The sequence below is a fragment of the Gouania willdenowi genome, chromosome 15 (assembly GCF_900634775.1).
Source record: "Gouania willdenowi chromosome 15, fGouWil2.1, whole genome shotgun sequence".
Lineage (NCBI taxonomy): Eukaryota > Metazoa > Chordata > Actinopteri > Blenniiformes > Gobiesocidae > Gouania > Gouania willdenowi.
Window position 1 is genome coordinate 24,691,649 of NC_041058.1, and position 144,179 is coordinate 24,835,827.

The 144,179-nt window shown below is 37.2% G+C and overlaps 2 protein-coding genes and 1 pseudogene across 12 annotated transcripts; 2 read left to right on the plus strand and 1 right to left on the minus strand.

Annotated features, from left to right (window-relative positions):
- Positions 1 to 5,300: 5,300 nt before the first annotated feature.
- pik3ap1 (phosphoinositide-3-kinase adaptor protein 1) lies at positions 5,301 to 49,039 on the minus strand. Of its 10 annotated transcripts, none has more exons than XM_028468368.1 (19): positions 48,806 to 49,039; positions 48,608 to 48,700; positions 22,726 to 22,875; positions 20,894 to 21,319; positions 18,097 to 18,302; positions 17,851 to 17,992; positions 17,624 to 17,766; positions 17,386 to 17,518; positions 16,331 to 16,527; positions 16,065 to 16,239; positions 15,924 to 15,986; positions 15,600 to 15,845; positions 15,454 to 15,510; positions 12,065 to 12,258; positions 11,904 to 11,976; positions 11,606 to 11,773; positions 8,816 to 8,880; positions 8,328 to 8,419; positions 5,301 to 5,912 (listed from the first exon to the last, which is right to left on the minus strand). In XM_028468368.1, the coding sequence occupies exons 3-19, from the start codon at positions 22,754 to 22,756 to the stop codon at positions 5,798 to 5,800; spliced, it is 2,526 nt and encodes an 841-aa protein (XP_028324169.1). In that variant the 5' UTR covers positions 22,757 to 22,875; positions 48,608 to 48,700; positions 48,806 to 49,039; the 3' UTR covers positions 5,301 to 5,797. The 10 variants fall into 10 exon arrangements, with proteins under 10 accessions (XP_028324169.1, XP_028324170.1, XP_028324168.1 ...); XM_028468369.1 differs by lacking the exons at positions 48,608 to 48,700; positions 48,806 to 49,039 and adding exons at positions 43,117 to 43,175; positions 45,427 to 45,696 and having other exon boundaries at positions 17,851 to 17,944; positions 22,726 to 23,070; XM_028468367.1 differs by lacking the exons at positions 48,608 to 48,700; positions 48,806 to 49,039 and adding exons at positions 43,117 to 43,175; positions 45,427 to 45,687.
- LOC114477346 (uncharacterized) lies at positions 14,931 to 15,048 on the plus strand (annotated as a pseudogene).
- A 13,055-nt stretch (positions 49,040 to 62,094) lies between the features above and the next one.
- fam204a (family with sequence similarity 204 member A) lies at positions 62,095 to 86,429 on the plus strand. Of its 2 annotated transcripts, none has more exons than XM_028469535.1 (7): positions 62,095 to 62,404; positions 64,928 to 65,009; positions 65,169 to 65,199; positions 66,029 to 66,134; positions 68,147 to 68,236; positions 84,296 to 84,405; positions 84,578 to 86,429. In XM_028469535.1, the coding sequence occupies exons 1-7, from the start codon at positions 62,192 to 62,194 to the stop codon at positions 84,627 to 84,629; spliced, it is 684 nt and encodes a 227-aa protein (XP_028325336.1). In that variant the 5' UTR covers positions 62,095 to 62,191; the 3' UTR covers positions 84,630 to 86,429. The 2 variants fall into 2 exon arrangements, with proteins under 2 accessions (XP_028325336.1, XP_028325337.1); XM_028469536.1 differs by having other exon boundaries at positions 66,032 to 66,134.
- The last annotated feature ends 57,750 nt before the right edge of the window (positions 86,430 to 144,179 follow it).

Below are 144,179 nucleotides of genomic sequence, written 5' to 3' on the forward strand. Positions count from 1 at the left end.
ACCTGCTGTCAATCTTCTGGTGATTGACATGTCAGAACAGTAAATAATGACAGTACCCATGGAGAAATACTGATAACCCGAGGTGTAATAAAGAATACTGAAATATACAAGTAGAAGTACGGGTTACTTGATTGAGATTGTACTCAAGTACAAGTATAAGTAAGTCACACATTAAAATACTCAAGTACAAGTATAAGTAAGTCACACATTAAAATACTCAAGTACAAGTATAAGTAAGTCACACATTAAAATACTCAAGTACAAGTAAGTCACACATTAAAATACTCAAGTACAAGTAAGTCACAAATTAAAATACTCAAGTACAAGCAAGTCACACATTAAAATACTCAAGTACAAGTACAAGTAAGTCACACATTAAAATACTCAAGTACAAGTAAGTCGCACATTAAAATACTCAAGTACAAGTACAAGTAAGTCGCACATTAAAATACTCAAGTACAAGTAACAAGTTCTGCTGAACTACGGCCAGGCCCGCGGAACGCCTCCGCGCCGAATAGCACTTACCACGTTCCCGAGAATTCAACGAAATGACTCGGTTCCACCGAGTAAAACAAATGAAATTGTGTGACGTAAAATCGTAATCTACGTAGAATTGCCTTTGAAACGATATATCACACAACTATGTTCCGATAAATTTCGAAAAGAGTCTCCGAGAGGCTCTTGACATCTGCTCATGGAATATCCATGTCAAATTACAGCCCGATTCAACGAGCATTAAAGCAGATCTAAGTAACTTTTTCACCCTAATAACACCTTCTCATAGTCCCTGTGAGGGTAATACAAGTGTGTTTATGGGGTGAATGGGGGGTCTTTCATCTACCACTGCTGTCTCTGGCCAGAAAACCGCACTTGCAACTTTCCCTTCCTCCGACCCGGTGGCAAGACGTACTGCTTTACGTCAGCCCAATACAAGCTAATGCTAGATTATGACCAGCTCCATGGCTGCACATGGTTCTCTATAAATTCACTTTTCTCAAACTTATATCATGGTGGAGCCAGCAAAAAAAAGGCAGAGAAGACCTTTGTCCGAGGAACGAAGCAACTCCATGCAGTGACAGCTTAGCCGAAACACACACACTGTCGTCGTAGTGTGTGTGTGATTACACAATAGGCACGCACACACACTCGCAACCAACCGCTCCATCAGGCAGCACACACACAAATATCCATCCATCCATTCATTTTCAGAGCTGCTTTGTCAGCACACAAACAAACACATCACACACTCCCTTCCGTATTACTCCCACTCATTCATTTATTTTACTTGTCTCTCTTCCTCATACTGTTCACATGGTCACATGGGACTATATGTTTGAAAGCACCCTTAGTGCCACTGTTGTATTAGGATTTTTCAGTGATTGGTTGCTACCATCTTGGGAGAGCAAAGGTGCTGGGTTTTTACGACAGCGACATAACCAAAAGGGACCTTTAGGGGGAGCACTAACCTCAAGTTACTTAGTTCTGCTTTAATGGAGGCGTAGTCATTTGAAAAATAAGTGAGTGGCGTTTTGAGTCCGGTAGCCTGGACTAAAAAGTAGCTCAATACAGTTTTTCTCAGTCGCTTTGGTACATTTCTCGAATCATCCTTGACATTTGCAAAACAGTAAGTGCATTTCTCAAAACAATTTGTACAAATAGCAAAACACCATGGATTACTTGCAAACGTTATCCTCTTGCTCAAAATCCTAAATTCATCACTCAGGGCTACCGTAGTCAGACGCCTCGTGGAGTGATATGTACTTGTACTGTGCTTCAACATACTGAACTGAAAAAGTGAGTGTAATGTTCTATATTTTGTGTTAAACATGAACAATGTTGAGAGTTATTGTTAATGAGTTGAATAAAGTTTGACTTATCAAACTATTTTGTTTTGCTTAATGCGTCTTAATAATAATAATAATAATAATAATAATAATAATAATAATAATAATAATAATAATAAACCGGTGCCCCTTATAGTCCGGTGCGCCTTATGTATGAAAATAGACCCAGTCAGACCCATTCATTGATAGTGCGCCTTATAGTCCGAAAAATATGGTACTTTTGTCTTTATTTGTTTTCTTTGTCTGTTCTTGTCTTTTTGTGGCATCCAGTATAATGAGCAAAATATAAATTTTATTGTACAGGGAAACATGTTTAGTGTATGTGGGACTTTGATTGCAAGAGACTGGACAAAATTCACATTCACGCTTTCATTGTACTGTAATTTGTTGACAGACCACGTCATTGTGATACAGAAAGGCCTTTAAAAGACAGCACTGCATAGTACAAAGAAGATAATAAAAGAAACAAAAGTAGAAATGTAAACATAGGACATTCTCCTTGAGTCTCTTCCAACTCCTCCCCCACACAGCCTCACTCCTCTTCCTCTTCTGTCTGGCTGTTGACCACGTCCATTGTCAGAAAGTATAACACTGTGATGTGCTCCTCCAATATTTATATACTTGCCAATTGATTGATTCGTTATAGATAGTCAAGATTCACCTGGGAGTAATTTACCAAGTCAGGACAGATTTAGAAAAAAAAGTCATGGAAATGTATAGAAATATTCTTGACATATTATGACAACATGTTCAACCAATTTGCATGTAAAGACTGATGCTATGAACTAATGCCTAAATGTTGTGGGGGGTGAGACTATTCAACAGAGACCCATTCCAATACATTTTGATCAACATGACATAAAAGCAATTGAAACAGCAGATGATTGTACATAATCATTTGCATGGATGTACCAAAGCATTTGGAACTTGTTCAAAGAAATGAGAAACTGTTGCTTTTTTGACACAATGATGTGAACACTGAACAGATAGATTTGACAATTCCAATTCTGATCTGAAAAATGCATCAAAGCGACTGAGAAAAACTGTAAAATAGTATTCAACGTAAAAGTTACTAGTTACTTTCACCCCACACATTCATTTTTGGTAATAAATCTTGCCACGGTTCCCTTGCATACAGTAAATATCTCATGTATAAACCTAAACAGGAAGAGACCAAATCTTGCACAATTGGAACCTAATTTATTTTCCACAAAGGCATCTGTTTAAAATAAAAGGTTCATCAAAATGTACAATTTGAAAAAAAAACAACAAAAAAAAAAAAAAATATAGATATATGTAGGAACACCAATGAAGTATAGCTACATTTATGAACTCTGTGGGTAACAAGATAATAGGTAGAAACCCCAACCTGAACCCTGCAGAAAGGTGTGTTGATCAGAAATGGCGCGACTAAAAACATATGAATTATGTTCACAGTTCCTGACTTGAAATCAGTACAGTACTGTGGTTTAAGGTACCATTTATTTTAAATAATGTAACGAATTACTTCTATTAAAACATACTAAACACTTTCACCTCTGCTAATCAGCCTAATTCAACCTAAGCACAAAATAAAAACACGTGTCTTGAGAGCGATGTTGATGCAGAGGAATATGAAGGAGGAGGACAAGCAGGAACTAAAAATCACAATAAAGTGTCAAATATTAAATATAAAACCCTAAGCAATTCTCTAGAGGGAAGGTAGTCAAGAGATGCGCAACACCTGGAGACACAAAGGAAGCTAATCACTGCTCTCAACAAATACATGATGTGTTGACACAGATATCCTACAACCACAGAAGAAGAAACTACCTCAGATACCAACAGAATCAGAATCAGAATCATCTTTATTCGCCAAGTGTATGTTGTACACACGAGGAATTTGACTCGGTCAACTAAAGATGATTCTGATATATATATATAAAAAGACAAAATAAACATCACACTAACCGGGATATTTAATGGTTCTTGCTCCTCCCATGTCTGATTTAACCTCTTTATACATGTTTACCACGCCATGGTTTATGATTTCACTCTGTGTGGTGTTATGGAGGTGGTGTTATATAAACTGTGATTCAAAATCCTATCTTATTTAAATTGCAACCCTTGTCGATTAGCTCTTGTCCTGGGGCTCCTGATCTCCACCACACCTGAACCTAATTTAGGGTGTGTAGCTCTGCACTAAGATAGAAAATGACCCACTCATCACAATGTAATGTATGTTAAAGCATGGAAACAAGCTTCAACTAACATTTATAAACATCTATACCGATTGCAGACTTTATTATCAGCCGTTTTGTTGTCGACAATGATTTAGAGAAATTACAAAACATACAGACTTTGATTTCTTTAAATGCATCATTCCCTTCTTTTCTATATATTCATCAAATCAGAATCAGTTCGTCAATTTGAAAACAGCCAAGTGTGTTGTGTTATTCAATTTGTATAAGGGCTGATAATAATTTTTATGTTTATTATTGAGCAGCGTTATTATTGCAACAAGTTCAACACACCATCAGTAGGGTAAAACTAACCTGTCTCTAATCCCAGCTCACGTTCCCTATTAGTGGGTGAACAACCCAACGCTTGGTGAATTCTGCTTCACAATGATAGGAAGAGCTGACACTGATGTCCACCCCATATGTCATTATGTGCAACCAGTACAAGACGAAACCTCATCTGTAGTGGTAGCATTTCAGAGCATGGAGGATGCCGCAAGACGTTTAATGTTGACCTAACCATTAGGAATGAGTGTATCGTGGTGTATCATGTTTTTTCTGCAGTCTGTGCCTTCTCCTCGTCCTCCGCTCTCTTTTCTGTTTCAGGTGTCTTGATGCTGGAGCTGGCGGTTCCTGATCACTGGTTTGCGGCTCAACTAGTCTGGGACACTCGGATGTTCTATCTCTATATTCTATTCTGATTGCCCTTCTGTTCACTAACCCCAACCAGTGGAAGCGGATGGCTGCCACTTCTGAACCTGGTTCCACTGGAGATTTCTTCCTATTAAAAAGAGGGAGTTTTTTCTTCCCACTGTCGCTAAATGCTTGTTGATGTGGATCTAGTTGGGTTCTTTCTTTCTCACTATGGAGTCTATTCTTTATTGTTAAGCGCTTTGAGATGACTTTGTTGTAAGTTGCGCTAAATAAATAAAGTTGAATTGAACTGACAGCTACAGTGACCATCAATACATTCAAATGTGGAACAGTTACATTATGGTACTTACACGTTATTTATCCACCTATGCTCTGTTTCAGCCCTTGCTCTGATCATTCTGTGGTCCACAGAGAGAAGAAGACAGCAGTAGTATGAAGTTATTCTGTTTGTACAGTACATGGGGTTGTTACCTCAAAGCCCAAATTGTTCCAACAGGTTGAGTAAATAATTCAGAAATACAAAATACGAAAAGGAGATGAGATGACTATACTGCATGTCAGGAAGTAAACCAACAACTCACTATGGCATCTAAAATATTTATTCAAGAGATGACATAATGTAAGAGAAACACATAAAGTTAGGAGGAATGAGAATAATTACAGTGCAATGGATGAATGAGGTCAAATCAGTGAACCTTTACCATCCCAAAAAATAAATCTTTGTTTAAAATGAACACTATTACCTATATTTGTCCTGATAAACACAGCAACAAACCTAACCTATTAAAAAGTCACACTTTCACACACTCAAACAGAGCCAAGCACACAAACCTCGTAATGGTATATACAAATGTATTTACATTGAAATGTTTAATTGTAATGCTTAAACCGACAAAATATAAACATTAAGAAATTAAAAAGTTTATTTTTGGACTTAAAAGTTTGAAAAAAAACCCCCCAAACATGTATATATTATTGATTTAAAAAATGAAACACTAATTATAAAATAAATGATGTCATGTGACTGACACATTTTAGGTAAATATACAATTCGAGTTTTGACACTTTTGACACTGCGCATCACCGCATGCGTCGAGGAACAGGAGGAGCGACGTCTGTTGGCCTATGAGACGGGATTTGAGGAAGCGCTCGTGTTGAGTAGGATGTGTAACGCTCAAACATGTTCTCCACCACCCTGTGGAAAAATAAACCAAGACATAAGGTTATCAATGCAGCATCAGTTTAGATACAGTATGTTATTGTTGGTCAATATTTATAAATACGAACAATATTATTAGGGAAAAACACAATCCTAACAAACCCAATACAATGCCTCAAAAACTGAAGATGCATGACATGCACATGACATGAACACACAAAATAAAGGTATTATTAAACAATATGTCATGGTTTTAGGTTTCCTACTTTGCATTGCAGTTTTTCTGGTCTAAGACAGTAATCTTAAAATCAAAGACCATGTCTCCCCTTCCTTTTTCTTTTCTTTGGCTGCGTCCGGATGGTCCCTCCTATCTCCTTTCCTATCTCCTTTCCTATCCACTGTTCCTTCACCCCCGGATGTGTTTAAGTGGTGGCCATGATAAAGAGCTTAAATGTTCTCTTTAAACTCAGGAAAAGAGGCTCAATGCTTCCTTTATAACCTCCTTTAGCCTAGGAAACACTGATGCATCCTTTACCAAAGGAGACGAGATAATGCTGACCCACAATTCCTTGCAGTGACAACATTTAAAGGGACACACCTGAGCGCTCACGGAAACTCACGGCCAAAGTAATAATATGCCTTGAACAGCTTTAAATAAATAATCTAAAACTCATATTTTATTATATGTAAGACATATGATCAGATTATAACTGACATAAAACAGACACTCTGTGGTTCAAGAAAAACAAATCAGAGACATTTTTAGCCACTTTATGTTTTATTCAACATAATTCATATTTCTGAGTGAAAGGTGAATGTGAGCAGCCATTCTCAATGTGACGTTCTTTTAGTTTCATTGTTGTTCCTCGTAGCCTGGTAGCCTCTTTTCCTTTGATTTACATTCAAACCTTGTGATTTTTGAGATTATATCAGTGGAAAGTTTTATAAATGTGCTTTTAGTCCATTTTTAGTTTTTTCACCACGACAGACGTCACTAACTTTCGCGGCCGTCAGATTATTACGTCACCGAGTTGAAGTGCGTCTTGTCAAAACAAACGGGATGGCCTTTTCCTAACTCCTCACCTAACACCTTTCCTTAACCCTGTGACGTCATCCACAGGGTTATGGAAAAGTGGATAGGAAAGGAGATAGGAGGGACTATTTGGACGCACCCTCGGTCTCACTCTCTAACTCTTGATGCTTTGTATGCTGGTCTGTCTGTTCAGTTTCAGTTTATTTAAAAAGGATCTCAATAACACTCAGTGTGTCCTTGTCGTTGTAGTTGTTCTGCTCATCTTGGTCAGTTGCTGCATGAATGTTTAACAGTCAGTGCTGGTTCAGCCTCTGTTCAATAATTGTAATAAATCTTCTGCTGTTCCAGTTAATACAATAATACTAACTTCACTTATTGAACATTTAAAAACTGAGTGTATTTTAAGACCTTATTTGTTTATATGATGATAATTTTGTTCAAATACAAAATTGCTCATTCAAATTATCCATAAACAGCAAATCACATCATCATTTCATGATGTAAGAATTGCCTTCATTTCTGAACAAACTACAGCTTTACACAATGTAGTATCTAAAAAGATCAATACCCTATGTGTATATTAGTCAACCTGCTGAGTGAGTTCATAAGGAAGTGACATTTCCGTTTGATAGCGTCACTCTTGAACTTCTCATCTCTGTGTGGAAGTGCTGTACAATGTTTTTGTCATGTTTGTTGGCTTACAACAAGTAGCAGAGCATCCTAATTCAGATAAATGTTTGGTGTTCTTATTCAATGCTAGTTTTTAGGTACAACGTTTCAAAGCTTCACTGATTACACGGAAAGTAACATTACATTGAAAGTCGTGGGTCTTATCACAAAAACACAAGTTTTTAGTCTTTAAACAAAATGTTCATTGTTTTGTGAAATCAATTCTTCAGAATCATCATCAATCCAAATTTAAAGCAATAATTATTGGACTTTTTTCCCCCCTCACTGACATGTTTTTCCTCCTTCTTACACTCAGTTACTATGCTAACAAATTAACATCAGTCTCATGTTCCCTATTAGTGGGAGAACAATCCAACTCTTGGTGAACTCTGCTTCACAATGGCAACGGTTACATCACATGGAAATAGTAATTCCGAAGTGAGGTTTTCAAGGAAAACACTTTTAAATTGCCTTTATTTAATTCTGCTTTAGGTTTGGGGGTTGGGAATGCTTCTGATTGGATAGAGGGGGCAAATGTGACGTATTTACGTCTTCCAGAAGAAAACAAACTTCAAGTCCTACTTCTTTTCCTTTTCGGCTACAACATAGAAGACCACATAATAAGTACTATTTACATATTTCTATATACTTTTATTTTGATGACAGTGTCCTCGAAAAACACAATCCAAAAACCATCTTTAACCTCAATGTAATTACAGGCAACTCATTTTTGCATTTGTTAGGCTGACCTTTCTGGAAGCCGTGGAAGAATTCTGGGTGGGAGGTTGACGGGTGCAGCAGCAGGTTGTCGTGGTGGAGGTAAAGGCTTTATTGGCATTTCCTGCAAAAAACACAAAACCAAGGATATAAATTCTAAAATTAGACATTACAAATTCTACTAGATAAGTCATTGCACAATGTTACACCTAAATGTAATTAAAGCACATGTAATCCTAACTTTCCTCTTCAAGTGGAAAAAGACTAATAAGATCATTCAACGATGCCAACATGAGTGTTGAAGCAAATACAGGATAGAAGTAAAGTGACTAACATTTAACGAAATACTGCTGTGGTTTGCTGTCTAGGTTTTGTAATCCTTCTCTGATGCTCCACATGTAAAAGGATCTGCTACAAGCTTTAAGTGATTTTAATTTGAAAATTAAGAGAGTAAAACCCCAATGAAGTGTTCTCGGGTTTTATAGAGAAAAAAGTAATTTCCTGGTTATTTTTAGCTCACCTCAAAGTCTGGTTCTGTCCCGCTGCTGGCATTGCTGTGGGTGCTCAGCCTGTTGCTCTCAAGACCTGATTATAAAAGAACAGCAGGTTCATTAGAGGTAATATCAATTCATTATTCTCATCTTCAAAACATATAAATTCCTTTTTCACTTACTGTTTTATTATCATTTTATTTTATCATTGAAAAAAAATGTCCAAGCCGCTTGCTCCTTTTCAGGGGTCTGCTGGTGCTTAATCTCCAGGGTGTCAGTCCATTGCAGGGCATTCATATCAAATAATATTATAAATGGGTCAGACTTAGTTTAAGACTAAGTTTCTTCTGTCAGCACCTTTCTTAACTTTACCTTGTTGGGTGTGTTATATGTACATGTTTACAGATACTTTGTGATGATAAATAAATATCCTTGTGAGGATCACATCGACTCATTTATTGTATTTGACAAGGTTTTTTCAGTGTTAAAGTGTAACTAAACCCCAAACCCACTGTTTTCAACTAAATACATACAATGTATTTGGGTATTAAGCATGAATTTATTTGCATTTCCTCCTCCCATATTTTTGTTCCCCCTGGGAGATCTGCCTACTATGCATATTCATCAGAGAGAAACACACTAAATGGATCGAGGGCGCATTGCGACGTGCAGCAGCAACAGCGTACTCCTGATTCCCTAAGGTTTGTGCGGCTTAATAGCATGTGGAGTGACGTTTGCACACGTTTTAATACCCCTAAACCTTTACTGAATCTGCCTCATGCATATCCCCGCCTGTCTCTGCGTGTGCGGGAACGTGCATGTACTTATCAGACAGTTTCTGAGTAATATATCGTCTGTGGGGCTGTGTGTGTGTTAATGCTTGTGAGCTGTGTATTTTATATAGTAGTTGAGCAGGCAGCGGTCTGTTACTGCCAGTGGGCGTGCACTGTAGCTGTTCCCACTCAACGTTCTTGAAGCAAAAATACGGCACTTAGGTGTGCTTCCATCTTGTAAATTTGATATCATTTGGAGTCTGCGCAGTACGGTCCGGTGGGTGGAGCCCTGGTAACATGCCCCACCCATTTAGCGTACTGCCCTGATGACTTACGCAGCCCAACTCAAAAAAGACAAAAAAACTGAATGAAAACGTTAAATGGTGTCTCGGCTTTCCTTCATGACATAACTGCTATTCACAAAGAGAGCTACGCAAGATCCGCGGCTGTAAATCATCATTGTCATATATCATATATGACGTCAAATCCCGTTTTTCAACCTCAAATAACTTATTTTAAAAAAAGGTCACAGAAAAATTCGCACTTGAACGCAATGTAGGGTCATAATAACTAATGATCACAGCAGAGTTTAGGTTGGAAAAAAATTATGTAATGAGTATTTTAACTTTACAGTTTGACCCACATCCTATCCGTTTTCATTGAGGAGGCGGGGTTTGTGACCTATACTGCAGCCAATCAGCAGGGGGAGCTCTAACAAAAAAAAAGCCTCACTCCACCGGGGAGCTTGTCCCCTGCATTCTTTTTACAGTCTATGGTTACTGCCAGCACTGACCCGGCTGTCCGAGTGGGCGTGTCTTACTACGTCAGGAGTATGCCATTAATCAAGGCATTTTTTGAATTTCCCCCCTACTGGCAGGTCAGCAGAAAGCATTCTATTTTAATTCAAAAGTCATAAAAATAACATAAAAATGTGCAATCACATATTTTAGAGCAGTGATAATAAAATTCTTTGAGTGAAAAATATCTTTAGATTTTTCAGCAAGGCAATTCTGCTCCACCTCTTCCCCTCCTGTCATGGTGTCACGCCCCCTAGTTTGTGAACCTCTGCAATACTTAAACCACCATCATGTTCATATTTGAATGGGCAGTGGGCCGCTTTGTACAGGTAAATTTGGACTGGTAGAGAGTACTTATATGTCTGTCAATGACCATAAGTATATAACATAAATATATGAACGTTCAATGGATTATATTGTCTTTTCCTATGGACACTGCAAAGTTGAGAAAACAAAAAACAAAAACTTAGAGACTTGTGTTTATTTTGGCATATATCAGTTCAGATCAAGGTTGGGGTCAATTATAATTAGAATGATGATGGTAATTTAAATAATCTATTGTTATTGTAATCATAATTGGCATGGAAATTCTATAAAAACTGTCAATTACAATTAAATTAAATGCAAACCTAGGGAACCATTTTAAAGTTCTATGACATACACATTTGTAATTATTAAAATATGTTTCAGATCAAGTTTTCCCACAACCTGTCATTTCTCTTGAGGATCATTTTATCATTTTTGAGGGAAAAAAGGCTCTGACACCCACACCAAAAATATTAAAATCCATATTCTAATTAATTAGGAAGCCTAACAAGGTAACCAAGAGATGAGAAAGAAATTAGATGATAGAAAATATCTTTTTTTTTGCGTATTTTACAGCTGATTTAAGACATGGGTCAAACTAACCCTTTATCATAAGAGATGCTAACAGAAAGCTAACACAAGAGGAAGGTTACGTTTTATGAGGTTATTTATTTCATGTTAGGTAATTGTGATTAACTTTAGTAATTGAGAACATAATTGTAATTGACTTTAAGGGGGAAATGATAATTGTAATTTTAATTGGAACTGGAAAAAATGACGGCCACTATAATTGTAATTTGGTTGTAATTTAACATGGATAATTGAAGACGTAATTGTAATTGAAAAATGTATTCGACCCCAACCCTGGTTCAGATAGTACATATAACAAATAGGCTCCATTTGAGAATGAATGAATGAATGAATGAATGAATGAATGACTCACTGGATGTGCTGGAGGTGCTGCCACTCTTCCAGCTGCCTCTCTGAAAAGGCGGAGCTTTAGGACAGGGCTGAGTCACCGTTCTGGGCATCGGCTCATACACTGCACAGTTTACAGACCCACTGAAGCCCCAGCTTGAGTTGCTCTGCAGTGGAGCGCTTATCTCAAAATCTAAGCGACGGAAAACCACAGACAAAAATAAGAAACCTATTTCTCACCTGATACGTTCAAGGACTTTTTGTGTTTCCACTGAATAATGATTTTTATCAATATTTGAATGATAAATAGCCTTTTTTTTTACCTATTTCATTTCTGCTTTTGTCTTTAGCTTTGTGACCCCTGGTGATGTCACCACGTAGTCTCTCCAGATTTTCCTTTTGTTTTTAACAAAAGAAAAGAAAGAATTGTTGGCTAACTGATTAGCACTCAGTTTTCCCAAGACAAATTAGTGTATATAATTACCTGATGGTACCGTACAGATTCTGCCCTCTGCTTATCATTTAGTTGCCAAGCCTTAAACTCCAGCACAGCCTCGTTCACAGTGATTTCTCCCACTTTTACTCTCTCCTGCAGGGACACAAGCTGCCTCTGCCCAGGGGTCTTCATCCCTGCATAGGGGTCGTAGGTAGATGTGGGGGGCTCTTCCACAGGACGAGCTGAAAAGACAGAGGCAAGCATCAAATGGGCATCAGGCAATGCACACACAAATCTATTTTTAAACCATTTTTTGTGTGAAATTCAAGTAATTGCAAACCAGAACACAGAGATAAATACTAAATTAAAATGTAACAATAGAGAACAATTTAACATACTTGCTACTATCAAAAAAAAAAATAAGCAAGTGCTGAGAATAATAGTTCAAAATTTAGGCTTGAAGTCAAACCTGGAAGAATTCAATACATTTGAAATATAATTACCGCAGATGCAAGCTCTGTATATTTAATCTGTATGGGTAAAGACACAATTACACATATTAAATTAATACGTCAGATAATAAAAATATGAGAGCTTTTGATAAATGTATCTATTAATGATAAAGTAGGGCCAGTTGTGAGGAAAAAAAAATCTTTTATCAAAATGCTGGGATTATGCTGGTTTGGTCAACTTGGTCCCTGAACTAAAATGAGTTTGACCCTACTGCACTAATCTTTAAAGGTCCACCATTATGCTATTTTTTACCTCCAAGAACAACATATTATTTGAGGTTTATTTTCCCAAACTCACCAGTTTTCCAGAGTTTTAGCCCTCTGAAAAGTCACTTACATGACACTCCTAAAGACAGGCTGTTTTTTGACCTTCATGCATATGCATGAGTAGGCATGTCTGTAGACGCCCAGTGACTGAGGTTACCCCTGGACTCTACTCAGGGACGAGGGACCCTGCCCGGCCAAAGGGGCACCAGAGATGCCCCTGGTCCCATCGATGGGACTCTGAGCAACGAGCACCAACTTCCCAGGTCTCCAGCGGCCGCAATTCGGACTCGAAAACTGAGCACATATTGAGACTCGAGAATAAAACCTGTCACTGATACCACTAAATTAAATACTCAGGTGAGCTTTGAATTTTACACTCTTATAGTAAAGTAAAAGTTGATTGAGAAAGCAAAATGATACAGAAAGAACCAAGTCAATAACAACAAGAGCACTCAGAGGGTTGGATTCACCAAGATCTGAAATAAAGGGTGGTAAACCAGTTCCTTTGGTGATGCAGCTTCCTCACTTGTTTTGAGGAATTCATGAAGATTGCACGTGATTAGTGCACGTACAGACAGATGGACTTCTCTGTCTGCTGCACAAACATTTAATAATGTAGAAAACTAAATAAACAAAAAAAAATGTAAAAAAGAAAACAAAAACAACAACTTTCAAACCTAATTATATATATATATTTCCCCCTAATTGAATGTGGCTACTCCGTCAGGTCCTGTAACTTTGCTCTGATCAGTCCATGAAAAATAGGCAGATTTGGACAGAAACCGTCCTATTGATCTACCATTGATCCGAGTTAATGCAGCAACACAGTCTGTCAATCAGTCTGCACCATTTGAAAATTATCTACTGACCATCATCCAACAGGTCTGACCTCCTGAGTACCTCTGTGCCACCACACTCTCATATGTGAACATTGTGACATCACTGCGTAAAATATGCATCTGATCAGCTGATTCTGGCCTGATACTCATACCATCAACTCAACACCAGAGTTTGACGGTCAAAAACATCACTGAAGCGGTGCGTCCCTAGTGCATGCAGCATCCTCTCTCCACTGCAGCGTCACCAGACTCCACACACGCACCGCCGCAGGTGTGAAGCTTTTTCTCTCCCTCACACACACTTTACTCACGGTTGATTTTCTCATTCAGTGGCTGTTAACATTGACTATTGTTTTATTTCAATTATTTTCTTATACTAGAAAGGTTCACTGGAGCCTTTTTTTCCATCTCCGCTGTGTTTTGTGTAAACATTTACTGCAGCGGATCTTTACGTGTGTGTTTGCACCTGCTTGTCAGTCGTACTATTTTCCTGTGCTAAAACAATCACGGCAAACAGTTCCAGATTTGATGAATTGCATTGGGCCCACTGCATTAATTCATTTGCATGTCCTCCTCCCATTTTTTTGCTCCCCTTGTGAGCTCCAACTACTATACATATTCACCAGAGGGAAACGCTCTACATGGATTGAGGGTGCATTGAGACGTGCAGCAGCCGTGCACTCCTGATTCCCTGGAGCTTGTACGGCTTATTAGCATGTGGATTGATGTTTGCACACGTGTTAATACCCCTAAAGTTTAAACCTTCAGTGAATCCGCCCCAGAGAGTGCAAACCTGCGGCAAGTTGTGAGGTACTGTATCTACAGCTCACCAAATGTCATTTAAATCCATACAGAACTTTTTGAGATATCTTGCTAACAAACCTCCACACATTAACAGATAGATGGACAGCTGGGCAGACAGACAGACACCAGTAAAACATTACTTCCTTGGCTGTGGTAAAAAAAAAAAAATGTAAATCCAGTGACAAAAGAAAATATTTTTTGCAGGGTTTAAGTTGGCAAGTTGGCCATGTTGTTTCAGAGGGAATGGGAATGAGGAAGTAGAACAGCTGATGGGAAAAGTATTTAAGGGGTAGAGAAGGATCAGAGCCTTCTACAGTCCAAACATTTGGCAGCTTTGAAGATGGAGATTGACTACAGCAGTAGTGTATAAAGACCACTGGCGACTAACAATTACCACTGTGGAGGCAATGAGCAGCAGAATATGAGAGTGAACTACAAGGAGCCATAAGGTCCACCAGCAAAATTTCACCGACAACATTTGGAGGAGGAACATCTTGTGGCCACACCAGCCTGTCCTTGCCCGATCCCGTTAGATCTCGGAAGCTAAGCAGGTCTGGGCCTGGTTAGTAGTTGGATGGGAGACCACTGAGAATTCCAGGTGCCACAGTGGGGTGGCAGTCACCCCAGTGGTATCTGTCATTGTGTCCTTGGGCAAGGCACTTCACCTACATTGCCTAGTATGAATGTAGTGTGTGAGTGAGTGTTGGTGGTGGTCGGAGGGGCCGATGGCGCACTATGGCAGCCTCGCTTCCGTCAGTCTGCCCCAGGGCAGCTGTGGCTACAATAGTAGTTTACCACCACTAAGTGTGGAGTGAAAGAATAATACCTTAATTCTGTAAAGCGACTTTGAGTGTCTATGATAAAGCGCTATATAAAATTGATACATTATTATTATTATTATCTTTTCTCCTCAAACTATCAAGATATTGGTTCCACAGCCCATGGAGTCCTATAGCTGCGTTTTTAGTCCCACTATAGGGAATAACAGCAAACATTAAAACAAGCAGAAATTTACCTGGCCGATAGTTCAAGTCTAGATCTTTAGATTGGGGAGCCCCTTTATCTGAAAATACTGTCAAAAATATCAAATTATTATCTGCGTCACTAAACACATTTAAAGACAAAAAAAAAAAAAAAAAAAAGATACTTGCTGCTTAATACCTAGAGAAATGTATGTCATAGGCTTTTCAGGCTCCTGCTTGTGTTGAGGTCGGGGGTAGGGTGCAGGTGGGCGTCTAATGATGGCTGGATTATAGCTGTCTAAGTACACAGTGTCATAGGGATCTTCTTGGTCAAAGTTGTAAGGGTCGTCGTCTTCCACAGTCTTATCAACGCTTGCCTGATCTTCTTCTTCCTGGTTCTCACTTTTATCGTCTTCATTGTTAACCTCGGTGACGTGTGCTTTTCCTGCAGGACGTGATGTTTTAACAAATATCAACAGCTAGGGTTTGTGACTTTGTGTGGGTTATTATTTAAAAGGTTCACCTTGGAAGAACATCCGCAGCAAAGCTTCCTTAGGATTCTCGGCTCCTGCAGTCATCTCCTCATCTGAAATGAAACGCTATCAAAATGAACACATGATGTTTTACGAATCCTTTAAATGAGTAGAGTTGATGTAAACTTTACATAAGTCTTGTGCACAATCAGGGTTGATTCCTATCATAGACTCGTATATGCTCTCTGAACAAGCAGAGCATGTATTCATGATGTCTTCAGAAGTCTTTGTCATCGGCTCGTACACATCACTATCGTCCGTGTTGATTTCGTCCTCTAAGTGAGTCTTTAGCATGGCTGCTGTCTCCTAATCAAACACAGTGAAAACACTTGTTTTTTGATATTGACAAAACCCAACCGACAAAAGTGGTTTTCATCACATTTAAGATTTCTCTTACAATGTATTTGTCCATGAACTGTCTGAGGTGAGGGAAGCCGCTCTTTTCTGCCAGTTTGTTTGGGTATTCTCCATGTTTGTTCATCACGCTGTACGCCTGCAGAGCTCCAGGACAGTGAAGCAGCGTGCTGGTCAGCTTATTCAGTCCGAACTTAGCAGCAAAGTGGAGCAAAGTGGGAAGTTCCTCAGTTCGCTGGTCTGAGGGAAACCAGTAACACAAGAGACTTTAGATCCGGAGTGTCAAAGCTTTAGTTCAGGGGCTATATTCGGCCCAGTTTAGTCTCAAGCGGGCTGGACACGAAAAAATACTTACATTTTTTAAAAGCTCTTTTTTTTTACACTTCAACTGCATATGATTGCAGTTACAGATATAGTCATTTTCCCTATGACCAATACATACACACTGTCAAAATCTAGTGCCATGGTCTAGATTTGAGCTCACCATAGCATCTGATATAACTATTTTATTATTTTTTTTATAGTTATATCAAACCCTATATAGTTCATTTCTGCTGTTTGTGTTTTAATGCTTTAATTTCAAGCAGATTCTCTTTGATCTCTCAGCAGTCATTTAAATGTATTATTTTAAAAATAGGGCACAGTAATTGTTTTATTATTGCTTGGATTATTCCAGTTCAGTCCAAATTGACAAAACTGCTTTGGATGATTGAATTTAACTTCATGTTGCATAACTATTATAATCAATTTATTCATTCAAATTTACTCATTTAGATACTCGCTTATGGCTGTTAACTTCGCAAAAAGACACCATCTTGTATTTGATGTCTCATATTCCAGTATTTTTCAATCTTGTTTGAGCCAAGGTACATCTTTTCAAATCCTGATTCACACCATCAACCGAAAATGTTAAAAAATGAAACTTTGTAGCCTATATTAACAATATATAGTCATTCAAAAAGTGCAAATAACAATCTGCAGTCATTCTTCGTAGTTTTAGTAGGAATCAAATGAACAACACAGCAGCAAAATGGCATATTTGCAGACAATAACTGACTAATTTGGTTGAAAAATTCCACACGTGGGGTGTGTACTCACATGCCGACATATTGTCCTCTTCTATCTGTCCGATTCCAAAAAGCTGCAGACCAGTGCTGGGCATCTTGCTTTTAAATGAGGTAGTGAGCATGTTGTCCAGGGTTTCTGTTGCATTTGATGTCAAGTTGAAGGCCTTTTTGTAAAAAAAAAAGTACAGTAACAGAAGCTGGTGACACTAAGAAAACTAAACAAAACACATCAGATAGTGTCACACACACAGTTTAACCTGAAGTCCCACCTGGCAGAGAAAGTTCACAGGATCTGTGGCGTTTTCTAGCCACCGACTGACTTCACCCATCATGGTGTAAAATGTAACAGGCTTCAAGCCGATGTGTGATTGTCCAGTGTGCAAAGTGAGTGATGCTAATCCAGGTGGCATGTCTATAGAAAAAAAATAATAAAAAGTTACCGTAATTGAAATGACAGTAGTAGTAGTTTCCAGTAGAGATTTTAAAGGGTACTTACCAGGTGCTGTCACACTCAGAGTGTATTCATTCTCTATGGAGGCCACTGCCCTTTTTGAAGCTTTTTCAGAGGAAAACTCCACCTCTGCTGTGAACTGATCATTGACTTTGTGAGTAAGAATTATAAAAAGTTTTTCTTGTGCCTTTAAAAACATAAAAAAAAAAAAAAAAATAAAAATGTACATTTACTCACACCAAAAACAGCAGCACAGTGAATAAATATTTATTTATAAATCTTTCTTCTCACCAAACACGCAGTTCTGCTTGGTTGAACAGTGAGACAGGTGAGCTGTGCAGATGAAACTTTTCCCTGTATCGCAGGCTCTTCATTCTTTACGTCTTCGTTTGCCTGTTCTCTCACTGTGTCTTTGTCTTGATTCTCAGTAGAAGATGGTGCTGTGATTTGCATCACTGGAGCATCTTTTCTCTCATGGTCAGCCTCTAATTGTCCGTCTTCAAATAATAAAACAGTTCTGTTAAGTAACAAACTAATTCTTTAAGGTATCTGTATAATGTATCAACCCTGAGGAGAACATGATTGTACCAGGAACAATTTCTGATCAGAGATAGACAATTACAATGATCCGAGAACCCAGAAATACACATATATTTGTTCTGCCGCAAAATGTTCTGCTTTCTTTGTACCATATTTCTTTCTTTCTTTTTTTTTTTTTTTGCAAATATTGGTTCCCACAGGACGAACATCACATCACAAATACACGCACACAAACATTTACTTATTTCGTCATTTTAGAGCCTCCATTAGCACCAAGTCTACCCATCATGGCCGATTTTAATACACTGCTCTAAAATAATAATACTTATATCAACCTATAATTCTAATACTGATGAATGTGTTTTTTGATATAATGGAGCTTAATCATTTATGAACCTACTGTACATAATCTTATCCCATTGCTGTGCTTGCTGCTACTGGCAGAATCCAACACAATATTAGTGTCACATTAAAAAAAGGACTGGGCTTTAGAATGAGGAAAACATTTACGTTTTCTCCCCTGAATAAACTTTCAATAAAAAAATAAAAATTTTAAAAATTTACTAAATAATAGTACACCAAATGTAATACACTCCATTTGCTCAACCCTAAATTACAAGTTGTGCAAAGTTGATTTCTTTTCCCCCCTGTATCCCGGATTATTCTGCACTCAGTGCACCTGGCTCTTAACTCACTCAGTGCCATTGACGAGATAACTCGTCATTTGCGTTTTTTCACGGGGATTACTAGAAAACACCCTGGCGGAGGTCCCTCATCAATATCTAAGATGTGGGGTGTTGTAGTGACCAACTGTGTCCTAAAGATGGCAGCAGTATACCTTTAGAAGAGAGATTAGCCACTGATGCTACCCAGCAAAGCAGGAGGAAGCAGGAAAAAGGGAGATCATGGCGCTACAGAGTGATATTGTGACGTATCCAGCATCTCACAGCTCCACATACTAACACAGAACATGTGTGGACCTAAGTGGATTATTGATAATGTTGTGATCGTGAGATAAAGCCATCAACTAACTGGGCCAAATAGGTCATCCCTGCGTGTCGGGAGGAGGGGGGTGTGGAGGTACAAAATACCCCCAGCCTGTGAGCCAGATAGCAAAATAATAGGTGACATGTAGTAGGTAGCAGCGCACCTTTGGATAAGAGATCATCCATGCTCAGCAGAGTTCAGAGGGAGAGAGGAATGGAGTTTACGAGAGAGAAAATGGCGCTACGTACAGGGTTGACGATCCCAGCAGCGCACACTCCGACCAGAGCAAGTGTGGAACTCATGGATAGTGTGGCGATGGTGAGATAAAACAATAAAAAAAACGGGGCAAGCAGTGACACTGCATGTCGGGGAGGAAGAGGAAGTTGCGTGTGTGCAGACTGACGGGAGAAAAAATTGGAGGAACGCCAAACGACAGTAAGAAATACATTCAACTCTGACCCAGATAGTAAAATAATAATAATTTTGCCATCAAAAGCCCGGTCTGTGTTTTTTTTTAATGTTTATATAAGGAAACAATGTTCAGATGTTAGAGTTGTCACTAAAGCAAAAAAATAGCTTTAAAGTCACTGACGGGTTTTTTTTTTTACAAAAGTGCTGTTTTCTCAGCTTTTTGCTCTGAAACTGAAGATTTGTGTAAAACTTGCTCTATTCAATGGCTGATTACAAAAGAACAAAACGAGCCAGAAACAAATGTTTTTTTTTATGAAAGTAGAGGCTTCAATCTTTCAGAATCTGGTGTCAGATTTCAGATAGTTATAGTAGAAAATATTCTGTGGGTCTTTAAAATCAGTCAAAATGCTCAAAAAACGGCTGGCACTGAAAATCTGAAAATGGCTGGCACTGAATGAGTTAAAGGGAGGAAAACTTAAAGAGTAACTAAACCCCCTGGTTTTGGCTGACCTGCCACTAGGAATAAATACCTAAAAATGTCCTGATTATGGGCTGGACTTCTGGAGCAGTTAAGACACGCCCAGTCTATCCTATAACGTCTCCAAAGAACAATCTATGCTATGCTAACAAGCAACTCATTACTCACTATATTTCTCAATTCACAGATTGCAGAGTCCAAAGGTGATAGTTTTTATAGGAGGGGCGGGGCTAACAGTGCTTGTTTGTGATGCAAGATGGTCCAATGAGATCGCAGAATCACCTTCTCAGCCAATAGCAAAATTAAATTATAATAGCCAGGTTTCAACCCACAACAAAAAATGCAAAATTTAAATAGTTTGACTAAAATGTTGAGTTGGACCAGGATTAATCGACAGCACTACTTAATACCCAAATAATAATAATAATAATAATAATAATAATAATAATAATAATAATAATAATAATTAAAAAAATAAATACATTTGTTTTCAGCAGAAAAAAAGTGGTTTTGGGGTTGAGTTACACTTTAACCAGGCAAGATATACACTTTTGCCAGGTTTTATCATAATTTCATAAATAATAATAATAATGAAAAAACCATCCATAAACTATCACAATACAGCCCTTCAAAGTAATATTTTACCAGGTAAAAAAAAGAATATTTTCATACTGTCAGCGAATGCTTTTCCAATTGTAGAGACGTAAATAGAAGGCTCGTCATCAGCAGAGAGTTTTCTCCATTTGGGCCAGTCTGTTAAACCACTCGCCATCACGTCATCCTCGGACACACCGCACAACAGCGCCACCACTCTGTGTGGAGGACACAGGAGTCTCTGGAGGGCTTCCTGCAGCTCCTGGCAACACAGGATATCCAGGAGCACTCCTGTGAGGAGCAGCACGATGCATTTACAGCTGCGGAGAGACTCAAAGTTGTATCCATGGAGTTGATCAGCCGTACTGACGGCGTACAGCAAAATGGAGCTTTTGCTAAATTTGGAAGACAGTTTAAGGATCTGGTGCAGATATGTTGCCCATTCTGAAGCCTCTGCAGTGTGAAGGATCGCCAGCTCACATGTTGAGTCAGCTAGTGGATTCGCTGGAACACAGAACATGTTACACAGTTGTTTAGTAATGTGCAACATGATCAGTCACCTCGGTTTGGTTTTCAGTTCTCCTTAGCGAAGCGTTAATGTGAGCCACATGTAACATTAGTTCCTTTTAAAATGGCTCATCTAGCATCATCATGTGAGATGATTCACATCAGTCTGTCCAGGGTTGGGGTCAATTATAATTGTATTTGTGTAATTGATAACACTTTTGCTGTTTTAATCATAATCAAATTGTGATTGAGTTCAGGTAATTGACTTTGTAAATGTCATGGAAATTCAGAAATAAAAAAACAAGTAAATTAAAAAAAACTAAAACTGGGGAATCATTTTACAGTTATGTAGTTAATCATTTTAAACTTATGTTTCATATCAACCATTACCATTTAAAGAAAAATTGAAATCATGGGGTATACAGAGACAAAAAAGCCTCAGACGCCCACACCAAAAATATAAAAAAGCAAAATGTTCATGGATAAGGAAACCTAACAACGTAACCAAGACATTAAAATATTTTAATGTGTATTTCACAGCTAATTTAAGACATGGGTCAAACCTGACTCATTATCATAAGAAATGCTAACAGAAAGCTAACACAAGGGGAAGGATACGTTTCATGGGCTTATCTATCAAAGGCTCAGTAATTGCGATTAATTGTAATTGTGACTTTAGTAATTAAAAATGTTATTGTAATTGACTTACAGTGGGAGAATGATAATTGTATTTTAAATTGGAATTGGAATGCTGGTCACCGTAATCATAATTGAGCCTGGATATTTGAAAACGTAATTGTAATGAAAACGTGTAATTGACTCCAACCATGTCCTGTCATGTCAGTGGATGCACTAGGTGTTGGATTCAGTACAGGAGCAGGTAGTGTTTGTCATGGAAAGGAGCCACAACATAGCAGCTGTCCAGCAGAGGTATGTCAAGGTGACAGCAGCTGGGAGAATGAACAATGTCCGATGTGTTGGAAATGTCAGCTCAGAGCCAACAAGGGGTGAGTGCAAACATGGCACTGTGTCCACACTGGCCAGAGTGATTCTGTTTGACTCATTACAGTGTTTAATCAGGTCAAGTTCATCTCTCTACATGGTGACTGGGAAAGAAACCTAACAGGAGTGTTCTCTTCATTACGGTCCCCACTAATGACAGACTGTGTGTTTAATAAAAGACTGATGAACAGACTCAGTCAAGTTAAGATGTACGGGAAATCCAACACAAACTGACACATATTTAACTGAAACCTGCTTCCTCTTTTAAAGCACTGAAAACATTTCATAAAAAAACATGCAATTAGTTTTAAGCCACAAACTGTTAAAGGAGCAAAATTGAAAGTTTTTACACTTGCTTTACTTTAAACACTTGAATCTAACCCAACAACGTAAAATATTACCTGTTGCAGTGGTAGAGGTGGATTCTGCCATGGTTGTGAGGCCTCTCGTCTGCTACTGAATCAACACGTAAAAAAAAGCATCACTTGTCCCAAAAAAAGGTCCTTTTGGCTTCTTACGTTTACTGTTTTAAGTCCATCCTACTCGTTCCTCTGAAAGCACACAAGCTTTAACCAGCAAAGGTCTCTCGACTCAGCTGTATATTAATAGCAACATTCAGTTTCCTGATTTTAGTGACTCTGCACCACTTCCTGAAACAGTTAAAGAAGTGAATAAAAAATGCACCGCAGGGGGGGGTCAGAAAGTTTAGCATGTCTGCTGGTTTTCTCACCCCGTTCTGAGAAGAGCTATAGGAGCAGAAATGTGAGACATGGTTAAGGAATGGAATGTTCATGTTAGATTTGAACAGCAATTGATAAAGAGTAGCACAAAATACTAAGCCTACATTATCACTACAACACTGCATACAGACTATTCTCCAAAATATAACATGCACGCACGCACACGAACACAAGAACACACGCACACCTTTTGTGTTCTTCAATTTTTTTGTGCTTTAAAAACATTATGTACAACATGCAGTTATTAGGATATAAAAAATGAATTCAGGCCTTTGAAAAAGCTTTTTGAATGTTGTTTTATTCAAATGAAAAGTTGTTTATTCAAGTGTACTACACGTATACTTATTTTATACTAAAACTGAGGCAGTTAACTTGAGTGTACTTTTTATTTACTATATTTTAAATACTTAAGAAAAGTATAGTGAAGTATACTGAGCTTATACTGAAAAGTATAAAGAATAGTCTAAACTAAGTACATTAATACTTAAACTTACACTTATACTTTAACACTAAAGCTTATACTTGTACTACAATTATACTTATTTTGTACTAAAACTGTGGCAGTATACTTGAAAGTGTACTTTTGTAAACTTAAAATGACCTCATAAAATATACTTAAAGTATACATTTATAAACCTAAAAATGTTCCGATTAGTCCGAAGAAGTATTCAATTAGTATACTTTCAAGAACGCTACAAGTACATGGTCCATAGTATACTTGCTATACTTATATTCAAGCTTACTTAATAAAATGAACTTCAAGTATACTACTTTTTGCTAAGGGTTAGTTATATGTACTATTGTATCAAGTACTACTAGTAGGATATAAAGACCAACAGGATGAAAGCCAGTTAGTTAGGTAAACCTTCATATAAACAGGCAAACATGTAAGAACAAGTTCCTTATGTCTCCTTATGCATTCTCATTGACGTTATCATATACTTGATATCCTTCTTGATAAAATACAAATGTTTCACTTCACTTAGAACCCAATTTAACAAAATTGATGGAGAATTGTTCTCATACATATTCAACAATTAAAGAAACATATGCACTAGCATTATTAGAAAGGCCAAGTCAAATTACTATCTCTTAGTACCCTCAACCACTTATAATGCCATTGGTTTTTGGAAAACCATAGCATCCCTTAAGAATCCATGACAATCACACCTCCCTCCGCAAATCATACAAGGAACTGGTCACAATTCTGATAAATCATTCATGGTTGAAGCCTTCAATAACCACTTCCTCTCCTCTGGTTTTCTATTTACGGTAGTAAACTGTCTAATAATTTAGACATTAATATCCACCCATCTGACTGTACACCAATGAATGTACTCAATTTACAAATCTCTTCTGAACCACAATTTTCAATAACTAATGCAGAGATTATCTCTGGCTAAGTCTAGAACTTCCAGAAACACTGGTGTAGGCAATTTTCTCAAATTCATTGCTCATGTAATCAGTCATCTTGGACCATTTCAGCTGCTTGGAAATGCACATTTGTAATTCCCTTCATAATTCTGGCAATACTACCAACATTAATAATTACCGCCCAATATCCAAAATTCCTTTTTTTTTTTTTTAGCAAAAGTCCTGGAATCTTCCAACTTTCAATTATAGATTTTCATGGACTCATCCAACATGCTACATCCATCATAAATAACATTGTAATAAATAATAAAAAAATGTGTGCTGCCCTTTTCATTGACCTCTCGAAAGCATACAATACAGCTGACTATAAAATGTTACTCCATAAATTACAGCTATTAGGTTTTGACAATATTTTACTCAACTGGTTTCATCCATACCTTACCAACAGAACACAGTCCATTGTTGCTGATGGGAACCAATCAAGTCCATTTACTACCAGAAATGGGGTGCCGCAGGGGTCTATCCTTGGAAAACTGCTATTTAACAGGTATCAACAATATAGTTCTTCCTAACTAATATTTCAAAGTTCATTTCTTTGCTGATTACTGTATATTAAAAGCTCCCACCCCAGACTCATCTTCAGACTGCTTTCAATTCCCTACAAGTATCTCTTCACAAATGCTGAAAAAGCTACACTCCTACCAACTACTTCTGACTACCCTGCCATAGGGACCTGAAATGGCACCAAAATCACCTGCAATGATTCATACAAATACCATAACGTTTGGCTCGATTATACTACATTCAAAACTCATATTCAACAGCTAACTCAGAATCTAAAAATCAAACTTGGATATCTATACAGAATCAAATGCTGTCTGTCTTCCTCTAACTGCAAAATCATTGAACAATCAACCTTTATGCCTGTTCTTAATTAGTGTGATACACTGTACTGTCATTGCTTTACGTTTTATCACTAAAGACGATTTCCTCAGACATCACTGCACACTGTGTCATAATGTCGGTTGGTCTTCCTTGCAATCCATTTTATGTTGTTCATCTTTAAAGCTCTGCTTATGACACTTCCAAATGACCTCACATCTCTTCTTTCACTAAAATTGAATAATTACAGAACACGTTCCAGTAACTATAGACATCCCATTTACACGCACAAATATTGGTAGAATTGTCTTCACCTATTACACTCCCTTCACATGGAATCCTAAAGTTTGAATCCCTCATTCATCGTAGAGAAATATTTAGGGTCTGGGTTTTATTCCAATTGTGGAAACTGCTCTGTTCTTTAATATTCTGATTGTTGTCTGTTATGTTCCATGTTTGCCGACTGTACATTTATTATTTCCAGGTATTTCTTGCAAAAGAGATTGTATCTCAATGAGACTGGTGGTGAAATGAAGATTAAATAAATCAAAACTACATTAGAGACAGTAATGACGTCTGCAGGAGTAGAAAATGTGTTGAGTGGCCGTTTATTGAGGTTCAGGATAGAAATTTGAACTATTGATACAATATTAAAGTTAAACTTAGACCAAAGCGCCTCTTCCTGATTTACCAAGTTATAAACTTATTGGTGGCACTAGGCCATATCAGCCACTAGAGGGCAGAATTTACCCACACAAGGCAGCCAAAGGTGAAGAAGACACAGAGGTGTCAACCTCACACTGGTCCAGGGCCACATTTAGACCAGTATAATTTCAAGAATTCTGTATCCAAGCATTAGGAAGAATCAAAAGCTGTTTTAACACTATTGTGCATTTATTTTTAATAATAAAAAATTATGATTATGATTGATTTCTGATTAATATTAAGTAATAAAAAAAAAAAACACTTACAAAAAACAGATAATCTGCAAACCAACCAATCACAAACATTTGCAGCTAAACTCGGAAATTTTACCCAACAATGAATGTGTTTCAATGTAATTTAATTACACAAATCCTCACGACTCAGAACAGGAATTAATGGTTGAGATGATGAATATTTCATTCATTCATCTCATGTCCATCTTTTAAAAGTTGTCAATGTTCCTCTTTTTGCTTTAACCATCTTCGTTAGGTGAAAACATTACAAAAAAAGGTGTGAATAAAGTTTCTTACATGACAAAACTAGTAAATAGAAAATTCTCAAAAAAAAAGTGTAAATAAACCAGTTAAGCTTCCTTTTTTAGTTTGGTATTAGTTTTGATTTACATTTTCCCAGTAAGGTTTGGACGGGTTCTAAAATTATAAATTATAAATGCTAATGAACAAAGAACAAAACTATAATCAATAAAGGTGTTACTGAAGCTGGATGAAAAAGGTCAGTGAGGAGAAACTAAACAAACCTCCACAAAGCTGCACTAATTAAGGCAAGGCAGCCGCTCTCCCTTTATTTTGACTTACAGTTGTGTACTGAAACTCAAATCACAGTCTTAAAGTCATAATGGCACAGCTTTGGAAGTTGAATTGAAGCCAAAAATTTTCTTTTCTTTCTTTCTTTTCTCGACTAAACCCAGCTCGTTTTGTTTCTGTGAGGCTGACCTTGTAATGGCTGCTGCAAAAGTTCACCCTCTGACTTCTGAAGCTGCCTGTGAAGAGCAGGGTGATCCATGACCTGTCTTTAAGCACAATTTCCTGTAGAAAAAGAGTCTCCTAATTTCTTCTAAATCTGCTATTAGCTACCATAAGCATGACCGGCCCGTTACCTTTTGTTTGGGCTCCCTTGAAACCACTGTCTATTAGGTGGCTCAAAGCAAATCCCCGCAGTCTGAGTTTAATAACGGAATATATGTGCTCCTAAATTTTAACCTTGTTATCCAATATCCTGTCCTTTTGAGAGCTTGCTGTGTTTTCAGCCCACAGCTCCTCAGCTGGAGAGTGTGCCTCAGATCCCAACAAGAGTCCTGGCATCCTGCTTCATGTAGCACAAAAGTTCAGAGTCAAGCCAACAGCTCTCTGATATTCTCCAAAACGGTACGTCACAGCAACCACAACATATTGCTACTAGCAAACTCATTCACGTTTTCCTTAGTTCATCTGTCAAGTAATTCACTAACTAATTTGAATTGAGTTACAGAATTGGCAGCTGTAGATGCAATAATTATTGAGATCTCAGCTCTAAATAATCCATTGGTTTCCTACCTTTTTTGGATCGTGACCCCATTTCGATATCAAGAATTTCTGGCAACCGTAAAGATTTATTTTTTTTCTAGAATTAGTTTTTGTTAATTTTTGTGATTCTGTATTACAAATACATAGTAGCCAGGCATTTTATTATTATTATTATTATTATTATTATTATTATTATTATTATTATTAAGGCAGTGGCTATCCATACGGTAAGAATGTGCAATATATCGTTGTTCACGATATATCGTCAAAACATTCTCACCGGTAACAATATGTCATCCCACGATAGAACCGATTAATGCCCATGTTGGAAATTAGTTAGGGCCACGAGCCATTTGTCCCTCAATTTAGCCTAGAATGCCCATAAAAACCTTGTTCCAGGGGCCAAAATTGGCCACAAGTTTGTTGTCAACAACTTATTATTCTCTGGAGCACTGCTCACTTCAGCTCTGCAGTGGCGCCTCCACGGTGTGCACCACTGCCGGTCCTGCCCCCAGTCCTCACACACAGACGGCAGTGCTCGTCACGGTCAGTGTTTTGACAGTAACTAGTACTGTAACGCAATATATTTCTCAAGAAATAACGCTGTTACCGTTACAATATGGTGCGTTTGTCCGTTACTTTGCTAGCTGCAGTGTACTTCCTGTTTACAGTGGCGCTACATATTTTTGCGGGATGCCGTGCCAAACACGGTAAAAAAGTAGAAGAAGAAGCATTGTCAGCGTGTCTCTGTTTACATCACGTGCGCCAATCATGGCGAGTCAATGCGAGAGCAGGACGAGCTTCTCAGAGTGGAAATACTCGCATTATTTTTGTCCCCAAAAGATGCATCAGTGAAGCTAAGCTAACGCTGCGACTGGATTTTAACGGACTGTAACTGTTATCCAGAGACAGGTCAGCTCATTAGCCTGATATATTTAGCATTGTGTAGCTGATAAAAATGCTGTGAATTAGTTTTTCCACATTTATTTTCATAAGCATTTTCAACAGCAGAATGTGCACCTGGAATATGCACAACTTACTTTACATTACTGTGCTAAGGCTGACAAATTACTGTTTTAATTTTGGAAGAGCTGTTTTGTGCTTTATATGCACATCATTTATGGTTGTTTTATAGCAGTTGATCAACAGTGGATTATTATGTTATTACAGCACTGATATGAAGCTGTATGGACACAAATGACCCAAAAAAATAATACATTCTTTAATTCTAAGTAACTCAAAAGTTACTTTTTCCAGTAACACATTACTTTTTGGTGTAAGTAATCAAAATAGTAACTGAGTTACTTTGTTAATGAAGTAACTAGTAACGGTAACTAGTTACATTTTTTCAGTAACTAGCACAACACTGGTCACGGCTACCTGAAGCTGCCGTGCTGCGATACATCATGGACCGTTACTTGGTTAAAACCAGACAACCATCCAACAAAGGGAACCAATCAAAGTTACACAAACACGGGGACAGAGATGAACCTGTAGCAACGATTATGAACTGGAAACTCAATGAAAGCTAACTATGCTAAGCTAACACACCGACACACAGACTGGGCTAAGAGCTAAAGCTAACCACTCCATATAAGAAATAGACCAAATAAAAAGAACACGTATTACTGTCATAAAGCCACAGAGAGCCATCGATTTGTTTATGGTCATATTTAACACTTGTATGAAAGGATAAAAACTAACATGTCACACGTTGTGTGAAATAAATGTTAGCATAACTACTAATGTCACTATTCACTGTTTTTTAATTATATATCACGTGTTCACAGACAAAGCTGGTCTCATTAGACTAATGTAAGTATTGAGATTATTACACCAGAATATAGTGAATGATTAAATCATCAGCTTGATCTGGTTTAATTATAGGAAATCAGAGAGTTATTTATCAATCATAACTTTTGTAACTCATTATCATATAAATGAAACAAGATTCAGCAGCAACAAAAACACTAATGGATTTATTTTTGCTTTTCATTGCATACAGTAACACTAATAGAGTGACCCACATGCACTAATATATTCCATGAAATATCAGATCATGAGCTCTTTGAGTCAGCATCTATTGTAGCGTTTTTAATGTCTACTGTTGATGTATTCAGATGTATATTTGTTTGTAAGGAACCTGTTCGCAGTTTAAGTTGGGAATTGTTTTATTTATTTATAGTTTTTTATTTATTGTAATGTTTACCGTTATCGTGATAATAACCAGAAATTATCAGGATAATTTTTTTAGTCTATATCGCCCATCCCTACCATACGGTAGACATATCAATATACCGACATATACCTAACCCTAACCCTAAGACGCTACGTACGTGTACTTCGTTAAATGTACCAATAGCACCGGGGGTTGTCCGTACGGCAACCGTACAAATAGACACTTTTTTATTATTAACTAGATTTATATTTTTCAGTAGGATACAGTTGTTTAAGATTGTATGTTAATAATCATTAAAACATTTCAAAAATTTCTTTTTAATCAATAATTTCTATTTTCATCAATTACTAGACATTACAGGCGACCCTATTTAAACTCCAAGTGACCTCACATGAGGTCCTCCTGACCCTCAGGTTGAAAAGAACTGACATAATCCATCCAATGCTGAGTCAATTTCCAATATGAATAACAATAACAATGGAATTTTTAATTCTTGAAAATAATCAAAAGTCCCATTTTGAGACCTCAGCATCAAATTTAAAAGCATTGTTTTTTTTGGGTTTTGTTTCAGAAATCACACATGATACATTTCTCTAATCATTCACACAATATGTTTTTTTTTCTTTTCTCTCTATTTTTGTTACATACTGTGGTTATATCCTAGATCTCAAACCAGCAGCTAAATAACAAAATAAAGAGAGACCAGAGGGCTGAAACAGACACACTGTACATCTAATATCAGCGACATGACGATCACGTTACCTTCTCGTTTACTGTACTTTCCCAACCTGAGAAAGCCCAACCGTATATCTGCACTTCCTTCAAGCCAGATCAGGAGAAAGTTTGGAAGTAAAGAGAACTAGAAACAATGCACAGTCCGAGCAGACGAAGTGCAATCTTGAAATGAAAAACTAAAATGGAGGAAAGAGTCTCCTTCAGCTGAAATGTTATTTGGACGATAGCCTGCATAAGAAAGGAACTGTGTTTGGTTTCTCATTGAGAGTCACTGGCAGGGCTCATTGTGATAAGAAAATAAGTCTAATGTTACCTGACCTGGTATAAAGTGGACCAATTACCACTCCATTGCACTTCATTACAGGACTGTAATAGTGCCAGGGGTCAGTGCTTGAGATGGAGTGGTGGAGGAAAATTGAGTCGTCATTGATAATATGATAAAAACTGACAGTGAAAGGCCTCGTCCAACAAATTATTGAAATTTACAGTTGATAGGGAAACACTATAACCTCATTTGGTAAGCAGCTGGCAAGCACTTGAGCAAAGCAGGTATTCGAACACAATGAGAGGCTTATGGAGAGAGAGAAATCCAAAACTATCACTGAACAGTTTTAGGCTCCTTCTCATGGGCTTCTGGCATGGAGCGAGCATGGATTGAGTTTTTAGAAATATCTAAACACACTACTGTTTTCTTTTTTTTTTTTAGCCATTTCTCTCCTTAAAGTTCTTGGAAAGTTGAACATTTCAAGGTCTTAATACAGCTTCTGTTTCTAAGAACTTATATATTGTTCTCCCCTTTGACTTCCATTTAACATCCTTTTGTCACAAGATAATTAGATTTTTTCATTTTAGTATAAAACTTATTCAAGGTTGAACTTTAGGATGTACAGACGTTAGTACTAGAAACAAAATAGCTTTTTAAATTGAATATTCTAATGTTTAATACGGATTTATAAAAGGTTGGATGGATGTACAGTGTAGGTGAGGAGAAAGTCAGATGAGTAAAGTTAGTGTGAAGTTGAAAGGTAGAGGTGGATGTTTAGGGGAGAGTTGGATATAATGGTCCAAAGCGTCAGAAGTGTGAGAATGGTGACTTCAACAGATTGAGTTAAAAGTGGAGTGTGTAAACGTTTTTTCCATCCTATGAGAGTAGCCTATAGACCACTTAACGTCACTAGTGACGTGGCTGGAGGAAAAAACAGGAAACACCGATATATATATATAGATATATATATATAAACACTAGATGAAGCAAGCGAGATTCACCAGCGTAGCTCAACGGTGGCCATCTTACCTCAGACAACTGACGTTCTGACATTCTGACGCGCTCTACGGTAACTGTTGGAAGGTGAGTGATCAGCTTAAACAAAAATGCCCTTACTTGATGAAATATTGACGGATTAACAAACGGTTTGCCTTAACCTTATTATACGTAGGTACATGTTGAAATTGCCGCTTGCCCTTTGAAAACTGGTTGAAAATTTAGCAAGTTAGGGTGTCTGAGGTAAAATGGCCGTCACGTTTCTACGTCCCTCCCCATTGCCTAACAGTGCGGTAAGTCATCTAGTGTTTATATATATATGGTGGTTCGTCTTCAGGCTAAGCCCCGTCCAACAAAATATGTCACAATGTTTACAAACAATCAAAGGGTCTATATGTGATGTATTCTACAAAACAAAAATCAGACCTCTGGTCGCTAGAATCTTGTAATATGCCATTCGGTTCGGATGTGAAGAACCAATCAGATGTCTTTATGTCTTGCCCTGCCCCTCTCCTCTTGTTTTTATATCAGATGTGCATTCAAGCTTGTGGGGGAGGAGGGGGTGGAGCTTCAAGGAGGCCTGGCAAGCTTGAATCATGCTTGCTTTTCAAAATTGCGGACTGCAACTTTGTTGTGGCTTTGAGGACAGGATTGTAAAGATAAATGATGCAAAATAGATAATATATATTTAAAGAAAAAAGAAAAAAAATGGCGACTTAACAGGTAAAGAAAAATTCTGAATAAAATCCAATCCAGAAGGCTTTGCAACATACCCTAATGTAAAGAAAACTGCATATTTCAAGTTTCTAAATTGTTCTGTAAAAAAGGATACACTGACCAAATCAAATATTGTGTAAGATATACACACATGGAATCATCATAATTGTTTTTGGTTTGTGGAGAGCAGAACCTGAATGCCTGGTAAAGAGAACATGAAAACTCTGCTTTGAACAGGCAGTACGTGGGATTAAAGCCTGGAGGCTGTTATAAAACTAGGAAAATGAATTCTCAGTGTTTCTCCACAGTGGGACAAAGAAGCTCAGAGGTAAACAGAATCAAATACTTCTCTCTGTGAACCTAAGTGCTTTGGAATAGTTATGGAAAACGGTTGTTTGCCTACCTTAAATTCCTACCATTTGCAGTCTGTTGAATAAATAAATCAAATAAACCAGCATCTGACATACATTTCCAATCCATCAAGGTAATCAGATTGTGTTTACTTGAATGGGAACTATTCTAAAATGTTATTTAAAAACTAAAATGGAGTTTAGGTGGGGAATAACTAGGCAGAGGGGATGATGAGCAAACAGCAGGATAAGATTCCAATTACTATTAAACAAGCATTGCATTGGCTGGTAAAAGAGGAAAATAGCTGTGACATTTCCCACAGCCTGGAGCTCCCAGCTGGCAGGCTCCGCCGTGGCAGAACCCCACCAAATCAATTCAAGGGCTTTCAGAGGAAAAGCAGGTAAAAGCTTTGAGACAAATGCTATTTACAGGTCGGATTTCAATTATATGATCTGTGAACACTTTTCTGTGTGGTTTAAGAGTAGATGCGTGGGGTACAGGTAACTGTTTAGATCACTGAATATTGTTTATATTAAAATAAAGCGAGTAAAGTTGAACAAACAGGATGTTCTTGCTCACTGTGATTGTCCTGAAGAGTCCCAACATTAACAGTTCAACCAGGCCACAAAGTCATTACCTTGCACTGAAGGAGATATCATTTGTGAACCGTTTAGAAGACCAGTTACATTTATCTCACATATCTAAATGGGCAATACATTGAATGCATGCTTCATTGATCAAAACTGTTGTGGGATAACTTATCGAGCTGCCATCTTTAACTACTATTTAAAGATCATTTCGCTTTCATCTACAGTCTGCGCTCAGCTGAAATCACTTCAACACGATAAGACACTCAATTTGGATGTCACTTTTTACTACAGTAATCATGCTGGCCACTAGATAAGTGTGACTTTATTTATTCATTTTGGGGCCCCTTGCGTGTCTAGTTGAAGATAATAGTTTTCCATTTTCCAGAGAAAGTTTACCGGCGACCCTCATTGTGGAGTAAATGTGACAGGTTTCTGCTTCATTAGGATTCATCTCGCTGACAGAGATGGATTCGTAAGATGAATCAATAATAGCAAAAGCGATACGCAGGACTCCCTTCATCTAACATGGCGGGACTTAAATGTCTGTCCTACAACGAGAGATCTGCAGATCAACGGCCGGCAGCGAGGGAATCAAGATGATGTTTATTACTGAAAGTAAAGTTATTCATGAGTTTCTACTGAGTATCAGACAATGAAGCTTTTAAAATCAATTTAAAGTTTTTTTTTTCTTAAAACATTTTAAACTATGATAGCAACACTTACTAGCAATTCCTTCCTTTACAAAACAATTTGTTTAAAAAATCATTTCACTATTCTATAAATTGACCTTAAAACATTGTTGTTGTTTTTATAGTCATTGTAGAGATTATAAAATGTGTTAAAACCAAACTTGATTTTATATACAGTACTTAACAGCTGCAGCGCTGCAATGACATTCAGACCTTGTTTTTTAACAGTGTTTAAAACAATTAGAATATAACAATAACGTCAACTGTTTTTTGTACGTGTGCCCTAATTGTTTTGGATAGATTTTAATCACTTAAACTGTTTTATAATTATATTTCACACAACATCAATACAATCCAGACTCAAAACCCATCTCTTCCAATCTGCCCATTCTCTGTAATTTCTCATTTCCAGTTTCACCTACATTGCTTTTCTTTTCTTTTCTTCTTTGTATTTTACTGTTTTTAATGTATTGCACTGTTTTTATTATTGTGTTTTTAGTATCCTTGGGTGGTCTGAAAGGTGCTATTTAAAAAATAATAATAATTATTATTATTATTATCATTAAATTAAGGTGGGAATAGTTATTACAGCTAGCAGGAGTAACCCTGAAAGGCAAAGTTTAGTTCTAAAGCCAATGATATCACAGCAACTCTGAAGTTAAAAAGCATAAAGAAAATTAATTTACAAGTTACATGACCACAGATGGCAGAGGCCATGTATGATGAATAGGACCAAAAAGTACCAACATATGTTTAATAAATGTAGATTAAGAGTTGAGTGAGGAGCACAGGTCATGGCACGCTGGCATAATTTCCAGTTCCACTTTCCCATATTTTCTTATAGGCTTTCCAAAGTATCACCAAACCAACTCCTCTGGGAGGAGGTTTTCTCACCTGAGGGCTTTGTGAAGTGGTACATAAGGAGGAGTACTGGCACACGGCACTAAAAAGTTGGAATTTTACAACTCAAGTCCATACTTTAAAAAAAGATATTGCATGACAGCATGTTATTACCCGAGAACACAGCCAGTTTGTACTTCCATTTCTAGGCACAAGAGGTCAGATTTTAATCATAAATGCAGTAAAACCAAACCAGTCTGACAGTTATTGTTAGCTAGACATGCATTCACCATTCATCCTTATCGCAAAGGACTCTGGCTGAAAGATGTCTGCTGAAATAAGTTTGCCTAAAACATCATTATGAATCCAATTATTACTGTCATTAAATGAGATGAAAGGAGCGACAACATTGTGTGCCTTGAAATTCTTGGAAATGACTAAAAGCAGGTGTGGGACCAGGTGCTAATGGAATTTGTCAGGAATGGTGAAATAGATGTATTGATGAAGGTAGTGCTCTGGGCTTCTCTGTACACCCCAGATATGCTCCTTTACTGCCTCACATCAGTTCTTTAATTTAAAAAATAAAATAAAAAGTTATTGTGTTGCTCACCCACAGTAAACACCACTTATTAAAATGAACATATAAAGCTCACTGTAGCTACAATTAAACAGCTTTACAGTTGAAAAGTAACTATTTGTGAAACATTTTACAGTGTGTTGAAACCAATAAAACAGTGTCAGTTCAGTCAATGAGGCAAAATGTTACTTAAACAAAGACATCTGGTTAACCTTTGTTAGCTAGCATTAGCCAACTCTACTACTGTATCTCATACCCAGGCTTCCTCTTTTAGCAGTTTTTCAAAAAATAATTATTATCAAAGGAATATGAAACAAGGGAATTCAAATAATAATAAAATAATTTGACAAAAAAATAAAAAATAACAGTAACTGGACTTACTAGGTTAGCATGCTAGCTAGAAGATTCTTTTCTCCCCACTGTAGCACTGCTTTTTTCTTAAGAATTTTGTATTTTGAGAGGCGCTTCGAGATGACAATTGCTGTATTTTGCGCTACTTAAATAAAGTTGAATTGCATTTTTTTTAAGCACTTTGCGATGACGTTGTTGTAATTTGCGCTATATGAATAAAGTCGAAATGACTTAAATTGTAAAAAACAAAGGGTTTTAGTTCTCATCTGAGAAACAGAGCAGTATGCATACCCATAGGTGAGCATTAATAACATGTTTTCCATTAAAACTAATCTGTTCTAATTTTATTGTCAGAAAAAAAATCCTCCAGCTGACACTTTGCTTCATCTTCTCCTCCATCATTGATAGCATTGACACTGAGAGGATTACGAGGTAAATCAATAAACACTGCGGCTTTATGAACAAGCAAGAATTAAGACAACTGATACCTTCCGTCAAAGTTGGACCTATATCCCCTTTATCCACAGTGAGATCTCTGAGAGCTAATATAGCACCATGTTTAACGTCAAGAAGAAAGAAGAAAGATTGTGTTGGTCAGGCAGAGATAGCTGAGCGTTGGCTTCATGTTAAAGCAGGAGAGAAAATGAAATGACACAGATATCACTGATATGTAACACAAAAGAACTCACCTCAATGCCCCCGTCTTTTTTTCTTTAAACTTTCTATCTGAACAGTTGGTGAGCATTAATGCCCACACTACGCCAAAAGTGATAGATATTTCTTTTTTTATGCAACTTGAGCAAGTTCTTATTTTCCATTTCCAATTGGAAAGTAGATCTCTAACTTTCAGCAAATGGCATAGGACAAGCAGCCAACCAGACAGGCAAGCGTTCCACTCCTCAATGCTTAACAAGCATAGTAATACATCAGTCAAAAGCAATAATTTTACCATTAATGAAATTCCAATTTGCCTTCAGTGCATTTCACGTTGACATTTTCCACATTGCAACAGTGCTTTGATAAAGTTTTTAAAATGCAAAAACGCATCTAAGAGGCTAAAGACCAGCCCGGGTGGCAGAGGCCGGGCAGAGGACTTGAGTCTTAATTTTATCGCCACTTGCCCGGGGCATCGAAGCCTGGCAATGTTCATTGGCTCCCATTTTCTTATCATCGTATGATAATGGATTTTACTGCATTTAGCTGATAATACAACTCGGAGCTCACCTTAAAAGAAGTTGCTGGAAGGTTTCATTTCTGCCCAAATGAAATTTTCATTTGACAAACAAGTATAATTAGGCTGCACTTCTTGTTCAGTGTCAGTCTGTTTTCTGATTGAACTTAGACCAATTTGCTTCCACTAAATGAGTTTGAATAATTTCCATTCTGAATGTCTTGGGGACAGTAGCTTTAGGAGTGCTAAGTGGCAGAATGCTTTTTGAAGTTACTGATTATTTGATGACACCCCTGTCTACCTATACATTTTTTCCTCTTACTTCAAAGTTAACGAAGGGGGAAAAGCACTGTAAACTTCCGACCTCCCAGTACAATGAGAGAATTTGAAAGTGTTTTTGGTCAGGTCTGGGAGGCAAAGTAAAAATGACTATAATAAGTGTGTAATGCAGTTCGTTAGCTTCAATGCCCTTTGCTTCTTCACTTGCTTTCTTTCATGTGACTACTCATTGCCCTCTACGAACAGATTTTCTTTTTGTTGAAAATGTGTACCTGCTTATTAAAATGGCGATATTGGCTTCATTATACTCGCTAATTATAATAATACAAACTAGATATTCAATTTTTTCCTTAATAATAATTATGTTACACTGACTTTTTTCATACCTCACTGTGGGCTTGTTTTAATCCCAGTGGCCAACTATAAACCTATGATTTTGAAAATATACAAACACAAGGGCACCAATGTGGACACACTTTTCCTTTTAATAACCAATTCAGTTATGTTACAACCAAACAAACCACTAATGTAATGCTGAGTGGAATAAATAAAGCAAGAAAGGATGAAAGAAAGCGGGGATCATCAAAGAAGCTGAGATCAGGATTGGTGAGAGAGGATGGGGATATGCTAAGATATTCAAATAAGAACTATTTATTGAATATGAGCGCTCGGCAGCATAGTGAACGTTACCATTGTATCATTTTGCGCTGTAAATATAATATAACTATGCAAGACCTGTATTCGCAAGGTGAATACGTATTTGGCAATTGAAAATTGGCAAAAATGACAACCTGTATCTGGATTTGTTGACAAGTTATATAATGCAGGAAAAACAGAAGACTGACCTTGACCTTAAATATGACGTTAAGCGAAGGTTACACAATCAAAAGGAAATGTAGTTCAATGGTACAAGTATGAGCACTGTGTTTCAATTTGTGGCCAAGTTTAGCGAAAAAGTATTCTTTTGGTTTTTTCTTGTGACAACATGAAGTTTGGCCCCTTACCATCTTTTTACTGGTAGGTCACACATTGAAAGGAAATGTTGTTCAATGGTACCAGTCTGAGCACTGTATTTCAAAATTTGTGGCCAAGTTATAGGTACATTTTTTATTTTTAGTTTTTTTTGACGTCATAAACTTGACCCCAACTGATCTTTTTACTGGTAGGTCGTACAAGCTTTGGTCTAATGAAATAAATACTCCACTTGAGAGGGCCTTTTCATAAATGTAAGAGTCAAACTTGTACGATAAATATTCATAGAGATATGGAAAATTTTGGTTTTTGACACTTGATGGGACCTGGACCTTGACATTGACCTTGACATTGTTGACAAAAAAGGTCAACAAATCATCCTTGACCATGCTTCTATGAGATGACATACGTGTCATTAGTGGTGCAATTAATAGCCTAGGAGGAGTTCTTGGACAAAGGAGTTGCGGAAGAAAAATATTAAAAACTCCTACGATTACAATGTATTTGGCAATTTTCAATTGCCAAATTCAAATACAATAACTATCACATCATCAGTGAGAAAAATGTTGACATCAAGGCTTTTATAAGACGTTCAAAAACTCTTATACACATTCAAATGTTCTTAATACATTTGTGTTCAAAGGTGGACTGCATTGATTCCAACATTTATGTCTTAAAATAAACTGTTTTTCATTTCAATTTCATTTGTCACTTGTTTTGTTTTTATTTCTTTCACTTTTTCCCATTATTATGACACCCCTGCAAATAAGAATCAACCCCCAACCTTCCAGGCTACCACAGACTACGGCACTACAAAGGAAATCACAACACAGTGCACTGGTTGCACTCATTTCACACTGTGGCCATAAAAGAAGTGGAATAAATGCAGTGGTTAATAAACTATAGCAGAATCAATTGAACGCCCAATGGACAATTTTATAAATATAAATAAAATGAAAGTCAAAGTTGCTCGACAATCGATAACCAAGTGGAAAACACCAAATTTACAATCCAAATAATAAATGCCTGTATTATTTTCCTCTCTGTGTATTGATGCAAAACAATCAAAACTGGAATATTGTTTCCTAATTCTTTCTTTTTCTTTTTTGGTCTCTTGATAAATAAAATGACTTTTTTGTCATCTTATGATTTAAAATAAAGGACATTATTAATTCCAAATATACTTTTTTCAATTTGATTTTTAATTAAAAAAATATGATCAATAGGTAACTAAATATTTATATTGTTATCTGGTCACCATGTCATCACACAAAGTAATTCTGAGTTTAACAAAAAGCAATGGATTTAGTAAACTGACTGGCTGAATGATTTAAATCTACAGACTTTCAAAAATACTTGCAGTATACCTCAGAATACAAAATTGTTGCCTACATGGTGAAAGATTAAGCTCAAATCTGTCTAAAGTAACTGCACCAAAATGTGCTGACTTAACCCTCTGCCACAATGATTACTAAAAGCTTCACAGCATTGGAATGAAGACAGGCAGGTTTCCACAGCTTTTCTCTGCATAGACTTAAAAAGGTGAGTGCTTTGAACGAGAATTTTAAAGAATGATTTGGGCTAATCTTGATGTGTTTTAGCAACCGTGTACACACCCTGCTGCTCATTTCGAAGTGCTTTCCCTGCCCACATTTTCCTGAATCAGGCACAAAGTGTACAGAAGTATACATACGTGTAATGTGAGACAAACAAACTGCCAGAATAAATTATAAACAGGAACCAAAAATACTGGTGGTAAGCCACATGTAGTAATACTTAAGAATATTGCTTTTTGTACACTTAAATATGGTTTAAAAGATGGTAAATAAAATGCACTGCCCTAATACGGAATAGAGAGCCATACATATACATATATATTTATCTACAAGGCACTGATTTAAAGTTTCACAATGAATACTTTGTGATATTTCAGTCAATCGATCAAAACAATGCCTCTAAATACCAAACTTCCCTTTCCCTACAGCAGAAACTCACACTCACTACCCACTCGCTGATAATAGTTTACACAGAGAGTTTTTGAAGCAGTTAGCTGATTAGTTTTCCCCCTCTATAAGGATTCAAAGATCAAATCTCTTTTAACCCAGCCACGAACAGTGATGGGGCCAGAATCAGATTTTTGGTATCTAAAGCTTACAGTTTGCATCCCTATTAAAAAAAGAAAAGGAGCTGAGCCTTGGCGGCTAGTGGACATCTGAATTAAATCCAGTTGTAGCAAAAAAACCCCAAAATAAAATATGTTAATTTGTAAATTAAATTAGAGCATAGTTTTTAATAAGCTGTTAAAAGAGACCAATGTTAATTTTAACTGTACATTTTTAATACATTTTAGTAATAGTCTTTTGCCTTAGTTTTAGTAAAAATGTAGTGATCAGGACTATTATGGTTGGTCCTAGTTTTAGTCAACTAAATGACAAAGATTTTATTCAATTTAATTTGTTACACATATATTCGACTAAAACATACAGCATGAGTTACTGCATTTTTTTAAAGATTCAATTATCATTGATCAACCTGTTATGGGATGGTATTAATGTTTGACAGATTTGATGTGATCAAAGCACAAAACCACATGAGTTCTGATTGGATTTTGTCCCATGTGGTGAAATAATCAACAAAAAACAAAAAAAATCAATATATTTTCATACATTTTTTCATCAACAGTTTTTTTTTTTTTCCAAAATTAGTCATAGTCTAGTTATTGTCAGTTGACAAAAACTATTTAGCCAACAAAATGAACACTTGAATTGGTAGAAACAATGAATATAATCTAGTGGAGCTGCTTAGGTAGTGATTTTCCAATAATGGCAAAGCTTTTGCTGCTGGGAGTTTACTCAGCTTCTACTACTATCATGCTTCCGCCTCTATTCAGATCCATGGCTAAATCCCTGGTGAGTGACAGGTGCCAGCTACAGGCCTGTTATGAGAGAGCGTTTGTTGATATAACCATGTTTTCCTCTCTTTGAGTGACCGATCTGCAAAGGTACACATAAAGGCCTCCTTCAGCAATGTACACAGAACACTTCCAAAGGAGTACATTTAAATGAACCAGCACCCCCTCCACCTGCAACTTTAAACAGTATGCAGGGAGGGAGACAGCGAGCAGGGGGAGGCTGGGAGGCTCAAACAAATGCTGGAGAGTGGCGAGTTTGCATTTGCCCATACCAACAAGCTCCTATCTCATTAACAAACCGCTGAAATAAAAGAGTGCTTTTTTGGCTCACAGCTATAAAAAAATTATCATAGTGATGATGTTCCTCAGCCGTCAACAGAGCTGTGATAACGTTGTTTGATGATGACTTTCCCATGAATGTTAAGCAGCCGCCGCGGCAGAGGAAAGGAGCTTATCAGTGCCTAATGCCCATCTCTAATTCCTGCCCTTCTTGAACTAGCCATTTTCTCACAGCGTTAACTGTCAAATTTACATCCCGTCTTAATGCCACTAAAGAGTACGGGGGATGAAGAGTAAATGACAGCAGTGTAATGAGGAAGGCAAGGCATTCCTTCTCCCACTTTCTCTCTCCCCCTCACTCCTCTAAAGAGATTTTCACACTATATGGGATTTTATTTTATTTTACACCTTCTGCTCCACGGTGCCAGACAGAGAACTTACCTGTGAAATTATTAAAATGTGTATATGAGCCTAATTTCTGTAAATGCTGTACATAAAATTATGCAAACTTTAAATAGCAAGTCTGAATATACTACGGCCGGGCCCGTGGAGCGTCTCCGTGCCAAATAGCAAGTACCACGTTTCCGCGCAAATTCAGTCAAATGATTCGGTTCCACCGAGTAAAACAAATCAAATTCTGCAATGTAAAATCATAATCTACATTGAATTGCCTTGGAAACGATATATAAAATGGAAAATGGGGTGGGCCTCTGGGCCTCTCGGGCACTGAATGGAATTGTGCGGGGCATAATCGTAATCTACATTGAATTACCTTTGAAACGATATATTACACGATTATGTTCCCATAAATTTGGAAATTAGCGGAAATAGGGGGTGGGCCTCCGAGCTCCGAGAGTCTCATCGTATTCATTCATAGTTTTCATACCAAACTGCATTCTGATCTAACAAAAACTAATGAAGGAGTAGTCATTTGAAAAATGGGTCCCCCATGGGCCCCCTGGCGCCTCCGTGACACATACAGGGTAATGTGCCCCATTTATATATTGGTATGTGCCAATGATTTGGTACCACCAAAGGTCATAATATTTGACTCTAAAATAAATGAGAAATCAACTTTCTTTTTATTCCCCCCTGGGCCCCAAATCAAAAATCGGACTCCGAGCATCAATGCGTACAGATCCATAGATTATAGCTACTAAATTTCAGCCTGATATGTTCACGAATGACAGAGCAGTAGCGATTTTAACTAATTTTAACAAGAAGAAGAAGAAGAAGAAGAAGAAGAAGAAGGTAGCCCAGTTTGCATCGTACTGAGATTATATACGCGCATATATGCATGATTAAGACAAATCTTGCATTTAAAAACAAGAATACCATCCCATATCAGGTTAATAAATGGTAATAGAATCTTTACAAAAAATGCATTCACTATTGTTCATGATATATATATATATATATATATATATATATATATATATATATATATATATATATATATATTCAGTTGATTAAACCTAGACTATAACTGAGATATTCCTGATGACTACATCTTGACAAAAACTTGTTCAAAGTAGCATTTTCATCAAAGACTAAGACTAAATCAAATTGAACACTGAATGTTACCCAAAGCATCACACTGGTTGGCCTTCTTCCCATAATGCATCCTGTGTACTATTAATTCTCTGCGTATGTGATGCACAATCACCTGGAACATTCTTTGTCAGCTCCACGTGTGTCAGTCTTGAATTCATTTCCCTCCTGAGCCTTTAAAAATACAAACAGATCTTAAATAGATGTTTTAGCGATGTTCTGATGCAAGCTGCTCTCTTTCACAATAAAGCCATGGACATACCGCGTGCCTATTTAACTGACTCCAACACATCAACATCAAATTACTGATTGAATTATCCAAGCCCATAAGCCTGCCATGATAAAGAGATAATCACTGTTATTCACCTCACCTGTCAGTTAATCCATTCCCATAAAATATTATTACATTTGTTACAGTGTGTCAATAAGGATATTGTGATAATTAATATTTAGTTAATGTGATTCATAAAGGCAATCGCATGAAAATGTGTAATTTCTCAAGAACATACAGTGTCGCTTGAACTAAGTAATCTTTGTATAACATGACTGTATATTTCCTGATAGGTTGCCATTAGAAGACAGATTTCTTTCTATTTCTTTAACGTGTTATTAGGTACTCTGCAGAACACAATGGACACATTTAAGTAATTTATGCCAATGAACAGTGCATCTAAATTGCACATAAAAAGGTCAACCAAAAGTGCAGGAGACTGTAACTTCAACGCTAATCCAACCTATTTGCCACAGATTACAGCAGTAGTTCTCCAACTTTTTTATCAAACACTAAGTTAAACTGCATAAAAAAATAATGTAAAGTGCAGTAGTCAAAAATACAGGAAATAATGAAACATTGTTTGCAATCTGTGTCAAAAAGCATAAGAAACCAAAAAAGGAAATTAATTCGGCTATTAAAAGTTTGTTTATTGTTCCGCTCCATGTGAACTACATGCCAATGTAAATCATTATTTTTGCACTTTAGTTTCAGGTTACATTTTGTTTCTGGTCCATATCTAATGCGGTCTAATAATCTAATGCACTTTTCATTTCTTTGTGCGTAAGCATTTTATTTAGTGTTCATAATCTTTATTGTTAATGAAGGAACGCATTTTAGAAGACTGGCATGAAATTGAAATAGTACTCCTGTTTGTCATGCCCCACCTGTCATACCTCCATTCCCAGGGGAAGCGCCACACACTTTGAGAAGCACTGGATTACAGAGTTGACAGGAGCTAGTTTTTATAGGAGGGGCGGGGCCAAAAGGGCTGGTTCGAGACACCAATAGAAAAATGTGATTGTAATAGCCAAGTTTCAACCCATAGAGGGCAGTTACTTTTCATTCAGTCAGTTTTTACAACAAAATAGGCCAAATTAAAATACTGTACCTAAACTGAGTTGGACCGGGATCAATGGGGCTAAATGACTCTATCCCCAATAACAACGATACTGTAGGTCCAAATGTATGGGCACCCCTATTTTTTTTTTTTTAAACAATCGAGATGAATCCGATCCAGATAACATTTACTGTGGTAATTGAGGAACTAACCTGACAATATTTGAGTAAAATTTCATAAAAATCAGCCATTTACACCCAAGATATGAATTTTTAAATGATGAGATAGAGATTTTTCAAGTTAAAAAAAAAAAAAATCGAGATCATTGTATTGATCCGAATTCAAGGTCTTTCTTTGGTTAAAATTTTGTCAAAAATCCATTCAGTACTTTTGATGTAAACCTGCTACCAGACAAAAATACAAATAAATAAACACCCGTGAAAACATTACCTTGGCAGAGGTAATTTTAAATGTAATATCCAAGCAAGTGTATGCTCCCCTTCCCAATGCTTCCTGAATGCAAATAAGATAATAAATAAGTTTGCGTTTTGGCTAAGTAATGAATAGGGACACACACCACACGGGTCTATCTTTTATAGTGTATTATTAATTAATTTTTCAGGCTACATTGCTCAGATTTAAAGGCCAAAACTCTTTAAAACCATACCATCGCTGGATAAATTGGATAAAATGTGGTTTTCTGGCAGCACATGTAATTTGTTCCTAGATTATACTGTAACAGTCGGCAGCGAGGAATTCCATGTTTAATATTCAGACCTGATTCTCACAGGAAAATTGGAATAAAGGAAAACAGACGAAAGGTTGTACCTATCTCTGGTCCTGTAATCAACCATGCAAGTGAACCTATGAATATGTAGTCCATTTCATCTGAGGGGTCGGACTCTGGTAGGGCAGGCCAGCCGAGATTAAATCTCAGCTCATCTGATTGGACCATGTAAAGATTCAAACTGAGCTAATTTCATGCCAATCTGGTTGCCTCTAGTGAAACTATCCAAAAAGGCAAGAGGCTGTAATGATTTGCAAAAGAGCAGACAACAGATAAATGCTGGAATAGAGTTGAAGGACTTTCTTACCTTTGAGGAGAAATATTTCAATTTAAATGTATCACTTTATCAAGGAAAGCTCCTCCAGCTTTGCAGTGCAGATATTATACCAATTAGATCCCAAATGTAGTGAGCTATCCAAGAGGGAACAAATAGCCGACACACTCCTGCTTGACATTCCTCTTTGTTTTTATGTATCCAGTTACAACCAGTTAGATCTGCTGCAGATTTATGACACCATAAACCGGAAACATCACCAGGATAAAAAAACCCTCCTTCAGTTTCCAATTGTAATTTTAATGTATTTTCCTTTCTTTGTTTTGCATATCATTGAACAAAACAAACTACATCGGTACACTTCATTGTGTGTAGCAGTGAAACTCTTGTTAACTGTAATAACAGTAACACAGAATATGAGTATTCTTGTCAGTGGTGCAAAGGTTGAATGGTATTGATTTTATAATCAGATCATAAATCTGATTATTTTTATTCAACACTTCTCGACCTTGGCTGATGCTTCAAAGTCTGTATTTAAACAAAGGATCCAAAAGAATGAGAACAAAAATTAATAATTAGCAGGAGTTGTTCAATGAGGCTCCACACAAGGTGCACATTAACTTTGGAGCTAAAGCCCTTTGGTCTATAAAAAAAAGATATATTATGTACAAGTCCCATGACCTTTGTTCTACTTGTTCTACTGTATACTGTATAGTGACAAACTCTGTATAAGGTAAACTCTCTGAGTCTGAACTTATGTAGCTAAATAATAAGTTTATATTTACATTAATAAGCACTTATCTCCACTTGAGTAGAATTATTGCGTTTCATGTTTTTAATAACTCATACATCCATTCAGAGAGTCATTCACGGACTGCTGAAGGACCACCAAAAGGACTTCTACCCTCAGGGTTTGTGTGTCTTCAACAGTCCGTGATTTACTCGCTAACTTCAGCCTCCAGAGCTTCAACACTGTTTAAGGGAGGGTAAAGGACCCTGAGGGGAGCTCCTCTTCTCTGCTTTATTGCCTACTACAAAACTGCAGAGTTGGAACTGTCACCCCCCCTGCAGTCAAATTTTTTGTCAGGTCACAACTGTTTTTTATCCTCTTTCGGTAAACAAAAAAGGTTTACATGGGCATCTTTAACTTTTACTGTGGTTTTTTAGAGCAACCAAAAGTAGCACAAGTTGAAATTTTGACTGAAAAAGCTGGCTGAATGTTTCACTCCAATAGCAAACAATGGGATGTTTACAGGCAGTGGGGCCGTGTGACATCATCAATCACGTGATTTCAAGATGGCAGAACACAGGCGCTAAAACTGTAAAGTAATCCCATTTTTAAGAGGCAATGAAATGAATATGGGGCATAATAATGCATTTTGTTAGGCATAGATATTTTAATAAGTACATTTCAAAGATTTTAGGCCAAACTTGTAAAAACAGTGGAGGATCCCATTAATACTATGCACGCAATGGCTATGATTAAAGGTACAGTACATGGTACTGGTGCATGCATATAAAGCCTTAAAGCTGCCATGTTTACACGCTGACCAGGTGTTCTGTAACATATATGGTCCAGTACTTTAAACACTAGTTACATTGAATCATAGAAGGAAGTGAAATGAAAAGAAAATTAATATGATAAGTACAGATGGGAATTGATAAGAATTTAGCCATTCGGATTCCATTATCGATACTGCTTATCGATTCGATTGCTTATCAATTCTCTTATCGATTCTCATTGAGGTGAGGGAATTAAATAATACAAATCGATTTGTTTACTTTAACTCTTCATTATATTATCTTTGACTCTTTAATTTCCTGCAGATATATCAGCGCTCTTTTAATCCACCAGGAATAGATTGTTTTCGCTGGATAATAATATATACAAAAGCACTATATAAAATTGATTAATTATTATTATTATTACAACATATGAAACATTTTGGCTACAAACATTTTAGAATATTTACAGTGCTCCTTTTGAACTTGGACAACTTGATCCAAAACTAATTCACACATAAAACACATAATTAATCTGTAAAAAAGAATGTACTAACCAAAAGTACAGCTGCACTTATTGTTATGTATTTAAAACGGTAAAGCTTTAGTTTAGCCTTTGTTTACATTTCTATAAATGGACCTTCAGAGACGCCGTCCCCGTTGTTACATGCGACGTCATCAGCCGTGTGTGTGTAAGTGTGAAAGCGCAAACGATCAGTACCAGTCCGTCTCCCGTGTCTGATTACTTCTTATGAGGACATAAACTGGCAACGAGGTGTGTGTTCTTGGTAAAGTTTGTAAAGTTTGTTGTTTTTGGAAGAAAAGTCTGTGCAAGAAGCAACTTTTGCGCGAGTGTACAGAACCCGGAAGTGACTAGCGTAGCAACAGAGACGCTACAAACATAGCACGGAGGACAGCACAGCTGCGGGTGGAGGAAGTGGATTCTCCGCGGTGGACAGCAAACAACTATATGGTGGAAGGAGTGTCACTTGGTGCTAACACAACATACAGGACCTGGAGGAGTTTATCGTTACGTATTTGCGACGTAAGAGGAACCGATAAGTGAAATCGAAATACAGGCAAACAAACGATTCCTAGGAATTGGATTACTTGCAACCGGTTCTCAGAAAGATAAGTTGATATCCACAGGAGCCAATATTTGCTTGTAACAGAAAAACAATAGCATCCAAAAAATTCTTTGTGTACTTGTAAATTAAACAATTTAAGACTAAATCCAATATGCACCAAAGATAATTCAGAGGCAGTATGGGCGTTTTAATAAGACGGATTTTGTGTCAATTTTGTGATACTGCATTTGACTTGTACTGGATTGAATGAATATCTTATTGTCACTAATCATTAAAGGGTTAAAGCAAAAAACATTTGGGATCAAATATGTATTAAGGAGCTTTAGTTAAAACTAACATTTGGCCTCCATTACATTTCCCAGAGAGTTGCCTTTTAAAGGTGAAATAATAATTCAGTTGAAAAAGTTTGAAATGTGTGTGTTTTTGTCTATTCTGTGTGGATAACACATCCAGGAGACACAGAGACCCTTTGTCTCTACTCCTCCCTTTGCTGTGAGGTTGAGCTTTGACTGTGGGCACAATAGATTTGACACAAGAGCGCTGATGAATCTCATCAGTTTAATGTGTTTATGCTTGCTAAGCCTTAAATCTCATTGCTGTTCAACCAAGTGCTACAAAGTTACCTAATTCCCCCTGGCCGTCGCTCAGCGTGCAGCTCCTCTCGTTCTGTGGCTCCGTTAGCAACACATTCCCAATAACAGAATGTTCTCAGCAACCTGTGGAAGACAGAAGGCACGCCTTGTCTCACTGATTTGTGTTATCGGGCGGAGAATAGATCTTGACAGAAATACAGTGAGTGCAGATAGAACAGTTATTTTCACCTGAAATTCAGCCCATGACTGTCTCTCTTCTTTCACATTGATCCCTTTTTACAGACTTTTCACCGCAAGTGCTTGAGTCTTATCTCCCCTGCCTCCACCTCGCCTGTCTCATATTCTAACTAACCGGGCTGGCTGCGTATATGACAGCCAACACCCAGTATTAATTAAAATGTCATGCTTCTGAATCAATATTGTAAAACAGTTCAAACACAACTCTTTGCCACTGCTGTGATAAGTGCCTCTAGGTGATAGGTAAAGTCCAAAGACAGAGATGTGAGAAAATGGTGTGACGGAATAATCCGGAGAGAACATGTAACATTCAAATTTATGACCCCCCCCCCACACCCTCTCCATGTGTTACTTCATCGCTCACAATTGCAAATTATCCGCACTGTCACAAAGTGTGTTGCACTAAACTGACAGATCCATAAGTCAGCAGCGAGAAGCCAGCCAGGAGTCTAGCTTTACGACTGCAAAGAGTTCAACGTGACTAATACACTCACATTTGGGAAGGTGGCTCACACGAGGAAGATGTAAGTAGAGCTACCAAATAGGCAAATATTCTACATCTCAGAAGTTTGACATGAAAAGATGATGCTGTTTGAATCTGAGATATTAGTTCTTGAGGTAATAAGGCAACATTAAAATACGGATTTTATTTATATAAATCAATATCCAGGTTGTCCAATAACCAAAGGCATAACTACATATAATAGTTTGAAATATTTGGAAATGAGAATAGTCATCTCTAGGGCTAAACAATTTTGGAAAATAATCTAATTTCCATTTTTTTTTCCTTAATACTGCGATATTTTTTTTAAGGTCGTCTTCTCATGTATTTTTCAACAAACTTAATTAATCCACCCCCACAGATGGCGGCGCCTCCGCCACAAGTGTGCCCGCATCGAGTTCGTCGTGGTCCTGGGAGTGGGCCGTGAGATGCGTCACTTGGCGGTGGAGCGCAGCATTTTTTTAATAGCCAAAATAATTCCACACAACTGATGTGCTGCTCCTCTTTGGTATTACACTTTGTGTAGTGTCGACTTCTGTCAAGCCTGAGGCTGTGCAACAGGTTAAAGCAGCGTTTACATCTCCATCTGCCTGCTTTGCTTTGCGCTGCTTCACTTGCAAGTCACTTGGCAAGAACTTTTTTCTTCAAAATTGCAGCATTTTTGGTTAGGAAATCTCATTTTAGTAATAATTGTTGCACACTTGGACACAAAAGGCACTTCCAGGTGTGCACGAGTTGTTTTAACTCTCTTTTTAAATGTACATAACCCAGAAACACAAACATCAGCCACACCGTCTATTTGATACAGGCGATTTGTTCGTATACTCTCGTCTTCACCTGAGGACCCCGGCCGCGACTTAGCTGCCCCCGATGCTGCCTGTGTGCATCCTCCACCTAGTAACCGTAATCACCGTCCAGTACAAACAGTGTTTCAACCAGATGTAGCGTGTAGCGCACATAAAGCTACTCATCATGTTTATAGCTTGCAATGGATCATTCTACAAATCCGGGCTTAAAGAGACATCGGCTTCATTCGGGTTCGGGACGTGTTCTCTCGGGCAGGGTCTTTTTTTTCCTCTGCTTTGTAACCCATAATAATCACCGTGCAATATAAACAGTGTGCTTCATAATGTGTGTGTGTGTGTTCAGTCTTTTGAATAAAATGTTACTTCTTGTGTATACAGTGTCTGTTAGTATTTATTAGTGGAGGACCTATACCAAGCATGAGTAACTCTCATTCATCATGACCCTTCACCAATTCAACAAATAATTTTTAGCTTTAAAGTAAGGCTGGAACAAAACAACTTTAGCTTTACTTCACTAAATTTGGCCCTCAGAGAGTTATACATTTCCAAATTTAACGCGCTAGTGGCGCTCTCTCACGCACCATGCATTCTCCCTTTGTTGTGAAAAATTCCTGGTGAGAACCTTGGTGTGAATACATTTTTTTTATCATGTTACTATATTTTTTTGTTTTGTTTTTTCCAGAAAAAACTTGATAGTTTTCATTTGTGGTTCAGGCAACCACTGTTAGGATGTGACATGTATGGAATCCAATTATCAATATTCCTAGCAGGTGATGCTAGTCAGGTAAATAATGTTCACTGGATGGATGGTTGGTTGAATTGATTGACGGATGGATGGTTGGATTGATGAATGAATGGATGCTTGGTGTAACTATACTTTCTGAAAACTGGAGTTACGCTGCGTTCACACCGGATACATCACGAAATGTCCGTACGTCCAGATTACATACAAAGTCAAAGTCCTCTGCGGCGGTGCGGCCTGATCTGCACGTCAAGAGCGTTGGCCGTGCGAGCGCGCTCTCGATTTTATGCATATCAGCACATTCTCAAGAGTTGAAAATATTGAACTCCTGCGACTGTTTAGCAAGACGAAAGCCAATCAGAGTCTTTGTTGACGATGACGTCAGGCCGTCAACACGGACACCAGTCTGTTCACTTATTCAACCATGGGGTAGAAGCTGTGTGTGACCACCTGGAGCTGTATGACACAGCCTTTATAACTGGGACCGGACTAGGAAGGATTTGGTGTCGAGGAGAATTAGCGAGGAGGTGGTAGTAGCAGGTAAAAGTTCTCTCTGTAGTTTTCATCTTTGAAAGTCGGCACTGAGCTAGGATAGCATTAGCCGCTAATCACACCGGCTTTTTTCACTGGTAGTTTATGTTTATGAGAGGAGAAAAAGGAGCTCAGCTCCTCGCTTCAGCAGGCAGTGAAACTCACCGAGTTGGATGTTTCGCTAGTGGGTGGTGCTTCGCTTCAGACGCGCATATGAAGCGAATGGGGATATTTTTTGATCCTGCGACACATGGGAAACGTTTCGTGCAGCAGATGCACTGACACACAGACTGGGCTAAGAGCTAACGCTAACCACTCCATGTAATGAATAGACCAATAGACTGTTTTCAATAAGCTACAGAACGACTTAAAAATTAAGAAAGATGAATGCAACAAACTGAGGGTGCAGGTGGCTACATATGTTAAATCAGCCAACGCAATAGATGATATTCACTGCGATGATGAGATCACAACCCAAGAAGAGCTGGAACAACAACAGACCGCCCTGTATGAAGTAGAGAAACCACTTGAAGCCCAAAATCTTCAAATCGAAGAGGAGCGAGCCGACAGCGCGATGACTTTGTCCACGCCCACTTAAACACAGCAAACCTTAAACAGCGTAAAAGCCACAACTTGGGAGAAGGAGAAGGCATCTCCGAAAAAAAAAATCACTATGGAAACGGTTCAGGTCCTGGGTTCAAAAACTAAAGCTAAAGAAAAGAAATAAAAAAGAACGGGTGTCAGAAGACATCACAGAGGAGGAGGAGGAGGAAGAGGAGGAGGAGGAGGAAGAGGAGGAGGAGGAAGAAGAGGAAGAGGAAGAAGAGGAGGAAGAGAAAGAGGAGGATGACGACGACGAGGAGCCCAAAATGAACACGTACAAAAAGACAGATGATTCTTCTGATGAGGTATGGGCGCACGCACAAATGGATGTTTGTTGTTTAGTGCTAGGTTGCCAACACAAACATGCAATATATTAAATATATTGCAATATATTAAATATATTGTGAGATAAGAAATATATTACATTTCCTATCATTTGTTGTTCAGCCATTTAAAGCACATCATGACTTTGTAAAGAGTGCATTCTAAGTGTTGAATCATGGTCTGCCACTGTTAATGTCTCACAAGAAAAAAACACACAACTTCAGATATTATGATTTGAAAAGTTGTTTCTCTGGAGATGTATTTTCATTCTACATCAGTGTAATAAATGTAACAAAAATACAAATATTCTTCTTTAACAGGAAGAAGAAGAAGAGTCTATGGATTCAACCGAGTCAAATTAGCAACAGGAAAATGTGATTTTAGAAGAAAACTGAGTGTTATGATAGGCCTCAGGGTTCCCGGGAAGACCCCAGCAGTGAGCTGAGACATTGTGGACTCCAAAAGTGCAGCAGAATGGCTGATGGAAAATCACACCCAATGCAACGTGGTGGGAAAAAAAGTAATTGTTGAGCTTTTCACAGACAAAGGTCAAAAAGTGCTTTACAACAAAAGAGGTGAAAAACAATGACCAGAGACAATTTCTATCATTTGTACATAAAACAAAAAAGCCATATACAGGTTCTGGTCATAAAATTAGAATATCATGAAAAAGTTGATATATTTCAATAATTCCATTCATACATTTCACACAGACTGACATATTTCAAGTGTTTATTTATTTTGATGTTGATGATTATAACTGACAACTAATGAAAACCCCAAATTGAGTATCTCAGAAAATTTGAATATTAGGGAGAGGTTCAATATTGAAGACAGCTAATTAACTCAAAACACCTGCAAAGGCCTTTAAATGGTCTCTCAGTCTAGAACTGCTGACCTGACACTTGTCCAAAAGACGACCACTGACACCTTGCACAAGGAGGGCAAGATACAAAAGGTCATCTCTATAGAGGCTGGCTGTTCACAGAGCTCTGTGTCCAAGCACATTAATAGAGAGATAAAGGGATGGAAAAGATGTGGTAGAAAAAAGTGTACAATAGGGATAATCGCCACGCACAGACGTATGTAAGACATGGGTTTCAGCTGTCGCATTCCTTGTGTCAAGCCACTCTTGAACAAGAGACAGCGTCAGAAGCGTCTCGCCTGGGCTAAAGACAAAAAGGACTGGACTGCTGCTGAGTGGTCCAAAGTTATGTTCTCTGATCAAAATAAATGTTACATGTCCTTTGGAAATCAATGTCCCAGAGTCTGGATGAAGAGAGGAGAGGCACAGAATCCACGTTGCTTGAGGTCGAGTGTAAAATTTCCACAGTCAGTGATGGTTTGGGGTGCCATGTCATGTGCTGGTATTGGTCCACTGTGTTTCCTCATGTCCAAGGTCAACACAGCTGTCAACCAGGAAGTTTTAGAGCACTTCATGCTTCCTGCTGCTGACCAACTTTATGGAGATGCAGATTTCATTTTCCAACAGGACTTTATACCTGCACACAGTGCCAAAGCTACCACTACCTGGTTTAAGGACCATGGTATGCCTGTTCTTGATTGGCCAGAAAACTCACCTGACCTTAACCCTATAGAAAATCTATGGGGTATTGTGAAGAGGAAGATGTGAGACGCCAGATCCAACAATGTAGAAGAGCTGAAGGCCACTATCAGAGCAACCTGGGCTCTCATAACACCTGAGCAGTGCCACAGACTGATGGACTCCATGCCACGCTGCATTGCTGCAGTAATTCAGGCAAAAGGAGTCCCAACTAAGTATTGAGTGCTATACATACTCATACTTTTCATGTTCATACTTTTCAGTTGGCAAACATTTCTAGCAACTTCTTTTGTATCGGTCTTAAGTAATATTCTAATTTTCTGAGATACTGAATTAGGGATTTTCATTAGTTGTCAGTTATAATCATCAAAATTAAAAGAAATAAATATTTGAAATATCTCAGTCTGTGTGTAATGAATGAATATAATGTAGTTTCGCTTTTTGAATGGAATTACTGAAAAAAAATCAACTTGTTCATCATATTCTAATTTTATGACCAGCACCTGTATACATACTGTAATTATCCATAAGCCTGTCTGAACATGTTTTAACATGTTTTTTTTGTAAAACAAACCAAATGGCTGTCCATTTTGCTAATTAAATGAGAATAATTAAGTTTTTAAGGAGATTATTTAAAAAAAAAAAAAAATAGCCAATTATAGAATAGTCTTAAAAGTGTTCATCTCGTTTTGTTTGTACGCTCGCTTTTATTTTGAAAGGCTTCCGGTCATCGCAATACAGACACAAATTATAGGAACATTATACACATCTCAGTGCAGGTCTGCAAGGTAGGGACATGACGGTGCAGGTCTGCAGCCAAATCTTACTGTGAATGAAATTCCAAAATGAGAACTATTCTCAATTTTCAGAAATATTCTCACTATTAAGAGCGATAAATAGGCTCATTTTAAAACTTTACAAAGCAGTGAGTGCAATTGGACTTTGAAAGACAATGTTTAAAAGTAATGCTCACGATATGGATTGAATGGGACAAATTCTGTCAGAGTAAATATGGTTTAATAAATGAATTAGCTTAATAAATAATGGCTGTAATGACATTTTAGGGGACAATAAGGCTAATGCGTTGTCAGGAAATAGTTGATGTATGAGTTTCATGCCTCAGCGGTTCCTCAAAATGAATAGGCTCAGGAAGATAGCGGGGGCCTGCTACCAGCCTATTTCCTCGAATTATCTACTTGTTGTCAATTTGCACAGTAGAATTACACATGCAAATTGAACTGCCTGCACAAACACCACTTGGAGATGATAAAAACAAATTAACAAAGGCTATAGAAGGAGGATTTATTTCACTGGCTAACCCAGGTCAAGCAATACATGTATTTTATGATTGTGTGTACCCAATTTTGTTGTAATTATATCAGCAAATTATTCTTTGTAATCTTATTATTTCTCCCCCATCTTCTCCTTACACACATAATTAACTGCCTTTACGTGGTCACAAAAAAACAACACACACACACACATACACACAGCGTACCTGTGTATGTGAGTAATGTAGTTTAATAATCTAATTTGGAGTTCATTTTAAAAGACAGAAATGTGAAAGGTCCACACTTTAGTGACACTGTTTAGTGTGACTGATGAGTAAAAGTCACAGAGTTAAAATATACATATTCACCTCTTAACATCTTCTCTCATACTGGGGTGGAAACGAAGACCCCCCAGACCTCATTGCTATTAGATATCTCATTTACTTTGTACACACAGCGCTAATCTGCTCTAATGAATTCTGCCACACCAAGCCAGATCGAGATGACTTCAAATTATTACCACTTCCACAGATATGCCTTCCCTCATTTGAGGCTCAATTTGGCTGGCTGGCAAAAAACAGCCTGTCACAGTAAGATACTAATAATTAGGGTTTTAAGATGATTAGTTTATCTCTGGGCTCTTACAGTCCTGCTTCTTATCCACCATGGCCAAAACTTAATAAGAGGCTCTAAGTTTGAAACAGCCAACTCCAAATTACCAAGAAATGACAGAATAAAATGAAACAGAGCGTATGCCAGAGAGAGAGAGAGAGAGAGAGAGAGAGAGCGAAAGAGTGAGCATTGTGGTAATGCTACAAAAACATTACTTCAAGTGTGAAATAGAGCACAAAGTCAAGTAATCAATAAAGAAGAGAATTCCAACCAGCAGGCCAAAATTGTTTGGCGTTACCAAGTCTTTGCGAGTCTCATTTAATTTCACATGCCGACGTGCTCAACGACTTGTCACATCCGTAATTAAAGCAGGGCTAACGCTGAGTGAGCGATAGCAGTTAATGGTTGCAGATTTCAGAGGACGTGATGCCATATTTCGGACGTTACAAATGACATTTGATATAACTTATTCTGTATCAGTCAACTTTAACATAAGATGTATTTCTCAAAAACAAACTTGGCAAATCCATAATCTTCAAACTGCTGCTGAGAGGTCGAGGCATGACTTTAGTGAAAAAATAACAGTGTGAAATACTAAAACAACAGACTTTAGTGTTAGAAACACAAATGTGCTGCTGAACAATAAAACACAGATATCAATATTTGACATATTCAAGTCGTGACATTGCTATTAACATGTTTTTAAATATATTTTTTCAAAAGTTATGAATGTAAATCTTCAATAACCCTTGATATCTTCTTAATGCATCCCATTTCATTTAAAGCTGATATCCGGAGTTTCTGCTTCTGCCAATCTACCAGAAGCCACGCCTCTACTTTTATGCACACACATCGTGGAACATAACAAGGTCGTATTGGGTGGCATTGATATAGGTCTACGGGTCAGGTAAGAGCCAAAATTATATTTACCTGTTTGTTGTTGTGACGCGCGGCCTTGTTTCCGTGCACAGTTCCGCATTCACTTTGATTGACAGTCTCAAAAACAGGAAGTCGAAGCCTATTTTCCATTTGTATAGGGGTCTATAGGACGAAGGAGGGACTTATATACATTAATGTATATGAATGACCACCAGCAGTAGACTATAGTAAAAGACTCGCTAGGTATTTTTTCCGCATTTTAAAAGAATGATACATAAACATAAAGTAGATTTCTAAGAAACTCTGGAAATCAGCTTTAACAAATATATCAAAATACTAGGAATGTGAAAAAAAAGGCTGTGTAAAATTCAAAGGTGCACACAATAAAATCAAGTAAATAAAGTTTCACAAAAGTTCAGCGGTGCAATGACATGTTGACCCTTTTGCTAACTGTAGTAGCTAGATGCTGCAGTGTTTACAAGATGGCGGACAACGCTAATGCTCTGTCGACTCATACGTCAGTTGCGTGTAGTGATGGTCTGAGAAAACAACCTGGCCAAAACAGCAAGCGAGCAAACATTGCAAAATTGTCTGGATAAGAGCCAACGTTGTAAGCAGAGATTGAGATGGAGCATTGAGTGAAAACAATCCCAGGGATTGGGAAATGAAAAGCTACATTCACCAAACATGAGCAATATTTGAATCACACACAGGCCAAAATATTGCTGCAGTTGTGAAGGAGGAGCTAATGAATGGAAAGTCAAAGGTCCTAAAGATAAAAACTTTTGAAACTTTTATGTTTGAGAAATTAGAAATATAAAGCAAAACACTCCCACAACTTTTGCAGTTAAATTGTTTTTTATCAACAAAGATTTGTTGCACATTTGTTACTCTACATTGGGAGTTTTAGTCATGTTTTATACCGCATAGTGAGTATTTCATATCGTGAGCCATGTATTTCATATTGTATCGTGAGTTGACTATTTCGTTACACCCCTATGAAATACACACACGCACACGTGTACACGCATGAACAAACTTTCTGTCTGGAATTTACACGTTCTTTCTGAATTAGGACACAGAAGGTTCAGACTGCAGCCAAATGTGACCTAAATCCACTTTTTTACCAATATCTGATCTATTAAAGACTGTTTTAACAGCACAAATCAGATTTATTTCAAATCCGAACCACGCCACTTTCACATGTGCTCCTAAATTCGAAACGTATCTGATATTTTACAATGCGACTGCCGTCTGAACAGCCATGTCGCATTTATCCAACTTCTACATCATTGAAACGTCACAATTCTGCGTCCCAGGAGGAGCGGCAGGAAAAACACAGCCATAGTGAAGGACGGAGTAGAAAGTGGATACATAAATATTAGCCGAGACAAGATGCGTCATTAATGAACTTCCGTAAACACAGTGTGGGCCTGTCACGTATTACCTGAGGACCTCTTACTTATGTGCATGCGGGTTACCTCAGGGTTGCATTCAGTTCATAATTCAAACTGATAATTGTCACGTTTATGGAGTCACATGTAGAAGCACAAAAAAATATGTTTCCCCAAAAAAAAGTCTGAATTGTGCCTTAAGATCTGCTTTCTGAATGAAGCCAAAGTGTGACCTAACAGATCTAACAAACAGAGATGTCCCGATACTACTTTTCCATTTCCGATACGATACCGATATTGCAGCCTTGAGTATTGGTCAATACCGATAATGAACCGATACAATATCGGCACGAATCATACGTACTTTTATCACTTATTTTGTAGTGTGGAATATTAGAAAAGATTTGATCAAGTGATGTTACTCAAACAGAGAACAATAGTCAACAACAGTGAAATGAGAAAAACTGACCCATTTATTATGAACCAATTGGTTACATACATTTAACCTTCAACATAATATCAACAGTATTCTACAATTGAACAAATATAATATAATATCGGAGATTTTGGATGCAGTTCGATAAAATCGAATATTCATTTTCTGGCTGATATCGGGACAATCCTGCTAAGGCTGAACGATTAACCTTAATTGCATCGATATTAAGGTTTTCACTACTGCAATAACGTAACCTCAGATGTTGAGGTTTTTTCTTCCGTCTCCATCATTTGAGTGATATATATGTTCACCAATCAGAATTGCTGAGAACCGCCTTTCTGGGCTGCTGGCCAATCAGAGATGGTTAGGACACAGGCTTGTATGCGCTGCAGCGAGTCTCTGAGTGCGCTAACTACACTAGGGCCCTATAAAATTCACGTTAATGGAATCACGGAATCAAACAATGAAAACGGAATCTACTGTTGAACTTGGAAATAGACAGAATCAGGTTTAAACGCCGTCAAGGTGAGCCATGAAAAAATGTCCTTCCAACTCTCATCCTGGCAGCTTCAAACACCACCTAAACACATCTAACCTGACCAAAAACTATCACTGACTACTAAATCAGAGCAGACCAGTGCCCGTTTAACTGTAACGCGTTTGTAAAGCTCCGTCTGTTTCTCATAGCACTGCTGTGCTCCGTGAGAACATTCATTCATTTATTCATTTGCAGACCCACTTATTCCTGTTCAGGGTCGCGGGGGTCTGCCGGGGCCAATCTCCGGCTCTCATTGGGCGCTGGGCAGGGGTACACCCTGGACAGGGCACCCGTCCATGGCAGGGCAACACAGACAGACAACCACTCACTCTCATTCACTCCTATGGGCAATTTAGAGACTCCAATCAACCTTACAGTCATGTTTTACCATCTTGCTGTGAGGAGGACATGCTAACCACTAAACCACCATGCGCCCTCCGTGAGAACATGATCAGCTTTAATCAGCTTCACCTGCTCAGAGTGTTTAAACATCTCATCAGAGCTACAGAAGATCTGTGGATAAGTTGTTCTATTGTTGTAGACTAGACCACCGATACCAGGGAATGTAGAGTCTGAAACATTGTAGAGTAATGACAACTTCTGATACTGTAAAATATTCTAGCCCCGAGTGGTGAAAAACACTTCTTACACGTAATGTGTCTTGTACATTTATTTTGTTTAATCATTACGGTCTGGAATGATGTCATCAGGATCATTTAAATTAGGTTAACTTAAATTAAGTTCAGTAAACCATTGATCCCTGAGGGGAAATTATATGCCATGAATAATTAAAAAGGAGCAGTCAGAACTTTTATCTACCTTTCAATTTTACTTTACTCATTATTTTAAAATACATTTTTATTTTTGACATGCGTTTTTGTTTAATGATAGTTTTCTTTTTTATTGTTTTTTTTCTTTTGGATTTATTTTGTTTCCTCACAGTCCAACTTATATCTACCTTTTAATTGTATCTTACTTTATTTTTGACATACAATTTTGTTTTAGTTATATATATATTTTTTTTATTTATTAGTATTTTGTTTCCTCACAGGAGTTAAAAACTAATTTCTACTACTTTCTGGAAAAAAAATATTCATATTTTTTAAAAAACAGAATTTCAAAAAATTGATGTGGAAAACAGAATTTGAAAAAAAACAAAGAAAATAAAACGCATATGCATTTAAATGTATAGAATGTTTTCAAAAATCAGAAATCAAATCGAAATTCGCAATATCTGTCAGAAAAATCGCAATTAGGTTTTTTTTTTTAAATCCTACTAACAAACAGAGAAAGGTAATCACAGTCACATGTTTAGGTTTGCTCTACGGTCAATTCAGAGACTTCATTACATGACAGTGATATGATTTTTTTTCCCGGAATTATATTATTTGGAATTAAAGTATTCAGAATTAAAGTATTCTGCTTTGTGTTTACATGGAAATAGTAATTGCAAATTGAGGTTTACATGGAAAACACATTTATTTGCCTTTATTCAATTCCTCTTTAGGTCTGGGGGTTGTGAAGGGTTCTGATTGGACAGGGGGGTGATCATGAAGATCACGTCTATCGGGAAAAAAACACAAAAAAAACCCTTTCTTTTCGGCGACAACATAGAAGACCACATAATATGCACTTATTTTCACTTTTATTTTGATTGTAGTTTTAAAGCAGCAGCTCAACAACGAACCCAACATACATGCTTTTAGATTGTGAGGAGAATACTAAGATAACAGAGTGTGGAAAATAAGGCTGAAAGATGTATTTCATTTGCGATAATATCGCGATATAAAACGCCATTTTCTAAGCGCAAAGGCTGCTATTTTTTTTAATTTATTTTTTATTCTTCCTCGTCCTGTCTTGTACTGTCCTGTTAGGTTCAGAGAGTGTTTAAGAAGTGGAGTCCACATGTTTACATGTTTCATGAAACATGAAGTAGTTAGATATGTTGAAGATGCAAAGCCACAGATTTGTTTGCTTTATTGTTGTAATCTGTGCATTAAAATCTATATTTTATATTTATTTAAAGTTGAAATACATCTGAAATGGTTTATTATGAAACAGATTGATTTATTGCTTGTGTTCATTGAAAAATACATGACAAGAGCCCCCTGAAAAAAATAATCGCATATTAAATCGCAATCGAATTATTGATGAAAAAAATTTACAATTAGAATATTTTCCAAAATCGTTCAGCCCTAGTGGAAACCACAAGAAATTGAAGTAAAGCTTAAACCCTCTTTGTGTGTAGACATAGTGACATCTTTTAATATAATTGTAGATACATAAATCACCATTACTATTTTGTTTGTCAAATTGGCTGAAAATCAACTGTGTATCCTATCTTCCTTTAAAACAATTTGAAGCAGGAAACATCCCCTTTCTGTTTATTGTTAGCTCTAACCACAGTGATATAATCACATAGTGTTACACTGTAGTGATGGTAACATTCTAATGCCCACCATGCTCTGAGTGAGACTCCTCGTGCATGGCACAAACAGCCTAAGCTATAATGTATGTATATTAGAGCACTGCAATAAGATGCAACCACAAGAAAGCCTAATGTGAATGAGTGTGAAAGAGCAATTTAAGGGTAGAGATGCCTGTGCCAGGGGCTGGGGAAGATTTGCATGCTAATCATTCTAATAATAATGTAATGCCCGGAGCACTTTGAGCAAATTGAGAACCGTCGGTCATAACGGAGAGCTTATCTGTTGGAGAACATGGCACTAACATAGGTGAACATACGGCCGAGTCCCATTTATTCATGCTGTCGGTAGTGGTGGCCTCACTTTTTAGAAAAACAATGACTTAGACATTGTTTTTCAATTTTCCTACATGTAACACGTTATAAAACATCCAAAAACTATCACATTCTGTAATGATATGTATCCTACCTGTTGTCGAGATGTAGTTTACACCTGCCAATTATTATTATCAAATATATTAACACAAAACACAAAAATTCACTTAGTCATGTCCTTTCAATACGTGTTTATGCTCGTTCTGATTGGACAATGAGCGATCCCTATTATCCAATGAGCTCGCTTTACATCGTTGCGTCATCGTGTTTACCCGGAAATGAGAGTCTGCAGCTGCCTGAGCCGCTGTCTTTAAACTGGGAGTATTTTGGACAGGTTAAATATACTTTTACTCCACACGTGACGATTAATTCGTAATGTACAGTTGGATTCTGCCCAAAGGCGTAACTGAAGATGATCTCAGTTCTGATGACGACGTGGTTGATGGGGGAAGTGGTGCAGAAAATGTGACATTTGATGCAGAAAACAGCGTCTCGCAAGCAGAGAAACAGTCCGCCGTCACTGTTGGTGATGCGGACACTGAGTCTCCGACATGTAGTCTGCCTGGTGTACCCCAGGAATCATGGCAGGTATGCAGTGGATGTCGCTTTGACCGTAGTGTTGTCCGTGTGTGTGAAAATGATTCTACACTTTCCAACACATCGCGTCTGCTTTGACTCTCATTGTACATGTGGTTTAACCGTGAAATAAAGCAGAAACTTGCATAGCAGCATAGAATGCTACGGGCAATTGTGTTATTACAGCCCGGGACACACTAGACACCCTGATGTCTTAATACTAAAAGGGAATGAAAACACACAAATTGGATAAGCTACCAAAAAATTATCAAAGCCAATACCTTTTTACACAGAATTTGCACAAAAACAGTTTTATCTGTTCTATCTAGTCTTCTCTAATAGACAGTCTTTTCAAATTCCTTGTAGATTTGACATAAACTAAAATTACTATGATGTAGGGCACAGATTTTAAAAAGAGAAATTCGAGGTTCGATTCGATTTTTTTTCCCCCCAAATTTAACTTAAAAATTGATTTCAGTCATCAGATATATTGTCAAAAGTGCAACTTTATTGCTGTGATTCTCCTCAAGAGTTAAAATGCATAGAACAATCCCAAAATAAAAAGTAAATGAGGCTCTGTCTTTCAACAATTTCAAGTTTTAACCCAGGTTTAAGCAAAAGTACAACAGCAACTTCACAGTAGCTAAATTTTCTGATTAAGAAATCAGATAAGTACATATTTTATACAAAGTGTCTATAGTTCCGGACCTCAGACAATCCTGACTGGAGTTCCGGCACTTCCTGCGCGCATGCGCAGGTTCGTCACTGCCGGACCTTTTCTACATAAGCGTAACGTGCCTGTGTTACCACCATGTTAGGATGGTCGAGTGCCTTAAGGTGCTTAATTCAAGCATTTTTCCTTCTGCTGATGTGGGGCTCTAATCCCACATCTGACACATTCTTTTTTTTATTTTAACATATTTAAAATGGCAAATTCTACCTTTAAAAATACATATACGAAAAAAAAAGAAAGATTTTAGGGTATTTCCTTGGTTCGGGTAAGTTCTTTATTTATTTTTTTCATTTTAATATATTTAACACGGCATATTCCACCTTTAAAAATACATATACGGAAAAAAAACGACGGAACACAAAAAAGTTAGAAAAAATTGGTGGGGAAAAAATTAAAATTAATTAATTAATTTTTTTAAACTCGAATTTGCAAAATAAAAATCGTTTTTATCTACAAATTTGATGAATCCATTTTTTTACCCAGCCCTACTGTTGTGATTGTTTTACTTTTTCTGTTAAAGCATGGGTACGTAGAGTACTAAGTGCACTTTCTCCCAACATGTATCCAACCAGTAAATTGATGTAATACTATTTTTAGTTCTAAATTTGTTTGTTTCATTTCCCATTAGTTTTTTGTGTGCTAATGCGCTAGCTTGTTTCGTGAGAAAATAAAACCGAAATTCTCCTTTTCCTTCAACTAAGGTAACCAGAAAGTCTTCGAACTGTAAAGAAACTCAAAGTTTTGCCATTACCTTTTAGAATATTATGTTTATTCTTATCCAATGTAGGCTTCTACTGCTAGCAAAGCATTCATAAGCTAACTCAGTAACAGCCCATTAGTGCATTTTTACCCACGATGATCCAAATTCGAGAAGTTTTTATAGCCTTTTTGTTTGCACATATAGAGAATTTGATTTGGTGTTTTTGGTGGCATAAATAAAACAATTTCAAAATATTGGGCAGTATAAATAATCATATTCAGGACGTTGATGTGAAGGAGTGAGTTCAGGGTTCACACCATGTACACTCAGTGACAGTCAAATGTTTATGCATCAAAACCCATTTATACTTATCATTACACACTAACTCCAAATGTACCACATGGAAGACAGATACTGTTCATTTTGCTTGAAGTTTGCTTCTACTTGCTTTAAATGGATGCTTATTTTTTAGTCATAAAATATCACTATTACTTTTCTTACACATGTAAACACTTAAAGGAACAGGTTATTCCTTGGTTTGGTTGTCCCTTGTTTAAATCAAGAAAGTGTCTATTTGTACGGCTGCCGTACGGACAACCCCCGGTGCTATTGGTATGGTTACCGAAGTACACGTACGTAGCGTTTTAGGGTTAGGGTTAGGTTTTAACCTAATATTGCAACAATTTTTAGGGTTTGGGTTAGGTTTAGGGTTTAGTCTTGGTCACGCGACCTAAATTGACCAATGACTGACCTACCACTATTGATACGGCAACCGTACGGATAGCCGCTGCCTTAAATCAATGAACACATTATCATAGAGCTATCTACTGGATAAACATCCTGTAGTTACAATTTACTGAAAGACTGTGTTATGAAACTCTTTGAATGGGATTTAATTTGCTTATAGTTCAACATGAATCAGAGTAAAACATACTCAAAAGCCAAACACATGATGTTAGTTTCCCATATACTGTATACAGTATATTGTGTAGGCTGTGCATCAGACTCAGTGGACTTTTAAGGTTCATTTGTCAAATCTATCCTATTGTGTTTATCTTTGCTGGTTGGCTAACTTACTTGTAATCATTTGTTTATTTTGAAGAGATTTCAGGATCTACGGAAAAAGAACGAGCAGATGAAGGTGATGAAAATTCCCAAAAGACGAAAAAGAAGACGAAAAAAAGGTAAAAACGTGTTGGATGTGTTTCCTGAAGTTGACAGAACTACAGTTTCTGTATGTAGTCAGAAAAAATAAAAGTTAAAGACTCCCTAATGCTTATCTATAGCACTAGATCTATGTTATATTACTGTTATAACCTTTAGCTTTTTCTGCTATTGTTCAGGAACAGAAAGTGAAGCACCTACAGAGACAAAGTGAGTATATACCGGTACTTTTCACTAATTTGCATGACTAAATTTAAGCAACGTGTGAGGTATTATGAATACGCTTTATTTTTAAAATCATTTTCTTACAACTCAGTGGTGTTTAGGTGTGAGTTTACAATGACCTATGTTGAGGAGGGTGTCAGATATTATCATACTTTGGATTATCCCTGGTTGTAGCAGCCTTATCCATATTTTATCCTTATTTTGAATTTCATGTTCATATAATCATTGTCTTTACTTTTTATACTGCATGCATCCTGCCTCTGGTCGTGCTTTTTACCTTTTCTTTTAATTTCTTACTCGGAGCCACTGGAACAAAAGCAATTCATTAAAGTAATTCTAATTCTTTTAAAAAAAAAAAAAAAAAAAAAAAAAAAAAAGTAATTCTAATTCTGATCTGATTTAAGACTGTTCATAAACTAGATTGGTATAGCAAGAAACACAATACGTATTGATTAGCTAACTTCTGTTTTAGCTCTCACATAAGCTCCAGGAAGAAGATGGATACAGTGTACAGCAGCTTGAGTTTGTGACAAACATGTAAAACCAGTGATTATTGTCGATTATTTTCATACGAACCTATCAAATTGTTTAAATATGAATAGGAAAATACCAAAAGTGTGACACTGTGAATAAGCAGCGAGTGAAATATGAATCAAGAGAGCTGTGAAACTAATTCCAGTTGAACGTTAGTATTTGATTGCATTACAGGAATAGTATTTCATGTCAAGAATGGAAACTGAGAAAGAAGTGAATTTGGTTTCCCCAGCTGGAGGGCGGGTGTATATGTAATGAGCATTAACGCTTCTTCTGTCAGCAGAGAACGTCAGGAAGCGAGGCAGAAGCACTGGGATGAGCTGAGCCAGTATTTTGGTGTAAATGATCGATTTTATCCCCCTGCGTGCTCCAAACCCCCTCCCAAGGTAACAAAGACTGCACAGCCAACCTCTTCTTCTCAGGTGTAAATCTGTCTGTGAAGTTGTTTGCAACACCATCACCGCTTTTTGCTTTTCTGCCTTTTTTATCCTGCTTTATTTTAATGTAACAGTTGGATTCGATTAATTTAAAGCAGATATCATGCGGTAAAACTAGCAATTTTAACATAATGTACCTTATTTTGCACATCTGCATATAATTGATATAGAAAGTATGTAAGGAACCAACAATATTCAGGCAATAAGTTACAGATTTTTCTTTACATTTCCTTAATTTTCTGCCAATTTAAATCAATTTTATCTCGGTATATTATTTGGAATAATTTGAAGGAAATTGCAAGACTCTAGAAATTTTTTTTTAAAGTTCTTTCAACAATTTAAGATGAAAAATAACTGCCATCATGTTATATAAGCATTATATTGTGGAATTTCATTGAATCTGTGTCATTGGATGGGCTGAGATATCTACAAATTAATTATTTAGTAATTTACACAATCATTCATATTTGCTCTGTCATTTTTTACTTTCACCTGTGGGCCGAATCGGATGCTCTAAGTGGCCGGATTTGGCCCCCGGGCCTTGAGTTTAATACAGAGAATGGAAATTACACTGAAAGCAAAAATAGGGAATTATTATTAACATTTAGTTATTAAATCAGAGCAAACTTCATTTTTAATGTTGTCGTGATTGAAAGCATATCTTATGGTTCATATTTAAATATGAATATTTTAAACCAGGGCAGAAGAGCAAGTTCAGTGATTGTAGCTACATCATTAAAACAAATACATCCCTTCTCTAACTCTTAGAAAAAGTGTTTTTCTAATAATTAAAACAAAACTTTCTAATATTAAAACGTGTCGCATCAAGAGCAATTAATGTATTTTTCTACAAAGTTTTGCAAACTGCCAGTTAAGCACAATTATTTGCAACCCCCGATGAACCTTTCCACAGACTCTGAGAATTAAAAGGCATTTCTGATTTCAATTTGAAATTCCTTTAATGATTATTTTGAAGTATTTTGTGCTTAATTTATCTCAGAGAAGCATTAAATTGAGTTTTTGCGTGATTTGAGCTTTTTTTTTTTTTTTTTTTTTTTTATGAACAAGGCAAACGATGAAACCATTAACGAGCTGAATTAAAAAAAAGAACTAGTCACATCAACCTAATGAGAGGCTTTATCCTTCAAATGCAGATCATTGTAATTATTATGTATATTTTTTTCATTTCTAAAGCTTTTCACATCGCCGTTCAATGTAAACCTTTAAGTGTTATTATTCATTGGTTATTAACTATGTCTCTGTGACCTTAAACATGTTTCTCTGTGTGAAAAGAGGTTGTCTGTCACTCTGTGTTTCATTGTGAGATTCAGTGGATGATCATTAAGATCATACAGTAAGTTAATGTCAGCATCAGTGTTTTCAGACAAGAACTGACTATAAAACATGGTAATCAAGTCAGTCTGGTGTGACTTCATTTCTACTCATTTCACAAGTGTATTGTTCATATGTATTTAGAATTAGTCAGTAAAAGATGAGAGAGAGGTCTTGTTAATAATTACAAGCTATTTCCAGTTCAATTTGATGAAATTTGGGGGGAATTGAAGAAATATGGGGCTTGGTCTCCCCAGATAGGCTCATCACTGGAGAAGGGGCTTCAATCACCATCAGTGAGCATGGGCAGACAGCCCCACCCCACCCCACCACCACCCACCCACCACCCAACCCCCTGCTTAGGCCTGGAAATGGAAATGTGTAATTAAGGAGTCACATTTATGTTTGGTAATCTCCTGTAGCATTTCTAAGATTTCCCCACTAATATCCAATCAAAAAAAGGTTTTCATTTGTGAAGCGAAATCTACATATTTGTGGTAATGGCAATCATATTAAAAATAAGGCCCTGGGGACTTTTGAAGTTACTCTTTGATTTTTTTTTCTCTCTCTCTCTCTCTCTCCCCCATATTAAAAAAAAAAAGTGATATTTTTATCCTTTTCTTCTGCAGTCCGGTTTAGAGAAGAGCATAGAGAGGGCCATAGCTGAAGGGGACATTGCAAAGGCGGAGGAGATGAGCGACAGCCTCGCCACTCGAGAGGTACGTGGTGCTGATAAGAGATCTTTGGGGTGCTCCCACTGTGACAAATCAGGCTAATGGATCCGTGGCCGTTTCTGCAGCAAAGACGTAGAGGAACAAAAACACAGTCGCAGACAGCCACTATTCAGTCCTGCAGCCCTTTTCCATTGAGTTAATGGAAAGCCCTCCCCTTAGTTTTTGAAGTGCTGCAGTGTCTAAAAGACTTTTGGCTCTGCTTTTTAATGAAGGGTACATTGCTTTCAAGCCAACTGTTAAATCATTCTCCAGGTAAGAGTTTCATACCTTTGAAGTGTACATGTCCCTAAACGCAGTGTCTGAAGTTTTGTAACCAACCGTCTTGGCAGGCATCAGGGATCAAGTGGTTTGAAAGTAATTTAGCATAAAATGTCGCCCACACACACACGTGCGCTCACTCACACACACACACACACGCACACGTACAGGTAATTGCGGTTAAAAAAGACTTTATTTATTATTCATTTTATTTCTGGGAGTCGCCACTCTTTGAGGATCAAAGTTAAACTTCTTTGTTTTGTGATGCATATTTGCTCACAGCATCAGCATCATTTTCATGTTATAATTGCTGCACAGCAGAGCCAACACCACAGGCTCAGGTGTTTATGTCCATCTGGTTTTCAGTTGAGTGGGAGGGGTCACTCTTTCAAGAAAAAATAGGTTTGAAATAGTATTAAAATTAATTTTCAACACAAAAACTCACATTGTGTCATAATTATTTTAGTGATCAATTCTGGCTAGTTTAGTTGTTTCCCTTCACAATAAATATTTAACAAAAGACAGAATATTGTCAGGGGGCGACATATCTACATGTATTTTGCCATTTTAAGTACTTGCTTCCAAATATCAAGTTTGGGGCCTACAGTAATCTAATGTACACGCTTTTAATCGTGGCAGAAATCCAAAGTACCTGAAAGAACATGCAAATGTTATCCAGAAAGACCAGAGCTATTATTCACACCTTTATATTTGTGATATGGAAACTTTCACGTCAAGACGACCAATTATGTTTTATTTCAACAAATTGAACATTTTGCTGTAACTCAGTCACGTTTCTGGTTTTGATGACAACTAACTTGTCGTTTGTATGCTGTAATAGTTGTGTCGAATTTATAATAGCTGGTTTAAAATTTTAAACCGAATTTCTAAGTAAGGTCAAGTACTTTTTTTTCCCTTCCTGCATAATTTATTTGACTTGATCAAACTTGTCGGAAACACAAAGGAGCATTAATACTATCAACACCTGTTATTACGTCATTAACAGTTAAAAGCTAGAGCCACAGCTTGAGCCACATGGACTGGAAACAGGTGAGCTGTGCTAAACTTGACATCAAGAAACGGATTCGCTACACGTTATTACTGAGTTGCTTTAGTTGGTAACATTTAAAGTAGAGATAGGGTCAGAGCTGCATCGGGCTCTATGCGAATTATGCAATTACAGAGTTCCACAATTGACCGATGTTTATCACAATTAGGATTATTAATAATTGTCGGTTATGAGGATGAAATAAATCACAAGTATAAACTGGGGATAGTATTTTTGCATTGTGTTTTTGCTTTCAAAAAAATATTGAAACACTTAAATCTGATTTATTTAATGGCGTAAAGAGGATTGTTGTTGTTTTCCTTGTGACTCTATGTTATCACTTCTCTTGCTTGAGTACTTTAACTTAAGATGTTCAATTTTAAAGCATGGTTGTAATGACTGTAGCCCTTTTAGCTGGTGAAGTGTAACAGATTATAGCAAATTATGGACCATTTTTTGGATTAGGAATCTCTCCATATAGTTTGGCAAATTGCGGGCCGACAAAGGGCTCACATAAAGCAAGAAACGGCTAGAAAGGGCTATTAATACATCATCATCATAATTATTTATTTCTTTTATTATAATGTGCTTTTACATTATAAATTTGGGTTGCAATCTTGTATTTCTTCTGGCAATTATATATATTATCAAATGAATAGTTGTTCTCCAGGTTTTTTGGGCTGCGTTAAAACAGTAATCTGTGTTTAAAACCTTCAAAATGCTAATAAATGAAACACTGCTCTTGTATTGAATGGAGGTTGGTGTTCAGCATCAGAGTCTGTTTTACCTGCTAACACAATGGTCAGATATGGGGGAGTTAAAAATAAGCTTTCGGGAGTGGCACACGTGCTTCCCTTTCAGAAAGCCTCTTAGAGCGCCATGGATTGGTTTTAGCCTGAGCTGAAGTTCTCGCCTCCCTGGCACCTGCCGTGTCTCCTGCCAAAACAGTGATGGGACGTGACAGCTGTTTGGCAGCTAAAGCTCATTGTTCAGCAGTGATAACTTCATTTGTAGAGAGTATAGAATCAACCATTTCAAAATCCTGAATAGTCAAGTTATGCAAAGTTGTTTGTTTTTACACATTGGGTGCAGAAGAAAGAAGAAGCGCATACGTGGAAGATTCCACTTCCTTCTGTAAAAGTGGAAGGAAGCGGAATCTAAAAAGTCCAAAAGTTTGCAGAATTGGTAATCAGGGAGGATTATGGTCTATTAAAACAGTTTGCCTGTAATGCCGATAGCATTTAGACCAAAATGTTTGTTTACAGTATACTGATGGTGTTGTTTGACAGGAATGCTGTGACAAACATTTAAAGGATCAATAATCTCCGCTGTGGCCAGACTCAATTTCAGGCATATAATTGAGTGGCTCATTTGGTACGGAATGGCTTAGATGTTTAATTTGTTTACGGTCATAACGCCACGACATGATTGTGTGAGGCTTTTGCTCGGAGAACAGGTTTTTCTCGCGAAAAATGCAAAAGCATTTTGACAGCTGTAAAGAACTAAATAGGCATGTTTGTCCCTCCAGGCATTGTTTTTTTTTTTTTTTAAATCAAACCCTGGTACACGGTGGAGGACAATTTCAGCGTTTTTCTTTCCCACTTATCTCCTCGACGCAAAGGGAAGTGGAAGGAAGATAGAGAGCGTCTTGTCACAATTCTCCCTTTATGAGACTTAAATGTTTGTCGAAGCTGTTTTGGGCTTCCATCAAATCAATTAATGGTTTCCATTTGTTCTACTTTCACTGGTAAATAAATCTCTGAGGGGTCTATACAACCGTAGCTCTTTGATCTGTCAGTGGTCTGATAGGTGCTGCTTGAATACTGCAGGAGAGTTGTGTTTTCCTATTCTAATTACAGCTTTTAAATCCCCTCGCCTCAAAGTCTTTGTTTCAGATGTGTATTAATGATAATAAGAAAGACGTGTTTGTGGATATTTTTTCTTATTCATTTCATAATAATCACTATTACCACCCAAATATGTTACCTTCTCATTTGTTAAGACAAAACCTCAAATGTATTCCTTTATAATTTGCAGGTACAGTTTACAGCATATTTGTCTGATTGTATTTCTTTAGTAAGAGGAGCAACATCTTCCTTCACTTGTTATTATTGACTAGAGCAGTGGTTCCCAAACTTTTTCTGCTGTATCCCCTTTGCAGAATAATAAACTCTCAGGCCGCTCCCCCCATTGTGACAAAAGGGCAAAAAAGTATGACCTTATTAAAAAAAAAATTAAATTTTGACTATTCTTCATTGTGGAAGTCCTAAAGGGCCATGCTTTCATACTTTTTTTTCCCTCCATTTTCCTGTGATCACAACTTCATTTTCTTGAGATCTCGAGATAATGATACTTTGTTTTCCCGTGATAACGGGATTATTATCTCGAGATAACGAAAAACAATGGTGTAGTATGATAAATCATTGCAGGAAACATGCAGTGTAACAATGTCAGAGGAACAGGAGCATATAGATCACCACATCAGGACTTCAGTAGTGTTAGAAAGACCTAAATAATGTCTCGTTCTAACCGTTATGAGATAGCCAATGAGCTACAAGCTGCAACGAGCTGATCTTCAATACAATTATTGATCGTTTGAGCAGAAAATATCCCATTGTTTCCTATGAGCAGCTAACGCTGAGACTTTGCTAAGGGATCATCAACAAAGTGCAACCACCGACACAATAAATATTGAATATTCAATATGTCTGTGATCATGCATAGCAACTTGTCGGTATCGTTATCTCGAGATCTTGAGAAAATTAAGTCGTTATCATGTGTGGGCGCCGCAAATGGCTGCTCCGGTGTGTTGATGTGTCTTCTTTCACTGCAACTACCAAGTCAAATTCCTTGTATTGTCCTAAACTGTACCTGGTCAATAAAGCTCTTCTGATTCTGAAAACGGAGGAATTTTTTTTTATGACAGCATGGCTCTTTAGGGCTTCCATACTTCAAAGAAAGAGATTCAAAGCGTTTATTTTCATGTGTAAACAAACATGTTTAGATTGAGTTTGTTACTTACCGGTTGTTAGACTTACTTATTATTTGTATCTATAAAAACATTTATTAGCGTAGTATTCCCTGACAGCATTTTATGAGTTAATATAAATTCAATAAATAAATATTTCTGCCTATTTGTTTTGGACTTCCTAGACTTTAAAGTTTAAGAAAACCAGCAGAGAAATAGTAGATGTCTTTTAGTTATAGTGTTTCAATGAACTTCTTGTTTTTTACTCAGTCAAGTCAGCAGTGTAAATATGTGTGTTTTTTGACAAAAGCCTGTCGTATCATGTTAGAGCTTCAGTTCTTCTTTGCACTCATTATTGCAATGTATGAGGATTGGCAATGCCACTTTAAAACAGAGGCTTTTATCTTGTAGAATAATGGTTGTCATGTTTATTTTCATGATTTCAGGAGGTAACAAATTAAAACCTAATGATTAACTGCATTTGCGATATTAACACAATATCATAAAACGTAATTTTCTAATCGCAAAGGCTACATTTTTTTTTTTTCTTGTCCTGTCTTGTACTGTCCTGTTAAGTTCAGAGAGTGTTTAAGAAGTGCAGTCCACATGTTTACATGTTTCATGAAACGTGAAGTTAATTAGATGTGTTGAAGAGGTAAAGCTACAGGTTTGTTTGCTTTATTGTTGCAATCTGTTTTAAAATTTACATTTTATGTTTATTTAAAGTTTAAATAAATCGGAAATTGTTTATTATGAAACAGTTTGATTTATTGCTTGTGTTCATTGAAAAATACATGACAAAAGGCCCTTGAAAAAAGAATCACATATTAAATGGCAATATTGAGGAAAAAAAAAATCGCAATTAGATTATTTTCCAAAATCGTTCAGCTCTGTAACAAATACAAGAACTAACTCAGTTGGATTGCTGCTGGCCTCATCTGAACCAGGAGTAAAAAAAACAGAACAGAACATGTCCAAATACTCAAGTTAACCAACAGATTTGAACAGGATGACATGCATTTAAGTATATTCTAAACATATGTAATCACCTCGGGTCATGCTTGTTTATAGTTACTATTGTAAATGGATTGGCAGCAGTAAATTTTCAAGTTGATATTAAAAATTAAATGAACTGCCATTAACGGTCACATCTCTCCGAAATGTTCTATAACTTAATATCAAAACGTAAGGATTGAACGACGGTTTAATTCTGCTCTCTGTCTGAAAATTCTGCATTCCTATTACAGTACATTACACTAAACAACTGCATGTGTTGCTCGCTGTACAATACTTCCAGTTAGAGCAAGGCAGATATGACATATTGGTGCTGATACTGATACCAATATTGGGGGCTTGAAAAAGTCAATATGCAGTGTATGGCTGATAACCGATATATCAGGATATATACTGGACATTAACACATATTTTTATAATGCCAAAATATGATTCAAGACAACGAAGCAAAACGCAACAAAATTCAAAAAAGGAACTTTAATGTTTAACAGTGTCAACATAAGGACTGTAAAACCCACTGATAAATAAGAAAAGGCAAACTTGCTCAAACTGTATTTCCAGAATATAATATTCAAAAATAAAGTTACTAGTGAATCTAAAACAGTAAAAATGGATCAATAAAAAAATGTAACTGTAAAAAATAAGCTAGTGACTTCTCCCAGTGTTCAAAAGTAACATTTTATAATCCAGAAAACACAGCACAGAGCCATAGCAGTTACATAATAGACCGATGTTGAATAGTCGGCGATAGCTTTAATCGACCGCACCGGTTCATCATTCTGGCTCTACTTTTTACCCAACAATGTGACTGAGCTGCCATGTAAAGCATTAATGATAATTCATAAATAAAGTTCTTCTTATCTGACATTATTGTAAGAACTTAGTGTCCCAGGTTCAAACTTGTCATAGTTTGATGATGATGTTCCTACTGAAACTATACCCAGCTCCATCTATATGAACACGGCCTCTCTGCACTCTCATTGGACCCTCGGTGAAGTACTTTTTTTCCTCCTTCTTTGCACAAGATTAACCCGATTAGCGTTAAACAGCCTCTCCTAATAGTTTGGTCACATAATTAGCCGAATGAGTATTTATTAACTGCTGCCATTTATGGTTTCTGTGGCTTTTGAACATGTGGAGGGTTACATTATCCCTCATTATGTTGCTGCTCGTATTTCAATAGCTCCAGCAGCTGAAAGGAAAAGCCCCACTGTCCTTGAAATCTAGCCTTTGGAAAGCTTTGCTTAAATGCTGCGAAACAAAGGTGGAACAGCGTTTTGTCAGAGGAGACATGGTGGCTTAGTAGAAACAAAGAGCTGAACTAAGAATGTTTCATGATATTTATATTATTTAACACCTTTTTCCCCAGCACCACCCCCCCCCCACCCCCGGCTCGCCATGCTCCTGTGTTTGTAATCAAAAAAATTAATGAGCGGCTCCCATTGTGCAGAGCGAGCTTTATCAGATCCTTACGTTCCCGCCCCTCATCAGAAGAATGCTCCGACTGTGTCCCCCTGAACACCCCCCCGCCAGCACCCCCCCAGGCCACCACGCAGAGAGTTTAGGGGAAACTCTCTTCTCTTTGTTAATTTTTCCTTCAGCGTAAGCGATTTATCACTGAATGAACTTTTATTGTATCTCTGGATGACTCACATTAAATTTTCGCCCATTAATTTAGAAATGGATTTTTGAAATGGGTACTAAGCTTTTATCAAATGCCTGGGAATCTCATTTGGCTTATTGTATTTCATTAATTACTTGATAGACAAAGCATACTTTTCAATGTAGATTTACATGCTGTTCAATTAATTAGCATGTTTTCTCTTTTAATTAAAGCCATTTTTTAAAAAAAATTAAAGCCCACAGCAAAACACATATATAATTTGTTTGTAATTAGGGACTAATTGGTGGTAGTGGAAGCTTAGCACCTTCGGTTTCTTTTTTCATGATTGCCATTTTATTGCCAGTCACTCATTAATTAAACTGTTTTTGTCTAATTAGCTTATAAAACTGTTGATGGCATATTATTCTAAGTGCGAGTTCAAAGCTGGCTAATAAGCCTACCCTGTTCAGAAGAGGAGAGATAATGAAATGTGTGTAAAGCAGGCAAACTTTGTGAGAATCTCCCCCACCCACCCACCCCCCGTCTACTCCCCAAAGATGACATGTCGGCTGTTTCTCGAATCAGATTAGGAGAGAAGAAAAGAGGACGTTGCTGTTGTACGCCGCCTTCCCTGGTGTGACTTTCTTTCTACTTGCCGTGTAATTCTGTTTGTGGGGGACGAGATTACAGAAAGCCCTTTTGAGGCTGCCCCAAAGAAACCGATCGAGTTGAGTGGGAATACAGCAGCATTAAAGTGCATGTTTTCATTCAGCATTAGCATTAAATAAATGTTAATTACTGAAGGATGGTTACATGCAGTATTTCACTATGATGCATTTCTTAACGCAGAGCCTGATTTATTAAGATGACGCCTAAAGAGCTCTGAATTTGTTGCGCCCTCTACTGGATTGCACAAGCTGTGTGTTCAGCATGATTTAGACACAATGGATAACCGGTGAAAAAGTGGAAGATTGCCCCGTTGGTTGGTTTATTCTGACTTTAATTCCAAATGAAATAATTCTTCTGTTTTGTAAACACTTAATTCAGCTTTAAATTCATTCCGGTCGTTCTGCGCATGCGTGACTTGCCGCGATGGTGACGACATAGTCCAGGATGGTCGCTCCGGACTCCAGACGAGACTATTTATTTAATGAGAGCTTTAAAAGACATGGATTTACAGTAATGATAAGAGTGGATGGACGGAGGCATAAACATGCAGACTTATTACACATACGGACCTCAGCAAACGGAACGGCCTCATTGGTGCATGAAGCACCAGAGCTTCACTAATGATGGGCGGATCATTATGAAGTGAATTTTTCTCAACGTCCTGTATAGTGGAGGTAGAACAGCTGCTGCATTAACCGCTGGCTTTGATTGACCAAAGTACGGACTTCTATCTCTCTTCTCTGCTGCTCATCTCCTTCTCCTGCTCAGCGGACTAAAGTGAAACCATGTTATTGTCGAGCTGCTGCTTCAAAACTACAATCAAAATAAAAGTGAAAACAGTTGTCGTGTAATATCTAATGTTGTAGCCGAAAAGAAAAGGTTCGTTGTGTGTTTTTTTCCCAATAGAAGTGAATACGTCACGTTTTCCCCTTGTCCAATCAGAACTCTTCCCAACCCCCAGACCTAAATGGCAGAATTTAATAAAGCCAAATAAACCTGTTTTCCATGTAAACCTCAATCCGGAATTACTATTTCCATGTATTATTTAATTCAGAATGACTAATTCTGAATTTAAAAAAACCCATCATGTAACCGTGGCCATTGTGTAGAATCTGTGCTCCAAGATTCAGAAAATGTGCTGCCCCCAAAAAATGTCAAAATTATAAAACTGTGCTGAACACGTCTGCACACACTTTTCCCTTTATAAATCACTGTCCAGCTAGAAGGATGTGATTTAGATTGATTGAATGCACATATTATGCAATGATATGAACATATTTTAATACATGACCTAATGGCTCACTGTTCACATCTGTAAGAAAATACAAAGAAACAGCTGATGAAGTCATGAAAAGATGGACATAAAATATAAAAAGAAGAAAAAAGGAAAAAAATATAATCTTTAAATTTTTTTTTTTTTTTTAATTAATTCAATAAAAATGTTGACTCAAGCAGAAAAATGACTGCTCGTAGTATTTTGTGTGTTTGACAGATGTAATCCTGATTGTGTGAGATTAGCGTCTATTAGTCTTAGTAAACTGTTAGTAAATCAGGCCCAAAGAGATTTAGTGGATTAGATCTTAGATGCTATACCTCAGTTATAAGTTAATGGGTCGGTTCTGGGTAGAGTTTGCATGTTCTCCACAACTGTGTTTGAATGTATTGGTGTATGATTTCATACTAGACAAAAAAACAAAGGACATTTCCTTTTGGTTTATGCTTTCATCATCATCATCATCATCCAATAACGACTCATGTTCTCTAGTCATACTGAATTCTTTAAACACTCATATTCAGGATTTTCCTTGCCAATAAATGTTGATGTTAAAAGTTAAGTGGGCATTATGATGCTAAATGAATATGTATGTAATCATTCTTAGCTCATCCTATACTTTTTAATTATATGCATATAGTTTATCTATACAGTTTTTAAGGGATGGGAACATGTTTAGTCTCTGCAGCCTCCTGTCAACTTCAGGTGTCATTTTTGATTTTTGAAAAAACCTATGTTATACATAATTTAGCAATCTCCAATGTTGTTTTAGAACTTTGTATAAAGATTTAATTCTTCATTCTTTTAAACACCGGCACTGTGTTCCCTTTTTGGTTTAGTTTTTCTAATAAAAGTGGTGAATATACTGTCATACTAACCCAATTTATAAGTATCTCTTGTGTTTACTTCATCACGTTCCTCAGAAGGCTTTTCCTACTGAACTGAACTGAATGAAACTCTTTACAATGCCATTTGGGTGGTATTGATTTGACCCCCTGGTCTGATGACCCTTCCTCTGTCTCTGCCACACGGAGGTTTTGCAGCAATAGACGAGTCTTTCTTCCCCCTTTCCCTCCAGATAAATTATGCTGAAATAACACACAGGCTCCCTGATCTGATATTCATTCCATTCTTATATAGCCTGCTTTTAAAAGTTGACTAAGGCCACATTATTTAGGCATTAAGGTAGTGCGATAAGGGAATTAGGCTGGTCATTAATCGTTTACACGTCAAATGCAGCAGAGCAGCTCGGGGAGGTGATTTAGTGAGGCAAAGCCATATAGCTCTTGTTAATCCACCTCTCACACGTTTTAATTGGAAGAGGCTTTCCTGGATAGGAAATTTATGAATGGGTTTAAGGCCATTTCTTCCTTAAAGTCATCATTTATTTCATATTGTTAATAGGAGCTTTAGCACTTTATCCACACGGAGATGTATTTTCCTCACCTTTCATCATTATTCAGCCATTGTCTTTTTTGCACTTGCCGTTAATTTCCTTAATGTGTCTTTTGCTTTCCCTGTGCTGCTCATTTAGCAGACGGGTTGAGAAATGATTATGAATGAATGATTTAGACACAAACGCAAAAGCAAAGTGTGAAAATGCTACTAGGAGTGAACATGGTGTACACTGCAGCAAAGCAGAAATCTGAAATAACAAAAAAAAAAAAAAAACAAGGTCCCATGTTTGGGTCTCTAGTCCAATCTCCATGACGACCCAAACATGAATGAACAGAAAACACTGTTGACTTAACCCTGCGAGTGGCCTTAAGCTGCGGCTGCTGCGGTGCCAGCATTGTTCACCATGATTTTTTTTTTCTTTGGCCTTCAAATCTTCCAAAGGTCACAGAATTAATCCTTTGAATAAACCTTGTTTTTTTGCATGCCCGTGCACACGCCCACATGAGATAGAGACAAAGAGGCATGGCACAGGTTGATTGTGCATTAATAAATGAAAGAAGAATTGCCAACGTAAACAAAGAACGCAGAAGCTTTGCTGTTTCCTGCTTTTGTGCTTCCATTCTTATTTTCTCCACCGGCTTCTAATGTGAATGGTTTTGGTGCAAAGATGCACACAAGGGAAGGTGGGGGGGTGAGGCGAGGGGAGAGAAAATCCTGAAAAGTGGATCAAAAAAAGTAAATGAAAAATAATGTCACATTACTGAATATATGAGAGGCTAATTTGTGCCGACTTTTTGCTAATTTCGTTCTCGCCATAGAAAGAGGAGCCGTCACCTGCTCGGCGCCACAGCGCTGACAGTGCCAGTGATCCATGAAATAAGCTGCCGCTGGCTTTGTTCAGATAAGAATGAACAAATCTGCACAATGTACTGCTCTCGGAATCTCATTTTCATACTTGCATGCAGGCTAAAAGAAATAAGCTGTTTGCAGGCTTGATTAATCAGACATTTAAGGGTTTTTTGTCTCTTTGATCTGCTCCGTCTCCTAGGTAACTTGGTTGACATTAATGTTGAGCTTCAGTAAAGACAATCAGGGAGTGGAGACTAAACTGATAAAGAAAAAAATGTAAAATTAAAGACCTTTAATGTTTTAAATCAAGTAAAAGTCACTGCTGGGAATGTAAAAGAGGGTCACAGAGGTATGTTTTAATTTGGGAATGTTGGGAATGGCGTGTTTTCAAGACCTTTTTTGCATTTCAAATGCAACCCCACTGGAGAGCAGGTTAATGTAGGTAATCCTCGTGTAGACTAAAAAAAAAAAAAGCGAGCGCTCTGCCTGCAGAGCTCCAAATGAAACCATTTAGCATCCTGCAGCTTCGTTTGATTTGCCCCCAGAGTGAGCCAATGTGGGCTTTTTTTTCTACTTCAGTTCAGGAGCTATTCTGGGATTTGTCAACAGTGTTTGATAATCTCATCGTTCATCTGCTCCACTCAGAATCATTTAGCACCTGCACCACTCCATAGTGAAGCTAGGGGACACCGTGAAGTGGGTTTATCTGTTCGGAAATCACCTAGAAATGTTTGAGCATTCACCACCATTGCTGCTCCTCTCTATGAGGATAAAAAACCTCTATTTTATTCGTTTAAAACCTAGAACATGGCAAAGAACTGGAGAACTGTCATAGCTGTATGCTCCGGGTTATGCAGACACTCTCACAAATTTTCCAGCGACTGTATAGATGAATGCCTTGAGGGCCCAACCTGGGCCCAGCACTTACAGCCAGCCGAAGCCCTTATCTTAAATCCAAGCAAAGTACCATTAATCTTTTTGAAAGACCTTTATGGCTTTTAATGTATCCCAAATTAGAACATTTTACACCCTTGGTTCCTGAAATATGGTGATAAAAAGCCTTTAGAGTTTAATTTTTCCTGCCTGCTCGCTCTGACCTGTTTAATCCCAGCATGCATTAGGAGATATTTTAGTTTCAGTCTTTCTAATAAAGTTTATCCCACTTAATTATAATTGAAACATTTTTTTTTTCTGCAGGTCTTTATATTTTTTTTTCCCCCTTTTTGCTGTGTGTGGCAGTGGTGGCACATTTCTTCATCACCTTAAGACGTTCCCCTCCTCTGATTGTGCTGCGAACATCACAGAGAATTACCCAAAGGTGGTGAAATAGTTCCAAGTTGTTTATCAAAGTTTGCCTTTGCTTGGATAATAAACCTATCTCTGGAGTGAGAGAGGAAGGCAGGATTTTCCCCCTTTGTTTCCAGTGCTTCTGTGTGACTGGGGTTATTGGGATTATTCTGCTTCACAATACACACATGTCCTCACTGGGATTTGAATGTTTGCCTCTTGCAGTCACGGTCATTCCCTTCTCTCCTGATTTCAGGGGCTGCTGCAAATGAGCAAAGGGAAGAGTCGTTTTTAATGGTGCCAATGAGTAGAAGACAGAAAGAGCTCTGTTTTCCTTCATTTCTCTGTTAATAATAGATAATGTAATAGAACAATGTGTGCTCGGTTGGTATTATAAAAAATACATTGTTTATAACCAGGTGAAAGAAGACTGTAAGCATAAAGAGGGGCTTCTTTTTCCACACTAAATACACCTCCATTGATGAGCTGGGAACAAATTAAAATTTATCACGGATAAATCACATTTACCTATGTCACGGCAAATTTGCGGTTGACCTCATTTGGAGACATGGTTTATTGCTCTGGTTGAATGATGGAGTCCAGGCGAGCCAATGATGATTTTATAAAAAAGGTTTATTATAAAACTAAATAAAAAGGAGTACAAAGATGGACAAAATTAGTGACCGCCCCGGGCGGACGTCCGATGACAGAGTGGCACAGTTCTAACTCATCACGTATATTCCCCCTCAGTCCCCCTCCCTCCTCCCCCCAGGAGATAAAGAGGACAGGGTGGAGGTGAAAGTAGAGGGTGAAAAGAGACAGTTTCTTCTTTAGGTCAAAACAACCAGTTCTCTGGTATCTCCTGATTGTCGTGAGTGTTGGAGGTGTGTGCGTGTATGGTGTTTGTGTGTATGAATGGATGTGTATGTGTGACTATGTGTGTAGGCATGTGAGTGTGTCATGCCTCTGTGTCTGAGGGATAAGATGTGTTTTGGGAAGCTGACCTCGAGAAGAGAGCAGAAAACATGAGACAGCAGAAATGAAAAGTCTCAACTTAAAGCCTTAAAAAGAATAAGGTCGATGAGTAAATATGTTAATAAACATAACTAACAATTTTGCCCTGACACCTATTTTGAGTTTTTGAATTTTTTTTTTATTTTATTATAAAAGTTTTCCAACGTTTTTGAACAATCCAATCCACTTTATTTATATAGCACATTTAATAGGAGTGTGACGATATCTCTAGATACGGCGATATATCACTATTTCTTTTTTCCCGCACGATCGATTATCGATATGCTCACGCTAAATATCGATTTATTTTTTTTTATTATTTTTTTTTTTTTAATTTCAAAACCTTTTCTGCTTTTTCACTAAAATGTGCAGGGAGGTCTTCATAAAAAAATAAAAATTGTATTTTTTCACTTAATCTTTTTTTTTTTTTCTTGTTATGTCATAGATTATCGTAGATTGATTTCTGACCAATATGTCGATAATCGCAGTATTGTCATATTGTGAGATAATTGTTTGTGAGCTATGTATCGTATCGTATCGTATCGTGAGGTACCCAGAGGTTCCCTCCTCTAATATTTAAACAACACAACGTTTCCAAAGTGCTGCACATGAGATCATAAAAATAATAAAACCAAAACAATACAGTTGAGCTCCACCACTAAATGAGTATAAAACAGTAAATATGAATGAAAACACATTAAAAACAATAAATAGGAATAAAACCGATTTAAAAAAAAAAAACAAAAAAAAAACAAGATAAATAAAAAGACACAGGGGACCACACAACTTTCACGGTGCTAAAAGTCAGAGAATAAAAGTGGGTCTGAAGACGATATTTAAAACACTCCACAGTGGGGGCAGAGCAACAGTGTTTATTTTCCTTTCGAGGGAGATTAGATAAATCAAAGTAAATCAATGTTCCGTCTGGCAAAATTGTAGAATTAATTAGAGTCGGCCATATTTAACTCAAATTAATGGACATTGGTCAACAGCCCGACTAGTTTATCTGTCAGGCTTTATAATATGTAACGAATGTATTAACTACTTTGCTGTGTGTAAATGCTGTGCTTTCTGCGTTATGACACATTTAAATCAGCAGTAATGATTACAAAATGACAACACAAGTACATTTTCCCACTGCGGGATCAATAAATCTACTGAATAAAGTCACTATTTCATTGTTTACAGTTACATTTTGACTCTTTTGATTTATCAATGCTCACTGTTTGAGATTTAAGCAACTTTATTATTTATTAATTTTTTACAATGTAGGCAATTCCAGAAAAGATGCACAATAAGTTGGCCTTTTCTTAGTCAGTGGCTCTGACAGTGTAATGAATTAAAGTTCCTGATTTACTTCTTTTTCTAGAATCATGTTTTGGGAATTATATTAATTTGTGTTCATGTACAGTATGTATCAATGTTCTTATTTTATACTGCATATTGGCCGATCCATCGGTTGTAGTTTCGGCCCTAAAAATGGAAAAATCCTATATTGTTTGGTAGAGCTGAACAATTAATTGCATTTGCGATGTTATCGCGATATCATCAAATTTTCTAATCGCAAAGGCTACGATTTTTTTTTTCTTGTCCTGTTAACATCAGAGAGTGTTTAAGAAGTGCAGTCCACATGTTAAGTTATTTAGTTAGATATGTTAAAGAGCTTTATTGTTGTAATCTGTGCTTTAAAATGTATATTTGATAATTATTTAAAGTTTAAATAAATCTGAAATGGTTTGTTGTGAAAAAGAGTCATTTATTGCTTGTGTTCATGACAAGAGGCCCTTGAAAAAATAATGGCATATTAAATTGCAATCGCAATATTGAGGTAAAAATCTCAATTAGATTATTTTTTTTCTTTTTTTAAAAGCAAGAATTTGGTGGAAGAAAAATGCTTTAGAAAACATTTAGTCCATTGTTATATTATGGTTATTATTGGGCTATAACGTGATCTTTATCTTTAAAACAGGAAGTAAAAGACAACAAAAGGATTGATGAAATTTGAATATTTTAAACCTGTTTAAATCATTATTTGTACAAATTCCAAACATTTATTTAGTCAGTAGACAATTAAAGAGTGACGAATGATGGAAAGCCTTCATGTTTCTATTAATCTAGTGATATTTACCAGTCGATGTTAAATATTTAGTGTGTTTCTGATTATATTGATTTAATCCTTATTTTTAATAAGCCTTTTTTTGTTGTTTTAAACTATAAAAGTGTTTTTTTTTTTTTTTTTACTGAATCCCAAGTACCAGTAGGAAATGTGAGTGTTTGGAGAAAGCGCTAGGAATTTACCTTTAATCTATTAGCTAAGAGAAAGGAAAGATAACCAGTGTTGAAGTGGCCGTCCATTCACATCAATCTCATAATATTATGCACAGAAAGTTACTGTTTATTATGGGATTGCTGTATAAACTACAGTTTGAAGATGAAAACCAACAAACTTACAATATATAAATAAATATAAAGTTTTTACCAATTGTTCTTTCTATGAGATGCATGATTTTAAATGTGATGTTTCAGTATCTGTGTGCGTTGGTATGTGGCAGCAACGTGCTAAGATTCTACCCTCACACATCAGTCAATATGCTTGTTTGCATCTTTCCGCTGGTTAGATTTCTAATCTCTAATGGGTCTCTCCTCTCTCGGCGTCTCAATAGATGGCTGTAAAAATTGGCCGAGCTGCTGATTGCCGTGACTTTGTGCAACACAAACAGGAAGAGGAAGCTTTGAGGGCAGCGCAGAAGAGGAAGAAGCAAATAGCCTGGGGGTAGGACACGTGTCTGCATGTGCTCATGTTAATGCCTGCCGTCCTATTTTCCAAGAGTGTCGCAGAAACCGGAATTAGCCCGACTTGTGTGGTTATTTAAGCAGTGATTGAAGTTGAAATGTATTCCTAAAGTGTGTGCACTGATGTAGTTATTTCCCCTTCTGTGTTGTAGGTTTGAGGCAAAGAAACGATGGGAAACCAAGAGCAACATGGGCTTCATGTGACAGACACACAACGGGGGAAAGAAATGTCATTTTTTCCCAATAATTTGATAAAGTTGTGTTTTTTAGGTATTTATTATTGGCTTTACTCCACAGTTAACAAATATACTAAAACCAATCCAGTTTGTATAAGAGAGGGAAAAATGATGAAGTCTTCAAATTAATTCCTAAGGCACCCATTGGTGTCTGTATTGTGTTATTTTTCATTACATTTCAGCGATTTGAGCGTTCTGGCCCTTTTTTTTCTCTCTCCCCCTCCTTCAAATTAAATCTGGTGTACATTACTGGATGATGCATTTATTTATTGCTGTAAAGTGGGTTAATCACAGAGGCGCTGCTTTCTTCTTCTGAGGAGGAGAAAAGAAAGATTAGGGCTCTAATGCAATGTACAGGATAATATGCGATAGGATTTGGGAGTAGAAAATGAAATTTTTGGCCGCTGTAAACTGTTGTGAGCAGTTGTAAACTGGAACTTTGCTGTTGGCCCTCGCCCATGACGGGAGTCTCACCATTGTCTCCCGCCTCTGAACAAGAGGCTCGCGTCGTTTCTATAAGCCTATACACCCACCGCTCGCATTGTGCGACACGCTTTCTTCATCGTCTGCGAAACACGTCTGAAAATCATCTCTTCCACATGTCTCACTTTGATCTTTTTTTTTTTTTTTTTTGTTTCCAGCCTCTGCAGCTACTCAACATTATTCAGATCGCGGGGAGTGTTAATTGCAAACAGCGCACACAAAAAAACGACAAGATTGATAATTACATTTACTCATAATGCTGGGTTTTCTTTCCCGAGCTATTGAAAATGATTGTTTTGCTTCAAGGTAATGGGTATCAAAATTAATTTGGCTAAGCTGTTTGCATGGCACATATCATGGACCGGTGAGGTGGAGTCTTCTCCAAGCTTTGCTGCTTTGCCTCAGAATTAAAAACCATCAGCAAGAAAAGTTTAAAAGCAATTATAATCCGAAACACCTCAGTTTGAGAAAATGAGATATGCTGAATTTATTTTTCTAAAGCTGGTTTTTTTTTTTTTTTTTTTTCATATTTTAATTCGTGACTGAGCCTGAGCTCAGTTTTGTGAGAAATTGTGCTAATTAAACTATTAATGACATTTGTAATGAGGCGGATGGTAAAACTGCGTTAAGCACTTCAAAGTCCAGTGGAGGATTTTTCCTTTAATTTGTTGACTGCTGTGAAAAATACACGTAGAAAGAAGATGGAGCGACGAAACGTTAGATGGTTCATCGACGTGACAAGATCAGGGTCAAAGTTTTTAAGAACAAGTGTTTTATTAATGGCAGCACATTTAAGGAGGCGGATATTAATGGATGTGCCGTTGTGTATGGATTACACGCTTCATTTCAAAGGTGGAGCTAAAGACTAAACCCGTAATACAGTTAACATATACCAATCATTATATAAACTGTTTTTTATGTTCTCTTAAACCATTCCTGACTATTCTTTAAAAGATGCCATCAACACGTGATTAATATAAAGGAGTATAGATAAGATTAGAGATATACAGTATTATTATTATTATAGATTAGCAGTGTTAACTTAAAACTAAACTTCATTTTGTCCACTACATTTTTTGACTAACTTATTTAAAAGTGGTATCAAAATATATTCATATTTTCCTCGACTAATAAAAATTAAACAATAATTTTGAAATCCAATCAAAACTCTTTGATCACATCAAATCTGTCTGTGTGTGTTTACAAACATTATTAATACCATCCCATATCCAGATGATCTATGCTAATTGAATCTTTAATAAAATGCATAAACACTTATCCTGCATATTTTGCAGTTTTGTGTTATTGTCCTGATGGTTACGTAGTTTAAATGGTTACCAGGGGTTACCAAAGTAACAATCAACGGTAGACAATAGTTCTTAAACTGATGAGAAATTTGGGTCTTGTGTGATTGATTGATTGATTGATTTATTGATAGCCTCCGTTAAAAAAAGTGAAGCATTGATAATAATAATAATAATAATAATAATAATAATTATTATTTACTTTTGGCGAAGAATGGAGGCTGCATTGGAGTGTTTAGAATACCTTTTGGGTCCCGGGCCAGCAAAAACTATCTAGACTAGACTAGTTATAATTAGGGATGTAACGATTCACTCGACTCCCGATACGATTCGATTCACGATACTGGGTTCACGATACGATTCTCTCACGATTTATTTTACAAAATGGGACTGTAGACAAATTTTTTTTTGGGGAAAAAAACTAGAAAATACTGTATTATTTTCCTTTTATATTTCATTGTCAAAAGAATTCCTTGATAAACTATTCAAAACAATGCAATTTAACTAAAAATAAATCTTGAATGAAATAAATAAAGGAATAATAGAAATGAAAATGAAGCCTATTAATTTAAATTCTGGTTCTATAATAAACAATGCAAAACTGCATAATAGTTCTTTTTCTTTTTAAAAGTGCAACTGAAAATGTATTTTGTGCCTTAACAATTGGACTTTAAAAAAAAAAAAACCGTGATTGCACTGATTTACGTCATATTTGTTTGGACCAGCAGAGGGCGCTGGTAACACAGTGGTCGGTTGGTATGCAGAAATTCTTGCAGTGAAGAAGAGAAGCTATGCTAGCATACAGAGCTAATAGAAAAACGTGACTTTTACAGATATTCAAGTAATATTACAGATATTCTTTCGGTGCTAAAGGGGTAATGAATCATTTATTAACATATTTAAGAGTAGAAGGCGGCCAGAAAGAAAGTATTAGCAGACTCCGCCCGCCGCCTACACATGTACACTTGCCCTCTGCTGGTTAAAAAAAGTACTACGATTCAATTTTCAGAAAATCGATATCAACCGTGATACCTATGAATCGATTTTTAACTGCCTTACGATTAATCGTTACATCCCTAGTTATAATTATATTTGTAATTGAAAGAATCTGTTGCCTTTGTAATCGTAACTGAGTTCAGATAATTGACTTTGTAATTGTAAATGGCATGACGACTGTCAATTACAATTTAACATACATACAGTAATTTAACACAGTTATTAAAATATGTTTCAGATCAACTTTACCCTCTACCTGTCTGTTCTCTTTAAGATCATTTTATCATTTACTGATAGAAGAAAGGCTCAGACACCCACACCAAAAATATATTATCAATATTTTAATAGATTAGGAAATCTAACATGGTAATACCAAGAGATTAGATACAAATTAGATGATAGATTATATTTTTTAATGTGTTTTACAGCTGACATGGGTCAAAACGGATTCGTTATAAGAGATGCTAACAGAAAGCTAACACAAGAGGAACATTAGATTTTATGGAGTTTTTTTTATGTTAATTAAAAAGTCATTGTTATTGAACCTTAGTAATTGAGAGCATTATTGTAATTGACTTTCAGGGGAAAAATAATATTTATAATTTGAATTGTAACTGGAAGAAATGCTGATCATAATCGGGTTGTAATTGAACATAATTGAAAAATGTAATTGACTCCAACCGTGTTGTTGGCTATCCATTACAATTTAGTAGAGATGGGACGATACATTGAGTTCACGATACGATAAACGATAATGGGCTCGCGATAACATTACAATACAATATTTCTGGAGAGGAAAAAAAAAACCCAAAAAATAGTTTTTAGTAAAATAAACATGTTTGTATTGGACATACTTACTCTGGGTATGACCTTTAACCAAGATACCACGATACCTTGTCACACAACATATCATCCCACCTTTACAATGTAGCCTTTGTCATCCTGTACATGTATCCTTGTAAACAATTCTGACATTAATGTTAATCCGTTGCTCCGTGTAGAAATGTCAGCCTATAAAAAGCTGGATGTTGGAAGCAGCTGGTGATGATGGTATGGCTGCTGGGTGCATGTGTCTGTCAATTAACATGGCCAACACAGATCCAGCAGCAGTGCAGCAGCATATCAATATCATCTCACAATATTAATCTCTTAGAACGCATGATAAGGCCTGAAGCACAGATGATTCTGTTCCTAAGCTGGAAAATCCACTTTCCCCTCTCGTGATGTTGAGGAGATGTTTACCATAGTCAGTTACTGGGGGCCAATCTAAACCTCGCGACCCCAGCTTGTTTTGTTGTGCAACTTGAAGATAAACTCCTTGGGCGAATGTTGGACCACTTCGAGGAAAAGTGTTTGTTGTGCAAAGGGAGGTTTACAAAAACAACAACACCAACAATCCTATTAAATGCTTGGAAAACTGCTGTTGTATAAAAGGAAACATGTTGCTACTAACAAGACATCGGCCCTATCGCACATTGCTATCACCGTTGGGAAGAGGATTAACTGGAAGGAACAATCTTTGAGATGGTGTTGATAATAGGCTAGTGTCGCTTAAAACAAGTAACACCTTTTGGAAGCGTGTGACTTAGAATCTGTCAAATCTGTTCTTTGAGTTTACTGTAGATAAAAACAGGTGTTTTCTGTTTCTTTTCTCTTCTCCATTAAACTTCAGCCCTGTTGTCTTCTAGTATGGAAATATGATTTTATCACTGTAGGTTCAGTCTTGGAGTTGGAACCCCATTTGGGGTTGGGAGACACTGGGTGGGGGTCGCCAAATGCCTTTAAAAAAACCAAGAATATATTTTTTTTTAACAATTTGAGCCTATTTTTGCCTAATTTTACCCTTTTAATGCAACAAACTTGCCATAATTTCCGGCCTAACGTTGCATATGTTGACCCATTATTGTCACTTTTAACCTCTTTTCACCATAAATCAGTTTAATCACAGTCACGATTTGTCATGCCCATAATTTGCCCGTTTAAACTTATTGTTCTTACTTTTTTCTGCCACTTTTAAGACAATATTGACACTTTTAACTCTTTTTTACCACTTTTTCTGTCTGTTTTGGCCACTCTAATTTGCCAATTTCTGTAGTTTTTAAAAATCCCATTTCACCACCTTTCCCACTATTTTTGGTCACTTTTAACCCATTGTATTCATGATTAAAACAAGGATTTACATCTTTAAGATGACTATGTACTATGGCGCAAATAATAATACATTTCCTGGATAACAGTGGATATTATTCAGATGAATACTGTAAATAAATGTGGTTATCACAGATTCATAGAACAATGGACCATCATTTTGCTGACTTTATGGATGGACCCCGAAAATCTCTCCCCTTTATTCCCTCTATAGCTGGTCCTGTCTCCACATGACATGTTTTTTAATGTTCATGTCTGTGGTCAACCACCTTCAGCTGTAGTGGGGGTCCCTGATCTCTGTCACCTTTATTTTGGGGGTTGCGGGCTGATAAGGTTGAGAACCACTGCATTAATGAATTAAAGAGAACCTAAAATGCAAAACTAAACAATGAATATATTGTTTAGTAAAATACAAATTCTCCTTTATTTTACTCCATTGAGAATAAAGTTTTCTTTACTGACACAACTTCATGAAAACACTAAAAATACTTATAAATTCAAATAAAATTAGGAGCTCATATTGATTTTTGTATGTGTTTAACTAATTTTACCATTAAGTACCCTGGTTCTCTTATTTCTGAATCTAAGTACCCCCTTTGTCCAGAGAATATTAAAAAAAAAAAAAAATTATAGAGCATAATAAATGAATGAATGAGTGTTAAAACACATTTTAAAGAATCTAACTTTGTAAATAAGTGGGGAAAAAAACAGTATTTAGTGCCTCAGGAATAGATTTTTTTTTTAAAAATCATTTCCTGTCATCTCCCACCTGGCGTTGGACCAAGACTGGCCTTTATATTTTCAGTTCATGTTCTAATCATTTTCATTAACATTATTAAATATATATTTTCAACCAAACTTTACACATTTTAAAATCCCCATATTTTCTATGATTTTGTTTGTGAATTTTCCACTCTCTGTCTCAAGTACCTCCTGTAGTGCCATTGCGTACCCCCATTTTAGAAACACTGCTGTATAAGGTGCTGAGAGGAATGCCAGCAGAATCAGAGCACCTCCTAAAAAAGACACCATTCCACAAAATACACTTTCACATGAATACACATGAACTCTGACAGTAAATCCATGATGCCATCCATATATATATATATATATATATATATATATATATATATATATATATCCATTTAGGAAATTAAATTAATTATTAAATAAATAAGTGTGTGTGTGTGCGTGCGCGCATAGTTGTGTGATTGGTGACAGTCTACTGATAGCAGTTTAGTAATTAGCAACAGTTCTTAATAAAGACCTGAACATGTGCTCTCCTGTTTGATGTCGTTTCAGATTCTCACGTCGTTCTCTTAAAGTAACAATGTGATATAGTGGCATGTTGACGTATCCCTTAGCTGTTTTAATGACCTTTATTTATATATATATCCAGCACGTCTCCAACCCTTGCACATGTGCAGTTTTAATTAGCGTAATCGCCGCTCTCAGAAAAAGGCTATGGGGTTGTTTGGTAGGTCATGTTTGTCAAGATGCACAGAATTATGACACAAAAGACATGCCATTTATTTGCTCCTGCTGTCCTCTAGTAATTACGGACGTCACATTGGATAATTAGAGGAAGAATTGATTCATCTGAAAGCCAAATTGAGCCCCTTTGTGGTGTGAGGAAATGAGTTTGACAGTGGTTTGGAAGAGGGACTAACTGATGTCAAAGCTGCATCTGGACCAAAAGCTGTCATTTCATTCCGTTGGCTTCCATCTTATGATAAGCAGAAGTTATGGTTCTGGTTTATGTAGTCAGCAAAGTGCTTTTACAGTTTCCCCAACTGGGCCAATTAGGTCAACCTAATAGTTTGTATTTATAGAAACTATTAAAATGTACGTCCTTTTAAACTAAAAAAAAAAAAAAGCTTTTCAATGTGGGTTACATTATATACACAGACTTAATTGTTTCCATTTCCCAGTTCCAAATTGCTTAGAGAGCATCTATTTTATCATTTGGCGTAACTCGTGGAACAAAAAATATGAAAATGGAGTTTCAATTAATTCTCTTTTTGCTATCGCGAGTGAAAACATTCACATGTACAAATATGCTGAGCACGCACTCATCACGTATTCATTCCACAAAGCACATATTGCTCTTTATCTGAATGAATTATTAACTAAGTTAATGAATATTTCATATTTTCCTTATGGAGCCACTTAAACGGTCCCACCAAAGGTAATCGCATCATAAGAAGATTCGGCACCTGAAACACAAGAGGAGAAAAGCTTTTATTAGTTTGACCTGTGTGGTAAAGAATCACAACATACAGGAGTGTGTTTATGTGCTGTTGGATTTTATTTGGTGTTTTTAACATTGGACAGAAAGACAAATCTGACGTCCACAAGTCGTAACCCAGCAGGACATCAGGTAGCCAGAGGGTGATTTCAACAATGTATGACGGTTTAATCATAATTACCTTAAATCGTCATTAAAAAAATCCTTCAGTGAGACTTGTGTGCTGGTTCAATGATGGCTTCCAACATAAAGGACACACAGCACAGACACACTGCACACACGAGCCTGATTCAAAGAGAAAAACTACGGAACTACTTGTTTTTTTTTTACTTACAAATGAATAAGCAATTGCCTTAATGTTACATAGGTTTGAATTGAATGTATATTATTTATTTTGCATTTTACAGTATTTTCTTCTTCCTTGCTTTTGAATACATGCTGTACTTTGTTATTTGTTATTCTAAAGCAGACATGGGCAACTGGCGGCCCGGGAGCCACATGCGGCCCTCGATCTAATTCTGTGCGGCCCCCAAGACAAATCCACCAAAAATTGTTTTCCAAGATTCCAAGATTAAACAAAAAAAAAAAAAAGACTAGTAATACACACAGAACAACCACCTACCAAAACAACAATACATATACAAAATGACACCAAAAACACGCTAACAATTACACAAAATGACAGGAACAATACCCAAAATGCAAATATAACACAAAAAATAACAAAAACACATACCTATAATCACTCATGAAATACACAAAATGCCAGCAGAAATTCCCAAAATGACAGATGAATGCACAAAAACAGACAAAATCACTAAAAACTCTGAAAAAAAAACCAACTCAAATTTACAAAAAACGACATAAAACCCATTGTTTTTTTCTGTGTTAATGCTCAAATAGGTCATTATTCTGCATGAACGTTGATAACGTGGCCCTCGGATCAGACAATCACATTTTTGTGGCCCTACTGTGATAACACATGCCCATCCCTGTACTAAAGCATTTGTCCAACACATGGCCAAGGGGGCCAAATCCAGAACCTTCAGGGCATCCGATTGGGCCCGCAGGAGAAAGTGAAAATGACAGAGAAAACATGAATCAATGTATCAAATAATTCAATAATTTGCTGAAAGAACTCAAAATGTTCCCAAAATCCTGCAATTTTTCTCAAAATATTCCACAAAATCTCTTACAATTAAATACAAATGAATAAATCAAAGGACATTTAAGGATCTGTCACTTATTGCTTAGATGTTGCTGATGCCTCCCATATGTTACGTCTAATTTATAACTGGAAGTGCAAACTTGGGCATATTAATGCTAAAATTATTTGTTTTCCCACCTAAAACCTCAGGCCCACTTGTGGTCGAACTGGTCCGTATTTGGCCCTTGAACTAAAATGAGTTTGACACCCATGGTGCAATATACACCACTGCACTAATATGTACATTAAAACAGTAAATCTCAATTATCTTCTGACAGCAATAGATTGGTTTGAATCAGACATATTTTTTTGACATTTTATTTAAGTTAGTAGTTTCTCAGCATATGGTAAAGTTGAATGTAAATATTTTTTTTCTAAAAAAGCATTATTTTTAGGTTTGCATCATCAAATGAAAGCGTTTTATCCTTATCTATGGTTGACATATGCAGCCATGCTGAGTGTACTATGTGTGTAGCCCTAATAGTGCGCTTTGTTGCTGTGTTAAATCTGTGTCTAACACTCAGGGAGAGCCGCTTTGAGCGCAAAACTAATTTAGGTCCAAACCCCAAGAGCTCCAAACTCTCACAAGTAATTCCCAGTATTCCGACTCCTTAAAACCTTGTCTGGTGAAAAACAATGGCAACGCTTTGTAAAAGTGACTTTAAAACCTCTGCCAAAGCCCAATTTATCATTAGAATGACAATAGACCACTTACCGCAGCCTAAATTATTTCTGTGCTCTATCTGCTCCTCAGCGGTCTTTGTGTTGTAACAGTGGACGATCATTAACACGACGAGGTGATGTGGGCTCTCTTATCTCCAAACTGTCCTTCGAGTTTACTGAAGATAGAAACTGCTCAGCCATGACATCAACAGGTTGTTTTTTTTGCCTCACGAGTCAGAAACTGATAAGCTGGAGAGCTAATAAGTCAGGAGAGCTTTTGATTGCAAATGAAGAGTCAACTTGTTCTTCCAAAAATGTTTTGTCATATGTGAGCCTTACTTTAAATCAAATTTATAACAATTTGTCTCTGGCTCTTTAGCCAAGAATGAATGTGGAATAGTTCCTGTATTTTTATTACCTTTACCAATGGCCCTCACCAAAAAACAAAACAAAAAACACAAACAGGTCCATCATTGAATGAAATCTACAACAAGATACAAAGCATTTATCCATCCAGACTATAAAATGTCGAACCCGCTAGCCTGCACCCCCTGGTTTTCTTCATTGCTTCTGTAGTTTTCACAACCGCTACTAGGGGTCACTGTCCTGCATTATTATTTAACAGTGACAAAAGTGTTGTTGATTTGATGTTCAATATTATCTAAAGTGTCATCAATTAATAAGGCTCACGTTTGGAATGTGTAAAAACAAAGCCAACAATGAGTTAAACTAAAAGAAAAACAAAAGGACTTAGTCATCAACATCCCCCGCTAGATTGGTTTTCATTATAACTCACAACCTTTTCCTGAATGTCCTAAATCTACGAACTTAGATGTATACATAAGAAAATATTATCACATCACAATATAAAACTACTAACTATCTTAAACGGTATCTATGAAAAGCTGTCCTCTTTGAAGATACCTCGAACAGAGTCCAAGAAAAACGGAACAAGGGCAATAACTCCAGAAAAAAAAAATAAGTGCACTTCTCATTTTCGAACTCCATCAAAGTATTGATACCCTGAAGCCACACACCAAATTTTGTTTTCCTACCTTAAACGATTTTTGAGAAAAGCTGTCCCCTTTGAAGATACCTGGAATAGAGAAAAGAAAAACGGAACAATGGCAATAACTCTGGAAAAAAATAATTGCACACTTGTCATTTTCGAACTCCATCAAGGTATTGATACCCTGAAGCCACACACTGAATTTGGTTATCCTATCTTAAATGGTTTCTGAGAAAAGCTGTCCCCTTTGACTCGGACCGGCTGACGCACGGACGAACGGAGCTCAAACTTATATCCCCCTTCACACTTTGTGGCGGGGGATAATAAATACCATAGGTTAGAAAATGATATGTTCATTTCACACAGGTGTGGTGAAGATGGCTTACAAAAATATCAACAATAATCACCAAATATTTCCAAACACTTTTGCTTTCCAAAAGCACATTTGCAGAAACGTTTACATTTTTATTATTCGATCACATTACCTAACCCACTTATGTTGTACACTAAGGGAGAAACAAAAGCTTCGCTACAATGTTGCTAAGTGGTTAGCAATATTCAAAAAGCTGTTGAATGGAAAAGCTAAACCTTTGAAGTAGACTTGTGTGTATAGGATGTATGGATACCTAGAAATCAGTAAAGTTATGTAGAAGCCAATTGTTTGGCTGAGGTTCTCCAAGTTCTCCTGGCTATGCACAGCGCTCTGCTAACAAGCTAAATGGTTTTACTAGCTGGTGAAAAATGAAAACAACCAATAAAGAACCTCTGGGGAAAAAAGGTGAGTAAACTTTTTTTATTGGCAGTGGCTATCCGTACAGTTCCCGTATCAATATACCGACATTCTATCCGTACGCAGCGCCCCTATTTGGACAGTTTAGGTCACGTGACTAAGACCAAGCCTTACCCTAACCCTAACCCTAAGACGCTACGTACTTGTAATTTGGTAACCGTACCAATAGCACCGGGGGTTGTCCGTACGGCAACCGTACAAATAGACACTTTCTTTTTTACTTTAGTTGATTTTTTTTTTTTGCAACGCTATTGTGCATGCAAACGTTAGTGTGTGATGACACATAAGAAATTGTTTTAATGATTTCATTTACAAAAAGATAGATATTATTTTTTTTATCTTCTTACAAATATATCAGCATAGCTTATATATAGACCATATCAAATTCTTGCCAAATTATTTTATTAAAGGGGACATATCATGTTTTTAAATCCTTCCTTTTTACATATAAATCATACAGTTGTGGTCTATATAAAGCGGAACTGCAATGCTTGGGTCTGAATTCCTCATTATTATAGCTCCACCCCTTTTCTACCCCTTTTCTGACGTGCTTCTGAGAGCAACTCGTTTTGGTGCGGTCTCTTTAAATGCAAATGAGACACTTCATACCCCGCCCCCTCTCCAGGTTGCAGAGGTGACACTCGGTTCAACTCCACCCTGTTCGGCCATTTTTGTAGTTTGATAGAAGAGATACGGCTATGTAGCGGCGCATAAACTTTTCATTCACACGTTATTTACAAAATGTCAACAACGGAAGACTTGTCCATCCAGCCTTACATGTTCGAGCCAGAGTCTGACCCGGCGGAGCGAGATGAAAATGAAGATGATGAACCTGCAGAACCCTAACAAGTGAGCTAACACAAGCACCGAGCTAACGCTAGCGCCAAGCTAACGTCACGAAATGCATTTTAATACAGTCTTTTCGGAGACAAAAACAGCAAAATGAAATGACTAACGAAAACTTTAGATTTAAATTAAATCACGTAGGCCATATCATCAAGGATCTAAAACGAGCACACAGCGCTAACATATGAAGACGGTGCAACTGCTAATGCTAACAAAACAATGACAGGGACGTCTTATCATCACACTTTTAGCATTATTTACAGCTTACTGAAGTGCTCTGTTCGTCGTCTCCAAAGATAGAAGGAATTGAACCCTCAATCATACAAAGTCTTTTGACAAATCCTTCTTTATACTGGCGGAGGTTGCTGAAGCAGTCATCCTTGGAGTGTTTCGCGCACACAAAAATGACCTTACCCACAGATGTGGGTACATTTCTGTGAAAAAAAAAAACTCAACCAGGCACTTTGAAAAGGTTCTGATGCTGGGAGACGTTGTAATGAAGCGTGTGGGTTACTACATCCAACAACCAAACATTTTGACTTATCCTCCCATAACTTCGACATCCTTGAGCTTTGGCTACAAAATCGCAGCGAGAAATAAAAATGGCGGATTGTTCGAAGTGTTGGGCCTGGAGTCGATGTCCTAATTTGGCAGTTCCACTGCAAATACTGTGACGTCATTTTTCAAAAAACGTAATAGAGAATCGAAAAATCGAAACAAATTGAAAAATATGACCAAAACAGAATATGAAGATATCAACAAAGCACCTGAAGAGACTAATTTGAACTTTTCTGTACTTCTAAACACTCTAAATATACAACAAAATGCATTTAAGGGCTAAAAAAGTGGATTTAGCGTGATATGTCCCCTTTAAGGATTGAGAGTCTATCTGTTCATGTACTACCAGGCTAGACACACAAATGGTTCAGTATAAACACTAGAATTGGGTCATCAGTAAACTTAGCATAATTCGCAGGTGAGATTGATGAAATCATTTTCGACATATGGATAAAATCGCAACACGGTATTAGTGATAGACAGTGGAAAAATGCTTCCCCATAGCGACAATAACCCATTGAAAATCAGGTAATAATTTTCATCATATCATTCTCAATATTCAATACTCTTCACTGAGAAGCAGTGCTGCTCATCATTGTCCTATTACTATGCCTAAAAACCACATTTTTAGGTTATTTCAATATGACAACAATATTCTCATGTCCTTATTTATAAGCTTTGTATTTGGTCTACCAACGAATGGTAAAAATGTGCTAAAAATCCACACTAAACCTTGTATTTCCCGGCAGACAGGTAAAGTACAGGTACTTCACTACCGGGCTCCATCACTTTGAGGGTCGCCATTTCTGTCTTGTTCTCAATGAAGTGATAAGTGCTATAATGAGATTTGCCATTAAGAAAGAAAGGAACCAAGCCATCTGTATAGCCCGCTGTGGTAAAAGGCTGAAGATATCAAGCAAGAATTTAATCACAGAATTAAAGCCTTTTTGTGTGCGTAAAGCTAGTGAGTATATCCCAGACTATATTCATTTCAAAAAGGCCTCAATTTAATTAGTCCGTGTATGTTGAAAAATTCATGAAAATGTCTGCTATCCTCGCTGCCATTGTTGAGAGAGACTTAGGAGGTGGCGTTGGGCTGTGTTAAAGTAGCTCCCTCACACACACACACACGCACACACACACACACACAAAAACAACTATTTATGTAAATAGACATGGCGTGTTTACTTGGGAGAAGAAAGCGAAAGGCCTTGAACGGAGAGCGAAGCTTAGCTGTGCTCTGCCAAAGGGGACCTCTCACCATCAACTTCAGTCTTATTAAACTGATTACCAACTCCAGCTAATTAATCAGAGACAGTGCCCTTTCTTGTTGTGCAGGGAGGGAGCTCCTCTCTCAATCACGACCCCTCCCATCTGCTCGCCCCGGACCTTCTTTCTATCTTTTCTTCTTCCTGCTTTGATTGAAGTACGGGTATCGTAATTTTCATGCATGGTCTGTGCCAGCAGGATGGAAGGACAAGTAGTAATTACGTTAAACAAACAAGGCTAAGATTGCTGGAGAAGCTACTGCTTTATTTAAGCGGGTGAAATAAGAAAACAGGCGGCAAGAATAATGCTTTCAAAAATACATTTTACAGGCCGTTTTAAATGTTGTGTTTAATGCGGTTTTCAACTCAGATTAGGAGTTAACTGGAAAAATATAAAGGACTGTAAAGGTGGTGCAATGGTCACTGTTGCTGATGACAAATTATCAAAGTACCCTATGGAAAACATTTAATTTGACGCAATCTTTTTAGTTGGTTAACGCAGTATGGCATTGGTGTTTAGTGGGGAAAGCATGTATATAAATTAAATAAACAAACTGCACAAATTGCAAATGCACAATATTGGATTTGTAGCCCTGAACAGATTAGCCGACATTTTACAACCCGTTTACTTACTACTACTATGTATACTATTTGATGTTGGCCTGCAGGCAAATGCAAACATAAAGCAAAGCTGAAAGATAAAATACTTAACGTCATATTTATTCGTGACAATTGTTTTTAAACAAAACAATAAAGGTATTTGCAGTCGATCCTAAACAGTTACTACCCACTTACCAACTTATTTTTTGGATTTCACTGATAAAAACAGTATTTTTGCAAGATCCAAACATTCTGTGTCAAAGCTACTGTATATATGATGAAAAAAATGGATTTACTCAGTGATCATTTCTACATTGCTGAGTGCCTCGTACCTCCGTTGTTTTATAAGCACTCCTCCAGTCTGCTCCCTACACACAAGATTGCGGCGCTTAGTCACGCCTCTCCACGGGCGATGAGGTGTCTACGTATATGATGTCTATGGGTTGATCAAGGAAGCAAAGCCTATTATTTCATTGATCTGATGTCCATCCATTCTGACTGGCTTGCTGCTTTTATTTTATCCGATGTCGGATTTTTGACCGATAACGTGCCGATAGTAGTAGTTCTGATTCATTTTCCTTCAGGGCATAAGAGTGTTTGTTACATTTTACGCAACCTAATTTCGACGAGAGGTCGACTGATATGGGATTTTCAAAGGCAGATGTCGATACCGATTTAAAAAAAAAAGATTCAGCCGATGGCCGATATCTAAAGCTGATTTTGGTAGCTGATATTGGAGGCCGATATACTTTTTTTAAAAGCACATTGATTATGAAAGACAGTTGAAACACTCGTATGATATGAATAAATGTATTAGAAATTAGAGTAGATACACCAATCGAACTCTTAACATTTATTGAACTTTAAATATTACCGTACACAACCAAGTAAAACAAAAAGTACAGGATGAGTAAGTAGCAGTAAAGCACGACAACAATATACAATGTGCAATATGCAAGTGGTCGGTTTAAAGGTAGGGTAGGCGATTTTCAAAAGCTCGCATGATTTTGAATGTAGCCTCCCTGATGGCTCCGCCTATACCCCCCTCGCCCCTCCCCTCTGTGCTCCATCTCACTCGCATGCATGCGCATAGCTGCTGCTGAAGCAGACCTCAGCTCATCACTTGTATTGTGTAGAAACTTCGTTGTCTCATGTCTCATTCAGCAGTAAGTAAACAATAAACTTTACCATTATATATGTTAAGAAACGTAACCAAAAACTCTGTTTTAACTCTGTTAGCGGTGACGTGCTTTCAGTGTGAGCTCGTGCATGTGAGGAATCGAGAACGAGCAGGGAGACAGGGAGACGTGATTGGTTAAAAAAACGGTTCGTTTTTTTCGTAGGTCGAAGTTATTACAGGTTTACAGCTGCTACAGTTGGCAGATTTTCTTCATTCCTTTTTCAAAGCACATAATATCTTTATTTCTGTCAGGACATAAAGACAATTTCAACCAAAAACAAAAAAGTGTATCTGTTCACAGCCACCACCATTATACCTAAGCTTCACACTTGTCACCATATGCACATCTACAACATCTCACTCTCACTTTAAATTAATCAACTCTTCCCCACCCTTTCCATTTCCTACCCTGAGTCTCTCCTCCATGTTCCCTTCCCCCTCACCTAGGTGTAACACTGCCCTCTCTTTTGATGTCCTCCCTATAATAAAGTATTTCTTACCCTTCTTTAGGGAGGGCTGGTGATGGTCCAAAAATAAATAAATGTGTTTTTTTTTTTTGGCTGTCCATGTATCGATCGACCTCTAATTACAACCACATTGTCACATTTCAAGGGTCCAGCTAAAAGTTCAGACTGGCATTAATGCAGCTTGAGAAATTCACTTCACTATATTTCTGACTCACTTCCTCGGATTGTAGTCTATAGTCTTTGTCTCAACCTGCTGTGCTTGTCTATTCCTCTGGAGAGACCAACACACACAGGCTTCCTGTTTAAACGGCAATCTCTCAAAATACCAAGTGTAACTGGCGCCCTATTGCTCCTAATTAACGCCTTATTAAAGAGTGAAATACGGAAAATCTACCAGTGATTTGTTTTTTTCCAAGGAGTAAGAAGTTAATCCCTCCTGGATCTCACTAAATCATTTAAGGATTGGGCTTGTTCTGTTTATCAAATAAACCAAGTAATTAGAGACTTTAGATAAGTAGGCTAAATTGATGCCCGCCCTATGTCTTCCGAAGCTAGTGTTCGCTGATAGAAACTGCTGTGTTGCGGGTAATGCGCGGCATTATACTTGTCCAATAACAATGCCCTTTGTGTTTAGTAGTGTGTAATTAGGCTGGGGAGCCTCCTTGACCTTGGTAAGCACATCTATCTTAGTTGTGGATCAATGTATTTCATTTCTTAGCCCACAAAGATACATCACAAGGGAGTTTACTGGCATTGCCATGGATGTAATTTAGAGTACTGACTACATTACTGGCATTGCAAAAAAATTCTGTAATATGCAATAGTGCAGTTATCCTGTCTGGTGATATGAGTGCAGCCTCTGGCTATTTAACTGCGTAATCCTCAGCTAACTTATTGTATCTTGAGAGGCAAGCTAGTGATTTTTATTACTTTAACCTGAGTTCCCAGGGGACTCATCTTATCTGAGCGCTTGGCTTTATGCAGTTTGGTTATGAAAGGTCTTCAAATGTTGGAAATTTGAATTTATGGCTGCATGTCTGACCAGGTAGGCACACAAGATGACTCCGTGTTGCCCCGCACCCCCCCCCACACCCCCATCCTCCTCCGTGTGGATTGAGGTGGGCCATTTCTAGTGTTGCATCAGTGTTTGCAACACTGCACCTGCAGCAAGTGTCCAGTCTGAGACCTCAAACAGACACTTTGAAGCCAAGCAGGACTGACTTCCTTAAACGACATTTCATCTTGACCAGATGAAAGGGAAAACGTGAGTGCTCTGCATCACAAACAATGATTGGTTGCGTGCTGCTTGGTTTTCCTGCTCTTTGCAACAGCTCGGCTTTATTTAGAGTTATTGCTCATTGGACGATGGTCCACAGGGCTCAGGAACCTGGAGAAGGTCAGTTAAAAAAAAAAAAAGACCATCTTTTGATCACTTGTTTGTAAGTGAAACTACAACATTCTCCCTATGAAATGTGATTAATAGATCCTTAACTATTGCATCGGGAACAACATATTCTGATTCTCATCTCTTGGACTTGAATCTGAAGATTAAGCACACTAATGTCTCCCCACAGAGTAATTCAGTTTATTGATTTAGTGCAAACATGTCTGTTACATGAACTGCATTAAATTGTGTAACCGATGTCAATAAGAGTTATCTTTCACCAAATTTGTGCGAATCCTACCTTGCACAGCACCGCATTCACACCTGATGATATTTTGTCAACAGACATTTGATCAGTCTATTGTCAAAAGAAAAAAAAATCAAGCGTGCATAATAAAAATTGTTTTGTGCAAAAGCGATTTTTTGTTTTTATTATTATTTGTTTACATTTACCATGGCTTTCTTTGCATTAACTTAGGGTTAACCATAAAGAGAACAATAAAGATGGTTAGATAAAAGATTGATCTATGTTATATTATGTTATCATCTACATACATTTGAAATAGCTTCAAAGCAAATCTGTTTAAACAATGCTCTACAGCATAATAAAACCCTTCCAGTTTCACCACATGTGAAATTAACTCCAAACACACACTGTATGTAAATTTCCAATTGGAGTGTGTGCATGTGATTGTATTAGTGCGTGGTTACCTTATGGATTTACTTTCTGATTAGCAAAGTTTCTCAATATGCATTTTGGGGGCCACGGAGGTGCACAAGCCTTGGTTTGGGGTCCGCAATGATTTAAAAAAAATATAATCTGGATCAAATATACATAAGTTTTCATTCAATAGCACTTAACTGAGTTTGACTAAATGTTCACCAAAAATAGACCTAATTAGTGGTTCCATAAATTTTTTTTGTAGGGGATCCAGATCAATAAACTGATCCTGGATCACTTTCAATAATTGGTAAATCCCTATCTCTCATCATTGGCGAAATTTCACAACGTCATATCTCGGTTCTTTATGAAATTTGATTTGGTTATGTTAGGTTGGTTTCTCAATTATCCCGAGTTTCATTCAGATAGGATTTAGATTGCACATTTCATCACAAATTGTCAAAAAAAAAGGGCCCTACTGTATGGTTAATAATGAAGATAGAAATATGATCATGGTACTATGATCAGGATCACTTATTCAGATAACTAACTACCAATACCTGGCAAAGAGGAGATTTGTCGCTTCGGGGTTTGCGCTCTCTGAGTGCTCCTGTATATTGGAAGTGATGATTACCCAATAGTTTTTGGTGATGTAGTTACTTGAAATATAATCTGAAGTGTTTTATTTTGAAAAGTAACAGGATATTTTATTACGGAATACGTGCTTAATTTCCTGTTTAGCTTAATTTGCTCTGTGCTGATTGATGCGTCGTGCTCCGATGTCCACCAGAAATAGAAGCCCTGCGTCTATCTGGCGGAGGGCACCCGACTGCCGCAGTTGGGAAGGAGCAGACGCACCGCAGCGGACTTGGTGGTAATTAACACATAGACTAAAGTGGAAACCTATCAGCTCCAGTGGCGCGGACGTAACGCAGCAGAGCCGCATCTAGTGGAAATTTGTGGTAAGTTATACAGAGTTAAAGAGGCAAAGTGCCTATGGAAAAAGAATCAACGAATGAATTTGTTAATATATGGCTATAAATTTAATACGATCTCATGTAACTTTAACTTTGCTTAATTTGTTTATCTATTTTCGCAATTCACGACTTCGGCAACAAAAATATCACCACAGTTACCATAAAAGGAGTTTTTCTTCATCAGTGGAACAAAAATACTTCAATAGCCATTCCAAAATTCATAACATCTCAAAAAAATGTGTTTATCAAACCTACAACAGTTTTTTCCTAATGGTATCAATTCTCTAGAACAACCATTTCTCAGTCACAGCACAATGGCCCTCATTTACCAACTTTGCGTGAAAACGGGTGCAATCTGAAGTCACATTGTGTCGTACGACAGGACCAACGTGGGACTCATGAAACATTCATATCTGACCAATCCCAGCGCACCAATGATTGGGTCTTGATAAATGCCGTGGCTCAATTTGATCGTCATTAACATGATACACCCACGTCACATGATTAAGACGCTACGTACTTGTACTTCTGTTTGCTATTAATACGTAGATTCCTAAACTGCGTTGCAGACATGCTATGTATTTATGAATTGTTGTGATATTCATACGTAGCGCCCTCATTGGCCAGTACTTCTGTTTGCTATTAATACGTAGATTCCTAAACAACATTACGGACTAACTAACCCTAACCCTAACCGTAACCCTAACCATGAACTACGTTACGGACTAACTAACCCTCAATGTAACCCTCACCTAACCATAAACTACGTTACGGACTAACTAAGCCTAACCCTAACCGTAACCCTAACCATAAACTACTTTACGGACTAACTAACCCTAACCCTAACCGTAACCCTAACCATAAACTACTTTACGGACTAACTAACCCTAACCGTAACCCTAACCATAAACTACTTTACGGACTAACTATCCCTAAATCTAACCCAAACTGCAATGCTAACTTTAACCCTAACCCTAACTTTCTGAAGTGGATTTCAATTTCTTGCACGGAATGGTCACATGACTTTCGGTAGAGTCATAGGCCACGTACCAATAGCAACGTACGGATAGCCACTTTGTTAAAATAACTGAATGAATCCTTTAAAAATCCTAAGTGGAGGCTGATCTGACACTGGTTCGGCTTTGTATCCTCACGCAGCGCTGTTAATGAGACATCGCTCCATTTACCAATGCAATGTTGTGCCAAACAGGTTAAAATAACGTCACACACTTCCTCTGTACATATACAACAGCGTTCCCCTGCTGATCCCAGTCGAAGCAAAGCTACTTTGATCTGTGTGCGTGTTGTGCGCTGGGTGAACCTATGCACTCCAGCTCGGTAGCAGCTGGGTTTATCAGTGCGTTTATCAAGTATTCCGTTGAAGGGAAGCAAAAAAGTGGTATCAGTAGTAACGTGGGCTTTCAAAAATTCATTTTATTTTGTTTTAATCATTCGTTTTGATTTGTTCTGAATGTGTGTCTGCTTATGCTGAAATGACAGCTGAGGTTAGTTTAATACTTTATTTTTAGTCTCAGTCACATTAGGTTGTGCTGCAGCACAGATCCACACACTCAGGTTTGCGTACACGAGGTCAGTCTGATTCGTACGGTTGCCGTATCAATATACCGACATTTCTGTCCGTACGCAGCGCCCCTCATTGGCCAGTTTAGGTCACGTGACTAAGACTAAACCTAAACCTAACGCTAAAAATTGCTGCGATATAGGGTTATAACCTAAACCAAACCCTAAACCTAACCCTAACCTTAAGATGCTACATACGTGTACTTCGGTAAACATACCAATAGCACCGGGGTTTGTCCGTACAGCAACCGTTATGAGTGGACACTTTCACTGATTAATGCCAGAGCTCGCAGGAATTTGGTCGAACGCATGTCGTACGCTCAGATCTGAAAGTATGAACAATTAATAAATGAGAGCCATTATTTGTATCAAAATAACTTACTGTCAGAATGTGAATACACCAAATCGCTACTTTGTTGTGCTACCTACTGTTTAGTACGTACAATCGTTAAAGCTACTCAGAGCATTCCATAGCTGAATTAAAGTTGCAATAGACTGATTAAGTGTACATACAAGCTTGTAATCAGCATCCAGTCATGTTTGCTTGTTCACTGCCATGTGGATTTGTTTTTCCCGTCCTTTTTGCCTCTATCCCACTGACTCCTAAAGCTCCCTCTCTCTGGGCACACACGCTGCTTTGACTGAGTTCCACATTCTTTTATAGCAGACCTAACACTGGGCCTTCCTCTAATTAGATCAGGAATTATAGTATGGATTAGGTGATGGGGGGCATCCCAGTTCTCCTGACCGTGGTAGCTATTTCCAGTCACCATTTCAAAGTTATGAGCTTAATGCCTTTGCAACCCCTCCTTCTTCTCCTCACTTTGTATTATAACACAGCTGCAGGAAGACTGACAAACACTGGTAATCTCTTGTTTGCTGGCAGTCCATTACAAAGGAGTAAAGCAGGATTCTTTCTCCAGTGCTGTAAACACTCAAAATTCACCATTGTCCATTACCTCTTAAACACAGCTGATAATGAGCATCATTAATTAAACAGTGGGAGTAAAGTGGAGTTGTATTCTTTGAAATGTATTAATTGTGTGAAAACAGAAATAGAAAGCACGTTTTCTTCTGAAACTCCCAAATGGAGCTTCATAGATTAAGAAGGTTTGGCTTCTGTTCTGCTTGTGCTGTTGCCACCAATCCCAGAGAAAGGTTTAGTCATGGACTGCTCCTTTAATTTATTTTCCACATTCTCACAATTTCTCTAAAAAAAAAATGATCAAGTAGGCATTTAATTGCTTGAAGAAAATGAGTCACTTTCAACCTCTATCGTGCTGCCGCCAAGTCTATGGCACACAAGACACGAATAGAGAACGTAGAATATTTTAACACTTATATTTGAAATGCTCACAGATGGATGGAACCAAAGAAGATGCGCAGACTGTGAGGCTAGATATGCGGGCAAGGGGGGGGGCATAGCACATATTTATTAACTTGGTTGCTGGAACCTGAACCCACAACGTGCTAGTATCGCTACCCGTTGCACCACCAAGCAGTCGTTGTTGTGAACCTTTTTGTCTTATTGCATCATATGTTGGTGTGTAATTGGATAGAAGAACCAATAGGCAGGTTAACAAGATACAAATCTCACATACTGTGCTTAGTGGGTGGATGGTACAGGAAACACTAGGTGAGCCCTCGGGGGACTTCAGCGCGCTTCACTAGAGACGCTTGTGGCTCCGTCGTCAAGGAGAAAAAAAAGAAGCAATGGCAAGTGACATATTACATGTTTAAATAAGAGGTTTTTAAATTTTTTTCAAGCAATAATGCTAATATGTGATTAGGTGTTACTTTATTTGTATTAATATGAGCAAAAAAGTCTACCACTGCAGGAAACTCTCCAGTCCCTTCTGGCTTATAACAGGCAACTGGGTTCACATTCACATGTTAATGGGAGGCACACTGGGTCCCTTATCCACCCCAGGGGAAAACAACCAATACACTTGATGAAGACCGATAATCAGAATCTGACAGAAACTCCCCAAACTCCCACAAGGTGCCACCAAAATCCCTGGAGTGTTGAGCCAACCAATGGGTTTTGGACAAACATCTGCCAAAAGCCACAGTTGAAATCCATATGGCTGTGAAGTTAATTGGCACGTGCAGGCCCAGGCTTGACACGAGTGTGGATACTTAGCAGATTTAAAGAGTGGCTTGGTAAAAAGTAGCGGCGAGAGGTTTGATGTCAAGCATCCAGGGTTTCCTTTGGTAGTTTTCAAAAGTCTTAAAGAAAAAGAAAGGACACTAAAGCTAAAGTGTGATATTGTTAATATCAGAGGTACTCAGGTTACTGTAAATTAGTTGCTTTTATGGGTACTATTTTTGAGTATTTTTCTAAATCAGTCATTTTACTTGTACTTAAAGCTGATATCCAAACTTTCTTTTGAAATTCATAAAAACACCTAACTAGTCTTCTACTATGGTCTACTGCCGGTGGTCATTCATATACATTAATGTATATAAGTCCCGCCTTCATCCTATAGACCCTTATCCAAATAGAAACAGTCGCCAAGTGCGTCCAGCCAATAGACTTCGACTTCCTGTTTTTGAGTCTGTCAATCAAAGTGAATGTGGAATTGTGCACGGAAACAAGGCCTCGCGTCACAACAGCAAACATGTAAATATGATGTTGGCTCTTACCTGACCCATAGACCTACATCAATGCCACCCTATGCAACCTTATTATTTTCCGCGATGCGTGTGCAGAAAAGTAGAGGCGTGGCTTCTGGTAGATTGGCAGAGGCAGTGGGAGGAAGTAGAGCTGTTGAGGGCGGGACATCGGGATATGTTTCTCAGAAACTCCAGATATCAGCTTTAAGTATGTTTTAAAAAAAATAAAGTAATTAGTTACATTTTCTCTTTTTTTGTTTTTTTGTTTTAAAATGATCAGCGGGCATTGTGAAAATACAAAAAATGAAATGACCAGACAACAATCAAATGCATCACATCATAGCCGACCAATCAGATTAAACGTAATGAATCGTGCCAAAACAGCATTTAAAACTGGTTATTTCAGCCTGACAGTTTTTTTTTATTTTATTTTATTTTGAATTGAATTAATTTGTGTTATTTTATTCAAATAAAGAACTGTACATTGTGACAAATCTTGTATTTTATACAGATGACTTTGTGGAAAATAAATGAAGTACTTTTTAATTGAGCTTTTTACTTGTACTTGACTATTTTATGTATGACATACTTGTACTTGTACTTGAGTATATCAGTACTCTTTACACTTCTGGTACAGATGTCGTTAACATTGTCCTGTATAGAGTTTTATTTATAATTATTCTAATCCGACCTAACAGATGTTTAGCATTTTTCCTGGTGGAATTGTCAGGTTTATCAAAGTCTTAATGAATAAAGATTCCCAGGTTTACCCGCTCACACATGGCCATAATGGTGAGGTTTGATTCATTAAGACAGCAGGTCCCATTAGGGGGAAACCTCGAGGGTTTTCAGGCTGTATGAGGAACCTGAATAACATACGAAAACTGTCATGGAGACAAACAAAAAATATCCCCCATACTTCACTGGAGCAAAAGCCTGCCTGCCATCTTTGAGTGTTTTTCTTTCAAGTTCTTCTTTTCAGCATTCATTCAAAAACAAATGAGCTTCTTCCCATCAACAAATTGCCATAAGCACTCCACCCCCCCCCCCACCTCCCCCCACCCCCCACCAGCCATGGGAATTTCCATTAAAGGCGTTTGAGTCGGAATCGTCGTACAAATAAATGAAGAGCTCCAGGGAAATCACAGCAACAAGTAGATACATGTTAAAACTCAGGAGAGGGTTTCTCGTTTGAGCCGGAGAGAGGGCTTCCCAAAATCCAGATGTGGTGGAAAAGCTCAGACGGAGGTTCAGGCCTCGTCTGCAGTAATGAAGCAATTAGACAGACAATTATGAACACCTGTGACACTGATTGGCACTGTTCTGCAAGGTCTCCGTCCTCGGCGCTAAAGACGGCTGAATGTTGCTCAAGTTAACCTCTAACAAGGCCTGTAATGATGACGACGGCCAAAACACACACACACACACACACACTGGTGCACGCACACACACTGATACACACTCACAGGAGGTTCACATTAGGCTCATCCCACACACTCACTTGCGTCATGTATTATTGAAAGCAGTTCTTGTATAAACACAACTTCAATAAATTGGGGTCTCAATTTTGCGATTCATTAAGGTTAATGCAGCTTTAATTAGTGCTTGATTTGAAGCCTATTAGACACAATTTATAAGTCCTTTTTGGGGACCTGCAGAATGACGTTGCACGGGATTATTATGATAAAAGGCACACGTTGGAATGGTTTGTCCCTCTTGGGTTAATGCTCAGTCTGAGGGAATCCTCTCTTCTTTTTTTTTTCAATGTAACCGCTTGTTTATTAGCACAACTGCTTTCAGGCATATTAAATAAATCTAATGAAAAGACACAAGCTCTGGCTTCAGGGATTGCATCACTAACCACATGAGAAAATGGAATGATGGTTGGGCTTCGGCCTGATTAAAAGGATGCTCTGGAAATGAGCTGAAAGTGGGGCTCTGTAATGATGAAAATATACATACAATGGTTGAAGGAACAAACAGTCCTTGTTGAGGTTTAAACACCCTAAGATGTCAAATCTTATATATCCAGAGGCTTTTAGGTGGTTATACTATCTAAAGATTAAACTTCTTGTAATATTTAGAACTAATTAATTATTAACTAACGAACTAACCTAAACCAGATCACCTGGTTATGATAGAGTCAAACGAATGGCTAATTAGTTGTAAATATTACAAGAATTAGTTGCAAATTTCCAATAGTCATCATGAACATATATTTAAATGGTTTATGTATAAAGCAATTGTTAAAGTTTTATAAACATCAGTTCAGCTAATGTTTATTGATGCTCTACACACCATTTACAAAGTATTATAAACATATGGTCCAACTTTATAATAACCATCCAGATAAAGATTGTACACGGTTTATAAACCAATAATTAGCCATTAGTAAAGTATTAATTATCTATCTAAAACATGTTTAAAGATGCTTTATAAAGCATTAGATTATAATCTTCAGTTCCAACTGTATAATAACCATCCAAATAATGATAATAGATGTTTCATAAAACATTTATAAACCATTAACAAATATCTGGTCCATGTGTCTCTGTAATGTTTATAGATGTTAAATATATAAACCATAATCAAGGTTTACTAATTCTTTGTTATTCATTAACAAACACTTTATAAAGTGTATGTTATAATGTGTGCATCAATAAACTGTTAATATAACGTCAATTATAGCATTACAAATCATTAAAAAACATTATTAACTATCATTTTATTGTTTGTTAACAGTAAATAACTATTAACTAAAGGTTAATTAACCATCTATTTACCATTGTTTACCCTTTATAGATGATGGTTATTATAAAGTGTTACCAAAAAGTGTATCTGGAGAAAATTACCTACCGTACCTTTAAATAGTATTCAAAGAAAAAGGTACAAGTTACTTTCACCCCCACATTTAATTTTGGTAATAAATCTTGCCACGTTCCCTTGCGTACAGTAAACATCTCATGTTTAAACTTCAAAAAGAAAAGACCAAATCTTCATTTATTTTCCACAAAGGCATCTGTATGAAATAAAAGGTTTGTCAAGATGTGCAATTATTATTTTTTTAAATAAAATAACACTAATGGATTCTATTAAGGAAAAATTCAAAATTCAAACATTCTTAAGTACGAGTAAAATTAAATTATTGATTTAGAAACATACCCAAAAAAGTACAAGTACACATAAAAGCAACTTAGTTACAGTAACATGAACACTTATAAGCCTTTACTTTCATATATATATACAGTATATATAAAACAAACAAAACAAACAACAATAACAAAATGACTAAACAAGTGGGACAATACAGATGGTTTTTATCTTGAAGTATATGCTGCAATTAGTGAGACATATTGACAGTATTGAGACAGTATAAACTATAGGATTTTCTTCACTTATTTACTCTGGATATATTATTCCACCATATTCTTGCATGTACAATGTTAAAAGGTAATTATATTTCTTTCACATTGAAATACGTTTTTAAGTGGTTGCATGTAGGGGTGTGGGGAAAACATGTATTTCACAACATATCGCGATTTTTTGCGTGTTGACTTTAAATCGATTTTTTTATTTTATTTTTTTTAATCGATAAAAAAATTAAATAATAATAATTCTGATATTTAATCAATATTTTTCTTATTGTATTTTTCACATTTTGGTGGATGTGTGTTTTTTTCTACTGCTGGAGACATTGTCACTTCTCAGCGGAGCAGCCTAACTACTGGGCATGTTGACCAGCTCCTGTTCCTACATAAAAACCTTAAAAATGATGCCATTTCCTCCGGTAGGGTTAGGGTTTATAATAATAATAATAATAATAATAATAATAATAATAATAATAATAATAATAATAATAATAATTATAAATAGGATGTTTTGAAGCAAATTTGTTGATCAATATCTTTTGATGAACATACTGTATACAACAACTTCATTTTTCATCTCTACGTTTAATTTTGATATATCACAATATATCATGATACTGTGATAATATCGTATCGTGACCCAAGTATCGTGATACGTATCGTATTGCAACATCCTTGCCAATACTCACCAGTGCGTAGGTGTTTCCATACCTCGTATAAAACAAATTCCATGTAGACGTCCTAAATATCAAATAGTGAGACTAATCTAGACTGTAGCTGAGTTATTCATATATACAGTCCTCACATGTGTTCTGTGTTCTCCCTTTGTACAGTGACAGTTTGAACCCAGCCCTTTCCCAGTCACACAGGTGTTCTGTAAGCATCTCTCTTTAATAAAACCCAACATGAAACTGGAACACGTCGGCTTCACCATGAGTGATGGTGAACAGGCGTTTGAAATGGTATCAGTGCAGTGGAGAAGGCTGAAAATTACAGGAAGAGAGTGTGGTGCTGAACTGCTGACAGCACCAGTCACAATACATTAGCAGCTCTTCCAACTGGCTGCTCTTTATGCTCAACGTTCCCACTCCACTCTGTTCAATCGTTACCACACATTGTTCCACACTGACACCGCTCCATTTCATTCCATGTCCATGCAGGGAAATTGGGCTCCGGTGAGGTTACGAAGCAGGTGGAACTTCAGCATTTGGCTCACAGGTTGAAGTGGAGAGCTCTCACTTCTTTCTCTCCATGTTTGTAAATTGCCACCAGAGAGGAATAAAATGGTCCCATCTGTAAACTCCAGCTCTGCTGCTCCCACTTCAGAGACCTGAGATCAATTTTGTTGCATTTATTCTCTGAGAGGAGCGAACATGGGAGTTTGTAGAAGATCAGTTTTCAATTGGATAATAGGTTTGAGCAAGGGAAAACAGAGGAGAACGTAGAGGACATAGCTCTCACACATCAATATCTATCTATCTATCTATCTATCTATCTATCTATCTATCTATCTATCTATCTATCTATCTATCTATCTATCTATCTATCTATCTATCTATCTATCTATCTATCTATCTATCTATCTATCTATCTATCTATCTATGTGGAGAAAGCAGATATTCTAGATCTTTAGGGTTCTTGTAGCTTGTTGTAAAGTCAACCTTCCTTGATCTCTTCCTCTTCCTCTTCCTCTCCTCCTCTAACCCTCTGCAGCCACTAGATGGAGTATGATAACCACACAGAGTCCTCCCAATGGGACTGTACAGCTCATGTGGTGCTACTGGAAGGAGACGATGGGACAAGGTATTCACTAACAACTGATAGTTAGTTTATTGTAGTGTTATTTTATTTTTGATTTTTTTTATTTGGTAATTGTATTTTAATTATTTATTTTGATCATGTTATGACAACTTAAAAACAATTTTGAGTAAAATTAAAAAGAAAAATCAACATCAAGAAATAACAACAAAACAGTGTCTTGCATCTTCAAATTCTTACACGTCTTAATTTACATGAACGAAAAGAAGTAGGAAGTATGAACTTATCTAACATTTAATTTTTTGTTCTGGGTCAATTGGAAGTGAAAAAGACACAACAATGTTGCACTAGTTGGCTGTTTCGGTTAAGTTGTACAATATTTTCCTTTTATACAAAAAGTGACGATATGAACTGTTTATTATGTTTATATATTATTGAAAATTAAAATGATTAGAATAAAACTAAAAAAAACTAAAGAAAATTAAAAATCAAAAAATGTTTTGCTTGATTCTGAGTTTTTAGCTCAAATTAAATATTTTCTAAAATGCAACATTTGTGCAGCATTTGCTGAATTTCAATGTACTGCTAAGTTATTATTATTATTATTATTATTATTATTATTAATAATCCACTTTATTCAAGCTCACTCATTGTACACACTGTGCAAACACACACAGATGACAGACAGATGTGACACGACACTCTCGTGCGTCAATCTTAGACTTTGCTTTGTTTACTTTTAAAACTTATTTTTTGGTAAAAAAAAAAATCTATCTGTGATCATCTGATTTTTTTTTGGCCTTTTAATGATATTGTTTTTCGATTTACAATGAAAAGTCATGAGCTATAATTGTGTTGATGACACTTCCCTTTATAATACCTTTTTACAGCTTGTGTTAGCAGTGCCTACACCTTAGTTCATGAAGGACTTTAAGGGATCCCCACTACAACAAGGACCTCACATTTCACACACTACAGATGAGTGTTAGATCAAACAAACATGAACGATTGTATAGACTCATGGATCAACCTTTTTTAATCATTTAACTGTGATGCACTGAGCAGTTCCTTTGACCTTGTTTCATATTCCCTCAATTATTTAAAATTCAAATCTAAATTTCTGCAAATGGATGAATATGATGGTAATCCATCATGTTTATACTCAAAATTGAAATAGTGGAGGCTTATAATGGCTTAAAATGGGTTATAATGCATAACATAGGCCAGAGATGTATAGCTGCTGTCCAAGCAGGAGTTAAAAATAAATATAATTTATTATATATTTTTTAGATACTTTAATATATTATATAACAATGCATAATCCCATCAGTATGTGAATGAAACATGTAATATTTCTTATATGAAGCCAAATGTCTTTTAGTGAACACTTAGAAATTAGGAGTGTGACGATATCTCCATACGCCGATATATTGCGATATTTTTTTGCACGATTGATTATCGATATGTTCGCGCTAACTATCGATTTTTGAAAAAAATAATAATTATTATTATTATCTTTTTAAAAAACCTTTTCTGCTTTTTCACTAAAATGTGCAGGTAGGTCTTCACAGCAATTTTGTCACTGTTTGTTGAAGGAACCAGTATATTGTTTACTGGAATATTGCACTATAATGGTGTCACTGGTAAGAAACACCCTATTTTTTGTTTACAAAAAGCACTATTGGAGATACATATTTGTTTACATTGGTATGTTGACACTTATTTACAGAAATGTTGCACTAAAATAGTGTCACTGTTCATAGCACACTTTTACAAAGTACAGTCTTTCAGAGATATAAAATGAAATTTGTATTTTTTATCTTAATCTTTTTTTTTTTGGTTATGTCATAGATTATCGTAGATTGATTTCTGACCAATATATCGTTATTTGCAGTATTGTCATATTGTGAGATAATCGTTATCACGTGTGGTATTATGAGGTACCCAGAGGTTCCCACCCCTAAGTATTTACTGCAAAGCCTGCAGTACTAATGTCGACTGATCCGGGTGTTTCTTCTATATCTGCATTATCACTTTAAAAGGGCTCACAGACAGTTCATTCACACCAATAGCCAAAATAGGTGTATTTTCCTTGGGGCACCTGTGTCAACTGAAGTTGCAGGAATGACTCATGGATGCTATCCCATTATAGGATGTCAAATATTATGATTGCAATTGGTAAATGGCAGAGGGCTGTAGAGACAAAAACTAGATGTGTTCTGTATATTCTAGAGGAGAATAAAATAATTATATATATAAAAAAGAAATGCAGCCTGTCTGCTCACCTTTGCAATCATAGAGGCCTCACCCCAAGCGTCCAATGTAATACTGAACAATGAATTTTAAATAAAGTCAAACATTTGCTTCATGCTCTTCTAGAGTTTAAACAAGGCATTTCTGATGGAGACGTGTGGATTTATTGTAAGTAAGAGATATGAGAGATAACTTAATCCCCAATTGGATTGTAAACCCCACCTTCACTTCATATGGCTCCACCCCGACACGCCGCTTTCATGACCTTTTGTCTCATTTCTCGGCGGGTAATGAATGCTTTCAGACTATTTCAGAAGGAAAGATCTTGCACATAGTCCGGAGCATTGGAATGTCACATCCAGGGGGGAAAAAGGAATCACCCAATCAGCATGCTGGTGTTGAGAGCAAACAGAGAGCGAGGCCGCAGAATGCACAGAGCAGTGGTGTACTGGGTCGTCTGGATGTCAATATAATAGACTGGCTTATGATGTGTAAATAACACACTGCTTAATGGTTCTCTCCCAGTCTGTCAGAGCCTTTGGAACCACATGGAGGTGCAGCATCTTCCCCAGTACTCTCCTCTGGGGGCTCGTGATCCACTGCCTATTCGACTCTCCTCCTTCAGCCACACAGGGTTAGAACCAGAGCCATGAGACATTTAAAGGCAGACACTGTGAGTTTACTGCAAAATTACTGCATGTCACATATAAACCCATATGCAAAAGTCAAAACTAAAAATGTTCCCTGAAAATATCAAAATAATAGGAATTTACAGTTATTTATATCCTTTTTAAACTCAAAAATAATGCTTTGGAAATGTATTTTTATTATTGTAAAAACAACAAATCATACTCAGGGTCTAACCCAGTGATTCATAACCGTTTTCATGTTGTGACCCCATTTTTTACAGATTTCTGGTGACTTTTTTTTTCTCTAAAATTAGGTTTTATTTTTTTAATCATGTTATACTGGGCTACAAATAGAGTAGCCAAGTGCACAAAGTGACCAGATGTGCAGGCTCAGATATTTTTATGTTCCATTTTATTTGAACTAGATTTATATTTGAGAAAGTTAAAGTGTAGAATACAGTTGTTTAAGATTGCGTATGGTATTTTAATTTGAAAAAGCATAATAATTATTTAAGCTCTTTGCAGCTTCCTGCCTGTTTATCTACAGTATTTCTGTGCTATTATTATGTAAGTTTTTTAAAAATTGTGCAAAATAGATGAATACATAAATGCTCAAATATAATTCTATTCAGTATTTTTTGATTTTATTATTACTAGAAATTTCAGGTGACCACACATGGGGTCACGACCCCAAGGTTGAAAAACCATAGTCTAATCTATGATCATATAATAAATCATTTTTTGTGATGTCCTTAATCTGCATATAACCAATCTAAAAATAATAACAATTAAATATATACATATATTTTTAATATGGTATTTGTTTTTGTATTTGTAATAAATAATTTTCATTTTTTTTAGATTTAAGATTTTTTTCTCCTTTGACATTTTTCAGCTTTTTAACTTTTATTAGGGTTTTAGGTTTGTAACATTCAAATTAATGCACTATACTGAAATGTCCAATAATGTTTTACACCCATATAAATGCAATTGTTGTAATACATGTGAGCCTATGTAAAATAATATAATTAATCTAATTATAATTAATCCCTATTCAGGTTAAAAATGAAATAAAAGTGTTTTTAATGATGTTAGTGACCTATGTTGAGCTTTAAACTTTGAAATAGTAACTTGTAAACAGTTATTTTTTCCACCCTGCATATATAAACACTCTGGCTGACTGTAAACATGAAAATCCTGCATTTGCTAAACATCATAATTAATTCCACTTGATGAATGAGTGCTTAGGGGGAGACGCAGACACATTTAAAAACATTTACTGAACAAATACGCCCCAGAGACATAATATGACACATATAGTTTATAATTTAATAATTACAACTCAGACTTTTTTTTTTGTTGTTGTCAGAATTGTTTGATGTCGAGCGTCCTTACAATGGATGGAAAAAAAACACCATGACATTTTTTACAATAGCCTTGAAATTACAAGACTGAGTCAATGACACACTGTCATAACGTACTTGCTTTATTTGTTTACAAATGTGAACAATTTTGATGTTAATACAATGCAGAGCTTTCTGTGCTAATTTAACGCACTGAGCTTTATATATATGAGCCACACAGTGCTCTGTAGTTAAAGGCTTGAGGAGGTTCTGGATACCAAAATATTAAAAAAAACAAAAAAAAACAAACAATGGCCGCCGTTGAAAACAGCCAGACGCACTTAAAGTGACGTTGAATAATAAACGAGCGGGCGAATAGAGGGTTGAAGTGTGCTGAGCGAGCGGGTTGTTAGATGACAAGTTATTGACACCTGCTGATGACAAACATCAGGTGTCATTACTGTCCCTTCTTTCGCAGAGCAGCTGAACATGTGATACGCGTAATAAATAGATGTGACCTCAATGAGCGAATCACTCATCCGCCGTCTTTGATTCAGGCGTTATTTCCGTCACACCCGGGAGACAGCAGCAGTTCCCACATCCACTGACCTTGGGAGCCTCTTTAGATCTCTTTTCAAAAAAAAAAAGAAAAAACCCTCTACGCTCAAGGTTGCATCCAATCTGCCTGTTGTTTTTCAACATTAGCAAAACCTAGACCCTCCATCAGCCCTCCGAGCCCCTGGTGAAAACTAACACCTGAACCTGAGGAGGTGGCGTGGGAGTGTGGGTTGGAAAGGGGGTCAGATAGGGTGATCAAAAACAAAGCATTGGGGATAAAAAATATAATTTTACCTCCCCCGTAATCCCGGGCTCCCAAGAATGACCTTTGATCCAGGCAGCATGTGTGGCATGTTGAGCCGCCTGCTCGTGCTGCATGCTGCTCTGATCCTGGGAAGCAATCACCGAGCGCCGCTGCTATCAGAGGGGCTGCTTGGGGGAAACACTCTAAGCTCGAGTCTGGAGGTGAGCGCCGAGTAAAGAAGCAAATGTGCAGGGATGGAAAAAATAACCAAGTGCAGCCAACCACATAGAAAGCCTGATGGGCCGGAGCGGGGCTTGATAAAGGTAAAGTGGATACTGTATCTCCAATGTGGCCTGTTGTGGCCCACTGGGATTCAACCGCAAACAAAAATTAAACTTATCTGAGGTGTTAAAATAAAACATTTAGCCATGTTTCAATTAGCTATTCTATGAAAACAACATGATTTCATGCCTGAGAATATATGCACCATTAGGTGATAGAAATGTTTTTAAAAATGCTTCTACTTATTGATGCGTGCACAGCAAAGGTGTCGTGTGTAATCATTCCTTCTCTAGCTGCATCCAAACGCCCTGGGCTCAGCAAATTCCCTGCATGTGCGTTTATTTGATTGTTTAAGGGTGATTTCCGGATACCAAGTTTTGGATGGGCCAGGAGCTGCCTTGTAACAATTATGGGGTTAAATGGCAGTTGGCCACACATGAGGGCATTTGCCTGCTGGCAGCCCCTTCCTGCTCCTCTGGGGTCAAAGGTCACAGACTTTTTCAGGAAAAGTCCATTTCTCAGGCACCCTGAAACAGGTGGAGACTCGGACGGCCATGTTTACTCAAACAGCAGCAGGAAACTAAGAAAGATTCAACCAATCCGTGCAGTACGCAGGAACAGAGTCAGGTTCTTTCTTCTTCGGACACTTATTTATCTCAGATTTATTAAAACTCTTTACATTAAATGACACTTTTAGGGTTTTATGCAAAAAATATGAACCCCAACTCCTCAGGAAAAAATCAGAAAATGAAAATAATGCAAAAAAAGTGTAATGTAAAGTTTAAGAGCTAAAGCAGTGGTTCTCAAACTTGTTTGACTCAAGTACTCCCTATCTCTTATTTCTGAACCCAAGTACCCCCTTTTTGTCCGACTACTACATTTTGCTCATAAGTCTATTAAAAAACAACTATAGATCATAATGATTGAATGAATTAGTGATATCTAATTTTGTAAATAAGTGGAATTTAACTGTATTTAATGTCTCCTGAAAAGATTAATTTCTATAATGTTTTATCATTTAAAAGAGTGACTCTTGTATTTTCATCATCATTATTACGATTATTATTTTTAAGTAGAATTAAACGTGATAAAAACCCATATTTTTAAAGCTTTTGTTTGCTCATTTTCCACTTTCTACTGCTAATGTAACCCCTGTAGTGCCATTGAGTACCCCAAGGGGTACACGTACCTCCGTTTGAGAAACACTGAGCTAAAGCATCAGGTAAAGTGTAAACTAACTATGTATGGAACTCGTGTTTTCACAACTGCATCTATAGATCTTCAATCAGTGGGAAAAAGCTTAATACACTGAATTTAAGGAAGAAAAGGGCAAAAGGCAACCCGGCCGAACTCGACCCCTTAGTGCTCTCACTATTTGGATTGGTTAAATCTCCGGGACCTGGAGCTGAACCCATCAGGAAGGGCTTAAGTGTTTAGGATTAGGGATCTAAAAGGCATTTGGAGGCCCTGGACCAAACCCGCAGGACCAAGGCAGGAGGACTGCCTCAGTGTTTGGCCTGTGCTGTAATCTAACGGGGGGGTAAAACCTGATCACACCTGCAGGAAGGACCCACAGCAAATGAAATGGGCTCCGACCAAAGAGCACGCAGTAGAGTCTTTTTTTTTTTTTCCTTCTTTCTGCCGTTGCAGAGTGACAACAGCTGGGGTTGTGGAAGGTGGTGTGGCCCAAGGGCAAGGTCAGCACCGGCCGGGCCGAGGGGAACAGCAGGCGGATTGTTTTTAGTCCCCCAGTGAAAACAGCAACCGTGGATATGATGGAAAGTGCCAGAAGCAGCAGCAGCGTCTGTGGGTTTCTGGTCCACAGTCTGACCCCATATTAACACTATGAAGGGAAGCTGCACCACTAATGACTGCTGACCTTTGACCTCACCTGAGCTCCTCCCAAACACTGCTCATTTTGACAGCAAGGTTCAGTCATTGTTTTACTGAAACACAACTTTGTTTCGACTAGAATATAAAGCATGAGGGGTTATGCATTTTAAAAATATTATTTATCAAGCTGATATGAGAAGATTTTAACGTTTGTAAAAACACAGACAGATTTGATTTGATTAGATTTAGTCTCATGTGACAAAATTATAGTTTAGTTTATATTAGTTGACAAAGATATCAATACATTTTGATATAGTTTTTGTTCTCATGTATATATTTCTTAATAAGTCATAGTCTCAATATTTTACCTTAAAATAATGTTTTAGATCAACACTATCAACTATATTAATATGAAATCAGCCATTCAATGTGAACATTTTTTAATCTAAGTTAAAGGCGTTCTTTTTTTACTGTGTGTGACTGAGAGGGAGATTTTTATGTTTTTACTTCTGATTTTTATGTTTTTACTGCTAATTTTTATGTTTTTACTGCTGATTTTAATGTTTTTACTGCTGATTTTTATGTTTTTACTGCTGATTTTAATGTTTTTACTGCTGATTTTTATGTTTTTACTGCTAATTTTTATGTTTTTACTGCTGATTTTAATGTTTTCACTGCTGATTTTTATGTTTTTACTTCTATTTTTAATGTTTTTACTGCTGATTTTAATGTTTTTACTGCTGATTTTTATGTTTTTACTGCTGATTTTTATGTTTTTACTGCTGATTTTTATGTTTTTACTGATGATTTTAATGTTTTCGCTGCTGATATTAATGTTTTTATTGCTGATTTTAATGTTCTTATTGATTTTTATACTGTTACGTGTTTTCTGTTGCACTTTTTTTTTCATGTAAAGCCCATTGAATTGTCTTGTGTATGAAATGCACTATACAAATACATTTGCCTTGCCTTCCATTGACAATAGAATAACTAAATTCGTATTTAGATACTGTTTAATAAATGTCGATCCACTGTATCTTGAGAATACTTAGTGTAGGGTTAAATTTACATTTTTTTTTTAATGTTTATATAAAATAAAAGTTACATAATTATGCGAAAAATTCTTTGGAATGGTTAGCAGACGCCGTACCAAAATCTATTCAACAAAGAGTCATAATTCACACTCGTCCTCAGGCTTACTTGGACCGAACAGTTAACATCAAAGAAGTCAGGCTTTATAAGGAAAAAAAAAATCCTCATATATGTTCAAACAGTGTAATGGATGTAATCCTACATCCACTTTGATGTAAAATGACAAAAGTATTTACATTTTAATCATATTTTTCCTTATACAGATGGTTATGCTGCCATCATACCTGCTCCCCCTCTTTTTATACCCTTCCAGCAGGTATTTCCCTTTTCTTTTAGTGTGAAAACAAACCCAGCTTTTAAAAGATAATAGAGACAACTTTGAATTGAAGAGCACAATAAAAACTGCCCGTGTGTCTCATCACCAAGCCTCTGACATGCCCCGACACCTGCAACAGATGTATAATTAAACAGTGAGAAACTGCCATGCTTTATAATGATTAGCTGCTTTTATAGATAGTACAGAGTCAATTATTTGGAAAACTAGGAAACATTCTTTATAGTAATAAAATCCATCCATGTGGAAATTCCCTCATAGCAGACTGAAGATGATCATTTACGCTCCTAAATTGAAGGGAGGCTGGTTAACTTTGTTTATTGCTTTGCCAGTTTTAAACACACGCTGTGATAAACGGCTGGAATGCTAGTGCCGCACGTAACCCTTTGAAAGAAAAGAAAAGTTACACATGGCGGCACGCTCAGACATCCTGTCCTGCAGCTGTGTGTTCCTATCATTCTGCCATAATGAGAAATCAACTGTCTGAAGATCAGCTGCTGAAACGCGGTAACGAGCCATGAGCGCTAATACTTGAGGATCAGTTGCACTGGATGAGGCGGATTTATCCAGTTATTAGGGTAATGTAATGGAGTCTTCTAATCCAAACCCAGCAAACCCTTCCACCGTAGGGGGCACAATAGTTAAGGCAACACGTTATTCCGGCACAAAGCTGACTTCCTCGCTAATGTAGCAGCACACTGAGGCTCACGGCCTGTTTAAACAAGTCCTTCACAGTATCTCCTATAAAATGATTTACTCTCTTCCCCTCGCTCTGTCCCTCTAACAGACGCTGTGCTGGCGAGACCCATTCTACACTCCTTAATGCCAAATTAAACCCCAACTCTTTTATTTTAAATGAGAAAAGGCGAAAGAGAGGGCTGACAATCTTGATTAAGCCAAAGAGAAGGAGGAGAAGAGAGGAAGAAGCAAAAAAAAAAAATTAAACGGTATTAGAAAGTATTTGAGCATTACTGGAGTCCGGCACAATTGGTGCTAATTGACAGAAAATCCGTGTGCTGTTGGCTGCCTAATACTGGGGCTAGCTGGGGCTTCCCAAAGCGGAGCCCTAAAAGCCATGGGTATGGGGTCAGAGCACTGAGGAGAGGGAGGGATTAGAACTGGCATTGTTGGCTCATTCCAATGGAACATGACCTTGACGAGAGTTTGCTTCACCCCCTCTCACTCCCTTCTGCCTTCCTCATCCCAATATTCCACCAACACAAACTTTAATGGGAGCATAATGAACACTTTCAAAGTGCCAAAGGAAACAGGCGAAACAAAGACAAAATAAAACCTGACTTTCCTACACTTTCGGATATAAAAACCACTCGGGAAAGGCCTTTGTGCCATATTATTTCAACCCCAATCTACAAATAACTCCTCAAATTAGGATTATGTATGGGGCGAGGGAGAATTAATAAATCTTATTTTCACAAGCTCATGAAAACAGAACTTCGTCAGAAACCAATGAAGACTGTTTATCCAGGATAATGTGTGTCTTAGAGCAACAGTTTTAAAACACGTTGGGCTCTGGAACAGCTGCTTCTTCTACAACAATAAAGTTGCAGATGAGGCAGCTGTAGGAGAGTGAAGATCCAAAGTGCTGTGGGAAAGGCGGTCGATATTATGTGTTTTGCAAATGGTTCTGATAATCTTTATCCTAATCCCTTAATTGGGAGTCAATGTGGTCTCCTGTGCACATACAAAGCTATTGGCTGCGGGGAACCTCGATTAGAGAGAAGTTCTTATACAGGGGGGGGGAACTGTCCACACCTGGGCGCTCAGCCTGCTTTTCACTCCTCTGAGGAGGCTTTAAAGCAAGTCCTTGGCTGGTAAAGTTCCCATGTTAAAAGCTCTACCTATTAGGGTACATCCGAAAGAGATGTATTTCCGCGCTGCGTTTGAAGATTTCCTATTTGCATGAGAAAAGGGGCCTCGACAAAACTGTAACTTGTGAACTGATCAAAAGCCAGAGGCCGTGCTTGAGTTGAATGGCTTTCCCCCTTTGACACAAAAGTGGCTCTCTTGAGGCGCCTTCACGGCGGTGGCCTTGGAGGTTAGGAAAATGTAGCCCCTCAGACCATATTGGACTATTCTCTGGAGTCTGGACAACACTTGAGTCTGCGGGAATAGAAAGGAGCCGGGGTTGCCGCTGTGGATCAGTAATGCTCCTCGGTAACATTCCTTAACAGGGCTTTTACTATTCCTATGGAAGACATTTCATGTTAACAGCCGCGAGTGTGATAGTGTGTGTGTCTGAATGTGTGTGTGTATGCGCTCAAGCGCACAAGTTCTAGTCGTCTTTTTTTGGTGTGCTGCTTTAAATAGCCTATTATAATAATTCAGCGTTTTCAGTCAAATGTAAAGAATCTCCATGTTTTCATTGCTAAACGTAATTTTACGATTGAATGTGTCAGAAAAGGCACAGCTAATTCTTTTGTGAGGAGAGCTGAAACATAAGAAAGTGTACCCAAGCAAAGGAAAATAAATGTCCTAATAGGGGTCTTAGAGGTCACTCTCTCTCTCTCTCTCTCTCACTCTCCCTCTCTTCCCAGCTCCATGTATATCAGACTAATCCTCTCTTCAAAGTGGTAAGTTCGAGCGATAAGAAGCTGGAACATTTGTTATTCTTTCCAGGTCCGCTGAATATGTTTTGACTGGATGCCTTGCTTCAGGAGAGAGTTCCATGGAGCTCAGGAACAACCGAGTGAAGCTTCCACGGCCGCAGAGCGAATCATCAGACTGACTATCAGCTCAGAGACCCACTCCCCCCTTAACCTCCAACTAGCCCCCCGCTCTGTGACTCAGCTGGTTTTACTTAGAGAACATGGAAAGAGAGAGGGAGTGAGAGAGCAGGTCACGGGGTCATAGCATGACCTCATCAAATTAGCTCTAACTGAGTGAGGTGTTTAGCACGAGTTAAAACAAGTAATCTGAAGGGCATTAAATGCAAATGCGACGACCATATGCCCACTTCAAACGCGATATGTTCAATCCACACACACGCACGCACGCACACACTCACACATGACAATGGGTTTCTGTCATGTCCACCAGGTGCAAAACATTTCAAGCTGAGAACTTTGATACGGTTTGAAAAAAAAAAAAAAAACCAGTGCTACCTTTGGAAACAGATATCTCTCATCTGTATCTCTATCTATCTCATATTTCATCCTGACCTTGCACTTTAAGAAAGCTCTCAAATGTTATCCAGCAGTTCAGGGAGGAGAGAAATAGGGCAGAGAGAGAAAAGATGACAAGAAAACACTTGTGCCGTGCTTCATAAACGCTCCGCCATGTGCCCCCGTGAGTGTGAGCGAGGGCCTGGTGTTAGGCTGCAGAGATTATGGGCCAGGGTTGATTTTGCCCCCTCAGGCGGTGGCCAGGCTGGGAACATGTGGCAGCTCATATGTGCTAATAAGCACCTGTAAAGAAGAAGAAGAAGAAGAAGGAGAAGAAGAAGGAGAGGGAGAAGAAGAAGAAAAAAACCCCGCCGGGCTCTCCAGCCGTGCCACCTGCACAGACCTCCGCTGTGCCTGTGACTCAGTGAGACTGGGAAACATAACTACCACTCAGGCACAGCACGGGAAACATGGGAAGTAAGATTCGCCTGTTGCTGCGTTGTTTTTGGTGTCAGAGGCAAATCAGGCAAATGCTGAAAACTTTTATTACTATTACTTTCTTCTTCTAGATGTTACAGACAGTTTCTAATTACAAACTAATCCTGAGCCATCAGTAACTATTTGACAGTCACACTGTAGTCTTTATTGTGACTATGTTACATTAAAATGCATTAGGAGAGGTTTTTTTTTCTTTACATTTGAGTAAGTTTAACAATTTTTTTTTATGTACAGATAGCGTTCATTTACGTCGGTGCAGGAATTTCAAGCAATGGTTTTTAAAACTAAAAATTATTAAATCAAGCTGCCGTTTGTTGACATTTAAATATCCACTAATTACTAGAGGTGTAAAGAGTACTGATATATTTTGCTCAAGTACAAGTACTGTTACTTGATTGAAACTGCATTCAAGTGCAAGTACAAGTAAGTCATACATAAAATGCACAAGTACAAGTAAAAAGTGGCACAATTAAATAAAAGTTGCTAGTTTCTGTTTATTTTTGGTAATAAATCTTACCATGGTTCCCTTTCATACAGTAAACATCTCATGTATAAACTTAAAAAGGAAGAGACCAGATATTGCACAATTATTTTCACACTAATAAGTTTAATTCAAAATAAAAACGAGAATAACCGGCATTTAATGCTGTTTTGGCGTGATGCGTTATGTTTGATGTAATTGGTCGGCTATGATGTGATGCATTTAATTGTTGTCTGGTCATTTTATTTTTTTTGTAGTTTCACAATGTTCATCCATTGTTTTAAAACAAAGAAATAATAATTTACCCAGTAATGGTTGGGTGTAGAAATGTAATGAATGACTTCACTTCTTTTAAAACGTACTGAAGTACAAGTAAAATGACTGATTTAGTAATATACTAGTACCCATAAAAGCAACTCAATTACAGTAACATGAGTACTTTGCTAATTACACTATTATGACAGTGTACTGTACACCCATTGCATTTAGCACACTCGCAATGATTCAAAAAATAGTTCTGAAATATGGCATGAGTTACACATTCAGGGCTGTGGAGGCTCGTATAAGAGTCCTGCTTGTTCTACATTTGTCGTGTGTGTGTGTGTGTGTGTGTGTGTGTGTGTGTGTGTGTGTGTGTGTGCGGTGCAGATTTTCAGCCTTCATCTCATCCGAAAAAACGTGCACACAGCTGCTTACGAGGAATGTGAGAGCAAAAAGAAGACATTGTGGGAGAGCGCTCACCTGTCAATCAAAGGAAGTTTTAATAAATTTGTTTAAGCTGTGAAAGCATTTTGAAAAGAAGCGACAATGTTCTGCATGTGTTCCTCACCACAGTTTCAACAACCAAATCAAAGCCTTTTTTCCCCGCCCCAAATAAGAGTTTTGATATTTTTCATACATCTCAACACAAAAAAAAAAAAAAAAACACAACCCATCACTCACAGTAATAATCAGTACAAATAGGTCGTCCACATGTTCTGTCAGACATGTACAGTACCTCTGCAGCACATGCTTGTGAGTGTGAGATACGACCAAATACCTGAAAGTCCTCAATCAGTGTCTCCTCCTTAAGAATCTCTCTGACTGTTCATCTATTGCTGCCACTATTTAGAAAGCCTGCATCCTCTATGATCATTAAAAAGCTGCTTTAAATCATGAGCGATGCTCTTTTTCAAAGAGTTAATCAGCCCGCAGTAATTTATGGGATTTCATATTTTCCCACATCTGGATTTAATGGGTTCAGGAATATTTAGAATACCACTTTACTGCAGTCGACATGCTCCACTGTACCATCTTAACTGAAACTGCTTTTATGAATCAAGCGGCGAATGCTTGTTCAGGTTATACCTCTGACCTCCTCTATGAAATTTCATGAAACTTAAACAATTGCATAAATTAGAAAAAAAAAAAAAAAAAAAAAAAAAGTGATTCATGTTGTCCTACCTTTTTAAGTTACTGCTAGCCTTCCTCTATCATGTTGCCCTCTAATTAAAGTGAAACCGTGAACATTTAGTATTTAATGCTTTTCTAACTGGTACCAGGGGTCTGCAGCCTTTACTCTACAAGGAACCATTTAACCTCATCTCACCTGGATTAAAATCCTCCTGGAGCCAAAAAATACCTTCTCAATGAAGAAAATACAGTGTATTAAATTATATACAGTTAAAATTATATAAACTAATGTTTTATTTCATTTGATTTGATTTATTTTGATAATGTAAATGGCAACGTAACCCTCCTGTTATGTTACAGGTCAAATTTACCCGTTTTAAAGTTTGAAGATCGAGGAAAAAGTATTTTTTTCAGTATGAAACTTCTTCTGCTTGTCTTAATTAGTGTAATCAACATATATTATGAAAATGGTTCATCTTACATATTTGCAATCACATAGATACTGTTCAGATCAATTTGACCCAGCAGTCAAACTGGTGGTAAAAGGGTGTCAGAAATGTCAGACTATTTCTTTCTTTGCCACCACACACACACATGCACGCACGCGCACACACACACACACACACACACACACACACACACACACACACACACACACACACACACACACACACACACACACACACACACACACACACACACACACACACAGAGAAATGCTTTTCACAATGTACAGAATTGAATGAGTTGACATGTGACTTTAATACAGTATGATGCTATTTATTTACTATTTTCACATTTTTGTATTTGTTATTGTTGTTTTTTTTTTAATTTCTTTTTTTTTTTTTAATGCATTATAATTTTGGTTTCTGGGGGTATATACATTATAGGGTATCATGAGAGATTACATTTTTGATTTGGGGCAGGTTTAAATAAGCATTACCCCCCATTCAAATATGTAAAACCGGAGACAACACAATTTGTCCTTCTTTGTGTACATTTCTTGTAATTATGTATTAGGTATTTGAAAATAAACTGATAAAGTGAACTGAAATGAACTGAAGTGAGTAAGTCCACAACAATAATGGGAATTTACAATAAAAATATATATATTTCAATAGTGGCCCAAACCAATAATAACCAATACACATTTTACCAGTTAGAGATTATGGAAGTATCACTCAATTTTGTTCTGACATAGAATTTACTGTTATTTTCTGTACCTTTCTACATTTTTCTCCATTCAAAATGAATTAACTTGCAAAAAAAGTCATGCATCTTGAATGAAGACACATAATGTATATTCACTATGCCTTATTTTTATACAACAGCATTTTTCATTTGAACAAGCTCGCTGTTGTGTTTAAAAAGAATAAAGTTGTCTCACTAAATTAGATTTCATCCTTCTGCTTAACAAACTAAATGTGATAAATAAAAGTGGACAAAATGTCAACTCAGACCACACATGCTTTTAATGTTTTCTTAGTGTTTTATGAGAGGGATAAAGTCATGATGTAAAGTAGCTTGGAAGTCTCTGTGGCATTTTAGTAGCTGATAAAAGACAATGCATGGTGCCCAGACCCAGACGGAGGAAGATAAATAAATGCAATGCTATACTATACTATACTATACTATACGGCCCTATCAAATTACTATAAATACCACTTACCAGCATTTATCTGCTCCCTCTAACGCAGCATGTGAAAGTCATTTGTTAGTCAGATTTTAAAAGCCATAACTCTTCCCGTTCCTTTGGATACACTGTAAAATACAGCGTCACAGGTTATTCACCAGCTTTATTATGAGCTCAAAGTGTATCAAACAAATTATTTCGGACAATAATTCTTGAAAAGTTTTTTTTTTTTTTTTTTTTACCCAGCGGTTATTCTCTAAAGGTAAATTCGTACTGATCTTGCATCTGTGTCACTTCAAAGATCTAAGACCGTTACGCGGCTCGGCAGCGCTGGATAATTACCACAGCTTGTTGAAAACGTCTTTAGATGTAACTGAAATGTATTCATATTGAAGCGGGAAGTTTAGCTTGTGAAAGAGGATTTAGGAGAAAAGGGACGGGGCAGAATAGGTGGTGGTTTGGAGACAGGGAGAGAGTAATTACTCCATGTAAAGGCCACAAACAGAACTCCTGCTGTCGCTGAAAAATCAAATCTGTCAGCAATTAGAAGGAGGCCAAGCAGCACTTGTCAGAGGACAATGGGACAAGAGGAGAGAGGGTTAGCAATTATTAGAGCTGATAGAGTACCTTTATTTATCTAAACAGCAGGTTAGTTGCCCAATCTCCCCCTTTGTCACTTGTTGCTTATGTGAAAGGGGCACCACTTAATCCGAATGCTTTTCCTTGTGGAAACCAATGAGTATTATAACCAGGCCATGAGCTGGAGAGGGCTGCTTTTCAGCATGGGGACGAATAATCCAGGGCTTGATCTCATGCTTTTGCAATGCTTCCTTTTGCTCAAAGGACCGATCACCATCCCTCACGTTTGAAGCTATTTATTGGGAGTTTTGGAAGAAGAAAGGGGAAGGGAGGGGGCTTCTCCTTTGTAACAGGTAGTCATTATCAAAGACTTCTGCTCCTTTAAGGGCCAAAAGCCCACGGGGTCTCAGTGAAGCCATTGGAAATGTGTGGGCCTTATTTCTATTTTAAGCCGACTGCATAAACTGAGAGGTACTCACAGGAAAAACAAAAGCTTCATGTTAACAACGGTCTTTGTTGGGAAGAAATATATGATGCTAAAATGGAATAGATCAGTAGTAAGGGTCTATTAGGCAATTAATAGGAATATGAACAACTTAAATATTCAATTATTTCATTTTACAAAGGCTTTACCACAGTCCCACATCAAGCAAGTGGGAATTTATCCAGTTTCCCCAACTCAGCACTTTAACACAGAAATCAAGAGCAAAGTCTTTGAATTATTTGATTAATTGGGGGAAGTTTATGGTTCTTAAACAGAATCACTTGTTAAAAAAAAACTAAAACTGTTTAATTTGCTGATGATTGGAATTCGTTCTATTGATGGCGTCTGCATATTAATGATGTTTCCACGTTCAACTTTGCAAAGCCGTGAAGCTTCAACTCCAAAGAGCAGTATATCTTCTAGTGCTTGATAAGTCTTTACTGCTGACACAGGCTAATTCCCTCAAACAGCCTCAACTGGGAGGAACATTTACTGGGAGGAACATTTATCTCAACTGGCCTCTCAAATAATCTGTTGTTCAATTAAAGTTCGAACGAACTTTTAAGAATAACAGGGAAGTTTGTTTGATGCCATTTGGAGTAAGAGGGTATAGTTTCTGGATAAAAGACTAATTGTGCTTCATAATAATAAATATAAATTAATATAAATATTTTCTCACGGTCTCATTGATCACCGGAAATTGCCTCAAGAAGTAAAAGCAGTGTTTGGGTCACAGTTGGTTCACATCAGACATTTCTACCAATCTCCAATGGTATTTTCATTACGCTAAATAATCCATGTATTATAGCGTTGATGAAGTTTTCTTACTTTGACGTTGAATTTTTCGACACTAGATCAACATAATATGTCGAGTTAACTGTAATTATAAAAATGTTGTAAAAACATTTATGGTGATACAGTCGGTGTGTGGATTTCTATCTAATAATCGTTTTCTGAACGGAAAATCTAATGACTAAACATACACTGACCTAATTCTACACAATGAGTAAGAGTTTCACTGTAAGAATTCATTACCGTAAACAGCAAATTAGATATTTATCCCAATGACACAGGGTGTATAGGAATTTTGATGTTATTAATATACAAAAATAGGGGAGATTTTAATGCTAAAATGTTACAGAGTTTGAAATTGAAATTTGAAATGTATTTATTTACAAGGACAGTGCAGATTAACATAACTGTAGAACTGTAGAATTCGCCAGAGTTAGCCAAAAGGCTAGTTTTCATCTGTAGTTACAGTTAATAGTTAGTAGTAAACCTTAGTTTAAATTAAAAAGGTAAAATAAAGATTATAATGTGTGTGTATATATATATATATATATATATATATATATATATATACATAAATATAATTTGACTTCTCAAAAAATGTAAACAAGAGGTCTTACTGTAAAAATCCTACTTCGAACAAGACTCCTACAAACAGAAATAGCATATATATTTAATACTACTATTATTACAATTGTAATTTGTTTGTGTGTGTGTGTGTGTGTGTGTGTGTGTGTGAGTGTGTGTGTGTGTGTGTGTGTGTGTTAGTAAAAATGTTGTCATCAGGCCTGTTTCAGTTCTAGTCTAGTTTGAGTCAATACTAAATCACAGTTAGATTTTAATAAAAAAAAATAAAAAATAAAATATACAGCATTAGAGTTTATGCCTTTTTTTTAAGTGTCAATTACCATTGATCAACCTGATATTGGATGGTAATAATATTTGTAAATACACACACATATTTGTTGTGATCAATGTGTAAGACCAGATGACCCCATGCATTTCTTTTGTCCCCTTGTGACGAAATCATAGTTTTGTTTCTATTAGAGGACAAAAATCTAAATATATTTTGGTGTAGTTTTTGGTCACATGTATTATTTTTAATTAGTCAAAGTCTCAAATATTGTCACTTAAAATAATGTGCTATAACTAAAATGATTAGTCAACAAAATGAATACTAGGCAGTAAAGGAAACAGATTGTTCTAACAGTTGCACCAATGTAAAGCTAACAGTGCACATAGTGATCATTCTCAGATCAACATTCTTAATCAATGCGTGTGAATTTATTATAAAAATTCTGACTGTAGATCCAAATGTGCAAATGTACCTCATTTCCACAGTCAAAACACGACCCGTGATGTCCTGAAGCTTCAGCCGGAGCCACGTACACTTTAACAAACCCGTCCCCTGTGCGGCATTCCCTCTCCTCCCAGCCCATGGGCGAGCTCCCGGAGCTCCTCTGCTGCGTTTTGAGCAGAGGAAGAAACTCCCTTACCAGCACTTAAACAAACATTTCAAAGCTAATTATCCCAGAAACAGTCCACTGCATTTTCACTTAACACAATTAGTCATAAACTGTGTTTCAGAGTTTTAAAACCTGCACAGGCTCCCCATTCTCTGCCAATTATTCATAGTTCCGTGTTTGTATCGCATTCAGACTTTCAAAGCAAACATATTTTCAGTGCTTGTGTCTGTGTTAATCATCCCACCCACACGTTTCATGGATTAGTCATTCACGTTGCATGAAATATGAACCGTGGTGCAGCTCTGCCAACAGGATGCGTACATATTATCCAGGATATTTTATTTGGGGAGTTTGTAAGGGTTAGGTAGACACTATATATACCCTGAGAGAGAATCAATGACTCCTAATCCACTCAACAAGCATCTGTGCTAATTATGCATTTCATAAATGATTAGCGAAATACTGGAATATTTAATCCCTCTTTGGTACATCAGGGCACATGATGAGCATCAAATTGGCCTTTCTACGGGAAAATAGAGCATTTGTGGCAAAAGCCGTGTTTGAATGTGACCTTTTTTTTTTTTTTACAGGCATTAAAATAAGGTTTTAACAGATTCATAATTGAAAATGGTGAAGTATTCACAAATAGATGAAGAAGCTCAGAGTGCACATTTCATATTTGGAGGATTAAATCAGTGGTTTAGCTAATATCTGAGGAAGACAGCGACTGTTTCTGTGCTGTAGCTGGAGCTTCAGGAGTCAAACGGCTTCCTTTGAGTTAATTGAAAAGGATTTTTTGTGTAATAGCAATATAATTGTGTGTGTGTGTGTGTGTGTGTGTGTGTGTGTGTGTGTGTGTGTGTGTGATTTTATCAAACTCAGTTGCTTACTGGAGAAAACACAATTCACATTCACTTTCTACACTAGTTGAAAGTTAATTTCACAAATTTGAAAAATGAACGAGTTGACTACATCGCTCATAATTCAAAATTTTGAACTAAATGATCAGTTCCAAAAATTAACTATCTCTTTTTTTTATGTTGCTGCAAGCTATTCTCCTGAATATTTGGGCATTTCCCAAGTGTTGCCACCCATTTAATCAACAGTAGTAGTAGCTGCAGCTTTATCCTGGGACGGGACCCAGATAAGCAAACTGCTTCTCTCGTCTCCTTTTTCGGCATGTACAAAAAAAAAAAAAAAAAAAGTGAATGTAACAATGTCGGAAATAAACTGAATAAATAAATAAATAAATAAATCCTACAGTATATTCTCAAAAACAAGAAAAAAAACTCGTGCTTTTAAGAGACTTTAACGAGAAAATATTATTAAAACAAAAACAGGACAGTAATCCATCCATGGTGGGAGGAAGCCGGGGTACTCGGAGGAAACCCAAGCAGCACAGGGAGAACATGCAAACTCCACACAGAAAGGACCCAAGTGTCCACCCCAGGGTTTGAACTCAGGACCGTCTTGCTGTGAGGCAGACGTGCTAAAGGGCAGTAATTCTTAAGGTGCAAATACATTTTACACCATTTTAATAATTTTCCAAACCTGCAAACAGTTGATTTTAAATTCCATTTCAGTTCATACTAAAACGGAACCTAAAGAAAGTAATACTGAAAACATACACCAGGCATGTTCTACAAACAACTTAAAATAGTTAAACCCTGAAGGAGACCATAGTAAACTGTTGACACAAAGCCCAGATGTTACCTTTTCATAAGATTAATTTAAGTGATCATACGGAGATGAAGTAATAATCACGGGGACAGAATCTGAAGCAGAGCTGTTGATAAAACGCTGATAACTCTGAGGTACCTCGAACGCAGCACGCAGCCTGCTGTCTCCATTTGATGATGCGTGCATTGCAGCAGGTAACTCTAGCTGTGTTTGAAAAGGCACACTCCGTACTACACACTACAATCTCAAAGAGTATATACTGTCCCAAGACCATTTTAGGTTCCGCTTGCAATGCATCATGGGGCGGTTGAGTGTGACTCGTGTACTAGTATATACTCAATCTTTTCCAGGGACGTGCCATGAGCACTAGGGTTGGGTAGGCAGGGCGTTGCAAATCGAGACCACCAATGTCAACACCTATGACAATTCCATATATTTCTGCTGGCAAGTGTTAATCTAACAAAATCAAGATCACCAAAAGAAATTCCTCGTGTGTATTCATTCACCCCTGGCCAATAAAGTTGATTCTGATTCTGATTCTGATTCTGATTCTGATAAAACACCATTAAAAAAACATAAACAATTATTCAATATAGCTTCCATACTCTCCCAACAAGATATATCTCATGACACGACAGAGTATCCGTTGTTAGTGTTAGAAACACAGAGAAAATGACAACAACAACAACTCAGAACAGCCTCAGTGAGGAGCATCCACAAAACCAATCCTTCCTTTTGTACCATTCAATGTAGAAAATACAAACAATTTTCTGACCTTACCTTTGCTCAGGTGTTGGTCTCCCATCTTTTAAAAGCTGTCGTTTTTCCTCAAAAAAAAGTTTCTCTAGCGCTGTCATCCTGCCTGTCGCGTTATCCCGCCCACTAGCTAGAAAACGTAGCAGCGGCCACGCTTTATCAATTCACTAATGCACTGTGAACTTACGTATAGCATTTAGCATAGCGCGGTTTGGTTGGTTTTCATCTTGGGGAACTGATTACGCACGTGCAAACACATAAAAACACACTATGGGAACAGAGGCAGAGCAGAAATGTGTTTTTGGGAGAGGGTGTGGCCTCCACCTGCCTTACAGCAGAGTGAGTCTGTGCAGCGTCTCTGCCGTACCAGGAAATAGCGATGTTTAGTCATTTGGGTTATGTAAAGCACAAAATGCTGACACTTTCAAACTTATCGATACTGTAGGAAATTTAAAAATAAAGAAGTTATAATTATATTATAATGAAAACAAATAATCAAAATATCAATTCACCCTTGGGTAGGCACTGCCTACCTTGCTTACCCTGACTGCACGCCACTGATATTTTCATACTATCTAATGTGAACGCACTACATACTCATTTTGACGACAGATTTACTATGAGTAGTACATTAGTATGCGATTTCGAACACAATTTCTGTCGTGGTTGGTGTTGCCAGATTTGGTATTTTTCGAATATCAAAGCCTGTTTATGGCATGTTTTAGTCTGGTTATATGGATATATGACACTCTCATTAACAAAGGTGACCAATGACAGAGCGCCATTCACAAATGCCAGAATGAATGCGCTCACGATAACTGACACCGTACATTCAGCTCATGCTCGCTCAAAATATGAACGAGTTCACGAGCCATCGTTTATTGAACGCGTTCAGGCACAACACCTCAACCTCTCAATAAATGCTAACGTAATCAAAAATAAGACACGAGGTGAAAGAAGTGTGTGTTCAGCGCAAAAATGTCATGTGCCTCAAATTGCCAATCAGAGATGTCGGCTCTGCTTAATGTCATCGGAGTAACCTTTAGTGGTTGATGTAGCACAAAAAAAACTAGACAATACTGACATCCTTCCTCCATCAGAGAGACCCTGACCTTTGTTGTCACATTGACAGTCCACCAATTATCATTATTACACAGTCAACTGACAGCAACAAAAAAAGAGTCCAATCAGCTCAAACACATCACTCCTGTGTTTAGGAAAGGATAAATTGTGACGACAAATAGTTGTCACTGGTGTTGAAAACCAAAAGCTTGGATCACATCACATCTGGAACACACGCTAAAACGTGTTGAGATGCCGAGTGAGGACGTTAAGGTGTCAGCGGCGTCACCTGGAGACGAAGAACAAGAATGATGATGATGCTGATGACAGCGCAGTCGGACCTCCAGGGAAAAATGACCAGGATGGAAGACCAAGCACCTTTTACCAATGTGTTCCATTGAAAACTTTGTGCCCGAAGCAGTTTGGGGTTCTTCTGTTTGTCTAACAAGTGTTTTCCGTCGACAAAACACTGGGGTTTCAGTGATTATTCTCCCAATCATCAAACCTCCCATTTGTCATCTGTCACCCAACCTGCTGTGTAATTCATCATGTAATCTGTGAAATATATCACTCAGGGCTGTAGGCACTTGAACTTTGCTGGCCTTTAGCACTGCAAACACAAAGGTTATCTATTTGGCTTTACGTTTTCACAGATGAGGGAACATTATCTTTTAATTCATGACCTCCATGACATTCTGCCTGCAAGGGATTATTTAGGGCAAAACCACAGGTTTTTTGCATCAGTCTTCCACCAAAGTATGTGGAACCCATAGACTGTAAAAAAGAATGGACGGGACATGTTCCTTGTTGGAGTGAAGCTTTTATTTTTAGAGCTCCCCCTGCTGACTGGCTGCTGTATAGGTCATAAACCCCGCCTCCTCAATGATAACAGATGGGATGTGGGTCAAACTGTAAAGTTAAAATACTCGTCATATCATTTTCTTTTCAAACCTAAACTACATTGTTTTCAAGTGCTCAGTTTTCTGTGAAGTTTGTTTTAAATAAGTTACTTGAGGTTAAAAAACGGGATTTTTTGTCATATATGACGATGATTGACAGCTGCGGATCTTTGTGAATAGCAGTTACGTCGTGAAGGAAAGCCGAGACACTATTTAACAAGATATTTGAGTTAAAATATATGGTGGTTTTGTACTAACCTCTATGATCTGAACACGCATTGGTAGAATTTCCAGCTGAAACGATACTTATGTTTTTGGAGAAGCTGGGCTGCGTAAGTTATAGTGTTGCCAACTCCTTAGTAAAGAAAGTAGCCATTGGCTGTCCCAAAAGGCGCTAGAAGTGGCCAGATGACATCATTGCCCTATTTGCATAATTACCATATACATGTAATTGTAATGGATGCTGCAGGAGAAGAATAACCTTGTGGGAGAGACTAAAAGTTAGTAAAAAACACCATAAATATGTTTAGAACTACAAACAAACTTTCTTCTGTTGATTCTTGTTTTTATTATTTTTTATTTTGCCATTAAAAGAGCCCATTACGTCTCAAAATAACTTCACTAATCAATCAATTTTTATTCGCGTAGCGCCACTTCATAACACGTGTTATCGCAAGACACTTCATAGAAAGCAGGTCTGGACGCGGGGTGTTGTGGGTCAGGGTCTCCTCTGCTCTGACTGCAGCTGGGAGTGCTGCGTGACGCTCCAGTGAGACTGACAGCCTGTGAGTGCTGTTGATGACAGTAACTGCAGAGCGATTCGTGCTTTCACGTCACGTCAGAGTCTGAAAAAACATCAGGGAAGTCTCAAATAACACCGGAAAAAGCAGCTAGATATGTAGCTTGTAGCTTTTGACAAAAACAGTCGCCAAGAAGATCTGAAAAGGTTTAGCGAGAACAATTTTGCATCACTGGAGTCGTCAGGGTCAAATGGGCGGGCTCCTCCCGCCGGACCCTACTGCAAAGATTTTGGCTCCAAATGGAGTGAAAATTACAAGATTGAAGCTCCCCTAAGCTCCGTATTTTGCCTTCAAGAACGTTGAGTGGGAACAGCTACAGTGCACGCCCACTGGTGATACCACGTTGCTGCCCTTCCACCACTTAGTGACAGTCTAACGTGAATCGTACTGTAATTATTACAGATCATATCTCAGAACATTACACATCTCTCTCTTTTTATTCACATTCACATTGATTTGTGGTTTGATGAATGCTACACATGTTAATAAAAGGCAGTGGCTATCCGTACAGTTGCCGTATAAATATACCAACATTCTATCCGTACGCAGAGCCCCTCATTGGCTAGTTTAGGTCACGTGATAGGTCAGTCATTGGTCAGTTTACCCTAAACCTTGCCCTAAATCGAACCTCTAACTCTAAAAATTGTTGCGATAATGGGTTATAACCTAAACCTAACCTAACACCCTAAGACTCTACGTACGTGTACTTTGGTAACCGTATCAATAGCACCAGTGGTTGTCCGTACGGCAACCGTACAAATAGACAATTTCTTAATAAAAAGCCAGTTCATAGCAGAAAATACGTAAAGCACATTAAAAAAGAAAACTTAAGTTTCGTTCGAAAACGTTTCATTAGAAATACATACAATTAACTTGTTACCTAAAGGAAAACTGACATTTTTGTCATGTAATTTGTGTCATGAATCATGATCACATAAACATAGCTAAAAACATGTCAACACTTGTGTGCTAAAAAGTTGATTTCAAATTATTTATCTGCGTGAATCTTTATAATAAATATTACCGCTATTTTAAATTAAACAGCTTCGCTACAAACAGTAAATAGTAGAAAATAAGGAGTTTTTAAATGAATAAGGAGGGAACTCAGGGAAAATATGCAAATATTAACCTAAAATTTCCAATTTATTCCCAACTTTTATAATATTCATGCTCAACAAGCTTTCTCAGTGCAAACTTGAAAAAGCTGCTTCTCTAAATGATATATAAATATTCTTTATTCATGCATTATCTTCTAATTTTGCTAAAATGTTCTTCCAGGAATCTACCCACAGGTCTGTCTTTGGTACATTGTGTTTGTCGAAGAATATGTTAAATTAAAGCCTAATATAGGCAAATTGCTTCCAAAGTGTGCAGATGGGGTAGCTGTGTGGGATGTTTATCCTTGTCGAAAACTGCTAATAAGATGATTCCATTTTGCTCCCAGCTTCGTTTCCTGGTAAACGTAATGGTACAACCCACTCACTTGGTGTTTTTTGTGCTGCTAAAGTAATACTCTTTATGCACGTGAATGTGGTTTCAGCCTGAATACCACATTTGTTCATGCAAATGTCTCTCAGCTTCTATAACAGGAAGGACATTAGCTATGCAAATACAGGCATACCGCACATTTACCTTCACAAGAGGAATGATGATTCACTTTGTCTCCTTATTCATGACTTAAATCTTTCCTGTGTAAAAAGCTTTTTTGGCTTGACGTGCAAAATGTTTTCACTTTATTAGTCAAATATTTTCTTTTTTTTTTTACTAAAGTGGGAAACATACACTTTTATGCACATCCTCAACCTACCAACAGGTTGTGCTGTGGTAGATAAACTGGCCTAACAATGCACATGTTGCATGCAAGCCAAGAAATGTTAAAATGACACCATGTGCTACAAAAACACCAATTGCTTTAAGACCTTTTGAAGCCTCAGATTTGTTATAGAAAATATAAGGCGTCTGAAATAGCCCAACCTCTGTTCTGCCATACTCAATTCACTCAGAGCTGTCGGTTCTCCTTTCCCCTGTAAACATGCTCTTGTCATTAGCATGCCTCTGAACTTTGCCTTGCAATGTCTCCTCACAACAGTTCTGATGAATTATTTCATCCTGTACAGGGTGACTGCAGGGCACACACATGTAGGTGCTTCCTTTACCCTGTGTGAGCGGTGCAGGACGGACACCTGTTCTCCCTGCCTCCACTAAACATGACCTTAGAGCACTGCACACATCAAACGTGCACGTAAGAATGCACTGGATAAAAGAACTAAAGGCGGTCCTCTTCAACCCGCTTCAATTAGCAAAGCACTGCCTTATCCAATTATCACATTATAGATAAATATATGTAAATAACTTGTAACACTATCATTACTGGTTTTAATTGGTCCCGAAACTAGTTGACACTGTTAAATAAATAGTGACCAAAACGTGCACTCAAGGACATATTTTCAGTTTCAAACATCTATATTTCTAAGGGAAGATAGGACAATATATCCAATATATGAAATGATTATTGGTTTTGCTGCTTCTTATGTGTCTCAAACAAAAGCTTATAAATTTAAACTGAAATATATTTCCCAACCTCCACAAAATAGAATTATGATTTTCTGATCAGACGCTAGATATTAACATTCAATAACTGATTTTTAAACGCACAAAAAAAAATCCCTTAAATATTAATTTTGTAGAATCTGTTTTAACGGTGACAAAAACTCATTTAGTTTATTGACCAACAAAGTTTTTCTTCTAGTACTTTTTGCTCAGTTAGCCTAGTTTTAGGCGACTACATTCACTATTATTTTTCACTGAATGAAATCTATTTATGAATCATTGACGACTGTTTATTCCTGATTCTAGCCGATGAGATCCACACTAAAGGCAGTGTCCGAATAGTCCCTCCTATCTCCTTTCCTATCCACTTTTCCATAACCCCGTGGATGACGACATAGAGTTAAGGAAAGGTGTTAGGAGAGGAGTTAGGAAACGGCCATCACGTTTGTTTTGACAGTAATAATCTGACGGCTGCGAAGGTTAGTGACGTCTGTCCTGGTGAAAAAACTTTCCGAAAATGGACTAAAAGCACATTCATAAAACTTTCTCAAAAATCACAAGGTTTGAATGTAAATCAAAGGAAAAGAATCTACCAGGCTACGAGGAACAACAATGAAACTAAAAGAACGTCACATTGAGAATGGTTGCTCACATTCACCTTTCACTCAGAAATATGAATTATGTTGAATAAAACATAAAGTGGCTAAAAATATCTCTGATTTGTTTTTCTTGAACCACAGAGTGTCCGTTTTATGTCAGTTATAATCTGATCATATGTATTACATATAATAAAATATGAGTTTTAGATTATTTATTTAAAGTTGTTCAAGACATATTATGGCATTGAATTTGCAGAGAATTGTGGGTCAGCATTATCTCGTCTCCTTTGATAAAGGATACATCAGTGTTTCCTAGGCTAAAGGAGGTTATAAAGGAAGCATTGAGCCTCTTTTCCTGAGTTTAAAGAGAACTTGGACACTCTTTATCATGGCTACCACTTAAACACTTCCGGGGGTGAAGGAATAGTGGATAGGACAGGAGATAGGAAAGGAGATAGGAGGGACTATTCGGACGCAACTAAGTCTCTTATTTAATTTCCTAAACAGAGGTCATTTCTAATTGGCTCATTTAACATCGAGTCCTGCCTTTTCACAATTACTTGCACTTGATTTAAAACTATCAACTGATTTCATGAAATGAGGTCAAACCATATCAGTCTTCATAAAGATTTTATTTAATTTTATTGTTTTTGTATGACTTGTTTTATAAATGACTAATTAGTTTGTTTTCATCAAATAGGAAAGGGTTGTTGACAAAAATGTATCACGAATGTATTCATGGTTCAACTGTGTCACACCCACATGCTTTCTCATGCAATTGTTGCATTTAGTGAATAGGAACTGTTGGGATAACGTGACCAAAGCCTTATAACTCTAACTACTGCACTGATGCCATACATTAGCAGGCCTTCTGAATTCAACCTCTACTGCAGTGGTTCCCAACCTTTTTTGGATCGTGACCTCATTTTGATATCAAAATTTTTTGGCAAACCTGAAGACATTTTTTTTTTTTTTTTTAAATTTCAGAAATAGTTTTTGATTATGTTTGTTATACTGAATTACAAATACAGTGTAGGATCAGTGACAGTTTGTGAATTCTCATATATATATATATATATATTTTTTTTTTGTAACTGAATTTTATTTGAACTAGATTCATATTTAACAAAGTGAAAGGACACTGTATAATACAGTTGTTTAGGATTGTGTGTTTTAATTTCAAAGAGAATAGTATTAAAAAATGTATCATTATTTAGTAATTGTTTTTTAAAATTCAATTTCTAGGCATTTCAGGTGACCCCGAGGTTGAGAAACACTGCTCTATTGGTTTGTATCCTCATCTTATCTAAGTTGGCCATTAGCTAATAGCTCTAAGCAGGGCAGGCTTTAGGTCATTCGGTGCACTAGGCAAGAGTGGACTTTAACCCCGCCCCCAAATAAATGAATTAAAAAAATAAAGAAAGACAAAACAATGCTATTCTGAGACCCAACAAACCATTGAATAAAGTACAACCTATTTTAAAAATCAGAGTAATACACTATAAAACAATATAACACCTGCAGGTATAGTAAAATGTCTTGAGGGAACAACAACAACAACAACAACAATGGTGCAAAATCCAAAAGAAATGCTAAACAGTGCAATCAAAAGTTAAAATAAAATTTCTACTTTCCTGTTTGGTTTTACTAGTAGGTATCACAAATCTTAAAATCAAAGCATAAATGTGAGCAGAAGATCAGCAGGAATGGTTGCAGATTTTAAATATTTATATTTAATTAAGAAAAAACATCTACAGTGATTGTAAAGGGTGTGTTTCACGTTTATTATACCCTAGGGGAAGGCCGGCCCTGGCTTTTAAGGTTAAATACTACAGTTAAGTTTCAGTCAAAGTTAGCAGCAGCTACACAGCATCAATGCATAACATACATTGGCTTTAGTCAGGGGAAATGTGACAAATATGTAAACAGACTAATAAAAGGGTTCAATATTCTACTGAAGAACAGTTCTTGATATAAAGCTAAAAAAAAACAAAAATAAAAAGTATTAATGGTGTGTTGTTGCATGACACTTAAAAGTCACTCTTTCAAAATAAAGGTAACACTTTGTGTGAAGTTTTATGCATAAGGCTGACATTACAGCATAATGTAATGTAACCCCTAACCCTTTGTTACCCTAACCCAAACCCTTAACTCTAACCCCACTAGATCCCTCTACCTAACCCAGAAAAAAATGCCAACATAGCTCCAAAGGTCTTGTAATTTTGCGAACGACGCTTAATGACAGCCTTCATGACAACTTATTCATGCTAATGACAGATAATGCTGACATTACAACGTAACGTAATGTAACCCCTAACTCTTTGTTACCCTAACCCTTAACCCTAACCCCACTAGATCCCTTTACCTCACCGAGAAAAAATGCCAACATAGCTCCAAAGGTGTCGTAATTTAGCGAACAACACTTAATGATAGCCTTCATGACAACTTCTTCATGCTAATGACATATAATGACAGTGTAATGTCAAGTCCCCAGTCACACGGGGGATTCTGAATGAATATTGTTCCGTGCAAAGCAACACAATTTCATCTTTTTTTATTTTTAATTTTTTTTACAAACCCCATATTACAATTTCTATAAGATGAGTTAGTCCAGTAGTTCACGCCTCCATCTTTCACAAGGGCATTTTAAGACCTAATCCAGGTCTGACTCTTTTTTTTCGTCTTCTTTACATCTGAAGCAATTTCGTTCCAAGCAGCCCTAATTAAAAAAGTTGTCATTGTATATCTAATGCTTGAACTGCTTGAACTAACATGTTCTAACACCCCAGATGGATACAGTCCCACAGTCACTCAAACTTGGGCTAAAGTGAAGTTTTGTGCAGCCGTTTGCCCACAGCACAACAAGAACTAAAAGAGGTACGACAGCTCTCTGGCATCCACATCACATCCTGACATACAAGATCCAGGCTTTACCAAACAGCAACGCTGCACAGCTTTAGCTTGGCACAGTCGGAGCGGGTAAACCAAGAAAATGGGCATGTTGTGTAATTAATGATTACAGACTGAAGAGCTGTGCACATAGCGTGGTTGACAGTCAGGAAGGAATGCAACAGCAACAAACAAACCTGGGATCGCTGGATGTTGTTTATTTTCTTCTTTAAGAGGAACTTAATTTATTCAAATGTTCTAAAAAAAAAAAAAAGCATGATATATTGAAATATCTAAATATATTGTAGACCTTTTCCCTATTTGTGTCTCCATTACCTGTGGTTGAGGTTATAAGCTAGAAATCAAGACCTTTAGGGAGTCACCGGCTTGACATCCTACCCCAGCTTAGCAGATTTTTTTTTTTTTTTTTTTTACCTCTGCTCGTCATGCTGCAGTCGCACATCTGCACCTATATATCAAAGCCGTGCACAAAAACATTCCTGAGAGCAAAGCCATGATTTGTGTGCCTTTCCCCTTCTTTTTTGATTAAAACTCATCTGTGATCTAACTGCTCTCTCGGCTAAAAGCTATACCTTTTAAATCAGTCATCTGTCCCGAACTCAGACCTGCACCACATTAAGACCAGCACTGACATCACGACTCTTCCCCTCTCCACACTGGACCTCATGCCTTTCATATATTTCCTCTCCTCCTCAACACATGGATAATCTTGCAGCCAGATATTTTTTTTTTCTTTTAGTGTTTAATAAATGTAATACAACCTATATAATGTTAAAGAAAGGGGACTAAACCAGAACCATGTGCCTGTTAGAGACCTTAGCTAACGCGGTTCAACATCAGGACCTGGACGTGCAGCAAGAGTCACTTTTTTTTTTTTTCTTTTCTTTTTTGGACAGTTTATGACCTTCAGTTTTGTTTTCTTAAATCATGAAGATAATTTGTTCTTCTCTATTTTCCTTCTCGGCTCAAATTTATGACATGATATTTTGCTTTTGATAATTCCAATATATTAAAATGTTGCCATAAAATGCAAGTAAAGAGTTATAAAAAAAAAAAAAAAGATGCAGGTGATGTTGGAATGCTACATCTGTCATGATTTTATCGCACAGGGTACACGTTCTATGGTATTATGTTCCCT

Coding starts and splice junctions, on each gene's coding strand:
- pik3ap1 (XM_028468368.1), bottom strand. CDS start 22,756: ATGGCAGAATCCACCTCTACCACTGCAACAG. Junction 15,987..16,064: donor TGATTGTGCACAAGACTTAT/GTAAAGTTTACA, acceptor GTTTCATTTCAG/ATGAGGAGATGACTGCAGGA. Junction 11,977..12,064: donor AATCTGTACGGTACCATCAG/GTAATTATATAC, acceptor TAAAAACAAAAG/GAAAATCTGGAGAGACTACG.
- fam204a (XM_028469535.1), top strand. CDS start 62,192: ATGTACAGTTGGATTCTGCCCAAAGGCGTAACTGAAGATGATCTCAGT. Junction 62,405..64,927: donor TACCCCAGGAATCATGGCAG/GTATGCAGTGGA, acceptor TTTATTTTGAAG/AGATTTCAGGATCTACGGAA. Junction 65,200..66,028: donor GAAGCACCTACAGAGACAAA/GTGAGTATATAC, acceptor TTCTTCTGTCAG/CAGAGAACGTCAGGAAGCGA.